Below are 141,460 nucleotides of genomic sequence, written 5' to 3'. Positions count from 1 at the left end.
AACGTTGAGAGCGGAAAGCCTCCAATCCGTTTCATTGTTTGATCCGGAGTCTCTGGGGGTTCAGTCAGACCGGAGAAAGAACCAGGCTCCTCTAAATACTCGTTAACGTTTATTTAAAGAGCACCGGGGCGCAGATTAGACGTGAAAACGGGTTTTATCGAGTTATATTGAGGCGAATCTGCGTGAAGAGGCGGATTAAAAGGCGCTAAGAGGAGGCCGGGGGGGGGCTGATGCCTCGCAGCAATTAGGAAGAAAAATTCGAAATGCATCAGCCATTTAGGCTCAACTGGCTCCATATGCACCTAAATGGCTGCCTGGCGCCTGACAGCACAAGCAACATTTCACTGTGAGGACTCGGTGTGATCCAGGCCGAGCGGCTGATTGTGTCCTGAGCGGCGGATTAACGGAGGAACATGTCAAGATGACGTTAGAGACCCAACCGGGGATCAATATTTAATGTGTGCTGCCTATTATTCTGCAGTATGCACGCGCTCATGTCGTGCCTGTTGGCCTGAGCTGGTGTCTGCTCTGCTGCTGCAAGATTTACATGAGTCACATGCAGATGCATGACTGCTGCCACTGCCTGACTGAGTGTGTAGTCCCTATTAGATGAAAATATGACATGTCAGATTATGTTAATGCCACACTCCTCCATTATTAAGATTACGCACACACACACACACACATCAATAGCAAAAGTTCCAGTTTGGATAAATCAGAGTTAGTTGATGGCACCAGTTTGCACACAGTTAGCAAAGTAAAACAGTGCCATTTGTTTGTGTTGACAGCAGGAAAGGCTGTTGTCATGTCTCCTCAGCATGTTTCTCACCTTGCAGCAGCTGTTTGTGTCTCCACCTGAGCATGTGGAGGTAAAGTATCTGCACAGCCCTTTTGGTTTGTGAGATAAAAAAAAAAAAAGTTGGCAGACCTTGATACACTCAGCCCTCCACTCTCACAGTGATAGTGGGTCTGTCTGTATGAATGAATGGTCCCTGCTGTTGAAGAGTGTGAATGAACTGTAGTATTCTCAATGATGGAGTCCTTCCTCTTCCTATTTCAGGCTCAGGGTCCCCCGGCAGCCCCGCTAGCATACAGATGAAGACTGCGTACTGTTAGGACAGAGTTTGACACTACCTGTGCAATTCTGTAGTGAAGTTTTTGATTTAAAATACAATACGTGTCATAAAGGTTTGACCATCATTTAGCCGGACCTTAGTGAAATAATGCAGCGACAAACACACCTGGTGCATACGTCTGTCAGTAAGGATCATTTCGGACATTTTTGTCACCTTTTTCAAATAATTTGTCCTCAGCAAACCACTGTTACCCAGTTTGGCAAACCTCAGCACATTTAATTATAGCCCGAGCAATTTGAGGCAATTACTGTTATTGATAAATGTGCTCATTAAATCAGCTGGGTTAAAATAAAATCACCATCAAGTATCTCATATCTTCTAGATTTTTTTTTTCCAATTAGGAATGTTTCGATGCGAGTCATTTCATTTTGAATATCCGCTGTCACAGAGACCCCGTTTAGCTTTTAACTTACAGCTGCACATAGCACCCTATAAGTACTTTAAAGTTATTTAAATCTATCCGATATTTGCAATATAATGTTTATAACTGACTCGGTCGTCATAAGGGTTCACACATGTTGCATTGGTTGTACCAGGAGGCTGAGTTCCATCAGGGATCAAACCGTTGCTTGGTGTCCTTTATTTATGTTATATCAGAGGATTGCGTGAAGTGGTTACAAAAAGAATCTATGACTCATCCTTCAGTTATGTGCGTTACTCATTTTGACCCAAATGCATCACTCTTAAAAAGGTTTCTTTCTTAACGTTATTTAAGATGTTTTCACTTTATGCACTCCTGAAAACATCAGGAGTTACATTTCAGGAGGTCTGCTTAAATCTACCCTTCACTATCGCTGCATCTTCTCTTTATTAGTTTGAGACTTTTTGTACGAGACCACTGTAGCCCTTTTCATCGTGCAATTCCGCAGCAGAGCTGTAATGAAGCTCCGCCATCTTCATGCTTAACTCTTTGATTCAGTGACGGCGTTATGTTGCTGTCCCAGTCTGTAACTTCTCAATGTGTGAAGGCGTTGCAGGCGTGTAGAGCAACAACTATACCACCAGCACTTTGACATCGCTTGATTTCACTCTGATGAAGGCGTGAATGTTTGTCTGCTCTCACCCATTAGAGTCAGATACCAAACTGAGGAACAGTACAATGTAATGCATCATGTACATCAGTTTAATTTTTGTATATTATCGGACCAGGACCTCAGAAATACGTATGGTTGATTGTGCCAAAATCTTTGCATCTTTGTGTTGTCCGAGCTACCAAAGATAAACATTTGGTCGATCAACTATTTCTTGGCATGAAAGTAGAGTGGTTGAAACGCTACGAGGGGGCTTTGAGGCCAGACTGTCAGAAAGGCTTTACTCTAAGCCCCATTTGTAAAATTCACGCCGTGGAGAGGACAAAGACGCTCCAGCTACGCAGACGCCTGAGACAGATCAATGAAGCGCTGGTTGGCTGCAGCATGGAGGAGGCTGTGACGGCAGACTGCGTCTTCCTGTGTGAAAGTATAGAAAAGTTTGTCGACATCTCAAGGTCAATTCGTGTTGTGCAACCAAAAAAAACGTGTGAAAGAAAACGACTAAGATGCTCAGAACGCAGAAGCAAAATGCTTCAGAGTGATCAGAAGAAAATCCAGTTCCATAGAACAAGGATTTCACCGTTTGCTTTTAGTGGATGAGTTTATTTTCTTAATGGCTGCAAAGGAAACTAAAGGGCCGAACAGACGTGCATGGAAATCAAATGAATGCTAAATAACATTTGTTTGTGATATAAATGATTTTTGGAGCTGTTTTTAATGAAGCCGGTGGTGTGTTCAGGTGTGTCTGGATCTTTTGATTCTGGCTCCTTCATGTTCAGTGTGTTACAGTTCGTGAATATTGGAAAGCAGAGTCTCGTATCAGCTCCTCATCACTTCTAAAATGTCGTAGCTTTGTTTAAAGCTGTGTAATACCTCTAAAGCTGTCTTCAGTAATCTATGGTGCAGCGAGGTTTCATTATTTTGTCCATCATTCATGCAGACACGGGGGTCCTTTCACTGAACACATTATTTCAGTCAGAGTTAAAGCGACCTGTGTGGAGGTCTAAACCTTACATAGACTCACCTGCACGTGCACACGAGTCACCCACTGATATTACTGCAGGTCTGCATGATGTAAGAATAGTCATTACATTGAGCAATATAACAATATGAAGTCATTTAAAAGAGTGCATATTAGCTATCTACATCTACCTCCTATTTGGACTGTTTTACACAACACCTGAGTTTGCAGTGTCCACTCTGAGTCCAAAATAAATCCACAAATCTGTTTTTTACCTTCAATTTGGCATTAATCTGAGGTTAACTGATAGCTAGCTTGAGCGTCACGTGAGCGCATCAAAGCAGTAGGAAGCATTGATCACTATTCCCACGCCTCCATCCGACAGGGTAGCATGATGAACACACGCTAGTTTGCATGAAATAATTGTTCCCATCGCGTCACATTCCGACTTTCTCAGCATGTTTATTGGGAATGCTAAAAATGAGATAAAGGTTATGAGAGTGTGTTAACCATCCCTGTGTTACTGTGTGCATATCATTTGTTCTCTCAGTGTCTGCAGGTGCAGCGTCGTCAAGTAAAAACCAAAACATGTCGATACCTGTTTTGATTTAGAGTTATAGAAGTCCTCTGCACCGTATGCAGTGTTTCCCCTACCATTATATTAGGTGGGCGGCCCGCCCCCCCGGAAGGTCAAGTATTTTTTTGAAGATTTATTTTTGGGCTTTTTGTGCCTTTTATTGCAGAGATAGGATAGTGGATAGAGTCGGAAATCAGCGAAAGAAGTCATTTAAGGATACCTTTCCGATAGAAAAGGACAGCTGTCATTAAAAGTAACACATGAACACCAAGATTCCTTCAAGTGTTTGTATCGCCATGTCGGCTTGTCCCCACCCCCTCAACGCTTTAAACCTAGGGGAAACACTGCTATGTTTGGTATTGTCTCAGTTTTTAATGCTAATAAATGGCAGACAAACTCCTGCACACGGTCTAAATTGTACAAACACGTTTGTGATGTTAAGTTTTATGTGCACAGTTTAGACGTCGATGTCTCTCAGTCGTTCAGCTTTTGGTTAAACGATGACTGAAGATCTGTAGTTCTTTTAAATCGTCTGTACTTTTTGATGACATCAATCCAGCAGTTTTCTCTGTAGGTCTCCTCAGGGTGTTGGTGTCCCCCAACTTTTCTTTGTCTACACTTTGCCTGCCACCCGATGTTGGGGAAAGCCTGTGATATGCAAAGACAAGTGTACATCAGAGCTGCACAATAAATCCCCCTTTTCATCTTCCTTTCTGTTTCGCAGGAAGTAAGAGAACGTGCACTCTTCCTGTATTCACAGACGTTAGCAAACACGTGGCCAATCAGATGGAGGCCCAGTTGATGTCAGTGGGGTCCTGACAGGGATGTTAGCTAGCATTAGCGATGTGGTTGATGAAGACGTTGTGTTGTACTAGAACAGAATTCTTGTTATTCAGACGGGTGACTTGTTGTCACAGACTCGGGTACAGAGTAAAACATGTTGAGCAGCAGGATGGTGTTCTACATCTCAGCTATTCCTCCTCTCATTCACTTACAGCAGCCTGAAATAGAGAAACCTCTGACTCTGACTGAATCTACAGTTCACTACAGATCCACCAATTCTGATAGATCTATGACAGACCTGTGACCAAAGCCCTCGGAGATGTGATACTGTTGTCACGACACCAGAAGTTCATGCCTTGATAAGATACGAGTACAAATCAAACAATAGCTATACCTGTTTTTATACCACGGCAACAAAAATAGAAGTCCTGTGCACCCAGTCTTTGCCCATTTCTTGTTTTTTAATCACCAACAATGGCAGACAAACTCCTGCATACAGTAAAAACAGCACACATACGTCAGCGACGTTTTGGTACCTCACCTTTTCCAACGTATTTTGTACCGTTTTAGCCCATGCTGTCTTTCTTTTGTTTGACTTTTGGTTAAAAATAGGACAAAAGATCTGCTTCAGTACCCTTTGATTCCCTCTGGTTTTAAAACTGGTTGTATCGAAGTATTGAAAGTTCTGACGATCTCCATATGTGACTTTTGTCGTTCATGTTTTTGGTGTTGCGTTGTGTAAGTCTTAAATTGCCTACACTCTAACTTTTCTCAGTGGATGTGAATGTTTGTGAGATTAAATCATTTCCTGTAGACCTGCGCCGCCTTTGGGTCTGATGAATCCGGCTGATGGCCCCCTAAAGAGGGTGATGGTGGTCCTCACCTTTGTGGCATGCTTTCAGCTTTACGTTATTGAAGACCCTGCTTCACCAGATCTTTTTACATGACGAGCTGTCCTGATCTGAATGCTCGCTCACTGAGGATGTCGTGGAAGCTCTAAACAAAAGATGTGTTTTTTTTTTTTTACACCATGTCTGAGGCTCTGTTGGTTCAGTATTTCTTTCACAGTCTTTTTTTCCCCTGCAGCCATTTTGACTTCTCACAGCGGGAGAGTCACAGGTGTTAGTAATAACATTAATGATGGCGTCACTCTGCTCTCTTTAGCTGCTCCATATGTTCTCCACTTAGATGCTGACTGTGGCGTTCTGTAGTTTAGTGCTGAGTTTTTATTTTACAGCTCGTAGCTTATTTTCACTTTTTTTTCCCCCCTGTAAAGTCTGGTGATGAATCCCTTGAGGTTCTAGTGACACAGTCCACACTATAAAAACATCCAGTTAATATGTTATAATAAACTATTGGTTGGTGAAGCTTCAAGTATTCAACATAAATCATGGCGTTTTGGATCAAAAGACCCTGCTGGTCTCACGTTGTGCATCGTCATGTTCATCCAGGTGGGTCAGTGTTTGGGTTCCACTGACCAACATCTCCAGCAGCAGGTCAAATCAGCTGACACCAATTAGGTTTAATTAGAGGGCGACTTAACGACAGAAGAAAATTAAAGTGTTTAAAGTGGCTGTCTGCAGCTGCTGTCTGCAGCGAGTACTACTGAAGAAACATACACACATTCATACGATGAGTTCTCACAGGGTCAAGATTCACACTCACCTGTCACCACATATGAGCAATAGATCATGTTGGACATAAAGAAAAACAGGTCGGCAACAAATACCTAATAAGTCTCACAGTTTCCTGTCAGCCAGTTGCCCCGTACCGTGCAGATGTACAATGTGTCCCCCCTCCCTAGTCCCCCAGCCGGCCTGCTCTCACATTACTCAAAGCCATACTGGACCCGAGCTTGGTTACCTCTTGTGTCGTCAGGTCGCGATATACCATCCGATTGGCTTTACATGCTTTCTTTTACAAGCATCGCGGCCTCTGACTTTTCTTTGTGGCCTATTTTGAGTCGCTTTGGTCAGATACGTCTTTTTCTAATACTCCTGGAATTTCTCGATTATGCAAGCACAGGTACGCAACGCTCCTGGATGAGCAACCAAGCCGTTGCCGAAGCCCCCCTCTTCCAACTGAGCCAGGGCCAAGAAAGTGCACTTTACTTGAGCATGGAAAAGAACAATCACACTAGTCAAAGAAACTGGACTTTGGGGGTCAAACGTGTGAGTGTGCCCTAAATGATGTGGTACAAGTGACCGCGTCTGCAGTTATATATATATATATATATATATATATATATAAAAAAGGGGCCGACGGGCATCTCCTGTGGCTAATACACTTACACTTACTACACTTAAATAAAGAGGAACTATCCCTTTAAGACTTCTGTGCAGCTCGACATACAGAATCTGGACTCAGAACCTTTGGTGAAACTTTAGGTAGGTCAATTATGCCGATCAGTTTGATGGTTAAGAATCAGGAATCCAAGTATTTTCATCACGTAGGTCACGAAGTATGCTCAGGTCAGAGGGCTACAACTGTTATTTCATTGTGTCTGTTATTTTATCAGCGTCGCTTTTGTTGTTATCAGATCTGACCGGAGCCGTATTGTAAGGCTTTGACCTTTCAGTTGACCTCTTGATCCTGACCAGAGTTTTAAAATGTATGTTCTTACGTTGTTATTTTTATATCCTCTTGATTCTCCTTTTAAATGATAAAAGTAATACAGTCACATTTTTTATGCTGTATCTGTTACAGAATCACTCACAATGCAAGTGCACACAGTGTACGTGTGTGTGTGTGCTACTTTAAAGCAGGTAGTGGGGGTGTAGTACAGTGAAAGAGGAGGTGGGTAACCAGCAGTATCTTTAGTCTCAGAGTGCAGAGTGTGATCCAGCAGTCAGAGGTAATGCAGCTGTGACTAATCCAGTGGGTGAATAAGCAGCAGCGTGCACATCGTTGCTGCATTGCTGCGCTGCATTTCACCAGGTGCTGCACAAGGTCACAGCAGTCAACCTGTGTGGATGCAAACGTCCTCCTGCTCACCGTGCAGCGAGGGGTGCAATCAGGGCCGGGACTCTTCTGCACAGATACTAAAGGAGCACGGATGAGCGGCTTGTGAAATATGTCAGTGCAGATTTAATCGATATTAGTAAACAGAGGTTGTTTTTACATGTGTTCTTTATTTATCAGAATGATGAAACAAGGAGCCGACTGTTTTTTACAGGAATATCTGAAAACACTCTCATGCCATTGTTGTTTTTCCCCCCACTTCATTCAGCCTTTATGTGAAGTTTACACACCTGCACCAGTACTTTATGGCCTCTTCAATATAGTTTCTAGATGTGTTAAGAACCACCGATGCTGATGGTAATGGGCAGGTGTCATCAGGAAAACGATATCCTACTTTGACAGAGAAAACGATTGTTCCTGCTCCTGAATTAATCACTTCTGCAGACTAATGAGTTCATTCATGCTGTCAAAAATTAATGAATTTATGCTCACAAATTAGTAAATGCTGCGTAATGCCATCGGGGGACTGAGGTCGGAGAGTGTGGCACGAAAGTGCTCGTCTTGCACAGCCACATTCCTCTGAACCAGGTGTGTTCTCTCCCTCATTTTTTACCTGAGCAGATCCATCAGGGGTAGAAACACTGAGTCCCTTCTCAGACGTCTTGAGATTCATAAACGACCACTTATTACGCTCCTTAAATCACACAGTATATAAATTATGACTGGAGGTGAAGCAGTAGTTTTTAACTATGATACACCCAGTGCTTGAGTTTAGCATTAAACCTATTAGCATCAGAAGAACCCTCTGTTAGATCTCAGATGAGGGTTCACAGCTGGAGCTCTCTGGAATAACTTTGGTCTGTTGAAAGAAGCAGCTAACATAATTTAAAAAAAAAAACATGCTTAAACAGGCAGAGGAGGATTTCGTCTTGTCCGAGTTCCCTGCTATAGCTCGAGCTGCCGCTCTTAAAGGCTACAAAGATAACTGAACGATCGGAGCCGGAGAATAAAGGCAGCCCATCTCTTCTAGGTGCATTCTGGGATTTTTAAATCATGTTTTGGAGTCTTAAGTGGTCTTTCTTTGAAAGGAATCAAAGATATGTTTTGAGCAATTTGAAAGCTTTTTGAGGGGGTGCCTGATAGCCCAGTGGTTAATGTCGCGCCCCATGTACAGAGGCTATAGTCCTCATCCTGGCGGTCGTGGGTTTGAGTCCGACCTGGACCCTTTGATGCATGTCATCCCCCACTCTCTCCTCCCAACATCTCCTCTCTCTCTTCAGCTGTCCTTTCTAATAAAGGCAAAGAAGTAGCTTTACATAAAAATAGTAAGCATGTTTAAAAATCCTGCAACTGCCCTTTAAATGCCTCTGCACTAATACTTTTATGTTGAACTAAACCTGCTCATGAATGGGTCAAAAGTAATTTTTTTTAAATCTACTTCAACAACAATACTCTGAAAAATTAGTGAATGTACGATTTCCTTTCTTTATTGTTTATTGATGTAAATGAGAGTAAATAAGTCGTCATCATGTTCCATCCATCGCTCCATTTTAATGTTCAGTTTCCAGTCACAGGTTTGCCGTGTTTCGGTGTAATGTACCTAAAAATAGCTTGTGCAACATTTCCTCCAGATGTAAACAAACACCAGCATCCATTGATGCATTGGCTCTGAAAATACCCAGAATGCAATGTGCAGATGTGAGGTTGCTTTGTGTGATTCAGAGGGATTATTGTAGCTAATATGCTGATTGAGCAGTGTGTGTGTGTGTTGTGTATTGATACTCCTCCTGGCTGCCACGTTCGGCCCCATTTTAAGATGTCTACCTCGTCGTGCCTCGCTCTGACTAAATGTCTCGTGTTCCCGCTGCTTTTTTTTTTCTTTCTTTCTTTCTTTTCCTCTCGTTTGGCTGCTGAAACAGCGTCTGCCCCACCCTGTGGTCTGAAGTTCTGCTCTCAGTCTTTTCTTGTCAAAGTGCCAGCTCTTAAAGGAAGAGATTTTCCTCTTTCTGCTCTGAAAACACCGGGCCTCCTCCTCCCCCTCCTCCTCCTCCTCCTCCTCCTCCTCCTCACCTCCCTGTCTCTCTCTCTCTCTCTCTCTGACTGTCTCACTGTTCGACGTCCTGACCGCTAACGGCTACACATTAAGAGATAATTCCATACCCTGAGGTTACAAACCGGCTCAGACTGGCTCAGTGAGTTTTCACTGTCCTCTGTTCCCTGGGTGAAAATAAATAAATTAAAAAAAACACAGAGAGAGAAAATTACGTCTTTGCCTTTTTTAAAGGAACACGAGGCTCATTTGCAGCAGGAGCCGCACAGCGAGGAGAAACACACACCTCTGTTGTCTGACAAAAAGGAACAATCTGTGATATTTCTCTGTAAACAGTTTCACCCGAAGGAACAAAGTCCATCATTTGTATTTTGATATGGTAGTGCTTCTGTAAATGGCCTTTTTTAAGAGAGAATACTCAACAGATGTCTTTCTCTAAAGACTCGTTTTGGTGTCTTTGAACCGTATTCTTAAAGGTTTTGGGGGTTAGATGACTTAAAGGTAAAGTGATGCTGTTGTTGGCCGTGTGGAGTGGAGTGAGCTTGTGCATTTGAATTGTTCCTTAGGTGCGTCACTTTCATTTTGTAGTCATTGCATAGAGAGTACGTCAGCTCAGGCTTCTTCTTATTTATTGTAGAATCCATAGTGCGCCACAAAGCTTGTCTTCAATGAAGACCGGGTGATCTGAATGTCTCACTGCAGTACAGCCGAGGAATGCAACAGTTCTCAATTTCAGATTGAACCGCTCGGTATGGCATTGCGCCGCTCTATACGTGCTTGGTTAATTGCAGTTTTTACGTTATGTGAACAAAGTATTTCTCACCGAATTGGCTCTTTTTGTGTGTGCCTGCAAGCCCATGCGCTGGGATGAAGAAGTGGTTGTTGACTCCCCCCACAAAAAAAAAAAAACCTTGTCGCCATCAGAAAAGAACAGAAAACCTGTGACTAAAAAAAACGAGGTATTGAACTGGATGACGGCAGTATGTTATTAAGTTGGACACGTCCAGTCTGATTCTGAGAGCTAATGTTAGCAGCACATCTGACCAGTAAGTTACTTCATCCCCTGGCCTGGTCACCTCTGTGGTGGTGGGGGTCTGGGTGCAGAGCTGTGATTGGTTTGATCACCCCCCAGGTGAAGAATAGTAACTTCCTTGTTAGATGTGTTGACTTTAGTTCTGTAATTAACACACATTAATCACACCTTGATTATTCTGTTTATATGAGGCTGCTATCACACTGACTCTAGTACCTAAGCCCGGTCCTGGTCCTGACCGACCCCCTTGCGGTAAAATACCAATAACAGATCTAACGCTCAGCTCGCTGTCACATGGACACAGACATGGAGACCTGTGAAGTCAGTGTTTACAGTTTACTGGACACTGATGTGCTTGAAACCAGAGAACAAAAGTGCAGAAAATAACCAGGATGGTGAAAAAAGAGATTTATGTTTGGTCGGGTGACACATGATCATATCCACAGCTCTCAAACACAATATTTAGACGTCTCTAAATTATTATTATTTTAATTAAAGGAAGAATTGTAATGATTCGTGCACCTGTGTGACTAAGGCCTCGTGAATATGGCGTTTGATTCTTCAGCCTGGGATCATGTAAATGTGATCTGAATGGTAATTAAAATAATGACAGGATTTCTGGTGGTTTGTGCCGTTTAGACTTGTATTAAACAAAGAAACGGAGCCACATATGATCAACAAAAAATCCAACCTGAGAATCCTTTGTCAGCACTTCTGCCGTCCTCTGTCTCCGTCACATGAAACTCGACTGAATGATGGTTCTGTAGAGACGGCCTGTTATAACGGAGAGCAGGGCCGTGACTCCAGCAGGATGAGTGAACAGAACAGTGTTCAGATAAGAGCAGTGTTCTTAGATGTGTTTTATTTGAGTCTCTAATGGACACTGAAGTGACACAATATACAACATACCTAATGTATGGAGGCAGTAGTGGATCAGCAATCCCCAGGATCTGTAAGGTGGAATACTTCCAGAGGTTTGAGGACTTCAGAAAAGGTAAAAAAAAAAAAAAGAGATGTAGATGTGAAACTGACATGAATGAACAAAAGTTGTACGCGTGTGTGTTTCTGTCGCAGGCGATAAACAGTGGGGTTGCCTTAAATCGAGACTCAGTTATCCGGATTATTTATGGAGGAAGAGGCTCCTTTTATTTTGTCTGACTGTAAATAGAAAACATGTCTGCCTCCGGAGAGCACATGAACAAAACAACAGCAGAGAGTTTCATGTCTGAACTTTGTAAAACTGACAGAGTCCCTGAGGCACTCCCTCCAAGAAGTCCTGACGTCACGATGGCAACTATCACAGCTAATTCTACTATTCTACTATTCTACTAATGCATAGTGTTGAATCACTGAAAATCAGCGAATGCCCTCGCTCTGACATGTACGTCAGCAGACTCACTTTCTTAGTGGTGGGGAAGATGAAGACGTGCTCACGTTTAGCGAAATATTCCCACTAGCACAAGTTTGTGCAAGTCTGTTTCCTGATGTTTAACACAGAGGGAGGGGGTCAACTGTATCCGTGCAGCACGAACAAAAATCATCACTTCACACTGACACACGTTTCTATCACTAAACACGACCAGGAGAATTGCTGGTTTGTGTGTATTTGTGTGTTTGTATTTGGGTGTGTGCGTACAGACTGAAATAGCATCATTTGTCACAGATATCTGTCAGTATGTTTTTGATGCAGAGAACAGTTCTGAGATAATTTCAAGAAATGTTTTGATTGCAGCTCCATACATAATGGTATGGCTCATGGTGTGTATGTGAAGGATACTGTTTGCACATTTGTTTTGCTTTTTTTAAATTTAATGAAAATTTTCAGCATGAACGTGTTATAACTTTATTTAATTTTAAAGTAATTGTTTAGTACGCAGCGCTTATCAAACAGGTTTGTCATTGTTCTGAACATTCATCACCGCTCTGTGCACTTCAAACCTCGTGCAAATGTTTTCTTATTCTTGAGCCTTTTTTGATTCGGCTGTTTGGAACAATCAAAGCTATTTTTGCAGATTAACTTGTTCCTGCAATGACACTGAAAGCATGAAGCCTCAAAACATTTCAAACTTTCACTGAAACTCGTTTAGAAAGCCGCTTCAAAATCTGACCTTGCAGACTGCAACAGTCACAAATGAAAAATTGGGGATGTCCTGACCCGGGGTCATTTTATATTCAGTAAGTACGAATACCCAAGGTAGTACAAAGTTAAAAAAAAAAAAAAAAGGAAATAGAATTGAGCAGCAAATTATCCAACATATCTTATTTCAGGCTGCTTTATTTGCAAAAGTGCCGAAACTGAGCTCAGCTGCCATCACCTCTTTGTACATGCATACTGATTCTGCGACGGCGTGATAGCGGTGTCCCAGTCTGTAAATTCACATCGAGTTTCAGCGTTGCAGAAGCACGGCACAGCGGGAGCTCCACATACACACACAGTCAGACCAACACACACACACACACACAGCGCTGTGCTCCCTCGCTGGCTCAGCTGTAACTCTGTAACACTTCTGTTACTACCTCTGAAGACAGTCCAGAGGGGGACCCCCCCCCCCCCGTAACGCTTCCTCCACATTCAGATTGAAGGCGAATCGTCACAGGGTCGTACGTATCACTGCAGTTGGAAAAGAGCTACTGTTTAGTTTGGATGGTAAGTATCCCCATTAGCTATTCTTCCTGGGGTCCACAACAACCTACACAGTGACTGTGTCATTACATCTAAAATCAACACAGTCTGCTCAGTTGGTAGAGTCGGTCGTCTCTCAGCTGGAAGGTCGAGGGTTCGATCCCCAGCTCTTGCAGCCACATGCCCAATGTGTCCTTGGGCAAGACACTTAACCTCAAGCTGCTCCCGCTGCTTCGCTGGCGCCGTATGAGTGTGTATGAAAGGGATTACTTCTGATTGTCACTTTACTCAGCAGCCTATAACATCAGTGTGTGAATGTGTAGGTGTGACCTGAGGTGTAAAAGAGCGAGAGAGTAGTCAGAAGACTAGAAAAGAGCTACACAAGCTCAAGTTCATTTATCATTTAACACAACACTAATAAACAGGACAACATTCAATATAGCATCTAACATCGTGGCACATAACATTACAACGATAACAAACATGACAACATGACGACACAGTAAGCTTCTAGCAGCGTGAATGATCAGATGAATTCAGAGCTGTGACATCGGTGTGTAACAGCCAGTGTTGGCTCGTTGTGTTGACCCACTGGTCGAGATAACTGGTATACACGAGTGGTCTTTGTGATGTCACATCTGCGATGGCCGTGTTGCTTTTATTGTCAGCGTGACGTCAAACAGAAAGTGATTCCCAATCAGAGCGTCTCACCTGGTTACTGAGCTTGACTTTTGTTGATGTGGACATTTGTCTGTGAAATGTTTGGTGCTTAAGCTTTAGGACGGGCCCATGACTTGTGATTAAATATGCTTTAAGGTTTTACCTTTGAAGATGTTTTTGTATGAAATATTTGAAATAAGCTCTGAGAGTTTAGAGTCTCGTCTTATTTCACAGACAGACACACCAAAATTAAGAAATCCGACCTCTCACTGGAAAGCCGTTTCATGCAGATGTTTGCTGTTTTGTGCTAACTGGAAGGTTCAAAGCGATGAATCAATAATCAGAGCAATCAGCAGATAACGTCCGTGTGTGATTGATTAACGGATTGATCATCGGAGCAGTGATCAGTATAGAAACACTCAGATGTGTTGGGATGAAGGTGTGTGTGTGTGTGTGTGTGTGTGTGTGTGTGTGTGTGTGTGTGTGTGTGTGTGTGTCGGTATGAGATGAATCCTCGTTTCTTTCTCTCACATCTTTAGCGATGCTCTTTGTCTCCTTGCTCACCCCTCCTCCTCTTCCTCCTCTTCCTCTTCCTCCCCCTCCTCCCCTTTGCCCCTTACATTGCCCCCCCCCCCTTCATCAGTACCCTCCACCCTAACACACACACACATGCCCCCTCCCCTCAGGCGACAGCAGAACAGGAATTGATTAGTGGCACGGCTTAAAAATAGACGACCGGTTGTCATAGCAACGCCCACAATGAGCTGTTGTCTAGTTTAATAAAGAGCGGCGTTGTGTCTGAGGTGGAAGGTGTGTGTGTGTGTGTGCAGTCAGCAGGTAAATCTGTGTGTGTGTGTGTGTGTGTGTGTGTGTGTGGGGGTGATCACACTGCGGTCCTGCTGGATGTGACTTCTGTACCGATCAATTGAACCAACAACAAAAACACCACCAGCATCCTTCGCTGCGCTCCCATTGGCTCGGAGGCTGCGTCCCGACACCATCAACTCCTGAGCCACTCCACGCAACCAATTACATCCCTGTTGCTATGGGCGCCGTCCTGATTGGCCTCATTAGTGTCAAAAACTGGCCATATGCAAATCCTGGTCATATTCCCAACAGCCCCATCATCAGCATCCTTTACAGCCAGGCAGCATGTGTGTGTGTTTGTGTACGTGCGCGTGTGTGTGTGTCTGTGTGTGTGTGTGTGTGTGTGTCAGCTGGACCAGCAGGCTGAGCCCCCGTTGGCTCAGGGAGGGGTTTGTTGTTCCCTGACAACTCTCCATCTCTGGCTCTGGCTGAAGGAGGCGGTAGTAGCTGCCTCTGGTTGTAGTTCCCTGCAAGACTGTTGGTATTAGGAGCCACACACGCACACGCACGCACGCACACACACGCACACAGACACACACAACTGTTGTGGACTGGACTTTTAACGTCACATAGGTACAGCTAAGGTTGCCAGAATCTGCTATTCCTCATTACTTTTTGATAACCAGTGTTTCAAAACAATACAAACTCCTTTATTTCAACGATAGGAAGAAATTGAATCAAAAAGTACCAAAGCTTTCAAAAACTTTGTTTCGGTATCGAAACATTGCCGATGTGTTTGTGTAAAATAGACAGTGTGTAGGGGTTTGCCTGCAATTTTGCGTCAGTTTTTACGAGTATCATATCAAAATCTGGTATTATAACTAACAACCCTCGGCGCAGCAGCATCGGGGAAACACTCATACAGGTGTAGTTCGTTCATATGATTAGCTGTCTGGTTATTTAGAGTGAATTATTTTCAATATTTGAACCAACCATATGTATCCCTGACGTCCCAGAGATCGTTTTAGGGGTTCATTGTGTTCTTTCTGTTGACGTCTGTCTTCATCCTTCTTCACCTGTTGTTTGTTAGAGCAGCCTTTCTGTCTGCTTCACCTTCTCACCTGGGCTGAAACTTTACCTGTATTCATCTGGTATGTTTACCTTAGGTGTTGTGAGGTTTAAGTCTTGAAGTAAAGTTAGTTTTTTTGTGGGAATCTTGTCCAAAAATGTCAAAGATTGGTCCTCTCCTCTCCTTGGTGACCCGTGTGCAGTAAAACATTCGTCCTGTTGTTCTGCCTCAAACTCTTCCGTTTATACATCGGTGCAGGTATAACATGTTTGAGAGATGTTGTAACCAGGGACAAGCCTTGTGAGTAATTCCCATATTCAAGTTCATTCAAGAGTACTTGGTCTACCTATGAAGAACCTTTAAAGGGGACATATTATGAAAAATCCACTTCTTCAGTGTTTTTGAACATATATTTGGGTAACCTGAGTGTCTACTGACCCACAAAATGTGAAATAAACCCATCCAGTTCTTTGTTTGTGGTCTGTATAAGTCTTACAACACAGAGGAAAATGCTCTGTTTCAAATGTGCTCTCCTTGTGATGTCACAGTGGGATTCTGGTCAAAAAAAATACCCTCCCCTCCCCTGGTATCGCCACCCATGGACTCCACCTCCAGCCTAGAAAAAAACTTTTGTGCAGGTCTGCCATTTTTATTCTCTCTAGTGAAGGAGTGATGTCTTGCTGGGAAAACTCAGGGGGGGCTCATTGCATTTAAAGAGACACACACACCAAAACGGAGCGTATAAATACCTGTTTTTATCAATTGAGTCCGGTGTCTTGTAAGAAAGTGATGTAACATCTCTGATTGTTATTCTCAGTGTCTGACAACATTACAGAACGGACCCCTCCAGAGATAAGACCTTTTTATTAGAGAGAAAGATGATTGTTTTTTTAACCAGAAACTGCTGTTACATCACTCTCCTCGAGCACACCAGACTCCATTAATAAAATCAGTCATTTTATTTTCAAAACAATGACGACTTTGTGTCTCTGTTTGTGATGTTTTGTGTGACTCAAATGTCGTCCCAGATCAGAACCAATCAATTCAGACTCCAAAACTTATACAACAACACAGACAGATGCACCAATAGAGGCAGCAGTAGAACAGCAACTCCCGGGTCCTGTGAGGTAGAATCACTACTTTAGTCAATTTAGTCTGGTGTCTTTAAAGAGAGTGATGTAACAGCTGTTTCTGGATTTAACAGAAATGTCTCTCTCTGTAGGGATCTGATCTGTAAGGTTGTCAGACACTTGGCATAACAATCTGAGCCTCAGTGACAAAACAACAACTTTTAGTGGAGCTTTCTTTGATTGTTCAAGGATGGCATTGCAGACATTACAGCCTGTTTCGCCGCTGCCTGATGGTTGGTAAAGCCCTAAACACGTCATAAAAGGGCTGCTGTTTAAAAATCCTGGACTATCCCTTTAAATGAGCTGCTGCTGTAAAACACAAAGTGGCTGTAAACTCCATGATGAATGTGTCTGATGCGCGCTGCAGTGCAGTCGGATGTACGTTCTCCGTGATGTGACTGAGTACAAGGCGTCCTACTGCTCACCCTGTATGACCCTCAACACATACACCCCCTCCCACCCATACACACACACACACACACACACACACGTACATACAGCCTACAGCTCAGCGCTGCCACAGTTAACATGACCTATATGCCAGCAGTGAGAGCCGCTCTCATGCTCCTCTATACGCTGCTGCTGGCTGTTAATGTGCACTGCAGGCGTCATGCATCTTAGGGGTCTTTCAGGGATCGTCCACGGCAGCCATTTTGTTCCCATCTCGCATGCAAACTTTAAATCTGCTCCTGTGTGTGTGTGTGTGTGTGTGTGTTGAGTGTGTGTGACTGAAGCAGTGAAACAGAACAAAGGTGCTCCTCATTATCTTTCTAAGAGAGTTCAGTCTCTTCAAACCTGGGATTGTCTGATAAGCGGTTATCTTCCGTTGCATATAGAATTGTAAATGCTATTTTTGACTGAACTTAAATGCCCAATGGGAACATGACTGGCTGGACTGCAGGAAAACTTCACTAAATAATGAAGGGTAGGAAGCTGCACCACTGCTCCTTTAAGTGTGGGGGCTTCACGATTGGCTGTTGGTTCTTTCAAGATAAATGTTATTTAGGTAGCATAACTCCAGATCCTGTTTCAGAAAGGCTAACATGTGTTTTCATTCCAAACATTTCCATCTATGCCAACCTCAGTCTGATAGTGTGCATACATGGTAAATGGACTTGAGCTTTTCTAGTCTTCTGACTACTTAAAGCGCTTTTACACCGCAGGTCACACCTACACATTCACACGCTGATGGTAGAGGCGGCTGTGTAAAGAGTCCATCAGAAGTAACATATGCAGCTGATAAAGCAACCTGCGGCTAAGTGTCTTGCCCAAGGACACATCGGGGCGACTGTGGCTCAGTTGGTAGAGTCATCGTATATCAACCGGAAGGTCAAGGGTTCGATGCCCAGCTACTGCAGTCCCTGGGCAAGACACCTAACCTCAAGTTGCTCCCGCTGCTTCGGCCTTGTGTGAATGTGTATGAATGGGATTAGTTACTTCTGATGGTCACTTCACAGAGCAGCCTCTACCATCAGTGTGTGAATGTGTAGGTGTGACCTGCGGTGTAAAAGTGCTTTGAGTAGTCAGAAGACCAGACAAGATTTATATAAGCTCAAGTGCATTTACCATTTTACCATCGGACATGTGGCTGCAGGAGCTGGGGATCGAACCTGCCGGTTGAGAGGTGACAGACTGTTTAAACAGGAACAACAGCAACCTGCTCCTGAAACAGTTTTTTACATTTCGTAAACGGGACCCAGTAAACCTCTCAGACGCTGTCTCCCCACTAGAAATATTTTTGAATTAATCTTTTGGGCCATTTTTACCTTTACTGGACAGGACAGCTGTAGAGAGACAGTGTTGGAGGAGCCTCTGTATGTGGAGCATGCAACACAACCAGCACTAGATAACTTCTAAAATCCCTCTGCCTGGGAAAGGTTGTCAAAGATTTCCCATACTTCAACACCCTCTGATAGAAAACCAGGTTTATACTGCTCACCTGAGCACACCTGCTGATACTCTGTTGCTGGTGCACTTCTCTGGAAAATAGACTGAAATGATTAGCCTACAGTAGTAATGACACAATACCAGGTGCATTACACCTTTCACTACAGGTATGACATCTCTGTCTGTCACATGTGTCACAGACTTCTGTCCAAAATGAAACTGAATTGTATATTGGAAGACATTCGATTGCAGCCAAAGGCAAACATATGCAAAGAGACTGAGCTGTGGGTCGTAGTCCTAACGGGAAGGAACTGAAGTCATTTTTTTATATTTTTTATGCGTCTACCAAATCACCTCACCCTGATGTCCAAAGTCAAACATCCCAACAGACAGTGATAGTGTTTCAAGGGGCTGTGCAGAATATTTATATAAATCTTTGTCGCTGTACACCGAGCGTGCAGTAACAGTAACAGTGACGAGCAGGCAGTATACATCACCAACTACTGTACGACTCTAAATGACCAAAGACCACAAAACAGACTGTAGAGGAAGCAGAGGGTCAAGTAAAGGCCGGCAGAGTTCAGCAGAGCAGCGCTGCTCCAGTTTGTCCACTGATGTCCACTTAACCACTTTTAAACCGGACTGTGGTCCAAATACATGACCTTAAAACCTCCTCTAGATACTGTCTGAAATACTCAAAATGTAAAATGATGAGGACGCTCAGTTTTTACTCTAGAATCTGATGAGGAATATAATGTGTGCGTATAACAAATCTTTGTGCAGGTTTTTAAAGACATGCCTTTAAATCTCACACTGGACATAATCACCACCGGGGCATCCTGGACATATGAGGCATGGGTTTCTCGTTTACATTAATTAGACTGTTTGAGGTCAGACGTTCGGTTTTATGTAAACGTTAGGATGTAAAGAATCGTCTAAAATGATCGACTTTGAGCTTTGGCCTGTGAGCCTCAGGGCGGGTTTTAAAACGAGATGTCTTTGTTTAATTACATTAATTAAGAAATATAAAAAGTGAAACTACAAGTGATGTGATTCTTAAGAAACGGTCTGTTCTTATCTCTTTATTACCGCTCTTTAAACATTCTCGTGTGCAGCGCCTCTTTAAATCCGGAGGAGCTTTTGTCTGTAAACATACATGATATTGATTTGGGTTCAGGGTCCTGCCAGTTTTTGTGCCACAGCCGCCATTTTGCACCCATCACCACCATTTTGACGGAGGGATTAATGCCACAGACGGAGGCGGGTTGTTGATTTGCAGCACAGGATCAGTAGTTGCACATTTTTTTTTTGTTGTCTTAGATGGGAAGTGAGGGCTGACACATCTGTCTGCTGCTCCTCAGCGATAAGCCCCACATCCACCGATGAATCAAACTGTTGAGAAATGAAACACACAACGCTCCCCTGCTTCCCCGCTCGTGTGTGTGTGTGTGTGTGTGTGTGTGTGTAAAAACTAAAGAAGGTGGAGGTGGTGGTGCAGAGACAGAAGGCGGACTGGGAGGAGTGGAGTTGCATCAGCCAAATGAATTGTCATGATGCAGATCATGCGTGAAATGAGCAGCAGATTCCTCAGTGCAGTTTGCAAATGGCCTTATTACCATTACACCCAGTGAGCTGACATCGAGCCTGCAAACAGTGTTAACCAGACCAGGACGGACCAGGATAGACCGGGACAGACTGGACCGGTACAGACCGGGAGAGACTTGATTAGACCCAGACCTAAATGTGGTTTCTTTTCAAAGGGACAACGAACGTTAATCGTCATCAAACAGTTGAAAATGCATCAGTGTTAGATTAACGGCTTAAATCAGGTGTTCCTTTTGCAAGATTTCATTCGACATCCTAGAATATCCTAGACCGGGACGGACCGGACCGGGACGGACTGGGACGGACCAGACCGGGTCGAGAGTAAAAAAAAAAAAAACATCCGCTGGTTTAATTCTGAGGAGGACATTTTAGCAGCAGCAATCTGATCGACAGCTCCGTGAATAAAGAACATGGTGTGTGTGTTTTTTGTGTGTATGTGTCTGCGGTTTTTATGTGTGTGTTTCAGTGTGTGTGTGTGTGTGTGTGTGTGTGTGTGTGTGTGTTGGGGGATGGGAGGAGGGAATTAAGAGTTGGCATTATGTCAGGAGAGAGCTGCCATCTCTGCCTCCTTCCTCGCCCTGCACACACACACACACACATACATTCTGCACACACACATTTTGCACAAACACACACATGCAGCCTACACACAAAGACTTGTGCGAGGATGGCGCAAGATGCAGAAAAAAAAAATCACTCCGCTCTGCGTGTATCTTGGCTGTGTCACTCCTTTATTACCCCCCGTACACACACACACACACACACAAAAACACGCACACATACCTACACACACGTACATGCACATACACACACACATGCCCACTCCTGATTGGCTGCTGTAATATGAACAAATGAAGCCCTCTCAGCTCGGGCTGCATTTAAGGGGGCCCCCTGAAAGTAAGCATGTGTTTATTTTTACAGTGAGCGAGGGGGAGGAAAAGAAAGACGGAGGGTTTTTGAGGAATTGGGGGAGGGTAGAGGGAGGGGGAGGAGGAGGTGGGAGGAGGAGGGAGGGGTTTTCTTTGTGGTACAGTACAGCTGGAGCAGGAGAGGGGGGAACAAAATCCTGCCTTCTGTTGGAATGCTGTACGTGGACGTCTGGGCACTGTCTAGTTGCTGGTTTGTTACGGAGAAGAGGGCGACTTGTCTGGTCAGACGGCGTGAGGAAGCCTTCATCCAGGTGTTTAATGGCGATGTCCACCTGTCCAAGTTTGTCCGGGTGTTGGGTGTCAGGGAAGAAGAATTGTACTTTTAGCTCCAGGTGGAGCGATGTTCTCCGTTTTGTTCTACCTCTCTCCCTCGCCATGTCTTTTTTCTTTTTCCTTTATTGCACTGCCCTGGCACAGTGCCCAAAGCTGGAGGGGTGGGGTGGGAGGGATTATGGAGGGGTGAGGAGGGGAGGGGAGGGGTGAGGAGGGGAGGGGTGGAGGGTTTGGTTGAGGAGAAAGAGAGGCAGAAAGAGAGTGTGTGGCGGCTTGTGTAGCAGCTGACTGAAACAGTCATTATATTATGTAAAGGCAGGCGGCGGCGGTGGCCGGGAGGAGGAGGAGGAGCGGGGAGGGAAAGGGTGTGGGGTGCCAGTTACTGACGCGCAGCACAGGTCCGGCCCTGATTGGCTCATCAGCGGCGTTCTCAGCGGTGCTCTCCGGCTCATTAAAGGTGGAGGCTCGGCCGAGAGGTTGCTCTTGTTTCTCCCTCAGCAAATGGAGGCGACGACTCGGCTCCGCAGCTGCGTCACAAATTAATTAGAGAAGAAGAAGAAGAAGTGTTGGGGAGGGCTGATCATTAAGGCTCCTCCCTGAAGATGAGAGCAGGATAACAGAGACGTTAGAGGAGGACAGAACGAGCAGATTAGAGCTCCATGATACAATAGATGAGGGGAGACGATAGGACGACACCAGCAGGAATAATTTGCTAATAGGAAGCTGATTAAGTGATAACAAGCCAATTAAATCTGTCTGAATTACAGTCAATGACACTGCGGAGCACATGACATTCATGTAAAATACAGCGCAGGCTCAGGTGATGTTAATGCAGCGATGCAGCGCTGCAAATGAGAGCATCCATTTGCATGTGAGTCTGGTCACACATGATGGAGCGTCTCTCTCAACGCCGAGGAAGAAAGGCCAGAATCAAAGAGTCAAACATGATCAATACACACACAGAACAGGATGTGTTAGAACTCGGTTAATACTTCAACCTTTACTTTATAGTGCAATGTATCCCTCAGATAACGCTGATCTCAAACAGTGTAGAAGACGCAAATGGAAGTCAGTAATATTTATTATTCTACAACAACAACAAAAAAAAACACCATAAAACATGCTTTAAAAAAAAACAATGCTAGGAGCAGTGGCAGAGCTGCAACAATTCTTCAATCGATTAATGGTCCACTGCTTTATTATCAAACCGACTCGTTAGGTTATCAAAGAAAACACGATCAATATTCTCCGTTTGCAGCTCGTTAAATGTGAGGAATGTTGTTTCTTTTTTTTCCTCTGAAAGTAGAGTGAATATTTTTGGGGTTGTTGACAGTGGAAGGAAACCAACTAACTCTTCCTTCAACAAACATGTCAACAATTTTCATTTTTGAAGAAAAACAAATCGATTCATCACCGGCTGAAGCACGAACACTTTGCAAACAAGGTCGTGTGTGTGAGTCAAAATATTGAACAATAGAGAAGCTCATTTCTGGTCGGGTCCTCAGTAAAATACCTGTTTGGTGTAACAAAGGCTCATTTTGAAATCTGCGAGATTTGTCTGTTTTCCTGATAGGGATGCACCGTAAACATGTTTATAGCCTGCATTTTGAGTTTACACCTGAAGAGAAGATCGATTCAGACGTAGGGATCAAAGATGAGTTCTTTTAAGATTCAGATTTTTACTTTTTAAAATTACAGCTACTTCTCTTTAGTTTAGACCAACAGGGTTCGAGAATAAAGTATTTAAAAGACAAAGACTGGGTGTCAGACGGGGAGACTTAGACTAGATTCACAGCCGGCACCCGTGGGTTTGACTTGGTTTATGTTATCTGCTTTGAATAAGGCTGTAACTTAAGCTTGATTAGCATCATGAGCTAGCAGGCAGCTTGGGAGGAATATGCTTCCTCTCTGCTTCTAAAAGTTCACAGGAGCTAATGGTTAATATGCTAACACAGTGTGCTAAGTGCAAGAGCGTGTCTAGTTATCACATCACATTCAGGTCAGTCTCAGTGACAGCAGCCCTCCATGTTTACTATCTGCTCAGTTTACTGCCGGCTGTTACGGAAACCAGGAGCAACTCAACTCCTGTACAACTGACTGTGCTGACTTTATTCTTCATTTTAAAAACTGGGCAGCTGTGAAATCCTTGAAGTGGTTTGATGTCGGGATCTTTGTAGACAGAAGTCGATGTTGGATGTTACTTTAGGGCTCCTCCATTTTCCTCATATAGTCACTTTTTCGGGGTTGATATGTCGGGGCCACATCCTGAAGCTGTTGTTGTTTCATGTGACTGTGATGTACTCGAGCTCTGACTCATGCAGAAACAATGTGCTGCGTGTGGTCACAAGTCTTTAAACAATGACCGACGATCCTAAACTGAAACACTTTTATTGCAGGGTTGTTCACAGCCTCCTGTTATTTGATCCAATCGTACAGAACGGTGTTGAGAAAACAGCAATGTAAGGTTAAACGTCGCAAACGCTGACTTCAGTTAAAGATGGACACTTGCATTGGTTTTGTCTTTTGTCGTCTGTGCAGGAGATATCTGCTGTATGAGGTGTTGTAATGAAGTCCCGCCCCTTCCTCTCACAAAAAAAAACAACACATTTAATCGATAAACTGTAAAAGACCCCTTTAGGTGAGTTCAGTCCACAGCAGAATAGATTCTTATGTTGGTTTGAAGCAGACTCTCACGGTTATGTAGAGTTCAATGACTTCTGTGTTAGCAGGGCAGGAGTCTCATTTGTCAACAAAGCTGTCAATCATGGTGTTTTGAGTAGGAATCCAGGGAGAGAGAGTGGGGAATGACATGCGGGAAAGGAGCTACAGGTCGGACTTGAAACTGGGCCGCCCGCTTGGAGGACTATAGCCTCCGTACGTGGGGTCCAACCTAACCGCTAGGCCATCTGCACCCCCTTGTACCCCTTTTTAACTCATCAAATAACTAATTATACCTGAACTTGTCCACAAAAAAAAGAACCCTTGGGCATAAATCAGCACAGTGAGAACTAACTGAGAGAAACCACGTTTGAGAAGAATTTCTTTGACATGTATTTTGGTTTTATAGTTTGACCCTTGTCCCATCTGTCAACATGGAGGAGGCAGAGCTTATGACCTATACTGCAGCCAGCCAGTAGGGGGAGCAGCTGTTGCTTTTAGAATCAAACAGTGAGGGGAAATTGAAGTATGCATCAATAATGTGCAACAAAACAGATACAGGGAGTATCCGCAGTGATGCATTTGGACGCAGCCCTGCAGGAAGTGTTTCTGCTCTGTCACGTCCTCGTCCAGCCTGCCCTCTGCTGCTGCGCCCTGATTGGTCCACTGCATGGTCACATGACTCAGCTAATGAGCTCATAAGACTGGGATGTTGTCGTCCGTACAAAAGTCTTCCTTACTGGTATGAATCACATGCCAACACACACACACACACACACACACACACACACTGCTGTTGTGTATTTGTCACGGTGAAGTACAGAACCAGGCTATTCTTAGTCTTCAACCCACTTCCATCTGAACGAGTTAACCATCGGCTGATCATTTATTTATCCCTAGTGCATGCTAACGTGTCACTGCACTGATCTCAGGTCAGTCAGGTCATTCGGGTTAACCATCGCCTCGTTTCACACTGCGGGTCGTCTTTTGTTGCGCGAGCACAGCAGCCAAACGATGGAGGTCCCTCCATCCAGCAGGACACTTTAAACAGATTACATTTTCAGTGAAGGATCAGTCTGAAGGATTTTAGTGACCCTCTGATAGTCCTGCATCACCGTAGTCAGGGCTGGACCAGGATGTTCAGAGTTTAGTCTTTGATTCAGGCTGATGCATCGACTCTGAGGGTGCCGGGGCGACTTCAAGAGTGTCGTTTGTCATCATCTTCATGTTCCTGCTTTTCACTTATCCAGTTGGATATTTCTCTTCTTGTGCATGAAAGTGAACAACACAGCTAACATGACATCAGAGTGCCCGGGGAAATGACTGATGGCAACAACAATAATAACAGAACAAAGAAAAAATACAAAATGACAAATGTTAAACAGGTGACCAAAAGGAAATACATAATGAATAGAGATAACTGTTTTGTTTTTTTTAAAGGCCCGACCCATTTGGGATGTTTGTGGCCGATACCAATATAAGGGAGTGAATTCAGACATCGATATATCGGCTGATGTCTTACTTAGATCTCTTTTTAATCTTTAGAGATGGATTTATATAGATATTGAAAGGGATTTCCCTCTGGGATTATTAAAGTATTTCTTGATTTATTTTTTTATTTATTGATTCTGATTTATTGCGCTGATCCCTCAAATGCAGTGTTTTCAAACACTCGTGAAAAAGATGTATAAATAAGACAACAAAAGCCTTTATTGGCCAGAATAACAACAGGACAGAGAAACACACATTTTTCTTAGATATGCTAATATCGGCCATCTGATTTATCTGTCGAGTTAAAAAAAAAAAAAAAATGTTCTTATAGGCGACATTATTGTTGTTTTTGTAACAGGGTTGTTTACCAGTATGCCAGTGATGTCTTTCAGGCCTCCATACTCTCTGGTTTCTACTGAAGTATGTTGCCTGCAGTCTTCACGTGTTAATGTGCATGAAAGATCAGAAACGTGCACCCCCGAATGTCTTCATTTGTCTTACCTAGACTAGAATACCTCCATCCGCCTGCATCCTCCTTCTCCTTCAGTCTTTCCTGATTGGCTGCTTGAGGCTGAGTCAGTGTGCCAGCCAATCAGACTGAACTCAAGAGGAGGTTATGTAGAATATGGCTGCAGACTCCAGGTGTGCTGGTATGTCATGATGACCAACGGTGCACAGAGAGTCTCCTCTGAAAGACTTTTTTATGTTATAGATAGACAGTAAGCAGCCATGAGGACCAGAGGCTCTCCCTGCTTTCTGATTAATGCTTCAACAAAATCTTCAGAAATTGTGATGAAGGAATCAATCTCCCTCACTCAGTGAAGGAATCTGTGACGTATCAAAAAAGGTTTTGGACGGCTTCAGCGGTTCTGACTCTAATCTGTTATTCAATTTTTTTGGTGTCATCACCATTTACATTCTCAATTTCCATGATTGATCTCTCCTGGAATACATTTATCGTGCTAAGAACTAAAGTCAAACCAGTGTTTCTGCATTGCAAAGAGAATTTGGCGAGTTCAGTGCTTTCCTGGAAGGATTTGTAACGAAAGCCAGAATTTCCTGACATTGTTTGAGTGACAATTATTTTAAAGCTGTCTGTTGTCTCTTCGTTCAGACAGAGCTGACTAAGTCTGAACTGAGTCTTTTAACAAACTGCTTCATGATGTCGTCGTTGTTATTGTTCACCTTTTGAGAGACAATGGGAAAAAAAGATCCAAGAAACAAGTTCAAACCCAGCAGGTGGTCAGTCCACTCGTCTGAAATGTCCCGATGTTAAAGTCACAGAAATGTCGTGACACAGCGTGCAGCTGATGTGACGTCACACGGGTGTGAGAGTCTCTCAGAAACTTCCTCTGGCTGCGTGAGCATCGGGGCTGACATGATACCAGAATTTTATACTTTAATATGATGGTAGTAAAAAATAATATGGTCTGGATGCCATGGCAACAAAAAATAGAAGTCCTAGCTAGACCCCCAATATAGTGCCATTTCTTGTTTTTAATTTCCAAAAAAACAAATATGTTGGACACGTTTCTGTTTGTATTTGTGATATTTCGACTTTGCTCTCTCTTTTTCACTCACGGCTGCTCTTGGTTAAAAACATGACTAAAGAAAGGTTTTGTTCTATTTGATACTACTGGTATCTGGTATCAAAACGTTTGTCAACCTTTACGTGTAAATGATATAAGTGCCTGTGAGATCCTGATGTTTAATGTCTCTTCTCCCCCTCTCGTCTCCTGCAGGATGGAGCGGATGTCTGAGGAGGCGCTGAGGCTCAACCTGCTGAAGCGAGGTCTGGAGTCGCCCAGCGAGAGAGAGGAGGCGCTCGCCAAACGCCTGAAGATGGAGGGCCACGAGGCCATGGAGCGCCTCAAGATGCTGGCCCTGCTCAAACGCAAAGACCTGGCCGACCTGGCGGCTCTGGACGTGGCGGGGCCCCTGGGGGACGGGAAGGGCCCCGGAGCCAGCTCCCTCCACCACCAGAGCCTCATGGGGGCCGCGTACGAGGAGAAGATGAATGGTAGTCTGAGGCTGGGGGGCCACGGCGGCCATGTTGGACCCAGTAAGAACGGGAAGGAGAACATGATGGACGAGCCGGTGGACATGAGCGCCGGGAGGAGATGGTGAGAATAAAATCCCCAGCAGTGGAGGGTTGGGCTGAACATTAAAAACACTGTTTACTCTGCTGCTCATTATGGTATACTATTGCACCTCAAATACAAAATGTACACTCCTCTTTTACAAAAGAAGAAGACGGGGTAAAATTATTTTGGGACCAGCGCACATCAGAGCTGCTGTCTGTAATTATATGGTTTGTAAAAAAACAAAAACAAAGTTCATTGTTTTGTTTGTCTCGTTTATTTTCTGTCACAGTGAAACAGACCACGACAGACGGACTCCGTCTCCAGACGTCATCATCCTGTCAGACAACGAGGCGTCCAGTCCCAGGACGACACCTCGACCCGAGGAGCGCCTCCACCAGGCCAACCTGGACATGTTCAAGGTACTAACACCTGACCTCCACCTGGAGAACATGTCAGAGAAACATCTGCCGCCTCTGCAGCCCTGGATGTAGAAATATCATGAGTGTATTACTTTGACGTTTCAGCTGCAGAGTGTGCACTAAACGGGTTTCCTTAGGAGGTTTATCTGTTGCAAACCTCGTGGAAATCTTCAACTATAGGAAGGAAATTAAAAAAGTAAATACAGAAGGATTTAGTGTCACTAGCAGGAGTAGAAGAGGAGAACAAAGGTCCTCAACGTTAACGGTTCTCCAGGACAGGAAGATTTTTACAGAGCAAGTAGAAAAAATTTACTTGACCGACTGCTCTGCACAGCATAATTTATAATAATGAGAAACAGGAAATGACCCAGTATTAGACATCCCTGGTATCCATTTTTGTTGTATTGGTTTTGATATTTTTTTTAGCTTTTTGTTAAAATCGTATCAAAGCTTAGAAATCTGTGATTGTCTCACTGAATCAGACGCAAGGACCTGTGAATCAGGGATGTGATTCTTTGTTTATCTGGAATTTCAGATTATCTGACCTGAGAAGTTTAATTATAAAGTCTTCATGAAAGTGTCTCTCACACATTGACCCGTACCTGGGCGGTCTAAGTATACTGCTTGCCATTTTTGCATTTTTCTAGATCTCCATCTAGATCGATAAACTAGAACAGGATCTGCACTCGCTCTCAACTGTTAGAGTTCAAGTTGCTCTGCAGGTGATCAGAGAGAGAGAGGGAGGGAGGTGCGATGTCCCGTCTCTCCTTAAATGCAGTGACTCTAAATATATACCGCCTGATGCCGTTATTTTGATCGTTCTGTGCAGCTGGTTGCTTTTCTGTCCAATCTTAGTCTCAAGTCTTTATAACAGTCCTCCACAGGAGACAGGAGAGGCTTCTAGCTGGGTTTAAGGTTAACTAAAGACAATAAATCACAGCAGATAGGTCACACAGCTTGGAGTTTGATGTGCTTCTATTCAGACTGTCATGGTACAGATGTTTGGAGTGGAGGAAAAAGGACTAAAGATTCATAAAACAGCAGTAAGGTTTCAGTGTGTGGCTTCTGTGCCAAGAAAGGTGAAAGGTCATTTCACCTGTTTTTACCACAAATGCTTCAAAGCATCGAACCTTAATCTCCTGCATCAAACATGAGAATATAAAGAAACCATGTATGAACACCTCAGTGCTAAATTAAAGGGCAATAACAACCTATTTTATAATATTTGGCAACCGTTCCTAGATTATCTTCCCACTGATCTGGTTGGCTTATTGCAGAAAGGGTGCCCACACTTTATCTTCAAAAATAAATCATAGTCATGTTTTTCCCTTTGACATGTAATTTAGGTAGATAAGATTGTATCTGATGTGATATATGTTATTACGACCCATGTATTTTTATTGTATTATTTTTATTTTTAAATATATATATTTTTATTCAGTAATTTGGCTACATCTGTGCTGTCTTGTTCTGTGTTTGTTATGTTAATAAAATGACTAAAATATATACATATATATATATATATATATATATATATATATAAAAAAAAGAAAAAGAAACCATGTATAACACCAACTCAGATGTCAAACCGCTGTTCTTGATACTTCTTCACGAGCCGTATTTAAAGGCCCTGACACACCAAGGAGATCGTCGGCCGTCGGTCCTAGTTGGACCGAAGGTGAGCGATTGTCGCCCTAGTTTTTGTGGTGTGTCTAGCTCCGTTGCTACCCGTCGGCCCCTGTTTGCCTTTATTCAACCAATTCGACATGTTGAATCAGCAGCGTCGGCGTCTTTGCAGTTGGTGAGAGGAATCTCTCTGATTGGCTGTTGGGAGGTTTCATTTCTCTCCAGCTCTCGACACAGGTTCAGGAAAGCCCCTTGAGCATGCCGCTGTAGTATCCATGCTTTCACCCATTAGTGCGGTTTCTCCTTATTTGTCTCCTCCGTCTCTTCTTTTCTTTTTCCACTAAAAGAGCAACGGCTGACAACACCAGCGCCATTTTCAACTTTTTATCAGACATTATTCTCCATTAGTAGACTACCTATAATACGAGTGGTGAGCGACAGCGGTGTGAAAATTGTCTTTTTGTATCAGAACAACCGACTACCTCCGCCTGCTGGCATGGAGATGTATTTCCAGAACGTACGTGGTGGTTGGCAGTCGGCTGTAGTCTTTGTGGTGTGTTCAAGTGCAACTTTTTGGGCAAGACAAAAGGCGACGTGAGGCGACGCCACAGGCGGCCTTCTACTAGTTTGCCAATAGTTCTTTGTCTGCTTGGAGAGTCAGGGCCTTAAGAGGCTGTTTAGATCAGAGGAGTGTGTTAAGTTCCCTGAAGTTCACTAACCGTTCTCTGTCTGTGTGTTTGTGTGTGTGTGTTCAGGGGAAGACAGGCGAGGAGCGGCAGCAGATGATCAAAGCTCTGAGGGAGGAGCTGCGTCTGGAGGAGGCTCGTCTGGTTCTCCTCAAGAAGCTGCGACAGAGTCAGATGCAGAAGGAGAACGTGGTGCAGAAGGTCAGTGATGATGATGATGATTATGATGATGCTAACCCCCGCTGCTAATGCTAATACCACAACACTGAAGACACTCTAAACTCTGCTGGAGAATCTGAAAAGCTTCTGGAGGCTGAAAGAGTTACAGGTCCTCAAAGGAGTCACTCCCCCTTTGATGTTTCCCATATTTTCTCATGTTAAGACTGTAAATCAAAGTTGATCTTTGGGGACTTGAGCCAACCCAGAGAGTCCATAACTTTATCATTTATCATAAATCATTTATTTATTTTTTTTATGAAGAGAAAATGAAGAGCTTTGAGTGATTTTTTTTGTGAAACTTAAAAACAAAAATCAGTTGCAAACCCCGACCTGCAGGTTAATTTGAGCCTCCATCGGGTGTCTGCTTTAAATCCACGATGTGAAACTATCAGAGGGGTGTGTTTGCTTATGTAAGACCCTTAATGCGTTTACTCGAGTACCGTCCTCAGGTACAGTATTGAAGTGTTTCAACGTTTTACCCGGCTTGAGCGTTTCTATTTTCTGCTGTTTTATACTTTAACTCTGCAGCGTTTCAGAGGGAAATGTTCTTCATCCTCCACTGCCCCTCTGTGACAGCTGCGGCTCCGTTCAGATCATTAATACTAAATTCAAACTAATACATTAATTAGCATCGAGTTAGAGAGATTAAGACGCCAAGCAGTAGAGCTGCAGCAGTTATTTCATTAACTATTACATTATTAGCAAACTGTTTGGATGAAAGATTTCAGTTACATTTTAACCAAAAAAATCAAAGTCTAAACTCTCCGATTGAAGCGCCTCTGACTGGAATATTTTCCGATTTCTTTCCTCTTAATTGACCGTAAATTAGGGCTGCTCCACTCAATTTTTCCCCCTACGTACTGAGACCAGGATTCTCTCACACGATTCTTATTTTCTTAACAAAAACATTTCCTGCACTCAAATAAAACCAAATGCTGTCAGGGCGCAGGTAGTGTAGTGGTTGGTGCGTGCGCCCCCCCATGTACAGAGGCTGTGGTCCACTAAGCGGCCCTGGTTCGAATCCGACCTGTGGCTCCTTTCCCGCATGTCATTTCCCCACTCTCTCTCTTTCAGAAGTAAGCTGGCCGCTTCTGCAGCAACCAGTCCCAATTCAACACTTACTCTGTACTGGGACTCGAACCAGAAACCCTCCGATCCCTAACCCAAGTCCCTACAGACCGAACTGCTACTGCTGCCCCATTCTCATAAAAATATGGCTTTATTCTCTCAATGTGGCGACTTTGATCTTGTAAAAATACAACTTGAATCTGGTCGTATTCCACTTTATTCTTGTAATAATAGATATTTATTTTCCCCTTTATTCCCAACATTTATTCTCTTAATATAACAACTAAATAATAATTATACTACCACTGATGTGGCCCCAGTCACCGTCGTGAAGTTACTTGTAGTATCAAAGTCATGTTTTCTCTGGTTAACTCTTTTTTTTAACGTCTCCTTCAGGTCCCGGTGGTCCAGAACGCGGCGTCCTCCGTGCAGCCCCCTCCCCTCCACAGCTCTGCTGGTCTGGGGAAGCTTCCTGTGAGGCCGGGCATGCACAACCCAGAGCCCCAGAACCTCCGCAACGCACAGGTCAGTGTGTGCTTTGATTTTGAAAACGGTACGTGTTATCCATAGTTAGGCGCGTAGCTGACAGGTGGGCACGATGTAACGGTTCATCAAGAGTCTTAAAACCAGCTTCAGCTCCAGCTCTCAGTCTGTCGTTGGGTTGACTGAAAGTTACGTCGCTCAGGCTTCTTCCATAATATTATAACCCGGTCTGTTACAAAGTTTAAGATTGTTTCTCACAAGATAATAGTAAGAAACTACGATGCTCTTAGAATAACATAGCAGGTGTGTTGGTTTGGTATAACTGTGAGTCGTCTCCTTGTGCGCCCTAAGAGGGAGATAAAGAGCGGCTAAACGTAGAAATCATCAGGCTGACACTGAGCTGAATCTTCAGTGTTTGAACACAGAGTGAACTCGAGTATCTCTACATCACATGAGTTTCATACTTCAGGTACATTATCAGTCCTTTTCTGCTCTCTGCTCGGGGTTCTTGCTGCTCTCTGAGGTGTTTGAGTTAGAAAGGACATGGGCAATCAACGAGGAAGAGGCTACCCCATTGCATTCTGGTAAATGTAGGAGCCACGGGAGGTAAAGCGTTTGGGAACACTTGTCAGAAGTTCTGCAGTTTGAAATACAGCTCATCCGATCCTGTTAGTGGATGATATTAGACTGAATCCTGAGAATGTCACATTTATTTAGGATGTAGTCACAACATCTAAACTCCTGCAGCACTCAGAGAGTCTGCAGGAGTTAACGTAGTTCAGTAAAAAGATTTGAACAGGTGGTAAAAATAACTGGATTATGAAGTTAAAGGCAGGGCTGGTCATTTCCTCCAGGTCCACTTTTTAAGATTCTGGTTGAAATTGTCTTTCGGTCCTGACAGAAATGAATAACTCATGTTCTCTGAAAAATGAACAAAGAAAACCCGTCATCTGTATCAGTTGTAAGCCTGTAACAACTTCCACCAATGTCTGCCACGAGGTACCAATCTGATGAACCATTCAGACGCCTCCCTGTCTCCCTGCTCGCTCTCTACCTCTTGCGTGCTCTATCCCACACTCAAAGCATGAGCTGAGGTCCGCTTCCGGAGCGACGGCGCTCGTGCATGTAAGTGAGGTCCGTGGCTTTAGAGGCAGCACAGAGGGGAGGGGGTGTAGACGGAGCACTGAGGGAATGCTACTTTCAAATACATTGCCAACCCTGCCTTAAATGTTGCTTAGTTAACGTCAACAAAATGTTTTGATTCGCTGTAACAAGACTAAAACACTGAAGCCAATTCTGCAAACTGTGCAGATTTCATCAGAGAACCGAGTTATTTTGTCGTTATGTCACTGTTTGGGTCAACAGTGCTCGGTTGTTGAGGCGTAACATTTTTTGCGGATGCACAGAAAAAGACGTTCGTACTGATTTTGATTAAATCCATTAACTTTGATTTGGGTCAGGTTTGTCTTGGTACACTTCCTACTTCTCTTTGCAAGTATGAACTTGCAATATTTCTGAAGAAACGATGACAAAGGTCTTAAAAAGTCAGACATTGGACGTGTTGGAACTTGCAGAAACGCTGCTGCAGGACGATTTCTTCTGGTTAATGAGCCTGCTGTGACTCCTCATTATCAAACTGTGATTTGAAATCACTGGAGGACTCCTTTAATGGGACCATCAGTCCTTCATCTTACCCGGTCTGTCTCTTGACTATTTGATTTGTATATGACCGAACACTGTCCTGGTCTTGGTCTTGACTTTGCTGGTTTTTACTACAACAGTCAAAAATCCATACAATAGACGGAAAACAGAGCTCAGAGGTGAACGTGATCAATCTGCAGCCTCCGGTCCTTAAACATCTCATCGGTCCAGCTTCAAAGATTGTTTTTTTTTTTACAGCTCAGTGTGAGTGTGTGAGATCGTGAAGACGTTTTTTAAAGATGTGTGATTGTGAGGCTGCCTCTTTGTTCCTGTGTGACGTAGCTCTGCTCCTCCATTACATGTTGAGCCGCTATTAAATATTCAGTGTGAGTGTGTGTGTGTGTGAGTGTGTGTGTGTGTGTGTGTGTGTGTGTGTGTGTGTGTGTGTGTGTGTGTAGCTTGTAGCTTGTAGCCTATGGATGGAGATGTTCTGCCTGGTTTGTTTTCAGTCTGCTCCCTGATCAGCTGCTGCCCCCTGCTGTCCACACGGGGAACATTAACAGTTAAATCAGTGTGAACACTGCTCACTCTGTTTGTGTACATTTTAAACATGGAAGCTGTGTGCAGCTCCAGCACGTCAACACAAAACGCCTCACCTGTTAGAACTTCTCTCTGATGGCTCAGGTACAGCTAACTCAAACAGATGCATGCTGGGTTTAGTCCTGCTCGAAAACAGACGTCGTGGAGCTTAAAAAAGAGGCAGGCTTCATGTTTAGTCGTTTTGTGTCATCGCCATGTTTGTTTCATCTCGTGATGATATTCACAATTCCCCGTGATGTAACACAGTGCTAATCAACGTCAACTCTTTTTAAATATTGAACAGAAGTTTGAACAGAAAATGTACTATTTAATGTTTTCTTTAAGGTTTATTTTGGGGCTTTTTATGCCTTTATTTCAGAGACAGGACAGCGGATAGAGTCAGAGCTCAGAGAGAGAGCCACAGGTCGGATTCAAACCCAAGCCGTCCGCTTAGAGGACAATAGCTTCTGTATATGGCCCGCACACACTAACCACGAGGCTACTGGCGCCCCAGAGATAGAGAGAGAGAATGTTCTTGACTAAACGATTATCTGAACTTACTGATATCTGTTTATAACGTAACGCCTGGACACAAGAGGAAACCTGAGCACAGAATGAGCGCCCCCATCAATCCTTTCGTCAATTCCAAGGACGAGCAGTCAAACCAAAAAGCGGTCCACTGTCTCTGACTTGTTTTTAACCAGCCATCGAGGAAGGAGAACAAAAATAACTTGTTTATATTCCCCAGAACGAATTTACGACAACAAAGTGAGAGAGAAAAAAGAGAACAGGATCAGAACACTCTGACTCAAGTGTGATTAAAAAAAAATCTAATACTGGTGTAAAAACAAACATTGCAGACATGTTGCCTGCTCTGACTCACTTTACTCTCTGATGGCACCACACAGTCGGTGTTTGTTGCACGATCATTTACCTGGAAGCATCATTTTCTGAGGCTTGTCGATTGATTCGCATACTTTCCGATGCTTCATGCTCTTTAGGAAGCCGACTCTGATTCTTGTGCAGAATATATTCATAGATGAATTTGCTTAAAAATAAACCAAAAGGATGAGTCACCTGTTGATGATGACGAGGATAAAGATGAAGCAAGGTTCATTAGAGGTGGGGGAAAAAAAATCGAGATTCATATCTTGTGAGATATGAGACCCCTGCTTAGTGCTAAAGCTAGCTCTTTAACTAACAAGAAGGCCAAATGGAGCAGCAAGGAATTCAGCCAGTCTCACAGATGACTGGAGTAGATCCTGAAGTATGGACTAATTCAAAAATAGACTTTGAAACATGAATCCAGAATCGTTTTGAATCGAAAATAGATTCTAAATCGAATCGTGACCCCAAGAATCAGAATGGAATGGAATTGTCAGACACCCAAAGATTCTTAGCCCCAATGTTCACGTTGCAGCAGCTTCTTCCTGTTGACCAGCTGCAGTGTGACAATAAAACGAGCAACTGAAGATCTGAGGATTTGAAGCTGAAGAAGCTTTTAAAAAGTTAAAGTAGTCCTTTTAATAGAGAAAAGGAGCATGGTAAGGATGTAACATGAGACACCAGCAGGCTCCTTTATTTGGAAACATGTGGACATAAAACTAAAGGAAACAACTCTGGGAAGTTTTCTCTTTAAACGATAAAAATGCCAAAAAGCTTCAAAAGACAGCGAGCAGGCTTCACTTGTTTTCTGTTGAATGATCATTGGAGCCTCGGCCGTGAAGCCGCTGCCCAGTTGCATGTTGGGAGATCTCTCCGCACGCCTGCTGGAAAACGCTTCAGTCGTGTGATAATCACTTGACTTCTTTGTAACGTGTTAATATCCCAGATTCAAAGTGTGCCTGAAGAACAAAAGAAAGAGGGCTGAGTTTCTGGGAGCGGAGCGCTGTGGGCTCACAGATGACTCATGTTTGTGTTGTTGATCTGCAGAAGTCCACTCATCGCTGAGGAATGCTGTTACCAAGCAGAGTCCCCCCCCCCCCCCCCCCCCCCACACACACACACACACACACACACACACACACGTTTACTGAACTTCATAGGGATCAGTTTGTTGAAATGAACCTTTATGCCTGTCGTGAACTTTCCCACTAAATTAAGAGTTATCGACTGTTTCTGATGTGACAGAAACTATAGAGTAAGCAGAGTGTAAGGGCGCGGTCACACTGGCCATCCGTACCGTGCCGTACTCAACGATTGCCCCCCCCCCCCCCCCCCCCGCTGCGCCATTCCCACGCTGGCCGGCAACGTTAAGGTGTTTATTCTCCAAAGTGTGTGGCGAGCCGTCTCCTCGTCAGTCCTCAAATCTGTTATCTCGTTAGCGTTGGCTGGATTCAGTTTTTGCCTTCTAAGGTTATAAATAAAAACCAGAAGTTCAGAACAGGTTGATCTCGTTTCTCTCAGACTTAAGTCACTTTAATAAAGTGTTGTTTTTTTTTTTCCTCCTCCCTGCAGGGTCACACAGTCATCAGGTCAGCAGCCAACGCCAACCTGCCGCCCATGCTGATGTCACAGCGAGTGATCGCCCCAAACCCCGCCCAGCTGCAGGGCCAGAGGATGTCCTCCAAACCCGGGATGTCCCGCTCCAGTATGGGCAACACCGTCAGCTACCAGCAGGTACAGATTCACACCTTCACTGAAGTCTGCTCTGCGATCAGTCGTTTTAATACTTTATTTTACACGTTTTGTTTAAAGCATTTAAAACGCCGCCTCTCTGACCCGTTGTGTGTGTGTGTGTGTGTGTGTGTGTCTCCGTGCAGGCCAGCCAGCAGGTGGCAGCCTCTCAGCGCTCAGGCTCCAGTGCCATGTACATGAACCTGGCCCACATGCAGGCAGCTGCAGCAGCAGGCGGGGTAGGCGGCGGACTGGGCGGAGCCTCAGCCGTCAGCCCGTCCAACATGTCGGGCTCTGCAAGTGGAGGCGTGAGCTCGATGGCCGACCAGGCGAGCAGCCAGGCAGCCGCCAAGCTGGCCCTGAGGAAGCAGCTGGAGAAGACCCTGCTGGAGATCCCTCCACCCAAACCCCCCGCCCCCCTACTCCACTTCCTGCCCTCCGCCGCCAACAGCGAGTTCATCTACATGGTGGGCCTGGAGGAGGTGGTGCAGAGCGTGCTCGACAGTCAGGGTGAGAACTTCAGAAGTTTGTACACCATTTTCAGAAACACTCAAACTGAAGGAAGTTAGACAGAAAAGTTCCCCGAGAACACGGATGAGAAACGACTTAAATCTCAATAATTATAAGAAAAACCTTTTTCTCTCCTGCAGGTAAACTCAGAGGGACGCTGGCCCGCATGGAGCCGTTCTTCTGCGCCCAATGCAGAACCGACTTCACGCCCCACTGGAAGCAGGAGAAGAGTGGGCGGATCCTCTGCGAGCAGTGCATGACGTCCAATCAGAAGAAGGCTCTGAAGGCGGAACACACCAACCGGCTGAAGAACGCCTTCGTCAAGGCTCTGCAGCAGGAGCAGGTCAGCGGCTCTGTCACATTCAGACGATCAGTGTTAAGGGGTTGTTACACGTTTACAGATCTGTGTTAACTGACATTTCTATGTCTGCGTGTAAACTTTCAGGAGATCGAGCAGAGGCTGCAGCAGCAGGCGGCCCTCTCCCCGAGCTCGGCCGCCACCGGCCCCAACGCCTCCAAGACTGACTCCATGATCCGACATCATGCCCTCCGCCAGGTACAGCCAACTCCAATGAGACACATAACAAACAGAGATATTCTGAGTATTCTCTGTAATTTTTTTTTACTTGAAATTCATCACCTGTGTCATTTGCTCAGTTTCTACCAGAAACGGTGCTACCGTTCCTTTTGTCTCGTCCCCAGGCCCCGCAGCCTCAGGCGTCCATGCAGCGAGGTCTGTCTAACTCTGCGCGGGGCGTCCTGTCTAACTTCGCCCAGGCCTCCCAGCTGTCGGTGGCCAGCAGCCTGATGGGGATGACCAGCGCCAAGCACTGCGGCAGCGGAGGAAGCGGCAGCAGCAACAGAATGCAGCACGACAGCCGCCGCCAGATCTACAACATCCCAGGTAACCAACAAACGGGATGTGAGTAACAGTGGTATTTACGTTCATCTTGAATACACACGTTTAAACGCAGTAAAGCTTTCTCTGATAACTTGCAGCCATTTACAAACCAGTATCAAGACCACCATCGTGGTTCAGAAACAGAAACTTTTACAGGAAGTAGATTAGGACTGACCTTCAGTGTTTCTGTTTCTCTCTCCCCTCAGGGTTAAATATCGCCTACCTGAACCCGGCGGCGGTCGGCGCCCATAAGGGCTCCAGCTTAGCGGACCGGCAGAGAGAGTACCTGTTGGACATGATCCCGCCACGATCCATATCGCAGTCCATCACCGGACAGAAATGAGCCCCGCCCACCTGCCCCTCCTGAAGCCCCACCCCCTGTTCTCTCCTCCTACCCCCAAACTGAAGCACTCCCAGATCAAACACCCCTCCCCACCCCCCCCATCGCATGCAGTGCCTGTCCGTGTGCCTACCTGAACCAACCCACGAGACCCACCGAGTCGGACAAAGACACTAAACTGTCAGTGCATCTCAAACGTTCTTATTCTAGTAAAAATCTTCTTCGTCAGCGTTGTTTAACGATTATAATTCCCATTATTATCGCTGTTGGTAGCACTATTATTATTATTATTATTATTATTATTCTACCTGAAAGTACCATTTCTGCTTCAGTTGTTTTTGAATTTTTCTTTTTTTTTTCTTTTTGTGTTTGGTCCTTTTTTTTTTTTTCTTTTTTTTCCTGCCGTCTCTTGGTGGAGCGACGAGGATCATCGTACAGCCTCTAGGCCTCGGTCACTTAGGATTTATTTCTCCTGATTATAAGGCTCACACGTGACTATTGCTAGTAACAGAAGATCAACAGGGTGCATTCTGGTTGCTATGCAACATAAAGTTTGAAGCTTTGTAAAAAGTGTTAGCTCGCTAACTTGAAGAGACAAAGTGGAAGATGTTGACGACAGAAACGGACCGGGTAGTTACGGCTCTGCTCGCTCTTGAAAAGAGGACGGAGAGTCTTTCACTTGTTTCATCTCGTGGTGGAAAGGGTCAAAAAGTTCACGATCCAGAGGAGACCCCGCCTACATCAGAGCGACCAACTAGAGAATGACTGACAGACGGTGCAGAAGAATCCTGTGTGATCATCCGGCATCATCTTCATCGGTTTCTTCATTTCAGCCTCTCTCCTGCTAGCAGCTGTTAGCGGGTGTTAGCGATGGATGTACGCGGGACAATCTTTGATAATCAGGACAGAAACGTCCCCGACTGTTCGCTCAGACTCCGGCTCAGGGGAGCCGACGGGCCGGAGGACGATCCAGTATTCACAGAGGAAGAAATGAGTGAATTCTCCCTCCATCTCATCTCACCTCCTTCCCCCTAACTCCCCCCTTCCTCCCTCCCTCCCTTTGGTTCTACAGTATGCACAGACTGAACCCTTTTGGCTCCTCTCGGCATCACACGTTCTTGAGAAAGTGGAAAGAACTTCAATCTGAAGGCGGAGACACATTTTGTGCGTCCGAACCACAGATTATGTACCTAAAAAACCTGGAGAATCCGGGTTTCCTTTTCTTGTTATATTTTAGATTGTTTTCTGATTGTCCCCCTCCTATTTCCTCCTCCCGACTTTCTTTCTTTTAATTTTCGGTTTGTTCATTTCTTTGTGTTTTTTTGCGGCGTCTCCAGATGAATTTGGGGGGGGGCGTACCTAAGAGGTATCAGCCCCCGGAGACGATAATAATCAACATAGCTAAAAACAGACACTATTGAAATATCTGTATGGATTATGTATAGGTACCTAGCTTCAGAGGGAAAAAAAGGATGTGGAGTATATCTTTTATGAGAGAGAGACACGGATCAATCATTGTGTGCACGCTCTGCACACGCGTCGCCTCACTCCAGAGGAGCACTTTGCATATTTCCAATTGGAAAACTTTTTTTTTTTTTTTTTTTTTTTAAGATCAAAAGAATGTTACAGTAGAGAGCGGTCTGGGTCTGAATGCTGGAGATGTCCTGAATGTTGTGGATGATGAAAGATGTCATTCTGATTTCCTCTGCCGGTGTTGGTCTCTGTTAACGTTGGACCTCAGTCTCAGTTTGGACTCATGTGGATCAAAGCTGCTGCTGGTCTGATCAGATGTTCAGTCAGTGTTCAATCCCTGAAAAATCAGTCGGTGTAAGACAAGTTCCTCCCCTTCTCAATGCAGGAGTCAGAGGTTTGAGGCCAAACAAATCCATCATGAGATCTGAGATTACTGAAATAGTGTTTCCACTGCAGGAGCTTTCTTTAGGGACTAGGAACCTTTAGAGGGATCACTGTCCAAATGTAGTGCCAGGGACATTTTTAAATTCTCGTAGGTTGGGTAAACACGGTATCATAGTACAAATGTGGTGGTGGAAAGTTATCACACACCTTAAGAGTTATGAATTCTGTGCTCACACCCAACGGTCCTATCATAACACATAACGATCCAATCGTGCTCACACCCAACGGTCCTATCATAACACATAACGATCCAATCGTGCTCACACCCAACGGTCTGATCGTGCTCACACTGTTAAATCAGGACGGAGCATTGACAAGTGTCAATAAGGTTTCCTTTGAGAACTCCCACAGACGGAAGCTGAAGTCAGAAACGAAGGAAGTTGAAGTTGCTCGTTTGTATCTCAAAGGAGAGCCATGTATACTTGGCATGCTTGCTGTTGCCACAGCTCGACAGACCCGGCTTCCTAATTTCTCGGCATGTCACCATGGCGCTTTCGTGGCGCTGTTTCGCCATTTTCAAGAGCAATCAGGAAAAAAAAAGAGCCCTGCAGTTGGGAATTCAGCTCTATGCTCTGCTCTCACTTTGCGAGCGTGTGCAGTTGTACGACCAAACTTTCTGACATGCCAGAAATGCTCTCTCCGGTGCTCTCTCCCACCTTTAAACGGCACTTGAAACAACATGTGATAGGGGCTGAAATTCATTCCCTGTGACTCTAAAATCACGTCATAAACGGCCTCATATAGTGCAGTGTAAGTCCGTCCTAAAAGTCCCTGCTCGGGGGGAAATACTTTAGCAGAGGGGCCTTAAACACTGAGCATTACTGATTAGTTAAAAATCACCAAACACAGTCTTTGAACACAGTGGAAACATGGAGAATGACAACCGTGAGAAAGCATTAGCCCGAAAGTGGGTTTTCTTTCTGTAATTCTAACAACAAAAAAGGCCTGACTGTGGTGAGACATTCAGGCAAAGGTTCATTTTTGACATGAGACCAACACTGTTGCGGAGCACTACAGGTCAGTGTTTGTTTGTTTTACCTTCATCCTCAGTCTCTGTTCAGGTTGCTGGTTACTTCTCGTTACAGTTCAGTCACTCGCACACTTTGAATCGTCTTTAAATTTGACCTGTTCTTCTGATCCCTGTTTAAAAACTCACAGACAGTGTTATAAAGCTGGACCCTCAAACTAAACGTGGGCAAAGTTTCAGATCATGAGGTAAACGTGTGTTGGAGTAATCCCAGGATGAGTCTGCAGAGGGCGCTAAACTGCTCGTTCTGCAAATCACACGATAGTTCCCCGATATGAAACCAAGAATTTCACCAGACGGCTTCAAGCGTCTACATAAGCCATTGAAACCTCTCACATAGACTCATTTAAATTATTTTCTGAAATTGAAACTAAGGCACTTCTTATGGACGACCGTTGATTAGCCGCTCAGCTAACGAGCTTAGCTAGTTAACAAAGCAGCACTTCTGTATTCACCGCACTTGTTTTCATTGCTCAGTGTTGGTTGTCATGGAGACCTTCTGTCTGCAGCTCTGAAACTCGATCCTGTTGTTTTTCCGAATCTGTGTGAGAGGCAAACATTAGTTCTTTGTTCGAAGCTGAGCTAATGCTAATGCTGTTAGCGTCTTAAAGCTAGACATGTTTTTGGACGAGGCTCCATTGGATAGAAGATGGATCTAAGTTCTCTGTCTGATCTATCTCCATGTTATCTCATTGATCCTGATCATGGACCGTGTATAAGAGGACAACATTGCTGACTCTTGTCGGAACTCAGCCTCGGGTTTGGCATTTTGTTTTTACTGAGCCAGAAGTGAACATCATCGAATGAGAGGCTGGAGCTGGTGAGATTTTCAGGGTGTCTTTTTGTTCAACTAAACGCTGAAGACTTTTCTTAAGACACCATGGTAACAACTTGTCGATCACAATAAGACCCGCCCTAAATCCTGCCCTACTTTCTGGTTTTTCAGACTATAATTTGGACCATAATTTACAAAAGATGAGCATCACGCTGTATCAAAGACGACTTGGAACTAAAGATTGAGAGCATAAACTTGTTGGAAAAATGTTTTCCTGAGGGGATAAATCACCTGAGAAGACGTAGAGCCACGTTCTCAGCGGAGTCGCCCCCTGCTGGACACACTAAAAACTACAGGTTCAGGGCACTTCTGCACGGCTCCACTTTAGAAATGTTCCCGTCTTATACGCGGCCTCTGGTCCTAAGTTTGTTTCATTCAGGAGTGTCTGATTCTGAAGTCCAAACTACAACCTGATGTCATTTCCTGTGCTCATCATGCTACACTCTGTGTGCACACGTGTTTGTGTCTGTCACATGAGCGCGTTCTGCTTCAACACAATCACTCTGCAGATAGAAACCCAGACCTGCCGTCACCGTCTTGAGAATGAACCGATAACTTGAAACTACCTAGGATGAAATCACAGATGGTAAAAACATTTTTCTAATCTTGTAAAAAAAATCCGTTTTCCCTCTTTTTGAAACGGTTTGAATCGGATGTATGAATATATTTTCATGTTTTTAACGTCTGGGCGAAACATTTTTCTGCCGGTCACGATTTGTTTTCAGCAGTTTTTCCTCATGCATCTTCGTTGCAGCCAAGCTGAAAGTGAAAATGAAGAACTCCTGTCTCTCTGATCCTTCGCAGATGCATCCACACACCTTCGTATTCGGACCGCAGAGTCTTCTCAAATTTTAAATTTTTTTTAGATTTCAAAAGTCATTCTTTTCTCCTCGATTGAGTTCTTGTTTTCTTTCTATCGCAGTTTAAAAAAAAAAATAAACAAATGTATTGATTATGAAATAAATGACACGATATTTGCTAGGTTTGAAGTAATAATGACTTATTGTACATAAGCATTTTTTTTCCTCCCTTGTACTGAAAAAAGAAATTAAATGGTTGTATATTGTGTAGAAAAGCAAACAAAAAGCCATGAATATTGTGAAGCTTGTCATTTCGTTTTGTGATCACTGTGTATTATTGTGTAACAAATGTGCAAAATGTTTGGGATTCTCTTTTTTTCTTTCTCTCTCTCTCTCTCTCTCTCTCTCCCTCCTCTGCTTCTCCAACGCTCCCTGGATTAGTCGCCTCGCTGCAGGACGAGTTTGAAAGTTTGCAGGAACGTTTTTCACTGATTCGGGGAAAGTGAGTCTGCAGCCTGTTAAACATCGGATCGTTTCCTTTGTTGTCTCTCTGATGCTTGACATCCGAGAGTCGTTTACTCAACTCGCTCTGGATTTAAGCACTTTGAATGTGGCGCTGTGAGGATCCGCTTTTACCCGTCTGATCCGGGTCAAATCCCGGCGATCTCTGTCCCCGCAGATTCAGCCAGTCGTTGAACTTTAAACATTTCAGACTTGTAAAGATCTTCCACCAGAGAGTTTTAAAACCAACATTTAAGAAGTCAATAGTAACAGATTATTAAATCCAAATGTTGGGAAGAGGATACGAGAGGATGTGAAAAATGTACTCGAGTTTAAGCTCTGAGTTTTTGATTGAAACTCACCGGCAGCGCTGCTCTGTTGCGACCCGGCTGCCTCGTGCTTTATGGCTGCAGCCCAAGACAAACCTCCCTCTTTGTAGGACAAAAAAGTTCATCTTGTTCTTCATCAGACTCAAACTTCAGACTATATCCCCAAAAGCAAATCTACAAATCCTGACGTCAAACTCAGAATCCCGACTTTGATTCTCAGGATTCAGACTTTTAACGTCTGGATGTTCGACATTGAACTCAGAAAGCGTCTTAAACATGTCACACGTTGCGTCGATCCTCCTCCATAAAAATGATTTGGATTGGCTACATGTTGAATTACATGAACAGTGTTGGTATCAGAGTTTTTGACGCTCTAAGCCCGGTATTCTGCGGGCAGCGCTCGAAGCCTGACGTGTCTGAGAAATGTCAAACGGGGTTCAATTGGAAGTCATTTAAAAGTTTTTGATGAGCCATAATTGAAGTGAAATCTTCAAATCACAAAAAGCTCTTTAACAGCTTCACTTTTGAATTGGTGTCTAAAGAGTTAAAAGTCTTCTGTTGAGGTGCAGCGGCCATGTTTGAACTCTCGCTCGGACGTAATGAACCGACTCTGAATCAGTGACGACTTCCTGCAGACGTCGCTCCTCTCTTTGGCTTTCTCTTCTATCAGTTGTCGCTCAAACAGGGACACAACAACATCGGTTTTTATAATCTGACCCGTAGAAGCGTTTCTTCTTCTTCTTTCTTTTTTTGCATAATGTAGACAAAAGTTAAACGACCTTCTGGGGAGGCAGAAACAGACAATTTGAATCGAATGCAGAAGAATTGAAGTCCATTTTGTTTTGCTGACATCAATCCTGACCTTTTGCACATACTTGATATTTAACGGTCTTCAAAAAAAAGTCAAAAGAAAATAATGCTGTTTGAATACTGCCAGTTGATTGACAATTATGCATTGATTGAAAAAATAAGCTAATTTTGGAGGAAATAACTTTGTAATATTTATCTCTTGCAAGCTATGTTTAATAAAGGTTGAAACAATTTGCTTCCACGTGTGAATTTATTCAACTCTGCATTCTCTGAGGAACTTTGTCGTATATCTATCAGAGACCAAGACAAACCCGAGACCAGAGTGCTCAGAGACCAAGACATACCCGAGACCAGAGTGCTCAGAGACCAAGACAAACCCGAGACCAGAGTGCTCATAGACCAAGACAAACCCGAGACCAGAGTGCTCAGAGATCCAGATATACCCAAGACCAGAGTACTCAGACCAAGACAAGACCGTGACATTTAGGGATCGAGACCAAGATCAAGGCAGGACGAGACCAAGACCAGACCAAGACATTTAGTGATCGAGACCGTGTCAAGACCAAGGCAGGGGGAGATAAATTAACCTACCTTGATCCGCCCAGTTGAGACTGAAGTAAAGACAGAGTAAATTGATTTCGATATCGAGACTAGACCGAGACCTTCAAAAAGTGGTCTCTAGACCTATTTTCAGTACTACATATTTAATTCCATGTGAACCCCTCGAGTGGCCATTCCAGAGTCTGGTTGGGCCCTCCCTCTCAAAGACGGTTAATTCCTCTTCATTGTTCTTTGTTGACTTTCATCGACAAACTTTTGGTTTTCACAGCAATAATGCTGCAACGCTCAGCAGGGCAACGAGAGTGAGTGTTGTCAGATGGGGCCCCCTTTGGGAGGTTTACTACTGTCGTTGAAAAATGTGCACATTTTGGATCACTGCTTTGGTTTGAACTTTGTGAACCCTCAGGGGCCCTGGTCTGGGGCCCCTTCCTTGCCTGTTGAAAAGAACCCCTCTGAACCCCTCAAGAGTTCACTTGTGATATTAAAAGAAAGGTTAAAAAGGGGAACTGTGACACTTGACCTTTGACCTTGACATTCACAAAGTCATATGTGTTCAGTAGAGAAATTCAAAACAAGATTTCAAAGCTGAGTTTTAACATTCAAACTTGGTGTCAAATTAAATAACACACCTTAGAATAGAATAGAAGTTTATTTTAAAGCACATTTCATTACAGTTCAGCTCAATGTGCTTTACATTGAAGAGGAACAGGAATACAAGAGACAAAATAGCTGTCTGAACAATCATGAATATGATACAAAAATCAGATTAGGGACAAAACAGTACAAAAACAAAACACTTACACATATACACAAAGAGTAATTATTTGTATGCTTGAGAGAGTAGATTTGAGTTTGGCTTTGAAAGTAGAGACAGTTGTGATGGACCTCAGGTCAGCAGGGAGTTCGTTCCAGAGAGAAGGACCACAGTAACTAAAGGCCCCCTCTCCGGACTTTGATTTGATTCTTGGAATGACTAACAGACCTTCCTCTGATGACCTGAGAGCCCTGGTAGGGTTGTAGTGTGTGAGCAGGTCAGAAATATACTTGGGTGCAGAACCATTGAGTCCTTTATGGACTAATAAGAGGATTTTGAAGGTGAATCTGTGTTGTAAGGGGAGCCAATGGAGTGTTTTTAGGACCGGGGTGATATGATCAAATTTTCTTGTGTGTGTCAGGACTCTGGCTGCTGAATTTGGTTAGAGTCGTCTGATAGATTGTTTGGGTAACCCGGCATACAGGGCATTACAGTAATCTAACCTGGTGGAGATGAATGCATGGACTAATTTTTCTGCGTCTGTTTGGGATATGAAGGATCAGAGTTTTGATATTTTCGTCAAATGGTAAAATGCTGTTCTTGTAATGTTGGAGATATGATTTTCAAAGCTAAGGTCGGGGTCTATTTTAATTCCAAGATTTCTGGCCTGCTCACTTTATTTAATGGAATTTGATGTGAGGTGTATATGGATGTGTTGTCTATAGGGCTCAGATCATCATATGAAAGTGAAATGTATACCTGTGTGTCATCAGCATATGAATAGTATGATAGGTTGTGTTTCTTCATGATTGAACTAAGTGGGAGCATGTATAGATTAAAAAGCAATGGCCCAAGGACTGATCCTTGTGGAACCCAAGCAAGGACCTTTCTTTCTTTAGATTTAAAATTTCCCAGAGAGATTTGAAATTTCCTGTCTTTTAAAAAGGATGCGAACCAGTCGAGAACAGGGTCTGATAGGCCAACTAAATAGTGAAGTCTTTGAATCAATGTGTCATGATCAACAGTATCAAATGCAGCAGAGAGATCAAGTAACACTAAATTTGTAGCTTTTTGACAGTCACTGTTTATCCTGATATCATTAACAATAAGGGCAGTTTCGGCGCAGTGATTTGTCCTAAAGCCAGATTGGTATGTATCGTATATGTTGTGAGTTGAAAGGTATTTGTCCAGTTGAATGTGAACAACTTTTTCCAGTGTTTTGCCAATGAAAGGAAGATTTGAGATTGGTCTGTAGTTATTGATTACTGATGAGTCTAGGTGTTTTTTCTTAAGCAGGGGTGTGATGACAGCTTTCTTAAGAGAAGAAGGGAAAATGCCGGTCTGTGAAGAGGTGTTTGCAATATTAACGATGTTTTCTATAAGACAATGAGAAACAATTTTAAAGAGTTTGGTGGGGATAGGATCTAAAGAACATGTGCTAGGTTTCAAGTGCTGAATTATTTCCTCCAGATTGGTTTAGGTAATCAGGGGAAATGTAGACATTGAGCTTTTGGCAGTAGGGTTGTACAAAGGTGGTGGAGGATCACATGAGTTTTTGAGGGAAATAAATATATCATGTCTAAGGTTGAACACTTTTTCTTGAAAGAAAACAGCAAATTCTTCACATTTGGCCTGAGAGAGGAGCTCAGAAGGGATCGATTTTGAAGGGTTAATGAATTTTTTCAACTGAGGAGAATAAATATGACGGATTATTTTGATTACTGTTAATCAAATGAGAGATGTAGGACTGTCTTGCAGATTTCATTTCTTTATTATAACAGTAGAGTGCATTTTTTATAGATCTCAAAGTCAGCTTGTAACTTGTTTTTTCTCCACTTTCGCTCGGCTCTCCGACAGATTCTCTTTGCCATCCTTTTTTTTCCACTTTTCCTACATGGTGCTTTTGGAGGTCCATGTATTTTGACAGTTTTTTCAGGGGCGATATTATTAATGATTTGAGACAACGTGTAGGAGAAATGATCCATCATGGCATCACATCTTCAGGGAGTGTGGTTTCTACACTGACCACCAGGTGGCAGCATTGTGCATGAATACATTTATTTCAGCATGTGTTTCAGCTCTTTGAGTAAGTGTAGGGAACATTAAACCAGCAGTGTAATTAGGATTCAATTAACTCGTGAAGATTTGCATCAGGGCAAAAAAAAAGTGCATTTACGTTTGACCAAGGAGAAGAGTTAAAGGCCCTCCATGACCTTACAGTGACCTCGTTGTGATGTCATCTCTTCATGTTGGGTAATCACAGGACCAAAGTTGAACCTGCTCATTCTCTTTGCATCAACCCATATTATCTATAACGTGTTCTCTACTTGTCAGATGCTGATGTTTTGAGTACAGAGTGAACATAAACACCGCCATGCTTTGTGTATATACACGCCCCTATATGGACGTGTAGGGTGAACGAGTGTGTGTTTCAGGGCTTTGACATAAGCAGATTTTAAGATGACAGGCGAGCGCATGATGCATTGTGATTTTATTTTGATCTTGTTGATTCATGTTGTCAGGGCTGTACTGTGGTGCAGTGGTTAGTGCTGTCAAAGAGAGGAGGTTTCTGGTTCGAATCCCCGTCTGACAGGAGCCTCTCTGTGTGGAGTTTGCATGTTCTCCCCATGCATGTGTGGGTTCTCTTCGGGTGCTTCGGCTTCCTCCCACAGTCCAAAGACATGCTCGTTAGGTTAATGTGTGAATGTGAGTGTGGATGGTTGTCTGTCTCTATATGTCACCCTTTGACTGGCGACCAGTCCAGGGTGTTCCCCTCCTCTTGCCCAATGGCAACTGGGATCGACTCCAGAACAGGAAAAAGCGGTAAAGACAATGGAATTTTGTTGTTGCTTTAAGTCTTAAAGAGAATGACACACAGAGGCAGCTGTCACCTACATCATTTTTTTTTATCTTCAAATATCTCACATATTATCATGTGATTCCTCGAACAATAAACTCATTATTTTAATGTTGTTGTTGCTGTTCAGTCTGATTGTTGGTTGTGTCCTTTGTTTGATGTGATCTTTGTTTTTTATGAGCTGCAGAACAGGAGCCTGGTATGAACCAGTTTGAACTGGGTCAGGTCTGTTTGAATGTTACTTTGAATCTGTTCCTGTATGATACAATGAAACAAAACAATTCATTGCAGACAGAAAATCTAAAATCTTGAGTAAAAAGGAGCTGAAAGGAGAAGAATCTGTCGGGGGTATTGGAAAACGATAGATTGGAAAGGGGGGAAAAACAATGTAACCGTATAGAGCCACAACAAGCTTCCTAAACTACATAATGCACCGAAAATGATGAACTACTGTCAAGTACAGAATCTAGAGTCTTTTCTAGGATGGATGGATGAAGTTCACAGCTTCTTTTTATCTTCACAGATCTGTTCACACTCGTCCTGCTCATGGAGATGTGGGTTAGAGTTTATCTGATAGTGACACATATCTGAGACAGTCAAACCACCCTCATCCTCGGGCAGTTTCACTGGTCCATCAAACCTGCAGAAAACAGCACTGAGGTCTAACTACTAGTCTCTGCACACAGTCACAGATTCAGAGGAATCAGCTGTCTGTAAAAACACTCAAAAGGTGTCAGATGCGTGCGTTCATATTTGCACAAAACGCCTCAAAAGACCTCAAATTTTCAGGTCGAGTTTCATGTGTGAACGCAGTTTTAATTTTTTCACCCTCTCCCTGACTTTACCGGGACTTTTTCCCACCAGCCTGCTAGTAAAATGTCTGCGTGCAGATGCGAGAATGGAGCAGGAAGTATTCAGGGAAATTCATGTGTGTATGTGTGAACGCAAACAGCCAGATTCTTTCACTCGAATTTCACCCAGAGTTTCTCCTTCCAGACCCCTGGTACTTTTTCTGCAGCAACTCCGGACATGCTGATGTGAGAGTTCACCTCGGGCCAATGGGATGGGGAGTGTTGTGACTGCTGCACGGTGCATAGAGCGTATGAACTCGATCGCTAATTAACCTGCTGCATTCTGTTTTCTGTTCTCCAGTATGTTGGTCTCCACTCTTTGTTGAAAGTGTGATTCTGTTGAACTACACATAGCATTGATATAAAGGCAAATATCCTCATTATTGCATCGTAGAGCAGACTCTGTTGCTCCTGTCTGACAGGGATAGTGAGGAACATGTGTGAACAGCCAGGTCCTCCTGAAATGATCTAGATATTTTCCGGAGTGTTTATGTGAAAACGGCTAATGACAAGTTTTTAAAGCGTCAAGTTAGTTTGAGCTGCATGCTCTAATTCTCACTGTTGAACTCTTTGTGAACATCCTGTCAGAGCTTAACACATCATTATATTTATCATTTAGAAAACCTGAATCAATTTCTCTGGCTGAAAATTGTCGAGTTCAGTTGGAGTACATTAGATGTGTTAGTTAGACGTGTAACTCACCTTGTTCGGAACTTTTTCGCAAATGTGAACACGACATGTGATTGGCATTTCCAACACTTCGTCACAACCCTCACTGATTCATCAGTTGAGCTTTATTCTGCTGAAACATTTCTTTGAGTTGGAGTTTTTGCGGGTTCAGTGTGGATTCATCCCGGGTAAAAAGCGTCAGTGTTTCTGTAAAGATGACTCCATGTCTAAGAGAAGTTGACACAACAGAGAAACTTGTTATTCTGCTTTTGCATCTTCTAAGAAAACCATCTCACCATGATAGCTGATCTGATTATGTGAGTGAAATCACTTTGGATAAATAATCATCTGAACACAGTGAGGTCAGTTAGCCTCTCTGTAGAGGGAGGGTTATGTGACCGCTGTGTCAATTCACTTCCTGTAACCAGGCCTCCGAAGAGGTCGGATTAAGAGAAAAAGAAAAAGTCTAAATTTCCAACTTGATTTGTGTCCTTTAATAACCCTGCATATTGAGAAATTAACTTTTCAAACTCTAGAAAGTGCAGCTGCTCAAAACAGTTTGGAATTTGAGTGACATTTCCAGGTATCCAGGTGTGTTAAACACTGTTGTGATTGCTCCATAATGCACGTCTTTCCTCCTGTTATGGCGTTCAATGTTCTCCTTCTGTGTTTTCAGTCAAACATGTTGATACAGTTTCTGCAGAAACATAAAGCTGCAGCTCCGTCTCTCTTTCTGCGTGCAGGACGAAAACAGATTACACAACACAAAGGTCGTCATGTGAGCAGCAAACAGGACGTCTCAGGTGTGTGTGACTGTGGTGCAAAGTGGGCGGGGCCTGCTCTCGGTGAAACACTGTTGAATGTGTTTACCTGCAGCAGTGACTCACAGCGGCCGGAAGACGTGCAAACCCTCAGAAATCAAAGAGTCTGACGCTGCAGATGACGTCAGCCTGCAGGTCACTCGTCTGTGCAAAAAAAAATCAGACTCAAACAGGAGATAAAATGTGTGTGTGTGTGTGTGTGTGTGTGTGTGTGTGTGTGTGTGTGTGTGTGTGTGCGTGTGTGTGTGTGGGTGTGTGTGTGTGCATGTGTGTGTTATATAACTGCGTGTGATATTCCAAGAACCACAACTTCCCTGAAACGACTTCTGCAGCCGGAGCAGCAGCTGTCACCGTTGACCTTGTTTGTGCAAACCACAGGAAGACAAAGTATTCACGAGATTTAATTACGTAAAAAAAATGAACAAATGTTATCTCAAGACACTCCACAAAAAAGAGCAGGGGAAAGATGTTACTCTTTGCTATGTTCAAGAGTCAACGTTAATCCATCATGAGCACTTACTTTTAGCAAAGTTACAGTGGAGAGGAAAAACTTCCTTTGAGAGGCAGGAAACCTCGAGCAGAACCAGACCCGAGATGAACAGCCGTCTGCTGAGTCTGTGTCGGGGGTTGGAAAGTGGAAGAGAGGGAGACAAGAGAGCAACAACAACAATGAAGAAGACAGATTAAAAGCTGTTGTGTCGGTAATGATGGTAAAAGTATGTGAAGCATTCACAGGAACAGCTAAGTATGATGCTAGACTCATTGGTCTTTTATCAACGTTAGTAACTGTACTGATGATGAAACAAGGAGGACTAGTCGTGTTAGTTGAAGAGGTTGAGGTTCTTTGCAGGAGAATACATCGGAAAGATGTAGAAAAGAAGAAGAAGAACATTCTCACTGATTATTTGGATGTCACATAAGCGTTTTTATCTCAGGGTCATTCCTTGTAAATTCACGTGCAAGGTGAAGCTACGAGCTAACTCAATTGTGCTAACATTAGCCTGATTACACAACAATGCAGGACACAGGCGGCTGCAGCTCAAGCCGAGGACAATTTCGTCTGATCCTTGTGCTAAACTTCTTCGTGTGAACGCGAGTGGAGGGGGGTTGGAGGTGTTTAGCTGGAGGAGAGAGGAGGCTTCAGTATGGAGGATTTTTAAATTAAAAAATGTTTAATTAAAGGCTTCAAAGTCACTCCAAGCTTAGGTCTGCAGCCGTGCAAGCAGACTGTAAGACTACTTTCAAGTAAAGCCTGCAGTTCAATCCTAGCATTAGCATGCTAACACATTGATGCCTCTTGCATTTTGAACTTTTACCGTGTTAGCTTTTTGGATGTACTTTTGTCCTTTGTCTTTTAACTGTCTTGTTCTGCCTTTCCAAAAAAACAATCGGCCTTCGTGGGTCAAATAAAGTTGAGTTGAGTTGAGCAGGGCAAACACTTTGCAAACACTGAAGACTTCAATAAGGAGAAGCGTACTCCAAATTCAGAAATGAAGCCGACACTAAGACATTTACTTGTTTTGGTTCTGCATGGTGTTTGCCGTTTACTTGATTGCAGCCGTGAGTTTTCCAGGAAGCCAACAATCTTATTTTGTACACAGTTAATATTCTTTCTGGAGTAGGTTTACAAGTTTATAGTCTTCTTCATCTTTGCTGTGCACAAGTTCAGTTCGGTGTTCCTGAGTGAACACAAAGATTACTCTGATTTCTGCAGCCTGGTTATGTTCCCAGAGTCCTGCATGACAATAAACCGGATTGTTACTGTAGACAAATAGCTGCTCTAACATCCATTATCTGCTAATGACTCTTATAAAAACAGTAATGAGTTGGTTTGAGGAAGGAGCAGGAGGTCATGGCTTCATGGTGAAACATGTTTTGCCGTTCGCTTTGCTGAAGGTGCGGCCAGACATTCCTCACTCCCCTGTGTGTCAGTCGTTCTCACAGGCCCTCACACACACACACACACACACACACACACGCACACACACACACACACACACACACACATATGCAACACAGACCTTATACTCCTGATTGAACTCATCCATGGTAGTCTCCGTCTCTGATATGTGTGTGTTTGTGCAGATTGACACATCTGTACTGCATGCTCTTTCTTGTGTTTCCTCTTATTTTTTTTATTTTTTTTATTTTAATTTTTTGGGGGGGGGGGAGTTTGGATGTGTGGGTGGAGAATGTGTGCGTTCAGGAGAGGCGTGGCCGGTTGTGCATGTGGCGTCTCTGAGCTGTTGATCGACGCTGTTGTTTCCCTGCCTGAGCATGCTCAGTGTGTCCTTCACAGCAGACACAGAGTCTTGATGTTTTTGATTCTTTGACAGAGAAACGGCCTGAGGCTACGGATAACAACGACACTGAGCTTTCTCGCTCCCACACCCAAACACACACGCCGTCACTCTTTCACTCTTACACGTTACGCGTTTAGGAGAAAAACAAATGTATTTTCACAAACAAGGAGCAACAAAAACATGTGTTTTAGATATTAAATGATAGATCATGAATGATATGACAGATGGATGTTTGTTCAGGGTTTGTTCGGTCGTAAACAGTTTACAAAGATAAGAAGCCATTTGAAATGATACAGCTCTAGTGCTTTATCTACAGGAAATATAAATCTTTAAGGAGAGGGTTAAGAGGATTATGATGGAAGAGGATGTTGTCAGTTAGGCTGATCAGACTGCAGGAAGACTCAGGATCGGGGTCTAGCTGATCACGGCCCAGACTTCCAAGAATTAGACAAACAAGATGAAGGGATAAGGAAGGGAGGGTGAATGGAAGGGAAGGGAGGGTGGGTTTAAGACCTGAGACAAACAGGGTGGAGTAGGATGGCTCGGTATAAGTAGGCTTGTCAGGTGACTGATGGTGTGGTTTAGGCGTTAAAGGTAATTGAATAACTGAAAAACTGAATCAACTACTAAGCATGCAGATTTTGCCTTGTTGTGAAATCCGTTTTGAAAGGACTTCATGAGGGAAATGTGTCAAGCTATCGCAGCCATTATCACATGATGTCAGGGTGCAATGTGTCAGACCTCTCATTCAACTGTTTTATGTGTTGCTTTCTTTCATCACGAGTCTACACAGACTGATGACAAACAAGACATGCGAGAGAATGCATGCAAAGATAAGGAGAACATTAGTGTCAGCTTTGGCAGCTCTTCAGATTTAGACGGAAATGTGTTATGGTTTTGACCCATTTTAGTCATTTTGACCTTTGATAGTTTTCGTCCATAGTTTAAGTTGACGGCAGCTCAAAACATTGGCTCGACCAAAACAAGGAAACGAGGTCAGACAGTGGAACTCAAATCAATCTGATCTCAGGTGGATTATTTTAGAAAAGTAGAGTTTAGCTCGAGCTGAACCATCCTGATGAAAGCCAGAGGTCCTCACACAGGAATGCTGCTCACACACACCTGATATATGACCCTACCTTACACTGTGTTTGATGATGGATGGTTTTTACTTGTGTTTGAGTTACAGGGAGCAGCCTGAAACACTCTGTACTGGGGACATTTACTCGTCATGAGCAAACAGAACTGCACTGGATGCTTGGCAGAGAGAGAAAAAAAGGGTCAGATGAGATGTTTTTGTTTTTGTTTTTCCGCAGGAGCTCCAAAAGTGAAAGGTATTTCAGTAAGAAAGCCCCTCCTGTCTGGAGCCAACTCAGCAGTCTGCATGCTCAGTGCATGAACGACGCCTTCAGCCAATTACAGAAAGTACAGCGGCAGCCTACAGCCAATCAGAGCGCTGCATTTTCTTTTTTTTCCAGCAGGAGAGTCATGAAGAGGAATTTGTTTTTCTGAACGGAGAGAAAAGAGAGAGACGCGGGGAAACCGGAAAAACCTCTGAGGGTGTTTACACGGAGAAACAGAACAGCGTGTTTCCCATGTCGGTGTTCTGAGAAATCATTTCATCATTCGTTTTTTTAATTCACACCTGTCACTCGCTCAGCGTCCTCTTGTTTGTTTGGACAGATAGATAAAGAACAGGTTTGAGACTTTTACTCCTGGTTCCCAAAGTTGGGGTTGGCACCCACTGTGGGGTCGCAAGACACTCACAGGGAGGTCACGAGATTCCTTCCAAAAATGACTTAAAATTGCATATTTTACAAAAAGTACAAAAAAGTACTTCAAGAGATTACTTATGTACAGTGATTAGGCTCTTGTGTTCTTTTGTGTTACCGGTGTTCGGAAAGGCCAATTAGAGCGCCCGGCTGTGCGCAGTGGTAAATGTTTTAAAGAGGACATATTCTCCCCCTTCTCCACCTTTTCAAACAGTCCCCCTGTGGTCTAAATGAAACATCTGTGCTGTGCTTTGGTCAAAATATAACATGAATCAAGCACCAGAGGAGGTTTGTGACCCTGTATAAACCAGCTCTCTCAGAATGCTCCGTTTTGGTGTGTGTGTCTCTTTAAATGCAATGAGCCCCCCCCCCCCCCCCCCCCCCTGAGTTTTCCCAGCAGACATCACTCCTTCACTAGCGAGAATAAAAATGGCGGACCTGCACAAAAGTTTTGTTCTAGGCTGGGGGTGGAGTCCATGGGTGGAGATATCAGGGGAGGGGAGGAGATTTTTTTTTTTTTACCAGAATCCCACTGTGACATCACAAGGAGAGCAAATTTGAAACAGAGCATTTTTCTCTGTGTTGTAAGACTTATGCAGACCACAAACAAAGAACTGGATGGGTTTATTTTACATTTTGTGGGTCAGTAGACACTCAGGTTACCCAAATATATGTTCAGAAACACTGTAACAGTGGATTTATCACAATATGTCCCCCCCTTATCAATTCGCTTACACAAAAAACCGCAGCACAAGTGACGCCATCTCAACAATAATGCATCTTGTCCTGAAGCACCTCGAAAGCCCTGCTGCATATGCCAGACTGCTTTTCATTGATTTTAGCTCAGCTTTTAACTCAATCCAGCCTTCTTCTTCTTCTTAAAAAACTAGTTGAGCTAGATGTGAACCCTTTTTTAATCAAGTGGTACTACTCCTTTCTTTCAAACAGGCCACAACAAGTGAGATTTAATTCTGTCTTCTCTGAAACAGCAGTAAGCAGCACGGGGGCCCCACAGGGGTGTGTCAGTTCACTCTTCTTGTTCACTCTGTATACTAATAACTGTGTTAGCACCCAGCCAAACAAATATGTCGTGAAATTCTCAGATGATACTGTCATCCTCAGTCTACTCTCAAATAATTCGAATTCTCAGATGATACTGTCATCCTCAGTCTACTCACAAATAATTCGAACCCAAGTAGCCACAGAGCTGCTGTGGACAGTTTTGTGGACTGGTGTGATGCTGATCAACTGCACATAAACACTCGTAAAACTGTTGAGATGTTGCTGGACCCCAGGTCAGTCGGAAACCGGAGCCCTGTGGCCATTCATGGTCACAGCATTGAACAAGTCACCTCATACAAATACCTGGGGTGCATATTGACAATGATTTTAGCTGGCACACACAGGTGGCAAGCGTGTGTGTGCCAAAATCCATCAGCGCCTCCATTTTCTCAGGAGACTAAGAGTGTTTGGTGTATGTTAAAAACATTATGTTCATCTTTTACAGAGCAACAATAGAGTCTATTTTACGGTATGGCATCACCAGCTGGTTTGGTGCTTTAACAGTAAAATCTAAAGCTCAGATCCTCAGCCTGGTTAAGACAGCAGGCAAGATCATGGGAATGTGTGCCCCTCTTACCCCCCAGGATCTTTTTGAGCAGGCTACCATCACACAGGCCAAGGGCATTTTATTGGACACGTCCCATGTATTGCACTCTGAATATGTTTTGTTGAACTCAGGGAGAAGGTTCAGGGTTCCTCTGTGCAAACACAACCGCTTCAAAAACTCATTAGTCCCTTTTTCAGTTAAGCTCATTAATGAGCAAAAAATAGAAGAGGAACGGAAAACCAGGAGGCCCCCAATGTACCGATAACTGTAGACATGTTGAAACTGTCTGGAGTGGCATGTGTACATGTGTACAGTGTGCATGCGTCTGTGACTGTAGGAGTGAGTGTGTGTGTACTGTAGCACGGAGAAGTTAAATGTTTTTTGTTTTTTTTTGTAACATTGTAATTACTGTTTTTATGTTGTCTTCGATGTATTGTCCATGCAGCGATTTCCCAGCATCCTAGACAAATTTCTCCCTAGGGAGACGAATAAAGAAACCTTGACCTTGACCTTAACCACCTCCATAGACATTGTGGGTCCCCAGTATTTAGGGTCTTAATCTGGGGCCGTTTGGTAACCCCTGCTGTATAGTGTCTGTAAAGCATTGAGATAAGTGTCTCTAAGCTGCATTCTTTCTAATGAGCAGGGTCTTTAGGAATAAGTCCTGTGGCCTAGTGGTTAGTGTGCGCGCCCCCTTGGAGGTTATAGTCCTCTAAGCAGGCGGCCCGGATTCAAATCCAACCTGTGGCTCCTTTCCCGCATGTCATTCCCCTCTCTCTCTCTCTCCCTGATATCCGACTCTATCCACTGTCCTATCTCTAAATAAAGACCAAACATGAATCTTAAAAAAAAAAAAGAAGAAGAAATCTGATTGTCTAGAAGTCTATGATTAAAAATGGTCCTACGTCTCAGTTGGGTTATTCCCTCAGTAAACGTTTTCCTCATGAGTTTATGATCTCAATCTCTGGATTCAAGTCAACGATTTCAGCTGGAAAACAAAAAAAGCTGAAACATTTTGTTGCATTTTCTGTGTTTGTTTACACAACAACGGCATTTTGGGTGGCTCAAAGTGCAAACTGTTTGAAAACCGATTCCAGAGAACAAAACGGCACTGTCTCCGTCATTGTGTAAACTGGAAATACACTTCTCTATTCAGATAACAGCTCTTCAAAGCACGTTTTTGTGTGTGTTAACGTCTGACTTCTGTGTTTTTGTGTGGTTAAAGTCCAGGACGATGTCTCTGTTGAACGTAGGAACACATAAAACAACAACCAGGCCAGTAATTAATTAAGAGTTGTAGATCACCAGCTCCTGTTCACAAAATGATTGTTGCTGTCAACGGAGTCTGGCGTCCCTGAAGAGAGTGATGTTACAGCTGCTCCTGGTTTTAAAAAAAAAATCCTCTTCCTCTTTGACAAAAATGTTCTCTTTCTTTCTGTAAGCAGCTGTCAGACACTTTGAACAGTCCGAGTCTGTCAGTGACTAAAACAACAACTTTTAGTTTTCATTATGGCACGCCGAAAACTCGTGTGTGTGTGCGTGCGTGTGTGTGCGTGTGTGTGTCTCGGCCCGTGCGTTATCTGTAGCATTCTTTGTGTCATGGTAAACCTCATGACTAGACCTGCAGAGTGAGCAGAGTGAGTTCTCTGTGGTGAATCACAGCCGTTCAGAGGGAACAAACAGAGGGCGGACGAGGAAACGGACGCCTGGAGGAGGAAACCAGCTCACAGCCTATTTGTGTGTGTGTGTGTGTGTGTGTGTGTGTGTGTGTGTGTGTGTGTGTGTGAGTGTGTGTGTGTTCACGCTGTTTTCGAGTGCTAACCCTCGTGAACAACTGCTGCTGGCCAAAGAGGAAGCGAGTGCTGCATGGCCTCAGCCAATCACAGGCTGCGTCTGAGGAAAGGACGAGGCATGTTGGAATAATGACATGATGTTAACGATGATGATCATAAATGATGACACATCAGAACGTGTTGTATCAGGTTTATTTTAAGAGCTCAATTATGATACTCAGAAGTCTTAAGTAACACAAGGCTGTGAGGTTTACTCGTTGTGTAACAACAACAGGGTGTGTACCTCCAACCACTGAAATGCACAGCATGCATTCACATGTGTCGATCTGAAGACGCATCAGTTTATTTATGGGTCAAGGCCCCATTGATGGTGACTCGTGGCAGCCCTGACCTAAATCCTTCCCTGGTTCACGGTCTCAGTTTTCACCAAGCAGCAACCTCGGGTGTGGAGAAATAAGGCGGCCGTTCCTTGAGTCTCAACTTGAGGCCAGCTCCGAACGACCCTGGAAAGTGTTCGTTTTGACAACAGAAACAAACACGTTCACAGCCTGGAAACCTGTGCCAAAGATTTTGGCAAATCAACTTGAGCTTTTTACAGCGCTTTACCCCGCAGGTCACACCTACACAGTCACACCCTGATGAGGTTGCTAAGTGACCATCAGAAGTAGCTAATCACATCCATACACATTCACACACCACAGACAAAGCAGAGGGAGCAACTTGGGGTTTAGTGTCTTACCCAAGGACACGTCGGACATGTGGCTGCAGGGAGCTGGCGACTGAACCCCCGACCTCTGGTTGAGAGACAACTGACTCTAGCGCTAAGCCACAGCCGCCCTATCTTTAAATGAAAAATCTAAATATCATGTTTTGATCTTATTTAGGCAATGCAGGTTTATGTATAAAGCACATCATAGCAACAAGGCAATTCAAAGTGCTTCACACAAGACATTCAAAGCACGATGACAAACATTAGTTAAAGTCTTTATTGACACACGCTGTACTTGAGTTATGCATAATTAGGGGCGTGGTCGATCAGACTGCAAGCCCCCTCAGCTCCATCTCTTTGCCTGTTGTTGGGTTTACCACATGTTTGATAGAGTCAGCATTTCCAATATGGCAACCGCCACAGATAAGCTTCCAGAACAGCCCTTTAGAAACCAATGGGTGACGCCGCTCAGGCTTTGTCCATGTTTTGATTTACAGTTTTTCACACATGCACTCCTGAAAAGTCCTCCTGAAATCGTCCAGGGTTAGAGCTTTCACAATATACATAAAACCGCTCGATTCGCCCCCTGCTGGACTGTACAGTTAATGCATGTTAATAACACTTCTGCATTGGCCGGAACTATTAACCCCAGCTAACAGCCAGCTTGCACAGCCTGCGCCATACCTGTCCGTACCTGCAGGGGGGGGCGACGGTCTGTATTCAGTATTCAGGGAAACACAACAGAAGATGCGTCGATATTCCGAGGCTTGTTTTGGAAACCGCCTACTTTACTGTACTAGTATACGTACTGAATTTGGTAAAAAAAAAAAAAAAAAAATGCAGTTTGTGTACAGATGCGAGATCAGCTGTGTGCCAGAAATACCCGGCTGTCGTACCGATTTGGGAAACATTTACAACATACATCAGACCAGCCTCACTTGTGTACTGTTGCCAGGTCAGAGATCAAAATGGACGAGAGCAACGTGCATCGAAACAGCGGAAATAATCACAATCAGACCAAACAACACAAAGTTACCACCGATTAAGATTTTTGATTCTCAAAGTCATGAAATCAGCTTAACCTGTCTGTATTACAAAATAACCACAGACTGACAGTCATACTACATACAGTATACTGTTGCGCATGGTATGCAGTACGTACCACGTTTGATAGTAGCTGTATGCAGCTGGTGGTTTCTAAAACAGCCCGACTGTTGTCATGTTTGTTTGCTTTCTGTGGACGTGTGCAAGGCTCTCTTGTTCTTAGAAGTATCTTGAGGTTGATTGTTAATCGATAATATTTAGCGGTTTCTTCCTGAGAAAGAAACATAACTGAATTCTTAAAAGCAGCCTCTGACGTCATTCTAAACAGTGAACACATTGTGCAGTTATGACATTTGTTTTGATGCACTGTTACGATAACGCTGCGTCGTGGATAATGGAAAACAAACACAGAGGAGGATCATGTTCTTTTCCATGTTGGTGTTTCTTAGAAAGTAGACTGACAGCAGAATTTTCCGGGTGGTCCAACACTCTCCGACTATTCCATTGGTTTACCTCCGACCTACTTACGGCTGCAGACGCTGGACATTTACATCTGAGGAGATACTTCTGCTCTACATGGACAATGAAACTCTACACTGCTGCTAAAAGTGTCGCACATTTGATTCCCCCTCCGACTCGGTGTTTGACAACAAGGACACAATCCCTCACAGGCCTCTCTTACAGCACCGTATTCGGTTACACAATACGGCCATGTGCTGCACTCTAGGTGATTTATGTTTGTTATACAACACTTTACAATATCTGCACATAAAAGAATTCAATGAGAAGAGAGGTCAGCAGGTCAGAGCAAAAGAAGGAAGGGAAAGATTTCAAAGTCCTGCACTCAAATGGTTTCAAAGTATCGCCTGAAGAAACCACAAAGAAAGTTGTCAGCACTCTCAAATTAAACATGTGATATTTTCCTTTCTTCAGCATTTTTTTTGACGTTTCTGGTTTTGACCACTTTCGGGTAACAAACAGTAATCTGTCGGTGATTCACAGCTGATAAAAAAAAAGTCCCGAACTACAGTTTTGCTGATTGAGCGAAACAGTGGTAAGAAAATACAAGCGATGCAAAATCAAAGTGAGGAGGACACGTACCGAGATCAGCAACACTCGGATATCCTATAATTTAAATACTATGTATAAAAAATGGCTTTTAATGTGTTAAACTCACCTGAATATTTATTAAATTACATCATTGTAATGTGAATACGAACAGAAGAGAGACGTATGAAGAAATCTGGGGCCAGTTGCACCAACTTAAGACTCCTAAAGTCTTTCACTTTGTGGCCCTGGAAGAATCTCAGTCTTTGCAAAGTCTTCTGTATGGAAGGCATAAGTCTTATAAGACCGGTCTTAAGAAAGGAGTCTCAGTCGGTTGTACCAACAGAACTTAAGCCTAGTCTTAACTACGCCCAGTCTGGGATAGCATTAATATATCTATCTCCTGGCAGTGTGTCGGTCTTTGTATCAAGGCCACATTTCTAAGGTCTTGTTATGTTGGTTATGAGGGAATTCTTGACCCAGGTTAATACAATGACAGCACAGAGCAGTAAGGTTTAAATGAAAGCTTTTCTAATTCTAAGCTAGCTAAAGTGATAGTGATATTAAATCAGCGTGAGTGACGTCGCCCATCTGTTCCTGCAGGGGGTTTTGGAGGCTCATCGATGACGGTCTCCATACCGGAAATGCTGTCTCAGTCTTACTTTCAGTCAACCTGACGACAGGCTGAGAGCTGGAGCTGAGGCGGGTTTTAAGCCTCTTGACAAACCGTTACACCGCGCCCACCTGTCAATCAGGTCAGCTACACTCCTTATTGTGAATAACTCTTACCCTTACTGCGGTACAACACTGCCTCTCTTCTCTGCTGTTTACATTACTTGCTGCTATTTATCATACCAAGTCACTTTAATCATCACTTGTCACTTCCCTGCACATTCTGTCTCAACTCCCTGCATAGTTAACTTCATCATTCATTTTGTATTTGTATATACCCCCTATTTTTATTAGTCTTATCTAATCTATTCTGTTTCATGTGTATTTTGTATTTTGACCTAACTTGTCTGTGCTGCTGCAACGCCTGAATTTCCCCTCTGGGGATCAATAAAGTACAATCCTATCCTTCATCAAATCAGAACAGATCAAAAAGTTCACACCCCGTACAGTGTGTGCCAATCGAGACATGAGCTAATCAGGCTGTAAACAAGTTAATTTCTGCTGTATAAAACAGGCTTTTTTTAGAATGGGTGTGTATATGACTTCCTATACTTTTACAGCCTGTCTCTAGTCGGGTTAGGGTTAGGTTGCAGGATTATGCACTTTTGCACTTTTGCATTGGCTTCATATTTCAACACTGGAGGTTGCCACTTAAATGGTTTAAAAATGTATAATCTTTGGGTGAAACCTAGCTGCAGAACATTTATAGTTTGCAAACAGTTTGTAAATTCATTTAATAATAATAATTTATTGATCCCGCAAGGGGAAATTTGTTTTTACACTCTGTCTAGTTAACATGCTACACAAACATAGGCTGAAATACACACACATGCACAAACAAGATCTTATGGACATGCACTAATGGAGAGGTCTCAGAGTGGGGGGGCTGCTCACAGTGGGTGCTCCTGAGCTGGTGGGGCGGGTTAGGTGCCTTGCTCAAGGGCACCTCGGCAGTGCTCAGGAAGTGGACTGGCTCTCCAGCTACCAGACCAATTTCTGGACTTGGTCCGTGCTGGGACTTGAACCGGTGACCCTCCGGTTCCCAACCCAAGTCCCTACAGACTGAGCTACTGCCGCCCACAGAGAGGAGGGTGCACCGTTCCCGGAGGTACTGCAATACTGGGTCGATGCGTGGCGTGGACGGAGCGAGCCCCTGTTCCATCTCCCAAGTCCAAAAATCAATTTAATATATGGTCCCCGGGTAGGGGACGTATCAGATATTAAACTGATAAGAACAGATACTACACTTGATCTTAGCCAAAAGGCCGAGAAGCGATTTGCAATGTGCTCAGCAGCCTCCATGACGTCTCTGAGAACGATAAATCCTGACAGAACTTTTCTTACGTCTGTAAAACAGACCTCCAGACCTCAGCGGTGCAGAGAGAGGAGCTGCAGCCCCTCACAGAGAGACTCTCCGATAAACAGTTTCCTTATCATTCTCTCTCAGCAGCTCACAGACGTCAGCGGCTCAGAGGACGGAAAACAGTCCTGCACAAAACTCTGACTGCACGCCCACAGCACCAACTCTGGGAAGGACTTACCAGCTCTACTCAGCAGTGTGCAGCATGTCTGCAAAGAGCCACGATGTGAGCAGGCCAACACTTAGGAAAAGACAAGTCCCTGTCCCCTGAATGAAGCAGAAACAGCCGCCATGTTTCTCTCTGAGGGCCTCCAAGCTCCACAGCCACAAACATGCCTCTGTAAGTTAAGATAATAATAAGTAACAAGTCATAAAGATCTTCCAGAGCAAAACAACTGTGCAACTGTTGGCTTGTTTCAATAAAGCGTCATGAAACACGGGTTATAAGTGTCTGTAAAATAAAAGAGAAATCTAAAATGGTTCTTTTGGTGAGTTACAATCAGACTCTGCTTTGGGCAGGGCATGTGCAAACATAAAAAGAATCAGACTGCCGTTTAACTTTGCTTTGCCATCCAACATTAAACATTAACTGAACATATAAAAGCTTAACTGAGGTAATAATGCGAAGGAGGTCAAAGGAAGGCGATACGTGATTTTAAGAGCTGATTATGTAACCTGTAGGTTCGAGTGTTTTTCCAGTATTTACAGTATTGGATATTTTCATGATTAAGACGTTTATCTGAAAAGTGGAGATAAAACTGGCTCACAGGATGTTTGTGTCCAAATCAAATAGTCCTCTGATGCTGAAAAAATAAATAATAAAAATAAATATTACATGATCCTGCAACCGACCGGCATCTGAGAGTGTATGTTGGCTGCGCACGGGATGCCCTGTTGGTCAAAATACTGTTCCTCTGATGCTCTTTGTGACATCACTGAAAGCAAACGGACACAGATGAAGATTTGCCTCCATTCGTTGTGTATCGCAACCGCCAGTTTGCTGCTCAAAGCACAGAAGGAACCCAAAGAGCTTTCAAACTTGCACAAAACTCCTGAAGTCTTGAGGTTGAGCTGCATGTGTGAATGCAAATAAGAGTTTCTCCTCCAGCCTCCTCGTATTTTTCTACATAAAGTCAGAGTGAGCTGATGTGAGAACGCAGTAGGATGCAATCAGGAGAATTCTTCTCGAGTGAGCAGGAGGGGGTGGTGACGTTTATTCCCTGCGATCAGTACACGACCATAGACTGTCTGCACGCCACCGGGTACGATCTCCGTGCACGTAATGAAACTTCTGCATCGTGTTTTCTGTTCTTCAGTACGTTCTTCTGCGCTCTTTTGTTCACACTCAGATTCTGTCTTACTCCACATGACTTGATATGATGATGATGATGATGATGATGATGATGTGATATGATATGATGTCCTACTGAGAATATCGACGGAAAAACCCATTCAGATTAGCTCAAAACAAAAAATCTGGGCTTTGTTCTTGGATCGTCGGGGGGGGGGGGGGGGATTGGGCCCAGAATCAGCCAATCGATTATCTTGCAGTGTGCACCCCGATTAAAACCAGATCTCGAAATGAAAGAGAAGACATGCTGGATATTTTGAACATTTTTTATTATAAAAAATAACCCATAGGGTTCCATACAAAAATACTCGTTTTAAGTATCAAGGATGCATTGCAAACATACTTTGTCACAAATCAGTATTCAACAGTGATTCTCTTTTTAGAGCCCTCAAAGAACAGAAGTTATGAAAACCACCACAGTGGAATGAAATGTTGTCTTGGACAACTGCAGAAACATGATTACACTCACACTAAGTGCGTCCCATCAGACCGGAGTGTAAGTGCGGAACGTTTATGGCACTAAGCTAAGCCAAGCCCTTATATGAAAAAAAAACTGTGAGGTTGAAAAGAAAACACACTCTCCAAAACACAAAAAAAATTCAAACGAAACTTAACAAACTCTTTAGGCAGTAGTAGAGCAAAATGCATCAACCAAAAAGTGCAAAAACATTCAGGAATAAACCACATAAACACTGGTACATAAGTGAAAAAAGACGCGGTGTGAGGTTTTCTCAGCATCCAAGGATGATTATTCTACATGCTCGATTAACATTCCTGACGGATTCTGAACAGCAACACGAGCCGATTTACAGAACGGATTGTTCTTCTGGTGAATCTTGGGCTTGACTGGAATGAAGAAGAGAAGACAAGCCCCAAAAAAGCACAAACCACAGCAGGCCGGGGCGACTCGTTGACTGCTTGGCCCCGATAAGAAAGTCTTAAAGTGTCTGTGAATGGACAGCGAGACCCCCACGAGCTGAGGGTCTCTGGGAGGGACAGCTTATTCAGAAATGCACAGGCTCTGAGACTCTGCCTTCAGGTCCAGGACCTGATGAGCATCGGGCGGAAGACAGGTGAAGGTGATGAAGTAACAGGAGAGCATCGTTTCTGTCCATCTCTTCAGATCTGTATTTTCACTCCTCCATCAAACACTTGAGAGTTTGGACCTTGTGCTCCTTTTTAAGTGCGTTAGACGATCGGTCCCTGAGAGCGGGACCAAAGTTAAAAAGTCCCTGCTGCACTTCAGCAGACCGGCAGCATGCGGGCATTTCCGTTAAACTCCTCCTCGGTCTGAAGAGAGAAGGAATACATTCATTAGTTTCTTGTTAACTCAAGAGGAGGCCTTATTATTTCTTTTGTGATTCATTTGGGTTAGACTCGTACCTCTGTATAAGCAGGAGGTGGGGGGAACGTGAAGGTGGGGACATTCATGAAGATGGGGCTGTCATCTCCGTCGACGTCGTCCAGCAGCGGCGTGAGCGGCTGGTCCAGGCAATAGTCCCGGGTGATGTCGCAGTAGCTGGGGGGTTCAGACGGCATCCTGAGGGACACCCAGCTCTGGGAGGAGTTGCTGACTGAACCCTCGTGGCTGCTTACGCTATTGCTGCGGCTGCCAAGACCGGCCGTCCCGATCACCAGGGGCAGCTCCAGAATCAGCTTCTCGCTGCCGGGGATGTGGATATAGATCTGGAAGAACAAATGAAACACTTACATTAGTTTCCATTCTTAAAAAGTTAGAAGAAAAAAAACATGCATACAATTAGTTTTGAGTGAATGCTCACCATGAGTGCGTACTCCACCCGGATGATGTTGCAGCTCAGCATGGATGGTTTGATCTTAGGTACCCTGATGGTCTTCCCCTGCCAGGCGTCACACATCCCGGAGATGATGTGGTTCCCGCGCACAGCGGAGAGCTTCTGACGGATCACCTTGGTGCGCCCATTGGCCTGGTACGTGTGCTTAGCGATGATGGCGGCTTTGGGCACCACGATACGGGAGCAGGTGTTCTCAAACTTTGCGTTGATGCAGATGTCCTCCCCCTCGCAGAAGCCGCGGCGGTCGATTTTGGCGTTGAGCGACACCTGGCCGTCAGGGATGAACATGCAGGTGACTTTCTTCTCCTTCATGCCGCCTGTGGGAGACTGAAGAAACACCACGGAGGTCAAACTCGAGCAACACTATCTCTCGCATTGTCACACAACAAGAAGCTCAGATTTCCAGATCAAGGTATCACCGTCTGTAGGGTGTCAGTGAACTCACCAGCAGATCAGGGGTGTTCACATCCAGAGGCTCCTCCACCTCAAAGGATTTCTTGCACTCAAGGGGGTGCTGTTGAGGCCTCTCCATCACGGCCTTCACATAATATTGGACGTAGCCAAACTTCCCCTTGTATGACGACACCAACTGCCTGTAAGAACATGTGAGGAGAAATAAGTCAAACCAAAAAGTACTCTAACAGGAAGGCTCATTCTTTAAAAAATGATGTCATCACACGTGGAGAAAGAAACACTGGCTTACCCTTGCTGGGGGAGCTCAAATCCAAAAGTGTACTCGTATTTGTTGCCGGGCCTCAAGATGACCGAACCATCAGAATCTTAGGGAAGGAAAATGAAATACAGTTTTATTACTCTACAACACCTTAATAACAACCCCTTCCTGTCCTTATGTGAAACTAAAACACTGACAGTCATCTCATTCATCATGGGAAACATCCTGTTTGGGAAACTCCCTGTAATCTACTGTAAGGAGGAGGGGATCAGGGGAGATCATTTTACAGGTTGCGTTCAATAGCAGCCAGGAGATAACTACATCGTTACTTATTTAGCAGTATTAATGATGTAAGAGAGGCAATAATAGACATGTTGCTACTTTCAAAATCGAATTAACTGTACATAACGGTCTTGATAAACAACAACAACAATAACATATAATGTGAGTCAACTCAGTTAACCTTACTTATTAAATAATAATACAATTCATTAGTATTCCCGCTTAGTCCCTGAACGCGATAAGTCATTAAGTATCGCGATGCTTCACTCTCTAATGCATTAAACAGACAGCCCTGTGATAGTGTGATGGATATCCTCACCTGTTGGCTGCTCGTCCAGTCGCAGCACCTCCTCATATCGGAGGTACTCGGCCTCCTGTCGGCACCGCTGCTTCCCTTTAGCGTACTCCACCTTGGCGCAGCCCAGACCCAGAACCTTTACAGCGGTTACCCGAGTCACCTCGTTCACCTCCACCACCACCCGACCGGACACCTTGTCCCCCCCGCAGTAAAAAGTCTTGCAGGGGTCGGAAAAGACAACCTGGAAGGTCTTCACTCTCTTTATCATCGCCACCATGATTGTTGATTTCGTAAATCCAACACAGGTAACAAAACACCTGATCGATTTGAAACGGCTGTGAAGCGACCGTTAAGTTTCGGAAGCACTCTCTCCTCTCTGCTGTAAACAAAGAGGACTCTGATGCCTTTTATATGACGAGCCATGAGCAGCCTGGCTGAACTGCGTGGCTCAGCGCGTGCACAGCGCTCCCATTGGTTGAAATGCTCTGTTTGTGTCGGCTCTAACCAATCAGAGCCCAGAAGCGACGCGTGGACACCGCGTGGCTGGGAGAATGTGGAGCATGTACAGCAGATGTGAGGGAGGAAGTCGAGAGGTGGATAGAGAGAGAAAAGTACATTTGTAGTAAACAGGCTGAAACCAGAGAGAGGATCGTCTGGATTCACATCACAGATCTGATGAGTCACATAGGTGTATCACGTTCGTTGGCACGCGGTGATTCCCAAAACCTACTTATAATAATTACTATCAAGTGGTTTGAACTGGAAATACATACATACAACAATATACAGAAAGTATAGCATGGATGTAGCCTGAAAATGTGGCTCAGTCAGAAAACAAACCCTGAAATCCAATGAGCACAACATAAACTATTTTAGACGTTAGTTGTCGTTATTGGATATATGACATAAGATACACGTCGTCTGAACGGTTGCATTGCAAACATTCCAGTTCATGGTCAACATGTTCGTTTGTAGGTCATTGGCTGACTTCAGATCATAATCTACGATTCTGCACGCTGGTTATTTTCTGCTCCAAGACGGTACGCATCTCAGTTTGAGACTCGGGAATGGGCATATAGTTTAATTCCTCATTTTACAGATTATTTCAGCTACTTATTTCGTATTGGTTTTAGTTAACCAACAACCACCTCGCTTTAACATCAACATTCCCCAACATGTTGTCTTAAAAAGATTGCGTGCAGTTGAATTGCATGAGTACAGTAGGCTACACACCCAGATTACAGTTTATTTATGGTAATCAAATGTCCTGTTTGTTTTTTTTTACAGTTTTAAACTCTGAGTCCTGAATCCCAATATATGTAGCCTATATGTCAAAATAACAAAATGACCTGGTTTTCACAATGCTACAATTCATTTAGCAGACGCTTAAGTCCAAAGCATCGTTCACCAGAGAGTAAGTACAACAACACAAGCAAGGATCCAGGGAGGAGGAAACAACGTCAGGAAGCGCAAACAAGTGACTGTAAGTAATTATATACAGTCTGATATGCACACAAACATAAACGTGGTGACAGGCAGTGCATAAAGGCAAAGCATGGTTTGTTGTTTTTAAGTAAAGTTATCATATCATCATCAACGACAACATCGAAAGCTGCTTTTGAGAGTCTAAATCGGCATCAAAACCATCCTAAATATCGCCATCATCATCATCATCATCATCAATATGATTGAGTTCATAGGTATTAACGAGAGAGCTGGGTCTTTAGCTTTTTTCTTAAAGGTGCAAAGGGACTCTGCAGATGGAACAGAGTTTGGTAGTTCATTCCACCAGCGGGGGGGGGGGGGGGGGGGGGGGGGGGCAGAGTCGTAAATGTATTTTATACTTGTTTTCAAGGCAGGGTTGGTAATTTCCTCCCCGATACACTTTTTAAGATTTTGGTTGAAATGGTCTTTAGGTCCTGACAGAAATGAATAACTCATGTTCTCTGAAAAAGGAACAAAGAGAATCCGTCTTCTGTATCAGTTGTAAGCCTGTAAAAACTTCGACCAGTGTCTGCCACGAGGTACCAATCTGATGAATCAATCACAACCTCCCTGTCTCCCTGCTCGCTCTCTGCCTCTTGCTTGCACTAGTCCACACTCATTTTTTACATGTATGTCAATGAATCAATGTGTCATTAGTCATCGCTGCTCCGTCTGGCAGAACCTGTCAGTATGCTAACGGTTAGATTTCACTTTTAAATGAAACAGTGTTTTAAGACCAGTCCTGGTGTTAAAAGGTGTGCTAAGGAGGTGTGCTAAGAGCTGGACTAGTTGTCCCGGTTACCGATGACAACACCTCTAGGCTACTCTTTTGGGTCTTAATTCGATGGTTTGTACATTAAAGTAAACATAGGTGTGTTTTATATGCAACAGTAAGCACTGCAGGGCTGTTATGGGATTTATAAAATGGAGAAACGTTTCTGAGAATTCATCCAACCCCTGTTGAGAGAATTCAGAGATTGCAGCACGCGTTCCTAAGCACAACAAACACATGCGGAACATTGTGAAGTTGTGTGTTTCGGAGGTTTCATCAGAAGAACTTCTGCAGTTTTTAAAGCGTGGCGCTGAGATAATGTTTCCACTTTCTCAACCAAACACACTTGTATCCCGTGCTTGTTGGTGCTTGGACCCGCAGCTGTTTTGGATGTGATTCCCGTATTATTCCCTCTGGTGAACTTTCACCCAGTTTATTTCTAAAGACGCCATTATATTATATCACCAGGATTTTCCATCATAAAAATAGATGAGCATCAGCGGATGAGACAAAGAGATATGCAAAACAACAAGAGAGACACACAGAGGCCACAGAGAGAGACAAAACAAGTACAAGGACAAACAACATGACATCACAGAGACAGAACTATTACTCAAAGGAAAAGGGTAAATGCAAAGAGAGGAAAATAAAGACAACAAAGTGACACAAAATGAATGTAAGTAGACAATAAGGACTTCAAGTGAAGGCATAGAGGAACACTCAAAATATCAAAGACACTAAATAAATTTAACAAACAGGAACAGAAACAGCAAGAGTCCAACTGCAAAAAGGAACAACACAGCAAAAATAAGAAGCCGCACACGGGGAACACAAAACTACAACCACATACAAAAAGACTTGAAACAAGTTCAAAGTGAAACAAAACAACTGTAAAGAGACATAAAGCTAGGGCTGGGAAACAAACACGCATTTCAGAACCATGTTACAGTAAAGTATTTATATATTTAACTCTAAGCAATGAGAGGGAAAGGCATACTTCACAGATAATGGAGCTTTGTTTTCTGTACTGTAACATGCTCTGACACGTGCATGTGCAAAGGGGGACTGCATGTTCAGACATAATCTGCAAATAAAAGGACAGAAAATAAACACTCCAAACATTTGTTTTTAATATCACAGACTGGGGTGAAGAAAAAGTGTTACAGCGTTCTGGTTTGCCGTCCAATCAGAAGAGACCCTCTGTTTTCAGACATCACCATTAAAGGACAAAATGTAACCTGAGCGGGGGCAGGTTGCTCTGTTGTGTAAACATATACTGACCCCTGGCGGAGGTAATATGCCACTACAGGTGTAAACTTTTACCTCCATACAGTCCGGGGACAATTTGGAGCAGATTAAATGAATGAATTGTACCTTCAGATGACATTTAATGTTCAAAAAAGTTAACTTATTCAAAAACTTGATCTCTCTCAAAGTCTATCACAGCCACATACGTGCAGTAAAAATCTAACAATAATTTGATTTGCTCTAATCAAAATCAGAAGCATTTTTTTTTTTTCATTGCAAAGTACAATAATTGATAAAACAGTTAGCAAAGGACTAAAGCAAAGATAGTAAGAAGCTATAAAAAACAGCAGAGCCCCTGCTGACAGGAGACTCAAACAGACGATGAAACTATAAAACGCAATTTAAAAATTACTAGAATAAAAAAAGCTATCAAAATGTACAAAAGTTGCAACGGAGGAGCTGTGCAGGTATGTGCATAATTTACAGTGCAGATAACTGCGAGTACAGTTTTCCAGAGCAGAGTTCAGTGTAATCAAATAAAATATTAAGTCCAGTGTTTTAATGTGATGCAGAAATGTTTTGATAGAAGCCTTCACATTACTGATGTTCTCTGACTGTGGGGCTGAGAGAGAGTCTGTGTTATGTTGGGGGGCAGGGGGGGGCATCATTAATGAGGCTGTGTTATCCTGTACAAACAAACTTTAAATACTAATGTCGGTATGTTTAAATGTTCCAATTCTGAATCAAGTCAAGGTTACCTGCAGTACAAGAGCACCCAGTTGAAAGGGTAATGGTACCTGTTATTTGACAGAGGACGAGGTGTCCCACTGCAGTGGCTGGAAATCAATCTGTGCAGCCAAAGGTTTTAAGAGTACTGGCAGCAAGTTCATAAATATCATCCCCATAGAGCTGCTACAATAACTTCCCCAGTAAATAAAAGGTGAATGGACTTGAGCTTCCTTCAGGTCTTCTAGTCTTCTCAAAGAATGTTTACACCACATTTCATACACTGATGAGGCTGCGGGATCAAACCACTGACCTTCAGGTTGGAAGACGACAGACTACCAAATGAGCCACAGCCACCCACAGGGAAGATTTATTTCTAAAAAGTAATCCCAGTTTAAGACTTCTATTGCTGCTCTGAGCCACTTGTGCTGAGATTGAGATGTTAATAAGCAATTTTAGAAATGTTCAAAGTAATGAAAATTCTTGGTCTGCTAGTTGATTAATGGTTACAGAAGAAACATTTTACCAATGTGGAAGAATTTAACACCAAACAGAACAAAAATGCATCTTTCAAAGTGTTTTATTTAAATTCAAACAATCAGGTGTTTTCTAAATCTGAGCACAGATTATTCATGAATCCAAAATCAGTGATTGCAGATTGAAGTGCTGGTGTTCATGCTCTCAGCTGGTGTCTGATGGTTCTGCATCAATCTGCTCCGTCTGAAAACAAAAACAAGGAAAAGGTTCAGCCTTCTATACTAAAACTCAACAATACGTTCCAAGGATTATGAAAAACAGATTCTGTAAAAATACAACATCAAACAATCAGAACTTGTTCCCAGCAGGTCTCCTACAGCACGGAGCTGCAGAAGCCGGCTGGGATGGGGTTTAATTTCTGGTCAATTCCACAGCAAGTCAGGAAGTGTGAGTCCTGAAAGCCTTGGTATATGACCAACAAGTGAATGTAGGAAAACAGACGTTTACTTACCGGCTGCAGAGAGCGACGTCACGCTCCAGGGCGGTTTCAGCTTTCTGAAACAAAATCACAATACATTAATCAAGCTTCTGTTACGATTCATGCTGTTGATCATATGGATCTTTCACTTCACAAAATCAGGTCACATCTTGTTCTGCAGTAATATCCCAGCATGCTCATGGAGGTGAACACGTGGGTAAAGCGAGACTACAGGTTTACTCTGCGAGGCATTTCCAACGACACGACCCTACAGGTAAAGGTCAGTCGGGATAGACCTCACACTCACCGAGAACAGGAGACGTCTATAAACTCACCTTCAGTGTTGCTGAACGCCATCAGATGCAGAGACGGGATGTTTCCACTTCAGCAGAAATCTGAAGGAATAAGAATCCGGTTAGAAGCGTTCGGAAACATTTAACCATCAAAGGGCGAACAATGTGTAAAAATGGCTACATGACAAAACATGACAGCCGTCCTGGAGTTTACAAAAATGTTATAGCTGCAAGAAACTGGCCTCCTATCCTTAACCCTAGAGTACATAGGTCTCCATGCACACAGTGACCAAACTAAACAAAAAAAAAAAAAAATATATATATATATATATATAGGGTGCAGGTTGATGGACCTGACTCAACATTTCCATAACAGCACAGCCTTAATAGCTCGGACAATGTAAAGAGTGTGATTTTGATCACCACACAGTGAAACAGCGAGCAGTGCAGATGTCTTTTATCTAGATTTCATTCTTTTGTAGCTCAGCAACGACTGGCGATTCAAATTTAGTGTTTATGAGCCGCAATTACAAAACTGAAAGCCCTAATGGCTCAAATGAAATGTATCATGCTGCCACCTAGTGGTTAATGTAGGAACCACACACCCTGATGATGCATTTACATCTTGATTCTGACAAGATTTGTTTAGAAGTCATGAGTTCAGCTCTACTGTTGTGTTTTCCTAGCATCTGAGATATTAACATTGAAGAGTAGACCATGAGGGAGTGTCTCAACAAAAATACCAGGACTCCGAACACGTTCAGCTCAGAGACCAACGATGCCAGGTGTTGAGTTTGTCTCGCACTGGTTTATGAACAAACCAGCTGATGAAACAGCTGGCTGCAGATACCACACAGTGCTCACATCACAGCCATCACTAGACTAACTCACCCGTCTGCAAGTCAGTCCGTCGTCAGCCATCCATCCATCACGCCATCATGGAGACCTACAGACAAAAAGAGGACTTCATCACACACTGCCCGCTCAGAGTCAGTCCCTGTCACCTCAAATGTTCTGCAGTAATATCCCAGCATGCTCATGGAGGTGAACACGTGGGTAAAGCGAGACCACAGGTTTACTCTGCGAGGCATTTCCAACGACACGGCCCTACAGGTAAAGGTCAGTCGGGATAGACCTCACACTCACCGAGAACAGGAGACGTCTATAAACTCACCTTAAGTGTTGCTGAACGCCATCAGATCCAGAGACGACTCATGAAGCCTGCAACGAGGAGATCAATCACTGCAGCTAACACCTGGAGAAATGAAACAGCACGATGTCAGGCACATTTTTCCTGATAGAGATGTATATAAAGATAGGACCAGGATGTGGAGCCCAGCTGGATCTTTCTGTTATTAACTGTTTTTTTTAGGATACCAAAACAAGCCTCATCATAACATTTGGTTATCTTATGTAGGAGTGAGTGTCTCAACAAAAATACCAGGACTCCGAACACGATCAGCTCAGAGACCAACGATGCCAGACGTTGAGTTTGTCTCGCACTGGCTTTTGAACAAACCAGCTGACGACACAGCTGGCTGCAGATACCACACAGTGCTGACTTTAAAAAATAAAATAAAATAAAAAGTCAATCACAGGAAACACAAACATCCACACTCACATCGTGTAGTTGCTTCAGTTCTGCAGGTCAGGACGGAGAAAACCTGCAGGAGGAAGAAGCAGGGCGAAGGTGAGGCTGTATTTCTATATATCGAGATCTAAGTTTATCATGTGTGCAGGAGGATGGTTCAGAGAGGCATCTATCAATCACACATCAGAGCAGTTGAACATAAAGCCAATCATCATAACGACAAATTAACACAAGACTTAATATGTCATAAAACTCACCGAGCTGGTCTGAGGTCTGCGCCGTCACCTGAAACACAGACAGAACATTTAAAGACTCCATTTGTAAATAAAATAATTAACGTACATTAAGTATAAGCTGTAAGTCCTCATAAGTAACACTGCTGCAGAGTGCACAGCAGTGGGTTGCAAGAGAATGAATCACTCTGTGCACTGTATGAGACCTGTGCTCCACCAGACAGGAGCAGAGATCATACTGTGCACACACAAAGATATCACATTAATGACCATGTGGCCTGTAAGACATATTCACCTCATGTCCCACAGGGGCAGCAGAATCTGAAGGGTGACTTCTCCCCATCTCGTTGCAAGTCCTGCGGAGAGAGGTTGGTTTTTATATGTCAAAGTTTCAAGAGCTTCTCCATAATCAAGGATAGACTTTGCCACTTCAGAAATAAATTTGAATAAATTTGTCAGTCTGCAGGTATTACTATGCACCTAAAACAATCGAACTGTTTAAACTGAGCAACTAAACTATTAACAAACAAGATGCAGCAAATTTAGGACTTCAAGATGTGAAACAAGAGTTTCAGGGTCTTTGATGCTACAGAGTTAATGTTTCAGGCCTCATTGTCACCGTTCTGCAACCAGCAGTGCAGAGGTGAAAGCAAAACCTGACGTAGTTATATAGCCACAGCTGTTCTGGGATCAGCCCACTGAACAGGTCAAACCCACAGAAGAGGCTGCACTGTGGCGCAAACAATTATGAAGCCTGGAACTGCAGAGACCTTGCAGACGCTTCCTCTGAAACATCATTTGTAAACTACAATTGAAAGGGAAGCTTACGACTTGTGTTTCCTTCTTTAAAATAAAGTACAAAGATGTCTCAAGTGGACACTTGTGGAACTGCAGCTTGTTGCAACTACTGCATTGGCTTCGCAAGAAATTGTTTAGTAAATTTTCTTAAACAGGACCTCTTTTTGTGCCATATTTAATGTACATGCTATCATCTGAACCTTGAATACACTCGTCATTGAGTTAACATGATGGCAAGCGGAATAATAAATGTTTTATACATATTTTTTTAATGGTACATGAACATTTAAATATACAGTAATCACATTTTCATTTTAATCAGATCCTAACATTTTGAATATGCACCAGTTTCTTTTTTTCTGTGTAAGACGTCAGTGCCTTTTTTATTGTTTACGCATTCTTGATAATTCAAAAACAGGTGTTATGTCGAAGTTCGCTTCCCTTCTGACATGCGCGCTCTCCGTTCATAGCAGCGCTAAAGCTAACTCTTGGGCTAAGGGAGGGACACTTTTCTAAACGTTACAAGGCTCGATCGCTACTACTACAACCTGAATAACGTGTATTTGCGTTATTTTAAATACAAATGTTGGATATCATTCAGTCATTCACTCAAGACTTCGTAAATTTTGCGAACACTTTTGGCCTTATTAGCACCAAGGTAGCTACCAGCTAAGTTAGCATGCTCCAACGTGGTGTCCAGAAAGTGAGGACGTGGTGTTTAATGTAAAATACTAAATCACATCCTGTTCTTTACTGCGTGTTTCGTGTCTTTTTATGATCCGGCTAGCTCTGTTCAAAGTCACGAACAAGTAAATTGTTCATATTTACCCATTTTGTGTGTCCTCTTCTCACGATCCACCAGAAATAAGAGAGCTTCTATTCCGCCGCTGAAGTATTTATAGGAAGCTTTACGTCAGTTGAGAGCGGTTTACGTCAGAAAGTGCTGCGTTCAGGGAAGTCGGATACCATAGATTTAGTAAGTTTAGAGCTGAATGCCAATTTATGTATTTTAAATATTCGGATAAACTGAATCTATGGAGTTAGCTGGTGCGTTTTTGTTCGTTTCAATAAAGCATAGCACTAAATAATATAATATTTATATATTTATAATTCAACATTCTGAGACATGAAATTAGTTAATCATTCTTGTAAATATATCATATGCAATTTCTATTATAAATATTTATTTTGCATTAACTATCAACAATTCATTTCATTTTATTAGATAATAAGATAATATTATAAGATGATACTTTATTTTACCAAAAGGAAACATTTTCATGGACTCTGTCTTGCAGTTACAAGACAATTAAAAATACATAGAGATCATATAAACTTGTAACAATTCCAAATAAACATATAAAACACCTCCCTGCAACTGTGACAGATTGACATATTGAAATGTTGTCAATATATTATTGCTTAACAATCAATAGGACATTGTTCAATCTTCAAAAAGGCAACTAATTTACAAATTGCAAGGTTCACACGCATCCTGGAAAACAGTTTAGCAATTTTCCAGTCATGGACGACACATGGAAAATGAGAGAAGAAACAAAATGTTCTGGAAAATCGTAAATTAAACTTTCTCCTCATTTCATATGTTGTTTATTTGTCATTTATCCATCTGGAATATGTACAAAATATGAACCAGATTTACCCTATGATCAGGTTAGGGATGATTAATTTCATTTAAACTATCATGAAACTTTTATTTTACCACATCAATTGAATTATTTTTGACCTGCTGTTACTGGCTTAACTACTGAATCACACAGTTAGGTCACATATTATATAAAATACACTCAACTTTGATTTTGTAACTCTGATGTGTCCCTAGTCCGTCTACAAACCACCCAATGATGAGAAAAGTCCATCCTCTCTGTCTTTTTCCTGCTCCACTTTTCAGAAAATGTGTGCTCAAACAGGCCGTTTGGAGATTTTCCCTTCATGACATTACAAAGGGCAGTAACCCCTCCCCCAGGTGGGTGACACTCCCACAGCTAGGTGTTTGTTCTGCCCTCTGAGTCTGCCTTCTCACCGTAAACAATAGGGCATGGAGCGAGAAAGCACCGAGACACCCAAGCCCTTCCAGGGAGGGGGCGTGGTCAGACACAACTCATTTACATTTAAAGGTACAGACACAGAAACAGCCTGTTCTGAGCAGGGCTGAAATAGAGGGGTTTAGAGGCATGATCAACTACAGGATCAGAGTGGATTTAGAACAAGAAACTTAACACATGTTTTGAGGATCTGTGAGACTTATTTGAACTGGTTGAAAAGGAGGAGAATATGACATTTAAACTAGATCTAAACTTGGATAAATATGGTCTGATTAAGCCACACATGATGTTAAAACTGCATTTTGGCACATTATGTAACCTTTAAACATTCACCCCATTAGATGAGGCATGAACATTTCAAATACAGGCAACCAACACAGTTTTGGGAAATCGTCGTTTCCATTTTAATTAAAACCTATTTCACTGGCTTCAGGTAATTTTATACAAATGCTCTCAGGTACAAGATAAGAATCGCAGACCTCCACAGCAGAGAGCCGACAGCTTTCAGATACAGAGACCGGGAAAAACTGAGCACTACATCTTTTAAAATACAAAACAGACAAATGGATTCTTGGCTTTATAACTCTTTTCTTACATTCTTTTTTTAACACGAATCTAGAAAAGGTCGCAAATGTTTGAGATAGAACCAACAAACGCTAAGATCTATCTAAAACAAAAGTTATAAAATAAAGGAGTTTTCAACTTCAGTGGACACAACATTTCCCGGGTCTTTTTTTTTTAAAAAGCCGGTACACATTTCCATTTTACAGATAATGTATAAAAAAACAGAACAAAAATATGGTTCTAGAGACAGAAGGTAAATTAATAATTAAAAGGTCCTTTCGCAAAGATTTAAAAGGTTTCTCAGGAGCAGGTCGATGCAGGACCGAGTCGTGGTCGAAGCACATTCAAGTGAAACCTCGACCCCCTACTCGATTTTCATCTCTGCCGTCTAACTTATGAACACAATCACGTCTCAGAACATTTCTGGTGTAATTCACACTTCATTTTGTGCGTTCGAGTTCAGTTGTGCAGTTCAGCAGAGACTCTCTTCGTGTGCATCAGAGTCACTCCATGCTGTCGGGGTCCGCCTGGGCCATGTAGGCATCCAGCTCTGCGTCCAGGTGACCTTTGGTCTTCGACATGTAGGCGTCCAGCTGGTTATCCAGTTGTTCGCGAGTCACAGAAGGACGGCCAATTCCCCGGCCCCTCCCACGCCCTCGACCACCCCGACCAGCGAAACCACCACGTCCACGCAGACCACCACGACCTGATTACGAAAGTACACATTTATGAGTCCATTTTGTTTACTTAATATGATAATTTATTAACTATAAAAATATGAGAAATTAAACTTTGCCGCTCCCTCACCTCTTGCAACTCCCCCACGTGCTGCTCCTCTGATCAGAGCGCCTCCTCTGCCAGGGGGTCCTCCACGGTGGCGTCCTCCTCTACGCATCGCCAGGCGACCAGCAGAGCCGCGCCCTCTCATCGGACCACCTGTGGTCATCCTCTTCCCTGTGAAACACAAAATCAAATCATCATTTAGAACACACAGTTAAAGGGAAAGAAAATCTACAGCCTCGAGAATCAGACCCTCAGACACCCACCTCTCAGAGACAGCGCTCCCCTCATCGCTCCTCCTCTGGCTCGTCCTCGGAGGCCTCCCCTAGTCATCCCTCTCATGCCTCCTCTTCCTCCTACAGGTCCTCCTCTCATCAGCGCACCGACTGGCCGGCCCAGCCTCGCCTGGATGTTGCTCTTCCCCAACCGTTGCTTCAAGCTCTGACAAGTTTTTAATGGCAAGCAAAATTAAATCAGGCATACAAGCACAAGCTTAAATGTTGGTCTTTGCAAGTTGTAGAATAGAGTCTGGTCTAGAGATGCGCTTATTGTTAAGTGTCCTGACATATCATTTGTTATGAATTGGTGCTATACAAATAAAGATTAACTAACCTCACATCCACTACAAATTAAGAATGTTATGCTTCTATATGCTTAGACCTTGAGGTTCCATCTCTCTCTCTCCGTGCATTCACATCATATTCCTCTAGATCGATGCCGCTTGTTTCATTACAGTCTGTCATCTCTAAGTTTTGTAGCTTGTGACTGAGCAAACCAGGAGAGAGCGTAGTGTTTATGGCTTTGAATTTTCAATAGACTCCTAAAAATAGTCTACAATCAGTTTTATCAAATTTAAAATCTAAATTGGGAATTAGTGTGAAAATATCTGAGATTTTATCTTTCGGTCAAATCCCAACCCTACCCTCTCAACACAACGTCTATATGATTGGAGGTTGGGTTATATCTGGTAAAAACAGAAGTCCACAACACTCAGCCTGCTGACCTCTGACCTCACCTGCTTGTGATTCAGAGCAGCCTGCACTGACGGCCGGTTCTCCATCTGCTGGGCCAGTCGGCGGTTACGGGCACTGGCCAGGTGCTGCTGCTGCATGGTGGCTCGAATGCTTACCGCAGCAGGCTGCTTGTTCTTCAGCATGTTAGTGAAGCTTTAGAGGTGGAAGGGAGAGAGAGAGGGGGGGGAGATGAGAGAGGGGGAGAAGGGACATACAGAGGAGGAGGAGGAAGCAGGTTCCACATCAAGTCATTTCTCACATTATGGATGCGGCCACACAGACTGTGATGGCTCTTGTCATTTCAGACTTATGTTCCATTTGTTGGCACTCACTTTCTCTCTCAATCATATCACAGTTGGTTTATATTTGAATTAAGCATGTTTAATTTCAAACAAGCACAAGAAGAAACTTGAATAGAGAAAAGAGTGCAGAGACAGAGAAGAGAGTGCCAGAAGAGGAGCACAGTTTGCCACTTACAGGCCTCCAGCTGCTCTGCTGGGTGTCGTCGCGCTGCAGCAGCAGAGGCCCTGGACGTGAGGAGTGCTTGGCCACTCAGCCTCTTACAGCATGGACCGTGACGCTGTGGTTTAACCACTGAGTAAGGGGAGATGAGGGGGGTAGGGGGAGAGCTTTGTCACGTCCAAGCTAGGACTGAGCACCTTTAAGCATAGAGAGAGAGCGAGAGAGACAGGTGAGGGAGAAAAGGGAGCATGTGCTTAATTTCCGCTGGGTTGAGAGAGAAAAGTAAAGAGGCAGGAAGGTGCCCCATCTCCCTGGTTTAGCTCAAGCCTTCCTCTCCCCTGTAAAGGCTAATACTTGGCTGTGTTAACAGGGAGTAGGTGCCAGGGCTTTAGTAGGACAGTGGTCCGGCCTAGCATAGGCTTACCAAGTATGACCACTACCCTTTCCCCTTGTTTACATGTGTGCACTGCTCATGCAAGACATCTGGCCCAGGAAAGCCTCCTCTGCCCCGTATTAAAACCATATATAACCCCACACACGTGGACGGGACAGACGTAGTTGAGTAAGCAGCGCACACACTGAGTATAGCATCCATGTCGGGTCCGGTCCCCAACAGAAGCCTTCCGTAGGGAGCACTAGAACCTTCACAAGCCAAGGCTGGCCCTTTCATCATCTGGTGTCTAACTGCTGACAGGGTGCGTGGCGCCTCACCGCTCGTTCAGGGACACCTTGGTGGTGCTTTTCAGGACCACTTTTTGGGAGGAAGGTGCACTCATTTTGACAGGCTTCGTTTGCAGGCTCCTGGAAAGAGACGGGACAGGAAATAAAAGATTTAGAACAAGGTTAGCAAAATAAGACTCGATAACAAGCAGCATATGAGTGGCCGTGAAACATATTTTTTTAAACTTAATTTGTACACACTACTGCAAAACAAATTGGGTGTCATAGCCTTGGAGGCAGGAGGAAAACGATATATACACAATGTGTTTATCGGATGTTTAATGCTCATTACAAATATTGTTCTCGTGTCCGTCCTGTGTCTGGCTGTGATCCTGGTTTTTGGACAACCTACAAGCTGTAAATCTTTGCACATCTTTTTTTTTTTTAAGTCTCCGGGTTGGTTTCAGATTCAGCCATAAGAGGAATTCTTAATGACATTAATGCAGAGTGCTTCCAAATAAAACTTGTGAAGATGTCTATATCGGCTGTAAACAAAGCCATGTGCACACACAAGGCAGCGTTTGCAAAGCATTGATCCATGTGAGGGAAACACACTATTATTTTAGTAATGCTTTATATAACTACCTTTATTATTATCATCCCTTTCATTATTTATCTACTTGTTTAAATTTCTCTTACTATTACGTGTTTTTTTCAAAACATTTTTAGTATTTGCAAGGTATTTTGGGGCTCCTGCATGCAGCAAAGGGCCGAGGTTGGACTCGAACCCATAGTCGCTGCAGGGGACGTGCGCGTGCGACATAACCAGCAGGCTATCCAACACTGCAGATGACTTTTAGTCGCTTACACAACCTTACTATTTGGTCATCTTGGTTCTTGTGTTTGCCTGGTTAACATGATGGTTGGGTTTAAAATGTTTGTTGGTTACTTTGTTGTTCATGTTCCCTTTGCTTTGTCTTTGTAATGTTCCTGCTGTATGTCAAAGCATAATAAAAGTTAATATTGTTCAACATTTTGAAATTTTGGGATGGTCACAAACTATATTGTTAAACAAGCTGTAAAGAAAACTCAGCTAAAGTATGCTTTGGTGTCTTGTTAGACAATCAACTTAAATTCGTGAACAGACATTCCCTCAACACTTTAAATCAATAGAGACAAGTTTACATACCAAACTCATTCACTACAAAGCATCTAGTATCGACCATAAGGTAAAAACATCACAGGATGACGTCAGAGGTGGCAGCTGTCTGATCATACATCATTAGTGCCACTTAAAGCGTTTGTCTCCTCCGCCTTTAATGAAGTACTTTAATATATTGAAAACGACTCAATAAAAAGGGGGAATAGGTCAGGAATCATTTGAAACCCTCGCAAACATGCTTGCCATATTTATTTACTGATAAAAATAGTAGGAAAAATAAATAGTTCTGGTGTAAACCGGCCCAGTTTGACCGACAAAAACTATTTAGCTTAGCTAGGTAGTCTATCACCTTTTGTCGATCAAGGGACGGAGTTACAAAGTCTAAATTGAACAAGTTTAATAAATAACCTTAAATATAACAGCATTTTGTTTGTATTTATTCATTTTATTACTTACAGTGAATGTTGCGTCGGTGGAGAAAAGCCTTGCAGCTAGTCAAGATTAGCCTCGAGAGCTAGCTCGTCTTAGCACGGTGCGGCCCGTATCTTCTTATGTTTGTATAAAACGGATATTTTGAAGCTAATTTTCCAACAGAGCGCAGTTGGAAAAAAAATAAAAAATAAAATGTCTAGTTAACTTCTGGCTTTATCAGAAGAAAACAGCAGAGACAGGGGTGTCGTCTCTCCTAAAATGGTGCTGCTAGCTGCTGAAGCGGACGGAGAAAATGGAGACGTTCTAATGACGCTTTACGTCACCGCGATGACGTCACTTCCGGTTGCGGCTGTGTTTATGGTTTTTCGGTTAAAATGGCTTCAGCTGCTTTGGTGGAGACTTCTGCAGGTAAAGATGTTATCGCCGAGGGGCTGCTCGACCTCCTGAAACCAGCAATCCAGCAGCTTGACTTGCATGTACACTCAGTGAGGTAAGTGTCTATTTTTTTTTATTATTAATGATTATTCGTGACTGACATCCGAGCAGGCGAGCTACTTCAGCTAACTGCCTGATTGTCCCGTGACTCCATCACGGGTGTCATGAGTTCTTCATTGTTCCCCTTTGTGTTTAATCATTTACATTTAATATAAGTTGTCATCACCTGCTGGATGTAATTTATTTATCTGCTTTGATCAGAAATTCGACCTCTGTCACTTTGTCTCTTCTCTCTGCATGGACGTTTTAAAATACACTGTAGGCCTGTTTCTACACACATTTCATGCAAGAGGCAAATTAATTCATAAAAAGAACATATTATTGACTGCTGGCAGCCACACTGTAGGCCTACTAAGTGCTTGAACATGCACACACAAAGTGCAGAACAATAAAAATGACAACTTTATACCAACAACCTGTTTGGAAATATTTAGTCTCCAGTGTTTCCCACACAAACACGATACCTGGGCCCAAGTACATTTCCGACCTATTCTCATTTAATTTTTCATTTATTCATAAAATTGCTGCGTTTTAAAAATGTTAATGTAGAGCTGCTTGCTGCAGATTGTGTGCTGAACTCCAATAAATAACAGAATATCTGTTAATGAGAATATCTGAATATCTGTTCATGTAGGCCTACATGAACAGATATTGAACTGTTATTTATTTATTCTGTTAATGTAGGCATAAATTGAGCAGATTAAAGTTGTTTGTTGCAAAAACTAGATTAATTTAGAGGGGAAAACACATTTGATATAAATACAACCCAATAGATACAAGCTAGATAAAAGTACGACAAAAAAAATAAATTGTTGTTTTATGCTGAACGGGTTTGTTTTTTATATTGTTGAGATTTCTTTGCGTACCACCACAGGGAGCCCACGTACCATAGTTTGAGAACCACTGCCTTATTGCATTTCCACAGGCAACCATTCCCTTACTTGGTACAAGTGATGTAAGCAGGACGCTGATAGCCGCATCAGCTAAGTAATAGTGTGACATTATAGAAGGCACCCATCAGGGTTGGATTGGTAACATAAGGGTAGCAACAAAGTAGGAAGTCCAGATAATTTTTTTTTGGTACCATTCCCAACTTTTAGCTGGGAAAACGCCAACTGAATGTGTACCATACTGAACTGAACTGAACCGGACCACTTGGTGGAAACGGAGCTTTAAAGATGCTACAATTCTGATGGATAATGTGATTATTTTCTTCTTTACAGAGAAAGCCAGGTGGAATTAAGAGAACATATAGACAATCTTGCAACAGGTAAAATGACTTGGCTTGTCTATCTTGCATTTAATTTTCTTTACAAATACATGTATGAAGGTGATGAAATAACTCTTGCTAATCACTGTGTGTCTTGTGTTGTTCATTCTCTGCAGAGTTGTGCAGGATAAATGAGCATCAGAAGGTGGCGTTAGACCTGGACCCCTATGTGAAGAAGCTGCTGAATGCCAGACGGAGAGTCGTGTTGGTAAACAATATTCTGCAGAATGCACAGGTCAGTGACGAGACCAGGGCTTCTAAAGCTGCTGCTTTAATCAATATTTTTAATAACAACAACTGGAGGTCTCCACCAACACTGCAGCTACCCTCAACTGTGAGAGCTTTTTTTTGGAACGGGCTGTTTTCATAGCCGGAAAACTCTGATGTCATTATGTTGGAGCGGCAAGCAGCTTTTCTTTTTTTTTTTCAGAGAAAATGTTGTGATCCCCTGTTTTCCCTTTCTGCTTTCAGTAGGAGACAAACAGTGAGAGATGAGCTGGGGAGCATATTTTAACAATTAGATGTAGACCAAGAACAGGCAATAAAGAGAGTAGATTAAAGAACTCAAAATCATCAGCTGGACACTGTTCTGCTGCCATCTAGTGGCTCAAACAGGTAGTTACGCTGCTCTATGCGAGAACCAAAAGGCACTGTCAAATGTTTGTACCAGTGGTGTTGCAGCATTGCAGAAGCAAGAGACGCGCCTGTAAACAAACAGTGCGAGCTTCCCATGCACCCTTTCAGAACACAGACGCTGTTACTCCACTGCCAACTCTCTGCAGAACAACTTCACCTCATCATTCCTCCTCCGTTTTGTTTATTCACAGAAGGCAAATGCTGAGATGTAATTTAAAAAAGGAGAAACTGTGTTTAAGTGGCAGGTGTTGAAGAACTGAGTGCGATATGAAAAATGACCTCATGATCATGGATGCACCACTGCTAACTTTTACTGCTGTTGTATCTGTAGCCCCTCTTAAAGTGCGCGGTTCTGAATTCACTTTGCCTTATGGGGTTGCGAAAGCTCGGGAGGCATGGTGTGTGAACACACAGCGGGAGCTTGACGTGCAAACAGACACAGCTCTAATGTTACACATCGCCGCCCCCCCATTATGCCTCTTTTATTACCTCCCATGACGGATCAGGGGTTTAACAACCAGTCTCCATCCATGCGATACATATTGCACATTACAGGGGCTTAAGTATCCCGCCTTCAGCTCGGAATCTGTAAGTGCCAGGTGTTCACTGTTTTACTGCTCCAACTATAACGTTACCACAGACACAAATGTTTAAGGATTAGTACTTCTATAACCTAAAGCCAAAAGCCACACCTCATCACTATACTGCTTGGACTGTTAGTGTTATCGCTACAATAACCTGCTCGTCAAGTTGAACATAATCTAAATATTGTGTCTCCAGGAACGTCTAAGGCGACTCAACCACAATGTGGCAAAGGAGACGGCACGCAGGAAGACCATGCTGGAGGCGTCAGGAGTGTTCACCTCCCGCTCTCCCAGTAAACCCTGATCCTCCTCTTCTTCCTCCTCCTCCTCCTCCTCCTCCTCCTCCCGATCCACGCAGCAGATTCTGTGAACTGTCCTGACCAGCACGCAATCATCAATACAGGAAACTGAAACACGAGGAGGAGGAGGAGTCTTCCTCTGACATTTAGTTAGCTGTCTGTCTGATGACATCCTGCACTGCTTTGTCAAAATAAAAATCCAGGCTGTCAGCTGCTTAGCACCATGCTGCTGTACTTAGTTTAATGTCTAATCGTCTGGAATAATTTGACATGGGACATTTATTGTATGTATTTATTAGAACAATTCAAATACACGGCTTCCAGGGAAAAGATCAATAATTCTAACCATGCGCAAAATGTGAATAACATCCCTCAGTTTGCAGGATCGATGGCAACACTCAGCATGAGTAATCACATCGAGCAGAATAATTGATCCTTGTTCCTCGCCTCTAATCGGTCCTTTTCTTTTTGAAATGCTCGTTTACAAATGTGATCTTGATATTTCTTTATGAGGTGAACGTTAAAGAGGCCGTTTCCCTCCGTCACTGAGCATCGGCTTCGAGATAAACACAAACCTGCAGAGTTTTCTAAGCTGCTTTACCGTCTTTCACTTTCCAAGACAACAACAGCAAACACAGCATCATTAGCACACTGAAAGGAAAATGAAGATTGACAAACATCAATGAGAGCACTGGGAGGTGATGGTTTAATTTACCATGGTTAACATACTCTTTGGGGTTTGCTGCACTTGTACTGATGTTGGTGTTTTGTTTCCACTGTTCTTCACATTTCTATAATGGCTGAACCAACTAAAAGATGTTTTTGTGTAAATGAGATTCAAACCTTTAACACCAATGTCATCGCTGGATGCAGCATTGATAATTCATTTAGTTCCACCAGTGATTCACATAAAGGCTGTCAAATAAAATGTTGTTCTTTTCAATGTAAAAGGATACTCTCTCCATTATTGTAATGATTGAAAGTATCCAAAAATATCCAGACTTTATAAAAACCTTCGGATCTTCTGTCCTATTTTTAGCCAAAAGCTGCAGGGAGCAAAACATGCTGCCAATGACACTGCACACTCTTTAATTAAGGCCATTAAAAACAAGAATAGACATCTAGTGCGCAGGGCTTCCATAGTTATTTTGCTGTGGTATCACAACAGGTTTTATTGTGACTGTAAAAATATCTACATTCTAAATTCTGGTATGCAAGACTCACATTTTTTTTTAAATCCAGTCTGAGAACATAGACCGGAGAGATTATGTCTTCTGCACTTGTGACAGTGGTTTCGGGTTGTTTTTTTTGTATGATATCCATTGCTTGTGATAAAAGTTTGAAAATTAAATGTTAACTTCAGGTGTTGTGTGTCCTGTGCAATAATTTTCATCTTAAGTCTTTTATTAGTCGCCATGCTGAAAAAAAAGACAAAACCTGTAGCCTAACGGTAAAGCTGAGGCATAACTCGTGCATTTCCGAATTGATCTGGAAATGTACGTTTATTTGGGGTCTTATTGAAGAAAAAAATGAGTTCTCTCATTTTTTTAAAAAAGTTGCGAGGGATACATTCTCTGCAAAGTTTTGTCATTTTTGGAAATGAGCTGTATGGCATGTTTGCTGTTCACAGAAGAATGTTCAGAACCCTTGCTCATATGAGCTCCAAAACCACTTCTCCCTCCTGCAGTAAAAAGTAAACCCGTAGACTGATATACTCTGACCACTGTCCTGCATGAAAACACCAAAAACAACAACTAGAGACATGATGCACAGGGTTTTTCACACTCTTTAAGTGATAGTAAAAACAACATGACTTATTGCATTCAGTTAAATACAAAGGCGTAATGCTCTGAAAGTTTTAGAAACAATTTTGCAAAAGCATCAAGTATACAAAATTAAAATTGGATTACATGTTTGGCTAATCTTTTAAACTCTTAATTTAAAGAAATATTTCACATGTGGCCCTGTAATCAAATTGTCTTCCACAGAAAGGGGCGAAAACAAAATCATGAATAGCTGTCCTCAGAGGACCACAGGCATATATTTTATTATAATCTTGTGTCAGTCCCCATATTACCACCCTGCATGATTTAATTAACAAAGGAACAGTTTCAGGTATTTTCAGATGCTTTTAAATAAATGTGAAGTTTCTTTTGTAAATTTGATTGTCATCACACTTAGGCTAGTTTTGATTACAAGATCTAAAATGTGTTTTTTTTCTACTTTTACAATTAAAATAATTTAATGTTAACTCGTTTAATTCACTATAAAGAGGATTTACAACTAAGAAAGGTTCGAGAGAAAGAAACACGGAGTTAGACATGTTACAAGAGTCGAGTGTTGCTCAAATAACAGTTGCAGTTCGTGTGTGTTGGAGAGAGAGAGAGAGAGGGGGGGGCGCTAATCTCAGCGGCGCCACCTTAAAAAAACAGTCTCGCGGACCTGTCAATCAAGACGAACCAGACAGACCCTGGCTAGCGGCCCTGCTGTGAGAACCGCCCTCTGATTGGCCGAGAGCGGTAGACACTGTGAGACCCCGCCTCTCATTGGCTGCAGCCTGGCGAGACACCGACGCGCACGACGTCTCCCCCTCTATTGTTATTGTGGCGTGCGCGAGAAACGAACGGACAGGATGCACGAGGAGACAGTGAGGCTGATAAAACGTTAAAAAAAAAAAAAAAAAAAAAAAAAAAAAACAACACAGAGAAAACATCAAGCTACGTGAACGTCAGCTTGCTGCATCGGAGACATTCACAGCTAACGTTAGCATCCGCGGTGAATTCAGGTCTTGATAAAAAAAAACGTAAAAACGAGCTCCTCTTTGAGCACACAACGTTACGGATCTGTCTGCAACACTTCAGACGATCTTTCAGCGCAAGTTCCCCCTCTCCTCTCCGGCTGATGTGTAAGTACGAACTGTTTATCTCTTCCAGCTCTACAGGCAGACTAAATAACGAGAAAAACACGAGGAAACACACACATAAAACACTCTGCTGTATTCTGGATTCACCCCCAGAATCCACCCTGTATCTGTTTTAACACCCCCTTTTAGCTTCCTACTTCATTAGACGTGCAACACTTGAAGTAGTCTTATACATTTTCGTTTAAAAAAATTGATGTTGTATTTTATGAGGTGGTCCTTGAACACGTTGAGACAGCAGACTCGGTGACGCATGTTAACCCATACGTGATGTCAGTGGAGTGAATGTATGGGTTGTTTAAGGTAACAGTAGCATTCAGCTCTCATTTTATACCTGAAAAATCACTCTGACTGAAGTTTAAATTGTCACTAAGTGCTGCCCGGAGGGTGTGTATTATGTGGTTGTAGACATTAGGGCCTGAAGGTATGATAAGGATAATGATGATGAACAGTATGTTTATGCAGGGACATATGAAGGTGGGGTGTGTGTGTGTGGTTTTGATTGGATGTATGCAGCAACAGTTACCTGTGACTGTCAGATTAAAGATTATTATTGTCATTATAAGATTGTACAACGAAATTAGAAAGTGCATAAACACAGATGCGTCCAGCTACAAAAAAAATACAACAACTTGCTCTCAATATAATGTGTATTGCACAGTAAGAAAAGTAACTTGCCACAAGTAAAAAAAAAAACGTATATATTTCTATATTGCACATGCAGAAAACTATATATTGCACAGGTAGAGAAGGTGCAGGACAGGTAGGAAATATTTATTGTACATATTGCACATTAGGAAGGAATGTGTTGCACGATTGATTTTGGTTTTGCACAAGAAGAAGTAAAGGAGGAATAGAAGAGGAGGGATGATGCACTTGTGTGTGTGTGTGTGTGCGTGTGTGTGTGTGTGTGATGGAGTTGGGGGAGGTGGGGTCAGTCCATGTTGGAGTGCAGTACATAATGTATTAGTTATTGTACTTTAAGAAATAATAACATTGCTACAGGAAATTTGCCGTGTGCTTTAACATAGCAAAAAAAATATCTCACTGTGCGATATTTGTGGTTAAAAAGTTAGTTTTTAAAAATATTCATTAGAGATGCACCGATTGGGAAAATCCGGGCTGATGCCGATACCGATGTTGGAAATAATAATCTAGCCGATTCCCATACCGACGTTTGTTTCAGGACTTCTTTTTGTGTAGGACTCCCACAATGCCGACATTTTCTCTCATGTTCGAACATGAAAACAAGTCAGAGTTTATCCAACAGGTGACTTCATCGACCCAATAAAAACCTCTTCTCTGAATCTGTACTTATGTGTGCTAGATGCCATCATTAAATTGATTTGGCACAACTAATAAACATCGGCTACTGAAAACATTAAGCATAATGTTCAAATGTGTAGTTTTACAGATGCGTTTATGTAAAAAGTACTCTGCAAATACACCTAAGTACATGTATTTCTAGTTTTTTCAGGATGCACCGGTCAAACATCAGTATCGGCCGTTATGTTAAATGTGACTTTGTGACCCTCCACAAGCGTCGGTGGTCGGCCAAACATCCAACCAGTCTTTTAATAAACGCCGGCTACGTTTTTCCAAAGTTGATTCAGATAAAAGAAAGCTTGACCACCAAGTGGTTACCCGCTTTCCCCCGTTCTTTTGAGAAGCACTTGCCCCCGCTAAAGTCATCACAATCATCAGAGAGATGTCGGCCCGTCTGTCTCAACCCGCCCCCCCCAATGAAGTTGTTAGTGTGATTAAACAGCCCTGTAAGTTCCCTTGCATTTTCATATCCATGCAGAATCCTCAAAGAATAAATATATTGGTTAATAACGTCGTGATTTAAGCCACTCTGAAAGTGATGCCTGAATTGTCCACCCTCTTAAACTGGTTCTCGATTTGTTTCATTAATCTGACATCGATCAGGCTCGAAAGTCAAACGACAAATCGGAGCTTTCTGTGTTTGTGTGTGTTTTGTTTTAAAATGAAACCTCCAAACAGACGGTTTATTAAAGGTGTTAAAATCAGCTCCACCTGTAGAAACGACTGATGGTGAGTTTTCCATCCCTGCGGCCTCCGTGACTCTGACGGGTTTGATGTCTTTCTCCTCTTTTTCTAGAGTGTCTTATTTTCTGATTTTGATCTATCGTCGTTCCTGGTGTGTGGAGAGTCTTTCGTGCATGTATCGTGTTTTGGACTTTTCTTAGAAGACAGTGAAGGTGCCCCGATGAATCTGCAAAGATCGCCACAATGGCCGTTGCTGCGGTGCTGCTTTTCCTATTGACTGAGCAAAGTAAAGCCCCCTAACCCAGCATTAGCATGAAGCGTTTGTGCGCTGAGAAGAAAACGCTGCATGTCTGTCCTGTCTCGACGACGACAGTCTGTTGACAACGACCGCTCTATGACCGACACCGCTCCTGTTGCTTTTCTGCTGCAAACGCTCTCTCCCCATTGAAAACAATTGAAAAAAGACGCTGGTGGACACGGGGCCTAAAGCGGTTTAAATACACACACTCCTGAAGATTTCTAGAAGACTTCAGACAGCCCGCCCCCCCGCCTCTCAGTCAGGACACAAACCATGATGTAAACAAACACACCAAGATGGCAGAGGAGACGCAGAGTCTGACACTTTAATGACAGTATTTTTGCCTTTGTGACAAAGTTATGCGTAGTTGGAGGTTTTCACAGTTCAAACCACAGAGCGGAGGAGAACATGCCGGTGAGCAGAAAACAAAATGAAGCGGTTTCACGACCTGCATTGCGCGCTGGTCGTTCATTCACACATCGGCTCAGCCCCGACATCATGCTGTCATTTTTTTTAAAAAAGGGGGGGCTAGCAGAAAAAAGTTCCTGGTAAAGTTGAGGTGAAAAATTCAGCTCACGCCGAAGATTTTGGAAAACTTTTAGGATCTTTGTGCACGTGTGAAAAGGACTTTAGTGTGACCCAGGGAGCCACAGAGGCTACAGTTACCGAAAAATATTTAGAAATGATGCTTAATTTTTAAGACGCCTGTAAGTCAGAGAAATCTATAACGACATGAACCGTTACTCAGCACATGCACCGCCACTTTAGATGTTTAACGTAGAAAATCACCAAGTCAGCTGCTTTGATTTGACTTAATTACGAGATGTCAAGTTTGTCCTCACCTCCCGTAATGTCTTAACATTTGTTGGATTTGCCCAATATGTTGGTATCCACTAATCCCCGGTCTCCCCGCTCTTACAGGGACGGATTCAGAGCTGGGCCATCATGATGCCGGTGAACTTTCTGGTCACTCATTGGCTGACCAACTTAACACCAGGTAATACACACAAAGCAAACATATTAAATGAGAGAAATACAGAGTGTGTTTACTCCTCTTTATGTGACTGTAGCTGTTTTCACATATGCACTCCGGATAATATCTAGATATTTACAGGAGGACTGCTCCGGAGATTCTCCCGACCTAGCCGTTCACATTTGCTCCTCACAGCGGGGGGACTATCCCTGTCCGGGGGGGGGGGGGGGCTATTGGCTCGAGTTGAAATCTCCAGAGTATATGCTGCCGCTTTCAGACATCAGCTCACTCGGACTTTCTGCGGAAAAAATACTCGAGGTCTGGCAGGAGAAACTCCGGGTAAAGACAGAGCGAAAAATGCGGGTGTTTGCGTTCACACAAACCCTCCGGGTAGACAAATCTCCGGAGTTTTTCAGGAGATTTCTGTATGTGTGAAAGGGGTTTATGATTCTCAGAGGAACTAGAACAACTTCGACCAATCAGTAAGATGTGTAGAGAGTGAAATGATAAAGTGATCTTACTATATGATCAGACATTAAGCAATAAGTAAGGTCTTTTACCTGCTTTTTGTAAAGTGTCTCGAGATAACACTTGTTATGAGTTGATGCTATACAAATAAAAATTGATTGATTGAATTGATTGATTAAGGAAACATGCTATGTTGAAGCTTCTCTGACAACAATGCAGCAGCCAATATGTCCTCCTTCTAACTTTAGATTCTGCTCCTGAATGCTCTGGATTTGTTTGGACCAGAGAAGGTAGGCGGTTTTAAAGCGACCCCCACACGGCCGTTTTGGACGCCCCTCGTTTTGCCAGATATGAGAGCAGTTATCAGGTCAACAGGTGTTGCAGCGATGGAAGCGGGCAAGAGAAGTGGTTCAGATAGAAGTGATTGTACCCGACCTAAAAAGCCTCTGCATGTTTCTAATAAGCTCCACGAGCAGAAACGAGCTCAAACTAGGATCAATATTGGAGATGCTTTTTGAAAAATGGAGAGAGGTTAGAACTTACATGCTTTCATTTCCAATCTGGCAAGCATGAAATCAAACTGCACTCTGGATTTGAATTGTGTCTCGAGTGAGATGATCTAACATCTGATTGGCTGGTCTGGTTTCTGGATAAGATGAGCCATGAGGCTGCTGTCCAGTTTAAACAGCCGTCTGGTTATTTTGCTGCAGCACAGATGAAATACCCTGTAAGATGTATAATGTCATTTATAGATCTATTATATTATATTGTCCATGATAAGCCCGTTTAACATCCAGTTCACTGAACAAAGGCAGAATCTCAAGGTTGGTCTGTTGTTTGAATCTCGCTGTGCTGCTTTGTTGTCTTATAAAAACTGGCGTCCTTGTTGAAAGGTCAGCGTGGCAGGAACCTCCACATGGAATAAATCAGAGTTATTCTTGGCTGCATTTTTAAAGGCTTTATGACATGTTCTTCAATGCAGATATGATGCATTGTCCTAAACACACAGGTGATGTTGATCCTACAGCTCTTAAGGTGTAGTTTGTGTGTTATTTGTGAGAGTGTTTCTCTCTCTCCTCGGGGCTTTGATGCTAACAGAAAATGATGATGTCTGCTCGATTTATTTAAGACACACAGTCTGTAACTCTTAGTTTTGAGAGGAGGAGCAAACATTGTGCAAATATAATTGACAAGAGAAGAGGTTTGGACAATAATCAAACTAAACCTGCATCACATGTTTGTTTGTTTTTCCTGTGATGTTCCAGCGTTCTGCAGCAGCTTTATTCTGTGGAATCTTTTCTGATGGAAATGTTTGCAGCATTTTGAGAGAGACGTTTCGAGCCACTCTAGCCCCTCTGCTCTTGTCATCCATCGTACTTCGATTTCTCAGATCCTAATAATATTTTGAATAGCCAACAGGGTTTGAGGGCGCCGGTAGCCTTGTGGTTAATGCGTGCACCACATGCATGGAAGTTGTAGTCCTCCAAGCCAGCAGCCCGTGTTCTAATCTTTTCCTGCATGTCATTACCCTCTCTCTCTCTCTCTCTCTCTCGCCCTGATTTCTGACTCTATCCACTGTACATTCCTAAAAAAAAAAGCACAAAAATAAACCTTAAAACAAAGGAAATATCTGTCACCCCCAATTCCCACACACTCCATGCACGCTGCGGTCCGTCAGCGCCAGGCACCATGCCGCCGTTCGCTGCCACTCTAGTCACTGATTGTGTTTCAACAGCAAACGCTGCGCCCCGTATCAGCAGCGCCACTACGCTCTGCTCTGCTCCGTTTCAAATACGCTGCGGGTCTATTTTCGATGGACTACGCTGCAGGCACGCGTCGAGCTGGACAGAATATGACAACTCGGACAGGAAGTCAGACAAGGAAATGCACAGAGCGTCAGGTAAATCTCAAAATAAACTCACGATCCTATTTTTCATCACTTTATCAACATTACGTCTAAACCGGCACCGAATGACCAACAAATCATCCTCAGAAAGACAGAGCAACATGTTGTGGTTCTCCTGTGAAGTGTGTACAGCTGCTCATGATTGCGCTCACGTTCCAGAAAGTAGGGCAGGGCGCGCTGTCTGTAGGGGCCAAACCGTGGCACTGACAGAACGTGGCGAGCATGGACTATGTCCCTGTCAGGTATTTATTAGTTTACATGTGTTTCCTAACGGTCCTCTCTCTGGTGTCTGCAGCATCATGTCGGTGAATCCTCCCAGCAGTAACGACGCCTGCCTCAGCATCGTCCACAGCCTCATGTGTCACCGGCAGGGCGGGGAGAACGAGGGCTTCGCCAAGCGGGCGATCGAGAGCCTGGTGAAGAAGCTGAAGGAGAAAAAGGACGAGCTGGACTCGCTCATCACCGCCATCACCACCAACGGCGTCCACCCGAGCAAGTGTGTGACGATTCAGAGGACGCTGGACGGACGCCTGCAGGTCATTTTCCCTCCATCAGTCAACAAATAGAAGTCTTCTAAGTCTACTTTATCCTTCAGCTTTAAGATGAAAACAGTTTTTTCAGATTTGACTTAAACAAGGAGCACAACAGTAAAACATGATGACAACATCTGGGCTTCACATCCTGAGCCTGACGTCACGGCAACATGGCCGCCGAGGCACGGGGGTACGGCTTTACAGAACTAGCCCGTTATCTCGTATTGGTAATGTTTGAAATGACTACTCAGGCTAACAGCCTGTCCTAACAGCACGCGACGCGACGCAAGCCTCAGCGACAAAATCAGCCTGATTATATTGTTTCCAATTGGAGTGTCCTAACTGCCCGTGAGTGATGCAGTGCGACACAGAATCCAACAAAGCGCTCTGTGGATGGATAGTATAGCAGCAACTTTAGTTACTAGAACATCAAATCGACTGAAGAGACAGCAGCACCGTTTTTACCCCGACGCCCCGTTTCTATCTCCCTCTCTGTCGCTTGCATAGAGAGACGAGGAATGAGGAAGGAGGGGGCTCTACACTCGCTTTTCTCACTCAGTGCAGCTTGTCCACTTGTTGTACAAAGCGGAGATAACGATGCATTAATAATATCAACATCCATGACTGAAATGACCTTTGACTTGTGTCAACAACACCGGAGAAAACCTTTTTTTCTGCTCACCGTGAGCTGGTTGTTGACGATCCTGTGAGTGTTGTGCTGCTCCTCAATACAAAGCACCACACCTCAGTTTGTCCACCTTCAACACAAAAGCACTAGATGTTAGGGGTGGGAATCACCAGAGTCCCCACAATACCATATTATCGACACGATACGATTCTATTGCAACAATTTTGCAAAATGCTGAGATTTGCAAAACAATATATTGCGATTTCACTTTTTGAACTGCATATTATGTCCACTACACTAAACTAAATCAAGAACCGTTTTGTCAAATAAGAAAACATCCTCAGTCTGTTCATCTCACCTCTTCACATCTTTTTATTTGTATTTCAGTCTAATTGAACTTGAACATGAATTTTTAACAATACACCTTGTTCAAAATGAATCGTGCAACCCCTTCAGCAGTTAAAAATGTAAAAAGGCATATCTTAAATATCATATTAAAAATATCGATACTTGGCTGCCATGAGACAAGATAATATCGCCACACAAAATATCTTGATACTATACCGTATTGATTTTTTTACCCCACCTCTACTAGATGTCATAATGTTTGCGAGGGGGAAACTGAAAGACAAAGAGAGAGCGAGCGGGTCGCAGAGTGAACATCCCTGCAGATATTCTTCAGATTGAGATGTAACGTTAGGCTGCATCGTTATCGTGTCATCGTTGTCTCATGTTTAGCAGCTTGACGGGATGCAGAAATTCATCTAACCCAAGAAAACGAAAATCCGTTGAGATACATTGATGCACAGATTCAGTGCAAATATAACTGTATGACTTTTGAACGTGTTAATTAAAAAGTATATTTTGTAATGAAAAATATGTCTCATAGAAGCTCTTGTTATCGGGAGCTGTCAGTTTAAATTTTTTGTGCTGTAGGACGACTTGTTCTGATGTTGTTCTCTCTCCCCTCAGGTGGCGGGCAGGAAAGGCTTCCCTCACGTGATTTACGCACGTCTGTGGCGGTGGCCCGACCTCCACAAAAATGAACTCAAGCACGTGAAGTTCTGCCAGTACGCCTTCGACCTGAAGTACGACAACGTGTGTGTGAACCCCTACCACTATGAGAGGGTGGTGTCACCAGGCATCGGTACGTCCCGATCATCCCGATCACTGTCGTTACCGACGCTTCATTCGCTGAGCGACTTTTCATTTTGTGCTCTTTGTGTCTCCTCTGACAGTCGGTCTCAGCCTTCAGAACACAGGTGAGTTCTCCTCTTCAGCAGCGCTCCATCGTTTAAAGGATAAGGTACCACTGCATGCCCTGGTTCCTGTAGTCGCTGTCAAGAAAGCTGCACAAGTCAAATACCGCTATAAACAATAAGATACAGAACTCTTAGAGTGAGCTGAGTGTGTGAACGTAACTCCTCCTCCTCCTTCAGCAGCTCCAGTTGGGCTCATCAAAGAGGAGTACATCCATGACTGTATACAGATGGACCTCCCGCCCGGCATGCCTCTGTCAGAGCACCAAGCCGCCATGAAGTTGCCCCCCCAAGACCACTACGGCCAGCCCCTGCCCCCGCCACAGCTGCCCTCTGAGCCCCACGGACCCCCGCCCATCAGCAGATACACCAACCTGCCTGTCTCACCCAAAGGTCAGTGCTGCGATATCTTTGAATTTTACTTAAAGGTCCCATATTTTGCCTTTTCTGGTTTTATATGCTCTTTAGTGTGTTTTCCAAGTGTCCTGTGCATGTTTAGGCACATCTGTGTGCAAAAATTCAAAGTCCGCGGAAACGCGGCTTCTCCTACGTCCTCCTGTTAGCTGTAGCATTAGCCGCATGTAACGCTCGGTTCTAGCCCCCCTCGATAAAAATTTGTCAGACGTCATTGTCAGTGTGAGATCACTGATCTAAGTCCATTGGCTCGTTGCGGCAAGCCCAGCAGCTCATGTTGAAATTTTGAGACGCGTGCTGAGCAACTGACCAATAACGACAGAGCGGATCGGCAGACCAATCAGAGCAGACTTGGCCCACGTGGGGTCTAACAGTGTGGGCTCAACAGAGCGTAGCAGACGGACTCAGAGTGTAGAGGGAGCAAGGAGGAGCAGTACATGAAAACAGACACTTTTTTCTAACTTTAGCTATTGTGAACGTACAAAAGTAGGTACATAGATTAAATATACGAACCCCAAAAAGGGCATAATATGGGCTCAGGTCAGGAAGTTCAAGCCTAAACTGATGTGCCCCTGTGACCCCCCCACTCCCCCCCCACCCCACCCCTTCCCTCGGTGTCAGGCTCTGGACCCATGATGCCTCTCCAGGGGGGTCACAGTGATGGCCGCCTCCAAACTGCGTCTCCACAGGCTCAAGTCATGACCCCGACACCTCGATCTCCGACCCCGACCCAGGCATCCCCTCACCAGCAGGCTGCACAGCAACAGTCGCAGCCCCCCCACCAACAACAACCCCCCCACCCTCCTCCTCACCCCCACGGGCAGAACGGGTACAGCAGCAATAAGCACTCTCAGAGCCAGGCGGCCTTCCACAGTGAGTCCATGCAGACACTGAGTGATTATACACACATTGTCATTTATTATATAGAATATAACTGAATCCTCTGTTTCTCCAGCAGTGTGGACAGGCAGCAGCACAGCCTCCTACACTCCCATAGGACCCCAGCAGAACGGACGAGCTCACCAACAGCCCCCCCTCCATCACCAAAACCACCACTGTAAGAAATATTTGTTGCAGTCCTGTGGTTGGAATGAAATCATTCAGATGAATTTACAACGTCAGAGTGTCAACATGATCAAATTAGAAGAGCGTCATCGAGGGAAACCCAAAAAAAACCACAAACTCTCTCCTGAACTCATTTTAAAATAATCCCCTCACACTTCCTCTTTCAGGGTCTCAGCATCACAGCTCCACCTCCTTCCCTCCTTCTGTGTCCAATCATCCAGGTAACACGCGACTACACTGTCACACCTGATCTTACCTGAACTCTGCATGTCCAGACAGTTCACTGTTTGGACTCACTTGTACCCTGATGAAAGGATAAGTGCTCAGTGAAGACACCCCTATATCCTACTGATAAGTTACAATACCTACCCGAAGGCCATTAGTTGCCACCGCAACCAAAACAGCGTTGACTATATGCCTTAAATCGACCAGTTGCTCACCATTGCTGTAAGAATTTCGAGTTTATGACTCATGTGCATCTAGGAATGGATTTAAATTTGGGGTTTTTTTTTGTGTCATTTGAGTGAAATCTAACCTGGATTTTCAGAGAGGGATTGTACATTCATATTGATCCTGCAACGGTGTAACATCAGTGTCCCAGTCTGTGACTACACATTGCATTACGGCGTTGAAAAAAGCCTGCCTTGTAGAGAAACAACTGGAGCTCCACACACACACACACACACACACACACACACACACACACACACACACACACACAGCGCTGCTCTGCTGATCCCGTCTCACCTCTGTAAAGACTGTGTTACTACTGACACAGAACCTGTAAACAAGCTTTGCTCTGCAGTAAATCTGAGTTTTTATTTCGCCGTCAGCCGCTCACACAGTTTGCGGCGTCTCCTCTGCAGGTCCAGAGTTCTGGTGCTCCATCTCGTACTTCGAGATGGACGTTCAGGTTGGCGAGATGTTTAAGGTTCCCTCCAGCTGTCCCGTGGTGACTGTGGACGGGTACGTCGACCCGTCAGGAGGCGACCGCTTCTGCCTCGGCCAGCTGAGCAACGTCCACCGCACTGACGCCAGCGAGAGAGCCAGGTGTGTGAGGAAAAGACCCCTCCCAACAACTCATTCATTTATTCATTCACACAGCTGACGTGCGCTCTTGTTTTTGGTGGTTTTGAGGAACTGGAAATCTGTTCCTGATGCGTCTTCTCTTGTGTTACAGGTTGCACATCGGTAAAGGCGTGCAGCTGGAGTGTCGCGGTGAGGGCGACGTGTGGATGCGCTGTATGAGCGACCACGCCGTGTTTGTTCAGAGTTACTACCTCGACAGGGAGGCGGGCCGAGCGCCAGGTGACGCTGTTCACAAGATCTACCCCGGCGCATACATCAAGGTCTGAATCCAGATCCTAAATCACTGACGATCTGTTTGTATTCTCTGTAACCGCTGTGTTTTATGTGAGGACACCGTCCAAACCTAACAAGTCACACTGAATGAGTGATGCTCAGCTGCACAGAGGTAGCCCTCAATGTGACCCTTCTGTCCAGCTGTTAGCATGCAGCTGTTTAATAAAGCGATTGCTGTGTGTGTGTGTGTCTGTCAGGTGTTCGACCTGCGACAGTGTCACAGACAGATGCAGCAGCAGGCGGCGACCGCTCAGGCCGCAGCAGCTGCTCAGGCGGCCGCTGTAGCAGGAAACATCCCCGGTCCAGGCAGCGTCGGAGGCATCGCTCCTGCAGTCAGTAAGTGCCTTTCACATTTTGTTCCATGTCAAACATTAGAACATGTACAGGTGAATACAGAGTGTAATGTTCCCTGTGCATGACTCCGACTGTTGTCAGACACACACTGACAAGCGGGGTTGCAGCCCCTAAAGGAATCTTTTTCATTTGTCTGCAGTCTCATTTTGTAAAATAAATCGTGAGGGGATCGTATCGTGAGTTGAGTGAATCGTTACATCCTTACTGCTGATGGGTTGTGTTATGGCACAACGGCGCGTTTCATTCTGTCGCTTTAGTTTTCCATTTGGTTTACAACCAAAACCGACAGAGGGTTGTGAACTTTACTACTTGCACTACAGACAAAAAATCAGAACACTTCCAATCTCCAAATCTAGTTTTACTAGTAATGCAAGAACCCGTAAAAATAGATTAGCCACGCCCTAAATCCTCCCCTGATGTATCGACTAGTTGACTCTAAATTGGACCATAATTTAGAAATTGAGCATCATGCTGTATTGTAGAAGACTTGAAAGTAGAGATTAATATTGTACACTCTTAAGGAAAATATAAATCCTACTATCTTTCTGGCTCTCTCGTGTTCCCTCAGGTCTGTCTGCAGCAGCGGGGATCGGCGTGGACGACCTGCGGCGGCTCTGCATCCTGCGGCTCAGCTTTGTGAAGGGCTGGGGGCCTGACTACCCCCGGCAGAGCATCAAACACACCCCCTGCTGGGTGGAGGTCCACCTGCACCGCGCTCTGCAGCTTCTGGATGAGGTGCTGCACACGATGCCTTTAGCCGACCCGGGGCCTGCTAATTGAGGACCAAGATCACGTTCAGATCCCCCGATCTGGATCCTCTGAATGTGCACACAGACACACATTTTAGCTTCAGGCCAAATAGAATGAAAAGAAAAAAAAAAAGAAAAATCAATCAAAAACACACCGAGATCCTGCTCGTAACAATCAATGCACACACATGCACACACACACACTGTAACCAAAACGTCTGCAGACGCGCAGACATAAGAGTGCTGATGTCTTTGGGATATTTTCTTTCGCTTTACAATCCAAACTCAAACAGAAGGGAGTCACGTCCCTGAAGGTTAAACTTTGGAGTTTGAGTTCTGACCAATCGAAAGACGTTTGTATGCACTGTAGAAATCCAGGGATGTGTTTCAGAAATCCAGTTCCTCTGTATGCAATCTGGATTTAAACTCTAATCGCTCTGCACATTCACTCATGAAAAACACACACACATGTAAAAAAAAAAAAAAAAAAAGAAATCATGCACGATTAAAACACTCCAGACAGATAACTGCTTACCTCTGAATCATGCTGTCAGTAACTCTCCTTATCAGCAGCAGAACTGATGTAGAAGTTTGGATTATTATGGATACCAGTGTAACGTCATCTCTGTGCTCGTACTGTGCTCTTCACTGTTATTGCTCTAACTGTTAGCTTCGATAGCTGGTTAGCCCTCCTATTACGCTTAGCTCAAGCGTTATTATTTTTGTACCAAAAAGACCAAAAAGCCAAACAAAAAACAAACATTTAGCTTTAAAGTGGTGTTGTTGTTCTCTGTGATGAAGCAGTGCTACCCTGTGTGTAACCAAACGGTTGGTGTGAATCACCAAAACCAGAATACCTCATAACTACAGTGCAAAGTCACAGTTCAGTTTTTACCGCCTGAAAGCGCACACATACGTCATCACTGACAGGTCGATGTGTGAGGATCTGAACATGAACGCCCTCTGATAGCATCCTGACTCCAACACTTCATTATGTTCAGCTTCTTATTAGTTTGGCACCCTGATATCATGTGAACAAGATGCCCAATTATCACATTTTTAAACCTGATTCTTTTATTTAAGATGTAAATTACAAAAAGGTACAAACCTTTTTTGAATGTCTGCTGTAGTTTTTTCTTCAGCCTGCAGAAGTGAATCGGGCTGTAGCCGCTGCAACATAATCCTGAAGGATCAAAGTGCGTCCTGTAAAAGTTCTTGTTTGTGTCCCTGACGGACTCAGATTGTTATTCTCAGTATCTGACAACAGTACAGAAAAGAGACTGACCTTTTTGGTTACGAGGGAGAGGATTTTTTAAAACCAGACCCAGCTGATATGTCATGCCGGGCTCCATTGACAAAAACAATAATTCTACCTTTCAGACTATGTTCTCTCCGGGTACTCTGGCTTCCTCCCACAGTCCAAAGACATGCTCGTTAGGTTAACTGAAGACTCTAACTTGCCCGTAGGTGTGAATGTGAGTGTGTCTGGTTGTCTGGCTTTTGCTGCATTCATGTGCTCCTCTGATGGTCCAAGTTTCCGAGTTGGGAAGTCGTTCTTCTCAGAATCAGAATCAGGGTTTATTGTCAAGTTCATTTACACATACAAGGAATTTGACTTGGTGTATTGGTGCTAAACAATTAACAAGGAAATAAAGCAGAACTAGCAACAACTTAAATAATACAGTATAAGAAGCTATTATTTCTGACTTCAGTTTGCTCATGTGACTTCAGTTCGGCAAAGTCGGAATGTTGTAAGCAACAAAAAGCGTTGATGCTATGAAGAAGACAAAAATATCTTAACGTTAACAAAACACAAGTTGCCCCTCCAGGTGTATGGAAGCGATTAGTGATCTTAGCAGCTCTGGTTATAAAGCTGCTGCGTCATGCTCGCTGAAAGTTCAGTGTGCGCTGAAAAAAACACTCCGATCGCCACCTGTATCACAGTGTGAACTAAAGTCTGCCCTAGTGTTAAAGATTCACCCCGCCACCCGTCGTACTGCGCGTTCTGCCCGCTCGCCTCATAGACTGTAAACATGACGTTCACCTGCCTGAGAGCTGGAGTCTGACGTCACTTTCCTGCGCCGTCCACTTTGCCATTTCGTTTTCGAGTTGGTTTGAATTATTATCACTTTTTAGCACGGCAAGTTCGAAAACGAAAAGCCAAAGACCTTTTCGTTTTCATTTGAATGATGTCATACAATATGCATACATAGAGAGTAAAAGTATAATGCAAACTGGATGACTGAATATTAATTTTAAATATAGGTCAAATAATGCACCTATATTCTGAAAATTAAAACGTGTTTCTGTTAATGCATTTTCATTTTAAAATTAGCTTTTTCATTTGAATTATGATACAGATTTAGCGGGGCATTTTTTGAAAATGATAAAGCAAATGTCATTTTCTTCCTCATTTTAATTTAGTCAAAGAATGTGCATTTTTGAAGTTGAAAACTAAAATTCAGATTAGATAAATTAATCATCATTTTATTTTTGAGTCAAATAATACACCCATATTCTGAAAATTAAAAAGCATTTCTGTTAATGCATTTGAATTTTCAAATTAGCTTTATCATTTGAATTCTGATCACTAATCGCTTCCATACAGGTGATGACGATTCTGACATCAAGTTGGCAAGTCAGGCACTTATTTTTTTCGAGTTTCTGATTTGTTGCTCCGACTTGAGCAGGCGTTCGTGTGCATTTTACAACTCAGAAACTCTTTTTTTTCGATGTGTCCGACACCACATGAATGCACCATATACGGTATGTCAGTCCTGTGATTGACAGGCCATCAGTCCAGGGTGTAACCCCGCCTCCCGCCCAATTACAGCTGGGGTCAGCTCAAGCCCCCCCGTGACCCTGAATGGGAAAAGCGGTATAGATAATGGACGGATGGATGGAATATGGGAGTTGCTTTTCTACCACTAAAACGGATTTACTATTTTATTGTCACATTACAGCAGTGAACAATCGAGGCAGCGGGAGACGAGTAACTCCTGTGTTCTGTGAGGTGAAGTTACTGTTTTTAATCAATGGAGTCCGCTGTCTTTGAAACGTGATGGATCAACTGTTTGTGGTTTTCTTCCTCGTTAACAAAAAGGTTGTTCTCTGCTGTCAGACTCTAAACATCTAAAGATGAAGATAAATCAAAGAATTAATTAATGTGGAAATACAAAGAAAATATTCTCTGACTAAAAGCGAAGCAAACAGACCTGTGCTCCACTGGGAGTATTTCATGTAAATCAACATCCAGCCGAGGGTCAAAGGTCAAACTGGTGTCTGTGTTTGGAGTCGGGATGTTACGGTGCGGCTCTGTCAGTCCACACGCGGCTCAGCTGCTTTTTACAAAGATCATTCACGTATGCATTTTAGTGATATTTGTGCCTTTTGTTGTCAACAGTAGATGCACCAACACTGGATCGTGCGACAGACGGACACGCTTTGTGTTTGTTCACCTGAAGATTCATGTCGTGATTGTCGATGGTTTTCTGTGTTCCCCTCAGGTATCCGTGCAGCTCATTGAAGATGATCACAGTCGTGGTTTAGAGACATAGAGAATTATTAACAAACACTCACTATACCTGAGTCGAATTATTTATTGCCTTAGTCTTTGTGAGTGTAAAATATGAACGAGTACGCTTGGCACTATTTTAATCTACGCATGGACGACACTAATAGATGTCATATTTATCTGTTTGCTCGGCCCGCAATCAGGGAGGTCGTCATTCCAATCACAAGCATCACCTTCATCATCATCACCATCTGACCCCTCCACAGTCACTAACACCTCCTCCATGACGGCTCCTGTTTGCTGCCGCTGTCTGTTCGTGCTTCACTTCAAATATAAAAACACAAAACAATCGACCGTCTAAAGAACGAGTCCATTTCAGTTTTATTTTCAGCTCCAACGCCTGATCAGAAATGTAATTTAAAGAAGTTTGAACTATGGTAGTCACAACACCAGAACATCAAACGTACATGTATGAAGGATCGATACCTGATTCGTCACCGCGGCAACGAACAGAGAGGTTCCTACGGTGCGTTCCATTTACCTCGAACCTCGGATCTCGGCGCGACGTCACACCCGAGTTAACGGCGTTCCAGTCGGAAAAGCAACATGGACGCCTCCAGGAGAAGCTTTGTTTTGTTAGCTAATACCTGACGACTGAAGTTGTTTTCGAATTTGCAAGTCGGACTTCAGGGTGGCGTTCCCGACGACGTATCAGACCGGCAACTCGGAATTTCCGACTTCCAAGATTAAATGGAACGCACCACTAGGCAGACAATGTGCAGTCTAAGTACATAAATAAATCAAAACGTTTACGGCCACGCTACCCTAAACACGCCCGATCTCGGGAGCTGAGCCGGGTCGGGCCTGGTTAGTACTTGAAAGGGAGAGCGGCTGGGAACCAGGTGCTGTAAGCTTTGGGACTCTGGTAGCATAGTGGTTAGTGTGTGCGCCCCCATGTACAGACAAAGGCTACAGACCTTCAAGCAGGTGGGCGGCCTGGGTTCAAATCCGACCTGAGGCTACATCCCCGCATGTCAATCCCTCTCTCTCTGATATCTGACTCTGTCTCTAAATGAAAGGTATAAAAAGCCCCCAAATAAACCTTTAAAAATAAATATACAAAATAAACACAAAACCGTGAAACGAGTTCAAATGTTAATATTTAATTGATAATTATATTCACAAGTGTCTTAGCAGTCCTGTGACTCCAGAGGTTAATCTTTGACAGTTCTTCATAACTGTCCACGTTTGTTTCCTAATAATCAGAGTTTATTTGGTACTAATTCAAAGGGAAAGTCTTTATTTAAACTCAGAGTCACATTCATTATTTTTGGACTGTTAGAGAATCGTTCGTCCATGTTGGACCGTCTCGTTGTCACAGTTTGAGCCGAACTCGAATAACAGCAAAAAAAAAAAAAAAAGAGAATTAATGATATTAATTCAAAGTGTGTTAACAGATTTATTTTTGTTGCTCGCTGTTTGACCGACATGACGTCGTCCTTCTTGAAGTTATTAAGAAGCTGCAGACTCGTTTAATACAGAACCCTCATTTTTTTAAATCAGACCCCCGCTTTAATTCTACGAGATCACAGTGTTTGATGAAGCTGCTGATTCTTTAAAGGAAGAATGTGTGACAGCAGAAATCAAGTCTATCCTGTGTAAATATCTGAGTCATGACTGTCTACAATGAGGGAGAAGCTCGAGTCCCGCTGGCTGTGTTGTTGTCAGAGCCGTGTTTACATGGACGGGACGGCCGGCTCCTCCCCTTGTGTATAAAAGCTGTTTTAGTCAACGACTAGAGAGAAGAAGAAGAAGAACATACTCACTGATTATTTGGATGTTAGTAAGAGTTTTTAGATCACCGTCATTCTGTATCAGTTTACATGTAATGTGAAGCTACGAGCTAACTAAAGAGCGCTAACATTAGCATGCTAACACAACAACGCAGGACACAGGTGAATGAAGCTCGAAATGAGGATAATTTAGTCCACCGCTTGCGTTAAACTCCTTCATGTGAACGTGAGTGGAGGGGGGGGTTGGAGGTGTGTCTCTGGAGGAGAGCGGAGGCTTCAGTATGGAGGAGGCGTCGGCTAACAGCAGTTTGTTTTGGTTTCATGCTGGGTGCTCAAGGGCGCCATCTACTGGATCAAAAAGTCGCACATTCTTCCTTTAAAAGAATATATAGATATACATATATTCTTTTGGCCCAGCTTTGCTCAGAGGTTTGCTTCCACACATTTACGGTTTATTAACTCGACTGGTTGTCCCGTCTGTGCTTTTGAGAGTGAGAATAAAGTAGTCTATGTATCACTATGAGAACACTTTGTAATAAACACACTACAAAAAGATGGAAATACTTCGACTGATCACTGAAACCTGCTGGCGTTGGATAAATGCACACGGACAAACGGGTCTGCATCGAGTGACGGAGCTGCTGCTGCTTCATGACGTGCGTCAGGTCTACACACGGTCCAAACGAAGAACAATGTGTGTTCTGTAAATATTAAAGACACTTGATAATACGTGAAGGAGGTCGTCCACACTCAGTGGTTCCCATGAATTAAGTGATGACATAAAAATGCTCCAAAAGAAGTCTGACGGAGCAGTTAGAACTCGGGCGTTACGGCTTTTATCTGAAAAATCCCCTAAAATGACGGGAAAAAATAGCTAAAATGAATCCTCTTTTTTTTAAATCAACAGAGCTTACATACGTCCAGACATTTTATTTGACTCCAACTTCCCATTATAATGAAATTCTGGTTGTTTCCTCGAGATCTGCACATCATTAAAATCTAATTTTTGTCGTTATCGTATTTATCTTTAATGAGACGAATACGTTGAGAGAAAAAAAAACACATTTTACTCGTAATCAGCGGGGACGACTGAATAAAATAAAATGTATGGATGCATGGCTCTTAAAATGTCCTACTTAATTCGATTATGTTCTGTATGTACCTAAAACTCTGAACTAAATGTGCAGATTTGAGGGCCTTTATTTAGCCCCGCCATTGTGGTTATCGTTGTTCCATCCTTGGTAACAATGAATGCACTCTCACAATAACGTTTACTGGGAGTTCATTCAGTCATGTTCGATGTATTCTAATAAATACAGAGAACGAATCTGAGGTAGAGGCACAACTTTGAGTAAAACAAAAAGTTTGGATCGAACGTCTAAATTATTCCCAGAGCAGAATAAAGCAGAATCATATCATCACATATTAAAAAAAAAAAAAAACAATAATTGTCTGTTTTCAATGTTCATTCTGTTCACTTTCACAGAGAAGATCACAAACACGATCATTTCATTCATAAAAACCTTCGAAAAGCTTTTCCTGCCGCATCAGCTATACTGGAAACAAGTACTAAAGACTTTAATTTGCTACGTTAGAATATTGTTCTTTTTATTTTGTAGTTATTTTTTTGTAAAGATGTGCTGCCTCTTGTAATGCTGACTGTAAAATAATAAAAAAAAAGAAATAAACCAATAACACTCATATTTATACCAACTGTTCGTGTAGTTTTGCTTTGACAAGTTAGATGACATCTTGTGCACACAACATAATTAGATACATAACTGTATTTGTGGATATTTCATGTTATACTTTTGCACTTGTGTGTGTAAGCATTGTATAATACACAATAATTATTCTGATTACAAGATTATTATTTTCTGTGCATATGATATTAACTTGTGCACACAACATAAATATACATATATTTTCTTTTTCCTTTTCTGGACTTCAGGGGCTCCGTATATTTCAGAGATTTTGCTTGTTTCCTTTATTTTGCGTAAGCTCCAGTCCAGTAGGTTGCGCCAATATGTTTTAAAAACTTTAGAATTGCATTTCCATAAAAAGAGACGGTTGTTACCTGTGGTTTATTGTATTATCCCCCCTTTTGTTAATTACATAGTGTGATTTTTGTTTTGTACTAATACACACAACGCACCAGTTGGTGGTAGACAGTATTTTGGCAAAGGCGGAATCTTTGCCAAATATGAAGCAGAAGAAGGAGAACAATGTCGCTAAAAGGGCTATCGGGTTTTCTTTTAGTACCTCAGACAAACTAAGTTGATTATGAAGATATAATCTATCTAGTTTTTTGTATTTGTTTGTATAGAAAAGTAGAAAATATTAGATATTCGTCTGGACACTCCATACCAGTAGGTGGCGGAAATGCACAAATTCGTTGTTTGCCAACCGCCAATAAACCTCGAAGACGAAGAAGAAGAAAAAGCACGAAGAAGAGTGGTGCATGTGAGGACAGCGACGTTGTAAACAGATTTCTAATCTCTCTTTAGTCATTAAAACTCCTCAAACTGCTGGTTTGTAAATCACTGGATATCACCGTCACCATAGTAACACGGAGCTACCTGCTAACTGAAACTACAGGCCGAGAAGAAGAAGAAGAAGAAGAAGAAGAAGAAGAAGAAGTCAGTATGGACTCCTGGGTTCGCTTCAACTCCCAAAGTCAAGCCAAGGAGCGAGTTATCAGGTAATATTTACACCTTTATGAACAATTAAATGTTTAATCCAACAGCTGCAGTGTGAATGTTAACGTTAATCACTGCTATCCTGACAGAAGAAGTTTATAACTTTCCTCTCTGTTTGTTATGTTTGTTGTTACCTGACAGGTAAACTGAAAACGGTGTTGGTAGTGTTTTTCTTTTTTTTTTAATGAAAAGATAATCCCAATAAATAATTACAGCACACTAAAAAAAGGTTTAAATTAATTTGGTTTCTTATATTTTTAATAAATAATCTGATTGTCATCTTTTATTTACCTGCTTTTTCTTTTTGTGTTTTCCGTTTGTTTGGATGTTGTGGACTTACTCTCTGTTGTGTCTGACTGTCGATGCTTAACATTTTATATTCCCGAGTTCCTGCAAGCGTTTCCAATAAATACAACATCAGATTATTTATCCTCTGCTGCAAGCTGTGTGCTGAATTTGCTGAAATGTTTGATTTTTTAACTTTATATTCCTGTTTCCTTGAGCTGCTGTAATGCAAAACATTTCCCCCACGGGGGATCAATAAAGTTTATCTTTATCTTTAATTACATCAGTTGAAATAAGATATTGCTTTTGGTATCTCTTTAGGAGTTAATTGTAATATTGTAAGCCCGTAGCTGACAGATCCAGAGATGTGGATGGATCTGCAATAAGATGATATGTTAAACCCTGATTTGTTTTGTTGTTTCACATTATGTCTCCTCTGTTTGGTCAGTCTTCTGATGGTGTGTGCTGTGCTCTCACAGGGCCGCTCAGTATGCGTGCACTCTGCTGGGATACACTCTGCAGAAAGGAGGCGCGGCGGCTGAACTTCATAAAACCATCGGTCAGCTGGAGGCACACATGAGCCTGACCAGGAAGTGTGAGTGGCGTTTGAGATCCAAGTTTAACGTCAGAGCTGCAGGCTTGTTGTTACTGATGACGTGTGTGTGTGTGTGTGTTTGTGTCCCGCAGTGCTGCGTCTGGGAAACTCGGTGGAGGCTCTGGAGTCCGCCAAGAGGGCGATCCACCTGTCCGACAGCGTGCTGAGACTCTGCCTCACCATCAGCCACCTGAACAGAGCCATGTACTTCGCCTGTGATAACGTCCTGTGGGCGGGGAAGACGGGAATCATCTCCAAACTGGACATGAAGAAGTGGAGTGAGAGATCCTTCAGGTGAGGATTCTTTTTCACTGCAAATAACCAGTTACCTTAAAAAGTTCTGAAAATATAATCCTTTACAAAGTTAAAACCTGGGCTCTATTTTAATTTAAGATTCAAAATTGCCAACAGGTACAGAACGTTTATGAATCGCTTCAGGTTCCTTCAGCAGATCGTAGAAGTTGCATATTTATCCTTGATGGTTCAAAGTGTGTCCATTTAAAAAAACGATTCTAGTTATCTGAAAAGTCTTTACTAAAAGTGTTTATACTTCGCTTCTCTTGTCTGATCTGTGCAGGTATTACCTCTTCGCTCTGATCCTGAACCTGACTCGTGATCTGTACGAGCTCCGCCTCCTCATCGATTGTGAGGCGCGTCACAGAGCATCCAAACACCCTCCCTCTCCTCACCCTGGCTCCGCCGACCAGTTGTCCTCTCCGTCCTCCTCACCTGTCGCCCTCAACGCTCCGCCGGTCATGTTGGCGGGGCTCCGCAGACAGCTCCGCCTGCTGGCGACGGTGCTGTACAGCAACCCGCCGCTGTCGCTGGACCTCCTGAAGAACAGCTGCGACATCTTTATCCCTCTGGACCGGCTCGGGATATACAGCACAGGATCCGGGTTTGTGGGGCTCTGCGGACTCACCTCCTCAATCCTCAGCATCCTCACCCTCATCCACCCCTGGCTCAAACTGAAACCGTGAACACAGACGCACACGGGAGGAGGAGGGCGGCTGTGATCAGAGTCTTACACTGAACAAGAACAGCAGCTTCTGATGTACTCTGATCATATTTTGAAAAGCTGCAGGACTTTAAAGCCCCTGAAACAGCGGTAAGCTGTCATCCTGCATCTCTCAGTCCTGCAGTAAAATCTCTTAACTGAACTTCACAGGAAGAAAAGGAAAGTCAGTCCTCTTTGTGAGCTACAGATCACAAAGAGGACTGACTGACTGATTAACTGAGTGTGTGCTAAAACTTCATAGGACACCTTAAGTCGACACTGAGTTTCCTGCAGCTACCTTTACTCACTCAGTGTCCCCGCACACATCAAACTGCTAAATATGTTTTTTTGTTTGTCTTAGAAATCAAATGACAACCATATAAATCAGCATAAGAACCTTTTAGCTGCCCTTAGACTAAATGAAAGTTCAGCTTTGCACCACTTGGGATCTAACATTACATCAACATTACTTGTCTGTGGTGCACTTTCTGCCACTTCCTGGCTAATGCTAATATTAGCTTGTGAGTGGTTGAATGCAGACAGCAGCATGAAGGGTTGTCTGATATGTTTTCCCTTACATAATGGCTGAATGTCCCTCCATAAATTCACTGTGCGTTATGAACAACCGAACAGCTGTGAAATGTTAACTATTTGTCAGATGCTCAACATTAACACGACTTAAACTGGAATACAGATGTGCAACATTTTGCTGCAGGAACGGCAGAGAGGAATGGACGTTATGTGAATGTGGTTAATGGTCAGATCTGTTTCCATACTGAGGGGAGCAAAGGCGCTTGGTTTTAATTTCTGTGAGCCAATGATGTAAAACAGTGACAGAAAGGAATGTATTCCAATAAAGAGGCTGTCCTGCAAAACGGCACATAAAGAATCAGCCTGCTCACATAAAAAAACGAGAAGAAACCTTCAGCACAGGCTTTTACTTACACGGTCCTGAATCCCTCCTTCACACATGCGGGAAGCTTGCCCTGCTGACATGATGTCAAACAGGACAAGATGGTGGATTAAGCAAGAGTCTGACGGTACGATGACAGTTCATGTTTATGTGTAATTCGATGTATTCAGAGTACAGACAGACAGACTGAGCTGAAAACATCATGAAGCATCTTCGTCACGATCACAGAGATTGAAACAGTCACAGCATATAAACATCATTATTTGAGTTTATACATCAGCTCACCTGGAGTTCATGTGTTTTACTAAAGCGCTTGCATGAGAAAGTCCGCTGTGTAAACTTCAGCGTTCACTCTGTGATGCCGCTCACTTCGGGAACTTTCAAGAGTTTTGTGTACGTCCGAAAAGATGATCCAAAATGTCATTTTTTTTCTTCGATTATTGTCAACTGTATTTTAAAAACCATACATGTGAAATAGGAGGAAACTTGCCCTCATACAACAGTCTCATGAGAAATGACTGGATATTAACCACATTAATTATGTTTCTATGTAATTAAGATTTTCATATTACATCGTCCACACTGACAGACCACTGATACACTTTTGATTTTGAAGCCCTGACGTTTGTCACAAAGTTAGTCCTTATTTTCCTTCTCTGATTTGGGTTTAATCTTTTTGATTTTCTAGCCTCTACGTTACTGAATTGTCCAGAACGCCTCAAAGACAAACTCATTAAGCTTGTTAAGAACTGCTCCTCCGCACCGACTTTAAAAGGCTGTCAACGTCTCGACTTCTGTAGCTTAACTACGAAATGTCTTTAAATATTAGAGCAGAAATAATTCATGATCAGAGGAAACATTTGATGAGCTGCAGTCTGAAATATCACTGTATGTATGTGTTACTGTTTTAACCAGACTTATGAGTTATTAAATAAAAACTTTTAACACGCTCCAGACCATTCCTGTCTCAAACTGTTTAAAATATGAACCTGTAAAATGAGATTCTGTGTGTGGATGTTCTGACACAAATAACGAAGACAGGTTAACTTAAAAAAAATGTTTTAATGAGGATGTCCCTGTTACAAAGAAGAAGTAAAAACAAAACATTAAAAACTGACAAGAAATAATGAGGCCGGTGGTCTCTGTGTTTCTGCTGCTGGTTCAGACAGCACGGCCCGGCTCCTTAAATAACCTCCAAACAGTCTCTGTGGAAAAACAGCAGAACGGGGGGACTTCTCAATAACTAAACGTTTGAGTCAGAATCTGCAGGGTGAGCTGTTTGGATTAAAGATGGAAGTGATGATGTGTGATATTTGTGGTGATGGGTGTGTGCGGCCGCTCTGACCTGAGCTCGTCTCCCGTCACTCCTGGGTCTCCATGCTCTCGTCCTCTCCGTCTCCGCCCTCCTCCAGCGCCTCGTCCTCCTCCTCCTTCCTCTCTGGAGGTTTCTCGTACGCTTTTTCTGACGGAGTCACGATCACGCCGTCCCATTTGGACATCTCTGTCGCCAGGTCTGCAACAACAAACGCACAACGGTTATAACAATGATTCACTGTAGAGTTCAAACACGAGGAGACTTGCGGCTACAAATGACTTCAAAACTTTTGGTTGTACATCTTGCATGGAGTGTGTAGCACACGGATGTGGAATGGTGAGCCAAGTCGCTACGCCCCTGATCCGCCATTGGACATAGAAACCGGAGGCATAATGGGGGGGAAGACTGCGCCGATGTGTAACATGGAAGCCAGCGAGGCAGAAATGTGTGTGTGTGCTTGTCTGAGTGTGTGTGTGTGTGCCTGAAGACCCCGCTGTGTGCTCACACTCCGCTGCTCATTCTTCCAGAACACTGTAATGCAACGTGGATTCACAAACGGGGACACCAATGTGACGCCGTTTTAGATTTTATGACCTCAGAGTTTTGTTACAGCGCTGTTGCTGAACCGCAATCTGTAAAGGGCTTTTGTCATTTTTCTTTGTGCATGTCTTGAAAAGTCTAAAATGATGAAGTCTTGCGTGCTGGTTGGCCTTGTGGTTAGATCATGCGTGGTGTGACCAGAGGCTACAGTCCTCAAAGCAAACGGTCTGGGTTTGAATCTGACCCGTGGCTCCCTTACAGCATGTCTCTCCCAGCTGTACGACTCTGTACACACACCGTCCTCTCCTCCAATAAAAAGCCCCAAAATAAATCAAATTAAAATGCGTAACATGTCTCCCTCCCTGTAAAAGTAAACCCATTCACAATCATTAAAGAGTTCAATTCTTACAGCTGGCGTCTCCCTCCAGGCCGAGGATCTTCCTGTAACCTCCATGAGAGAGGACCCTGACCAGAGTCTGAGCCGTGAAGCACACCATGTCCTGCACACACACCAACAGAAACATATAAAGTGTTAACACACGTTCAACATCATGAAACATTAGGAGGAGATTTCATGAATCAAGCAGCCGCTGCGTCCCTGGGGGTCCTGGAGTAAAAGGGGGGGCAGGATCAGGCCTACCTGTTGCTCCAGAGTCATGACCGTGTGCACTCTGAAGTTCCCGCTCTCACAGGGGTCGGTGATTCCAACAGAGCCGGGGAGGAAGAGACCCGCCGCCAACATCTGCAGGCAGCGTCTGTACGCCACGTTCAGGGACAGAGGCTGCCGAGATGGGTTGTTCATCACCGCAAAGTGACCCTGAACACATCAGACAGACAAAACCATTAAAGTCTGTGATGAACACACGGTCACAGGTCTTGAGAGCGGAGCTGCGGCCTCGTGTGTCTCACCAGCAGGTCCAGGATCCAGGGGGTGAGGGGTTCAAACCCGGGGAAACGCAGCCTCAGGTCCTTCAGCAGGCGGATCAGCACTTTGACCCTGAACATGATCGACACAATCAGGTGAGTTTATTATAACGATTGACATTCTGTATGAATGAACAGCAGCTCAGAGAGTCTTACGTTGACTGAGAGGCGTTCTCCTCAAACCAGCGGGCGTGACGGATGGCAGCGAGGGCGCTCTGCAGAACTTTGATGTCCACTGAAGAAACGACAAAACACAAATGAATCATCTCAGTCTGCATCAGACCTCGAGGACTGGAATCTTTTGTTCACACAAAGTTTACTTGTCAAAGAAATGGTTGGTTTCAGTCAGGAGAAATCAAGTCTATCCTGTAAATGTGTCTCTGAGTCATGACTGTCTACAATGAGTGAGAAGCTCGAGTCCCGCTGGCTGTGTTGTTGTCAGAGCTGTGTTTACATGGACAGGACGGCCGATGTGGCTGTTTACCTTTCTGATACTATATTCTTCGTGTGTGTGTGTTGTAGATGAAGAGTGATGTGTGTGCGCACTCACAGTGCAGCTCGGGATCCAGCTTGCGCAGGTTTGGGGGGACGGTGGTGATGAGGATCTTGACTGTAGCGTCAGCTGAACTGATCTCAAAGCCCGTCTCATTGGTCAGCATGGACAGAACTGACCACAGCAACATGCAAACACACACAACCAGATACACACCACATTAGAAAACGTCACATTACACATGGATCATCTCCCGCTGTGACGTGCATGGGGGCGAGACAGTGACACGGGGAGATTCGACTCCCTGACTGAGTTACCTTCAGTAGGATCCTGTGTGCGAAGAGTGTCCACCACTTTGTTTCCCAGAGCAGCTACGGCCTCCACTGAGAAAGACAAAAAACATCGTCATGTCATTAAACATGACACATTCAGATTTCATAACATTTTCATAACTCTGATTAAATTCTGCATCAATTACAATGACTTGGTTTTTGCAAACATCATCAACTGGAGTGTTTAAAGGAACAATATGTAACTCTGACCCCCTAGTGTTTAAAATGGGTACTGCAGTCCAAATTCTAAACATTACAGAGAGCTGTCTCCCCCCCCGCCCCCCTCCTCTCTAGAGTCGATGCTCTCTCAGGTCACCATGTGGTGGACACTGAAGCTTCAGTGTTTATCCAGCTCTGCATCGGTCTGTAAACCTTTCTGCGTTCTAACCTCTCTCCATTTTTCAAAAGCATCTCCAATATTGATCCTAGTTTGAGCACGTTTCTGCTCGTGGAGCTTATTAGAAACATGCAGAGGCTTTTTAGGTCGGGTACAATCACTTCTATCTGAACCACTTCTCTTGCCCGCTTCCATCGCTGCAACACCTGTTGACCTGATAACTGCTCTCATATCTGGCAAACCAAGGGGCGTCCAAAACGGCCGTGTGGGGGGGGCCTTAAAACCGCCTACCTTCTCTGGTCCAAACAAATCCAGAGCATTCAGGACCAGAATCTAAAGTTAGAAGGAGGACATACTGGCTGCTGCATTGTTGTCAGAGAAGCCAGCACTTCAACAGAGCATGTTTCTTTAATGTCTGATCATATAGTAAGCTCACTTGTTCTCTACAGGGTGCTTGATTGACTCAAACACTCGCTTTCTTTTAGCTTTGTGTTTAAGTTGGTCATGACTGCCATGAAAACTCTGAAAAAAAACTACAGAATAAGAGTCTGATAGAATACTGGTTTTGAAATATGAAAGTTGAATTAATTCCAAGTGTAAGTAAGAGTTGGGAACAGACAGTTTAAATGAGGCGACGTGTCACTCACGCGTCGGGAGGATCTTCAGGATCACGACCAGGTCGGCGACGTTGTGTCCCGTTGTCATGGTGCCCTTCTTGTAGGAGCCCACCTGACGCACCTCTTCTATTTGCTGTGAAGAGACAAAAAGTTTGAATATTATTAACTTGCTGATATTATTCACACAGCAGGATTGATTTCTATTGAATGAAAAATAACATACAGCAGAGCAGATATTTAGTCTGACCTCTAAAACCTGACCCCGATGATGATCTGAGAAACTGTTACACTCAGTACAGTTATTTAAATGTATCTATTCTTTATTTAATCACAGACATTCAGGGTGTGCAGAGAGAAGAACTCACCACTTCAAAGTTTCCAGGAGCGACAATCAGGTTGTCGATGACGTTGTTGATCTTTGTGACCAGAGACAAGATGGACGACTAAGAGCAGGAAACAAACAAACAAACAAACAAACAAATGGGGATCCTGTCAGTGAGCAGAGACGTGAACATCGAGACTGAATGTTGACCGTTCATTGTGCGTCGTCAGGACTGACCTGCTCGGCCGGCGTGGGGCTCAGGTCCTGGTTTCTCTTCAGCAGACACTCGCTGAACGCCGACTCATCGGGTGCTGGCTTCACTCTGGGGAACGCCATCTCACACTGCGATAAACGACAGTCTGATTTAGACCCGGTTCACTCATGAAGAGGACTAATGTGGTAGGGGGGGTTAGGGGAAGATCTTCTCCTCAACATGGATCCCACTACTCTACACAGCTTAACACAGCTGGTATATAAGAGGCAGTCTGCAGTCCAACCAGATCACTCTTCTAAAGCAGCAACAGGCGAGACTTAATGACAACATGAAGGAAGTGTCTGAATGTTGTTATTTTTTTACTCACCACATAAAAGTCGAACGGGATGTGAGGAACAAATGGACGATACCTGAAGAGGAATTAAAAAAAAAAAAAAAAAAAGAGACATCATTTATTGGGAATGAAAAGATGTGCATCCATTTTTCATTTTCACTAAAAACTAAAACAACACATATGTCACGTTACAGTACACGAGGGGAATCTCTGCTCCACAGAATTTGTTAGCTCTCGGCCCACAACTTAAAACCAGGTTCACCTCTTCCAGGAGTCCAGTTAGAGGTGACCTTGGTTTCTACGATTTCCACATATTGGTGTAAAGCTTGATGTATCTGACACTATGTCAAAGTGTGCTTTTGGGGTTCCTGATAAATGTGTTGTGGCTATGTGTTAGTTTAGTGGTTTCCAACAATTGACGATATCGATACATATCGTCATTCAGCTCGGGTCCTTAACCCCAGCCAAATTATCTCTCAGTCCTAACTTCTTCTTTTAAATTTAAAGAGTCAAACATCTTAACTGAAAACTAATCTGGACGTCGTCTTGCACTAGAATCAGGTGGGATGTATAAACCAATCAATAATTATTTGTATACCGGGGAAACTGGCACCTTGAGCCTCCCTCCCTCTCCCTCCCCTCTCTCCCTCTCCTGGGGATCCAGATTTCTGCCTTTCTTACCACTGTAACTTTTGCTGCTTTGATAAAGTGCTCGTGATGGACAGGCCGGGTCTTTGTAACATAACAATGAGTAAGGTCTTTTACCTGCTTTTTGTAAAGTGTCTCGAGATAACACTTGTTATGAGTTGATGCTATACAAATAAAAATTGATTGATTGAACAAATATTATTTCAAGAAAGGTAAACAAAAGAGCAGGTAAAACACCTCACTCTCTGTTCTATTATCTACAAAGACCCAACATGTTTTATGTTGATGAGTAAACAGTGAATATGTGTGTGTCTGAACTCACCCCTGCACCAGTCCTCCTCTGGACCCGAAGCGGCCTCCTCGGCCCCTGCCCCGGTCCCCTCTGCACACAGAAACACAGAAACATGTCAGATCACACATATCTGACTTTGTTAGGAAGAAGTGAAGTGAATATCAATGTCAACAAGCTCAGCTCAGATTCATTCATTCATTCATTTCTAAAGCTTAATGTTAAATACTGATACCTGATATAACACATTATTGAAATACTTTTCATTTAAAACATCCTCGGCATGAGACAGGACACATTTAATTCACAATAAATTAATTTAATAAATAATAAATCCGTCACCCCATCCCCCTAACAAAGCTCAGCGTTAGCTTCATGCTAACATCACTCGGGCTACATTATAAACACAGGATCAAACATCGACAGTCAACACGTAGACTGAATAAAATGACACGTCGTGATGTAATTCGAACATGTGTGATTGTAAAATTACCTCATTGCGTACGACGTTTTGATAAATTAAAGTGAAAACCAGAGAGAAGTGTTAACCGTCCACAGGCTCCCTCTGCGTATGCTATGACTTCCGGTTTGTTCTTCTTCGTTGGTGCGTGGAGCAGCTTGATGTCGCGTTACTGCCACCCTATGGAGAAAAGTGGCTCCTACAGTGTTTTCTTTTTCATTTCCTTCTTCTTCTTCTTCTTCTTCTTCTTCTTCTTCTTCTTCTTCTTCTTCTTCTTCTTCTTCTTCTTTGGATTTTATTGGCAGCTGGCATCCAAAAAGTTGCATTACTGCCCTCTGCTGGATTTAATTATTACTCACATTCCTAAATCCTCAATAAACCTGTTCTCAAGAGATATTTAAACAAGCATCTTCAGCCTCTCTCTATGGAAGCCCATTTCCGCCAGTAAAAAAAATAAAAATGAAAATAATAAAGTCTCATAATTTCAACTTTTTATCTCATTATTTTGACTTATCTCATTATTATGACTTTATATCTCATAATTTTGAGGTTTTATCTCATTATTATGACGTTTTATCTCATTATTATGACTTTTTATCTCATTATTTTGACGTTTTATCTCATTATTATGACGTTTTATCTCATTATTATGACTTTATATCTCATTATTATGACTTTTTATCTCATTATTATGACGTTTTATCTCATTATTATGACTTTTTATCTCATTATTTTGACGTTTTATCTCATTATTATGACGTTTTATCTCATTATTATGACTTTATATCTCATTATTATGACTTTTTATCTCATTATTATGACGTTTTATCTCATTATTATGACTTTTTATCTCATTATTTTGACGTTTTATCTCATAATTTTGACTTTTTATCTCATTATTATGACTTTATTATTTTCATTTTAATTATTTTAACTGGCGGAAATGGGCTTCCATATCTCCCTCTCTCCCCACACTCCAAAATACTTTTGAAATCTCTTCTTACGAGTCCCTCTCTCTCCATTTCTGACATCATGTTATGTCTATGTGCTTCATACTTTCTACATTTAATAACTACATGTTCATTCTGCTAGATTGCACATCTCACAAAGACCGGATGAATGTTTTCCAATGATATGTAGAGTGCTATTTAAATTACTGTGACCAATTCTTAACCTGGTCATTACGACCTCCTCTCTTCTGTTGCTCCGTCTGTATTTTACTTTATCTATTTCCCTCTGAATTGAATATAAATGTCTTCCCTTTGTCTGATTTTTTTTTTCATTTCCTTACGTGGGGTCTGCCCTTTACAGTGAAAGTTGTTGAAAATAGAAACGTAGAACTTGTCCTTAAGGGTTTGATATTCACAAATACAGATATTTATACTTAGTTTGAACCCCTGGTGGAATGGGTTAAAATATGGTTGTCAGCATCAACTAGTTAATCGCGAATGATTTTATTCTCAAACCCTCACTAACAATTATTCCGAGAGTACAATTAATACGAATAGATGACAAAAAAACAACGAAGTAGATAAATTACAAGACCAGAAAAATGTCCATCCGAGCAGGTAACTACAGTGAGAAACATTTACACTCCTTTGATTTGTAATCATGCTTTTGAAATGACCCATTAATGTGTTTTGTAATGTGTTCCAGGTGTGTGCAGCACAAAAGGTAAACGACTCCTGAATCTGGTAGATGATTTAAAATAAAGTAAATGTGACCTCAGTATCCAGCAGGTGGCGACAAAGAGCCACGTCTGTTTTCTCCAAGCTCTATTTGTAATTCAAAGATGTGAATGTTAAAATGAGCAGCTAAAATGTTTGAAACCATCAACAGCAAGCCAGCGATAAGGAGACTGAGGGCGTGTTTTAGGGATTATTTGATTTTATTATGAATTTTTGAGGGTGTATTAACTGATTTACACATGGTGGCTATAAATAATCTTATTCCTGGGTGATGTCACGCCCCTAATTATGAAACGATGAATCACTCTTAGGCTTGATAAAACAAAAACACACAAGTTATTCAAAAGATAAAGCCAATAAAGAAATGAGCTATTGATACCCAAACATCTTTTTTGTACCAGGCTGTAAACATGTCTGTTTTAAAGTTGTACATTTTAATCAAGGGGGTGTTGAAAATGAAAACATGTTTGCTTCAGCATCTTTTTCCCTTCTCACCACTGCACTATTGTCTCATGCAGGCGTCTACATATTCCCTTTTTGTTCGATATTTTATTGTTTGATAATTCATGTTACACTTTGTTCACAGTCAATTTAAGTCAAATTCCTTGTGTGAGCACATGGCCGATAAAGCTGTCAGTGATGTGAGAACTCAGCAGGAAATATTCAGGGAAATTGACCCCAAGCAACCGGGAGTGGATGAGGTTTATATCCTGTCACTGGTGCACGACAATAGACTGAAAGCAGGTGATCAGTGCGATCTCCACACATGTAATGAAACAGTTTGGTAAATGGACTTGAGCTTGTATATTTCTTTTCTAGTCTTCTGACTACTCAAAGTGCTTTCACACCGCATGTCACACCTACACATTCACACACTGATGGTAGAGGCTGCTGAGTAAAGTGTTCATCAGAAGCAACTAATCCCATTCATACACATTCATACCCTGCCAGCAAAGCAGCAGGAGCAACTTGGGGGTTAAGTGTCTTCCCTATAAGGACACATCGCGACATGTGGCTGCAGGAGCTGGGGATCATGCTGCGTTCCACTTGATCTCAGTATCATTCAATTTAAAAGAATGTATAAAGAAAAGGTTCTGGGAAATGATGAATGTATTGAGTTAATCTAACTGATTGTATTTGATTGTTTCTATATTGTTGATCTATTTTTTGTTTTGTGAAAGAAAGAGAAAACAACAGGTTAGCCATCTTATTCTGTTAAACAGTGTCTTGTGTTATTAGGAAAAGGGGGGGGGGGGGCAGGTATTATAAGTTTTCTTCTTCCTGCTCCTGTTTGCTCATGAACAGTGTTTCAGCGTTATGAGAAAATATTTTTTGTTGTGTATTGTGGTGTTGAAACCAAACACTGAATTGAGCAAATAAATCAAATATGAAATGAAAATGAAATGAAAATCTCGGAAGTCGGAAATTCCCAGTTGCCGGTTTGATACGTCAGTAGCCCGAGTTCAAATCCAATATGGCTGCTACGTGCATCGACAGGGATGTTTAAGCGGTAACTGTTGAGTTGATTAGCAGCTTAGTCGTCTTTTTTTGTCCCCAAGTGGACACTATAGGAACTGCGGGTATGAAAAAGAAAAGTGGATTGGATGAGGTTTATTTCTTGGTCAGGTCCCAAGACTGCTTCTAAGAAGTGGACAGAGACACTAAGGCGATTCAGCAGTTTGACCCCCTGGCCCGTATCCGGATGAAAGTTTGGATATGCGTCACTACGTATCAATCCAAACGGAAAAGTAAGCTATCTTAATATCTTTAAGACGTGAAACTGATTGTGATCATAAACTCATCAGGAAAATGTTCACTTAGGGAAAGAATCACATGAGAAGTAGGATCATTTTATCATAGACTCTACACGGTCAGACGGAGTCGCCCCCTAGAGGACATTGGAAAGAATGCAGTTAAGACACTTTTGAAACCATGATGCTGGGTAATTCACTGAAGGGTTGCAGCCGTCCCCTGCCTCCCCCTACTTTTATATAAAAAAACAAGCTGAACAGTGGGAGGGGGGGGGGGGGAGTTGACCGTGTTGCTCTGTGTGAAGAGGCCGCTGACACACTCCGGAGCGCAGCGGCGAGGCTGGACTCTCCTCTGCTGCGCATGAGAAGAGAGGAGGTTTCTATCGGAGACGGAGCGGAGGAGCTGCAGAGCTCTGCGTGGTACCAGCAGAGGTTTCAATCAGCAATGGATTGTGATGGAGACTCTTCATCTCGAATGATCGGGAGCTTCTGCGTCCTCAAACTATGAACAAGTAGCAACAGGAGGCGAGACAAATCCCGGCAAGTTTCCAGAAGTGATCAGCTGCTGGATTTACTGAGAGATCAAAAACCTGGAGGATTCTCTCTCTCTCTGTCTGGATCTTAGTCTTTCTCCTTTAGTCAAGGTCCCCCCCTCTCTCTCTCTCTCTCCCTTCTGCTCCTGGCCCGGGTCTCTCTCTCTCTCTCTCTCTCTCTCCCTCTCTCTGGTCCGGGTCAGCTCTGCAGCTGGATGAGCTGAATAAACGCGTTATTCCGGTACCCGGTGCTGGTTCTGTGTTGTCTCGGCGCACCGTGAGCTGCTGCTGTGTTGCCGTATAGAGGAATGCAGCAGCTCGGTCGGTCAGACTCGGTCCTGTCTGTCTGGAGCCTCCACACAGCAGACACTGCTCTAGGGGAGATAGTCCGGCACGGCTCGGCACGGCTTTCCATCTCTAAGGTAAACCGCTTTATTCCTGTTGTTGATTGCAGTATTCTTTAATAACCTTTAATTAAGACGCTTTTAGAGCTTTTTTTTTTTTTTTTCTTTATTGAAAATGATCTCGACTTACTGTGTTGCATTTTTCATCACAGAGAATCAGATTAATTGTTGATCTGTTTTATCTCTGCCCCCCTCAGCGGGCGGTCAGGTAATCATAACAGTCTGTGAACATCATGAAGCACAACTTGTGGCTTCCCGGCGGTGAACTGGCTGCAGCCCAGCAGAAGGGCATGATGATGATGATGATGATGATGTTGATGAAGGGGCTCTAACACACTCACTGTATATATGCGTCCTGTTTCATGCAGGATAACGCAGTTAAAACTCGATCAAAGAAGTGATTCCTCTGTGTGGTTAACTGAGTCCTGCAGCTGTGAGGAGGCTCTCGGCTCCTGCAGCAGGAGGTGAAGTTGTGTTTTCAGAGCCGGTGGTGGATGCAGTCTGCTGTGAATCAGCTTCTCTCCACTGAACATGCTTGTGTTGCTGCAGTCATAACCCAAAGGGAAACGAGCAGAACACTGACACACTGCTGTGTGAATAATGCAGCGTCTCTGCACAACTGTAACTGAGGATGTGTGAGTAAGACGGACTGCAGGTATGAGACTTCACATAAAACAAGAAAACACATTTAGATATCTGAGCTGCGTATAAATAATAAAGAGTCAAACATTTACGATGCTGTTCAAATCTACAGTTGGTTGGAGGTATTTTCTTTTGTTAGCAGATGAATAATTCAGTCTGTAAAATGTCTGAATGTGAGATTGTGAATCATGAGCTCTCACAGATCAAGGTGACATCTTCACCTTGGATCTTTTTCATCATTTAAAAACCCAAAGACGTTCGACTGGCCATCATAAAGACACGGAACTCCTACAAATCATCGTTTTTAAATCCAAATTGTGATTCATTGAAGTTGTTTGTTATCACCAAAGTGTTTCAGACATGATGAAGAATTTAAAAGCTCAAACTGACTTGAATTAAATCAAACACGACTCTTGCTTTTAATAAGAACTGGATGTAACCACCATGACGTCACCGATTGGTTTGTGGACTCCGGTTTGGAAGCCTTGGGTTTTTTGTGTTTCGGTCGTCTCCACGGAGATCAGAAGATACCAGGCTCTGACGTGAGGACTGACAGGTGGTAGTGATTTGTCAACCGCTCCCTGACTTGATGAGCAGATGGAGTTTGCCACGTTGTCACGGAGACGGCTGTGTTATGATTTGGTCCTGAGACGGGGTTAAATCCCCGTTAAAAGCTAGGAGGTTTGACCTTTAGTCGGGGTCATTTTGTAAAGCGTACATAACTTGGGGGGGGGGGGTTCTCCGGGACTTTCAGGGGCCCTGACATTTCTTTGTTTCATCCTGACTGTATTTGTGTTTAATGGATACGGGCTGATAAGATGAAGGCTAGTTTATAAGTTCTTGGACGTTTCATGCTTGTTGAGTAATCTTACTTGGTGAAAACCTCCAACTTGGACTTTGCAGGTGTCTGACTGATGTATTATAATAATAATAAAAAGAAACAGAATCAGGTTTAATGCTGCACACAGGGTGAATTCTGGGTGATTGGGACATACGGTTGAATAGTTATTTTATGCCAAATAAAGGTTTATGTAGTTTAGTCCGTTGTTATGATACGAGAAGACCATTTTCACACCGCTGTCGCTCACCACTCGTAGCATTAGCCTACTAATGGAGAATAACGTCTGATAAAAAGTTGAAAATGGCGCTGGTGTTGTCAGTCGTTGGTCTTTAAGTGGAAAAAGAAAAGAAGAGGCAGAGGAGACAAATAAGGAGAAACCGCACTAATGGGTGAAAGCATGGAGACTACAGCGGCATGCTCAAGGGGCTTTCCTGAACCTGTGAGAGCTGGAGAGAAATGAAACCTCCCAACAGCCAATCAGAGAGATTCCTCTCACAACCTCTGACGCCGATTCAACATGTGGAACAGGCCATAAAAAAGGCAGACGGGTATCGACGGCGCCCGACACAACGCAAAAACTAGGGCAACGATCGCTTTTCGATGGTCCAACTAGGACCAGCGGCCGACAATCTCCTTGGTGTGTCAGGGCCTTTAAGGTCATAAAATGGTCATAGCTGGGGCGTAGATGGCCTAGCGGTTAGGTCATACCACATGTATCGAGGAATGGGCCTCCAAGCGGGGGGGGGTCCTGGGCTCAAATCCGACCTGCAGTTCCTTTCCAGCGTGTCGTTCCCCTCTCTCTCTATCTTCTCTATCCACTTTTCCTCTCTGAAATAAAGACCTGAAACAACCTCAACCCCCCCCTAAACCCCTTCTAAATTGCTCAAACCCCTGATGTACCTACATAATCAAACGTACGGTACAGCTTGCTCTCAGTGCTGGAGTGCAAACTTGATTTTCAAAGTAGATTTCCCAACACTGGAATCTCTGCAGGGGAGATGTGTGCGAGCACAGAGGACGATGTTAAGTGGAAGAAGTGTATTTATTTATTTATATAGCGTTTATTTGTGTAGGGACAAGTATGTAGCATGCAAACCGATACCACACGCTGCAGCGGTTACAGCAATGCCAGCTCCAGATGGCATTGCTGTAACACATGAGAAGTATCTACAAACACACAAAGAAGAGGAGAAACCTGATCATGAGAAGATTAAACTATTAGAACAAAAGAGTAAGACACTTTGATGCTAACAAGGCGTTCTTTCTAAGCGTTATACTTTTTCAGAAATGCTTAATAAATAAATCTCTTGGGTCGGTTCGGATGGAGGTGGGTTTTTTTTCTTTCTGTCTCCTGTGAGTAAAAGTTTGAGAACATTTTATTTAATCCAAAGAGCCGATGCTGTAGCTAAGGCGTCTTTGATTCTGAACGTGAACATAAACATTTATATAAGGTGGAGGGAGGAATGACTTCTCAGAGAGTGTCAGACGATAAGTGGAGTGAAATCACTTAACGGACCGAGCGGCTCTCAGTCATTACAGTCAAGAGTGTTTGAAGCACTTTTTCCATCTCTGCTTTGTTTATGAGTGTGTGAGAGCTCCGGGAGAACGGCACATGTGTGAGTGTTTCACTACTTTTTGTTTTGTACCTCGTTGGATTTACAAGCTCCACGCAGACACGGAGGTTTGGAACAGATTCAGGGGTGATTAACGGTGAAAAAGGAGTCCGCGTGGTAAACAAGCGCCGACTAATGGGGGGACCAGAGTGAGTTAAAACAGGGATAAATACGTCTGGATTCCAGGCGTCCATGTGTGAAGTGTTACTCTGTCACGGTGACAGATAGGATGCATTTCAGGAGGAAACTATTTGGTTGTACGAACAGCAAACTCAGATTGTTACAGAGACTCTGAAGCTGAAGTGAAAATGCCAACACATCTAGTCTTGTAATGTAGCTTTAACTTGTGGTGCTTTCACACCTGCACAAATCTCCTGAAATATCTGCTGAAAGTTTCTGGGTGAGCTGCATGTGTGAACACTTAAAGCCATATTTTTCACCCAGACTTTCCGCATGAAGTTGGGATGGGCTGATGTGTGAAAGTTTACAGCGAGCGAGTGGGCGAGAGTAATGACGTTTATATCCTGCGACTAGTGAGCGGACTTAAGGTGCTTTAACGTCTTTTCCGCTCACCAGTTTGTCCTCTTCCACTCTTTTTTTCGATACTGTGAATACATTAAAGGGATGCTTCACCCATTTGCATTTAGCTTTGTATCTACTGAACTCTACCCCCCGAACTCCGCCCCCCCGCTGACCCCCCTTCCCCTGCACATCACCTCACACCCATCATCCCCCCACCACTCCTCCTGGTCATACACACACATCTCTCATCCACCTGTATTATTGTATTATAGTATGTTCATATCACCACAATAAGTTATCGACCTGTAAAATATGTCCATATTCTGTATATTATCTGTAAACTAGTATAACATGCTCACTGCACCTTAACCTGTATATTATAATCTGAAGAATATACTTATATTTATAGCATTTATTTATATTTATAGCATCCCATTAATCCATCCATATATACCCAAAAATTCACTTTTCTTAATCTACATCTGTAAATTTTGTAATTACTTGTACATAGCACAGATTCTTGCACTTCTGGTGAGATGCCAAACCTCATTTCGTTACTCTATACTTGTATATGTGTAATGACAATAAAGTTGAATCTCATCTCATCTCATCATTAGAAACCTGGTAGTATTTTTGAACGGTCGTGCATCCCGCCCTCATTTTCCCCTGAGATGGGAAATCTTTGTATTTCTGAGTCTGAAAAGGAGCTTCCCGATGATGCAAAAATCGTAATTTTGCGTCATCGGTTAGCGGGGTGAAACTGCGACGCTAGTTCCTCATATCTTCGACCACTGAAGCTACAGACCAATCACAGATCAGTGGGTGGGAACTCACTCCCAGAATCGAAACTTAACGTCCGCCATATTGCTTGGAAGCTATGCTAACAGGCTCTATGGAGAAAGCTGATAATGGCGAAAAAATATAAATATAGCGGCGAGACGACTGCTGCCGACAGGCCGGTCTTGTGTCTTGGCCGCCAAATTCAACATGCAGAAAAAATTAAGTTGTATGCAGGCTGTCTCAGGTAACACTTATATATCGGCATATCGGCTGGAGCAATGCGTAACAGCACAGGCTGTGGACGTTAACCTGCAAGGAGGGCTGAAGACTTGCCGTGTTAGCTCTGCGATAAGCCACACTCAAACTAATTTGATTGGTTGCCCACAGACAACTGGGACAACTTCACACTATGGGGGACAATTTCAGGAGTGCATGTGTGAAAACAGCTGTTGATATTCTGTTTTCTCTGCCCTACAGTCCTCTGACCGGCTGAAACCAGGAGATCTGGACTGACCGCTGCCATGAAGACCCAGAAGGCCGAAGGTGTCACAGCTTCACCGTCCTGCAAACGGAAGCGTCGCTTCACCTTACGGGGCAGGAAGAAGAAGGCGCGGGGGGTCCGTGGAAAGCTCCGTATGCGCTCGATGCCTGGAGCCTTCCTGGTGCTGGGGATCATTGTGGTGGTGGTGGGGACGGCTCTGGCTGTGGCGGGATACTGGCCCTACCGTGTGTTGAGGTCATCCCTCCTGGGGTCCGGTATCTCTGAATCGCAGACTTCTGGCTTGACTATGGGAGCGAAAGGCCTCATCTCCACGCCAAGCCTCATCCACAGCGAGAGGATGAAGCTGCTGGGCCCGGTCATCATGGGCGTGGGGCTCTTCATCCTCATATGTGCCAACACGGTCCTGTACGAGAACCGGGACAGAGAGACCCAGATGCTGTTGGCTCAGATGCGGAGTGTGATCTGCTCGGTGTCGGCGGCGGTGCCCTCGGCTGACCTGACAGATATCGCTGCGGCTAACTCGATGGCCAAACACTACCAGTGGGTGAGCAGTTTACCCGCAGCCCACCTCAACATCCTGTGTCTGCAGCAGATGACCACCTCCGAGCCCCTGCTGCAGACCAGAACCCACATGGACCAAGAGGACGGCGTGGAGGGCGTCTACCAGCAGGCTGTCCTCCACCACCAGGAGTCCTCCACCACGCCCTCCCTCCACTCCTCCCACTCTGACTCCTGTAATTCCAGTCAGACTGACTTTAACACACAGGGTGGAGCTGGGCAGGAGGACAGCAACAGCTTCCACGCGCAGCCCCCCACCTACGTCAAACTCAACAACTGCCTCCTGTCGGCCAGCTCCATGTCCACTCTGGGGGTGGAGGAGGTGGAGGTCCCAGCTGCCCACCCGAGGCGCTGTCACAGTATGAGCTACAGGACTAAACCTTACTTCCTCCAGACGAGAGTGCGTCAAACAGAAGGACGGCAAACACCGCAGCGGGAGGAGGAGGAGGAGGAGGAGGGTGGAGTCACGAGGAGAGAGGCGGGGTCACAGGTTTGCGTGAACATCCCCCCGCAGGTCGTGGAAGCCACAGAGGAGCATACGCACAGCAGCTGGCCTCGGTTAGACCTGGGCAGCGGGAGGCGGTACCTGAAGCTGGAGAACAAAGAGGACTCGGTGGACAAACTGCTGGACCAGTTGGAGCACCAGTGCTCCCAGTGGGATAAGAGTTTTGGATCAGGGCCTTTCCAATGATGAGGCGACTTAAGGATACAAACACGAGGAGGATTTTAAGACATTTTATCCTGGATTCTAAGATTTAACCACAGACAGAGACGGACACAGGTCCCGGATCATTCGTACTTTTTCTCACAAAGATCTTCCAAAACGTTCTGAACCTTGAGTGGAGCATTTATACCTGGGTGTTCCGGCGCTCTCTTTGCTGGATTTGGTAAAAGTTTTATATAATGAAGGAGAGTAGATATATGCAGACCCTACACTGTCACGGATCAGTCCAGTGTGGTCGCAGCAATGCGGTAAATCAACGAGTGTGTGGATGCAAAAATGGGTTTGTAGTTTGCCAGGACATGGCGTGAACGGCACCATGATGGAGGAGGAATCGAGGTGTGCAGGAGGACGGGGGATAGTTTTCACTGTGCAATCTTTTCTGAACCAAACTACCTGGAGGCCCGAGAGGTGCTGACAGCTCCAAACGAAATGCAACTAGTATATAAAAAATGGGTCTTACTCCTCAGCCGAGGTCCCGTACTCCAAATGCAATGCATGGCAGTGATGTACAGTGTGTTACATCTTAATACATATGCAGAGTAATGTCAGTGTTGGTTTTATGTGTACAAGAATTGATGATAAGGAGCATTCTGGTTACTTACAGCCGAGGTCTTATTTTCCAGGTTTGGCCGTTATTTCTGCAGCGCTGAATCATGATCACCTGTTCTGAGATCTGGGAACACAACGACACTTCAACTGTTTCTGGATTTTATTGATGGAAAGTTTGGGGGGATAATTAGGCTTACTCTCTTACTGTGATCCTCCACACGACATACGTTATCCTGTACTGCAGACGCTGTATGTTTATTCATTAAGAATACTTCTTCACTCACATCTGAGTGTTTATCTATTCCAGTTTATTTCTCTTCAGAGTCCAAAACAAAAAAAACACGTGAATAATAAATGAATAAAACATTAGCTTGCTGGTAGCTGTGTAAGAATGCAGAAATGGGAATCAAATATTGTTTTTAGCCAGAGCTGAACAGTAAGCACAAAATGGCAGAGACTCAAATGCCATGTTAAGGGGCTGCGTTCTTTGGAGTTTGCATTAGAAGGCTGATTACGTAACAGCGGCGAGGCCAAGGCTGTCCTGTTTCAAAGGCTCCTTCAAATGTTGCTGACAAACGGTCCCAACATATCCCAAGATTTATTGTGCACCATTTCTTTTGTAAACCTTCATATATCATCAAAGAGTGGCTTTACATTTATGAATGGCATGAAGAATGCAATTATAGACTAAAGCGTCGACCTAGCGTTTTTTTTTTTCTTCTGACTTTTTTCAATTGTTTTCAATGAGTAGAGATCGTCTGCAGCAGCAGTCAGCCGGAGTCAGCTCCTGCAGCTACATGTATGATGTGTCCTTGGGCACTTAACCCCAAGTTGCTCCCGCTGCTTCGCCATTGGCGTATAAGTGTGTATGAATGGGATCAGTTAATACTCACAGCAGCCTCTGCCATCAGGGTGTGAATGTGTAGGTGTGACCAGCGTCGTAAAAGCGCTTTTAGTAGTCAGACGACTAGAAGGAATAACACAAGCTCATTTACCATATCAACTCCACTGAATCACTACAAATACTAAATGTTAGAAAAACAGAAGATACCTTGAAACGTCAAATTATCTCTAAAATGATGTTAGCTTGTTCCGGTGCAGCTGTTCAGGATGCAAGGCGACAGGGCTGGTGATGCAAAAAGGATCCTCTGTAGACCGGACCGTCTCATTACAGTTTGGCCAGAGCAGTCTACATGGACTATGGGGGGGGGGGGTGGGTGGTCCTTGGATGGATGCTCCCCCTGACAGCAATATTCCACCTCCCTCACCAGCTGGCTCACGTTAAAGAGATGATGCACGAGCCTAGCTCCTGGATCAGGTCTGAGTCAGTGACAGCAGCTAAGTTTCTCAGTAGTTCAAGTTTTTCTTTTTGAGCTTTAAAAATAAATCTTCCCTGATTTATCCTTTTTTTACCATCCCTCCCTCTAGGGTTAGGTTTAAAGCGTGAAAGGTGCCTGCAGTCATTGCAGCTTTCAGCTTCTGGTCTCCAGCTCCTCATGTGTTGCAGAGAGACAACAGAGAAAACATGAGGTCAGAAGAAACGTTTCACTGTGTTTTGGTTGACTGGATATTCAGACGTGCATACACCAGCAAGAGAACACGGCTGACACAAAGCAGCAGAGCGCAGCAGAGGCGGCAGTGCATCCTGGGACATGTAGCAAGTGCTTGCATGGCTCCATGATCCAGATGAATTTTTTTTTTTACGTATAGTTGTACTGCAAAAGGAAACATACATTTGAAGCTTTGACATATCGTAAAAAATGTGCATGTTAGTCCATGCTTCCATATTTGGTCTAATGGAAGTAGTGTCAAGCCTATAAGCATGATTTGTGCTCTCTGTTGAAGTTATAATTGCTGCCCAGTACTTTCCTTCCCTCCACTTCCTTCTGCTCCTCCGGGGCCGATTCATAGCGACAGCATGCTAAGCAGGTTAGCCGGTTAGGCTTCTCCCAAGGAACCTTTTCCATTTCCTCCTGGGGGATCCTGAGGTGTTCCCAGGTCAGGTGTTATGAGCCCTTTTCAGATAACCGTTTCAAGGGGCGATATTTCGTCCCTGTAACGTTCTGCTGTCAATCTTAATTTCTTAGTGGTGTAATGGGGGGAGGACAAAGTCATCCTCCCCTCCATTTAGTCTTCGGAGGTAGTACAGGGGTGAGATGAGATCAGTGGAGCCAGCGGGGCGGCACAACGCTGTGTGTGTCTGACTGTGTGTGTGTGTGTATTCTTATCATTATCTAGGTGTGTTAGTTTGATGACGAGAAATTCGACTAAGTATGATTTCAGTCAGACTAACGTGTTTACATGTATTTTAAAAGTCTCAGTTTCAGTCGGACAAACACAATACTTCAGCTTTTGCCAACATCATGTAAACGTGCTGACTGTGAAGGAGTAGCGGCTCTAGTCTGACCTCCCTCAGGACGTCTGAGCTCCTCACCCAATCTCTAATGGTGCTTTCACAAACACAAAGAAAATCAGTCCATCAATCATTATTTGTATAGCGCCGATTGTGTTATCTCAAGACGCTTTACAAAAAGAGCATATTGGATAAGATGCAGGAAGGATTTCTTCTTTGTATTCCTCCTCTGTTGTTACTGTTGCCACCGAGCTGGAGGTCGGAGCGGGCGGTCGAAATCAAGAGATCTTCCTGCAGTTTTTGGGATAAGATGCATGTGTGAACGCAAACAGCCACATTTTGAAGTCTGACTTTTCTTGGAATTATTCCTGCCAACCCCACTACCCTGGGAGGGGGTGATAACGATAATATCCTGTAACCGGCGCATGACCATATGCACGTATTGAAACTGCTTCATTAGTTTTCTTTTCACCAGTTTGTTCTTCTCCGCTCTTTTGTCGATGCAGTGATGATGTTGAACTACATGTGACACTGATATACTTTGATTTAAAGGCAAAAACTGGCGTTATAGCGTCAGACTCATGTTGCATGGTTAAGCGACTGAGACTGTTCCCGTCGATAGGGAAAGTCTCCCGCTGCAAGGTGCATGTGTGAACAATATAAAAATCAAGCTACTCAGGAGGATTTCAGGGGCAGCCTTGTCTGAAAATTTTCATGAAATGTTCAGGAAGGCATACAGCATGTGAGAAAACAGATTTAGTCCTATAGCCCGGCCAAACAGTGAAGGAAACTCCTTTTGTCCATTTGTATTCACAGTCTCATTTCATCAGTTACTCCATACTTGAACAATAAGCAAATATTCCAGCGTGTGCATGTGCTGACTCATGCCGAGTCTTCAGGTAAAGAGTTACTAATTTGACTTTCTTTTAATGACGTGTCGTGTTCCCAGGTCTCAGCTATAAACTCGGTGATTCCAGTTTAATTGGAATCCAAAGAATGAAGGCCAAACCTGTGAAAATAAAAAACCGGAGACTCTCTGTTTGTTTTTCCTCCTTGCTCGCTGTGAAAGCAGGACGCCTCCTGTTGATCGTCTCCTCTCAGATTGCTCTCAGTATTTATGAGGAGGGTCTCTCCGCCCCCGCCCCCGCACACACACACACACACACACACACACACACACCTCTCTGCGATCAAACAGATTGTGCAGATTCAGTGAGCTGATCAGTGCTTCTGCATGGGTAAGAATCTGAATCAGCCCCCTCCCTCTGCAGAGGCGACCCCCCCCCCCCCCTGTGTGAAACTACAGTCCTACTCTGGTTTTCTCCGTCTGTGCTGTCTGTTCTGTGTGACACTGTGTGTTTAAATGTATACCAAGCAATAGAGAGGTCTGACAGGACAATCATGGCTGTGCAGACCAACAAATGAAACAACATTTCAAAGCCTGTGTTGCAAATATAAGGCAAGAAAAGCAGCTCCTCGCATGTTGTCTCATTATTCCAGCTGTCAGGTTTAATGGCACAGTTTTATATTTATGTATGCGGCAAAAAGGGTTAATGGCTCCTGGTTGTATAAGTTTGCAGCATATAATCATGTGTGCACGCCTGCTGCTGACGAGCCCATCCCTCACACCTACAGAGGCTTCACATTTCATCCGTATTTCTCAGGCTGAATCGTCCATCTGGGATCTGGATTTTACACTTTATCACATGATGAATGATGGGATTCCTTCCTCTCCTGCTCCTCAGTTTGAAATGTAGAAGTGGTCCCGAGTGAGGATCAGGCCTAGGAGTGGCAGGGGGGAATTCCCCGGCTGCGATTATGCGGAGCAGAGCCTCCTGCACGCTCCACATTTTCCCTCCTTATTAGATTTTATGGTTTCTTCTGGGCAGGTATGCAGCCCCTCGTCATCTCTTTCTCATTTAATTGGCCGTTTACAGGACGGCTTCTGGGTTTCTAACAGCTCATAAAGGGGGCAGGCCGGACCTCTGGCCTCTGCTGCAGAAACACAGGTTGGAAGAAGATTGCACGGCTGCAGGAGGGCAGGAAGGTGCAGAGCTGAAGAATGGTGGGGGTCATTCTGCAGCATCTGTGCCTTGTTTTGTTGCTTTCATCAAATCAGAGCAAACCAAGGAAAGAGGTGTTCCAGTAATGAACGGCTTTATTGATTCAAGACGCAGCCAGGATCATTTCAACTGGCGTGTAATAGTTGCTGTCCATTAGCTAATATGCCTGATGCATTAGAGTCTGGCATGAGAGGAACATCTGCAGAACGAGCTAAGAGGCGGGTAATTAGTTCAATTTATTTTCACCTGTTTTATCGGGCATTATAATCAATTTCAACACATTAAAACAATCATATTGGATATCTTGTCTCAACTCGTGTGGTTCAAAATGATGATAACTTTACACTGCTGACATATTTCTGAAGCATCGAGGGTGTTTAACAGTCAGGGCAGGACCGACCATCTGGCAGACCGGACGCTCTCCTGCTGGGTCGACGCTCCTTTTGTCAAAACAACTCAGTCTATATATGAAGCACTTTTCAAGACAACAGAGGGAAAAATAGACAGAAGAGAAAACCAGAGATTAACGTTAGAAGAGGTCAAAGTCGTGACACAGACAGCATGGCTTAAAAAAATACAAAAATCAAATCTTCATGCACACGATTAACAGTTTAAGATGAAGAGACGACTTCAAGATATCACTAAGGGGGAAAATCTACTTTGAAGGCGCAGCTGCCTGATCATTTTTGTTTTCCACTGAGTGAGTAGGATGGAGAGAAGTGATTGGTCTCCAGATCTCTGACGGTTGCGGGACGGTATACAGGGTATGCATTGACGTCACTTTCCCACCGGGACACGCCCCCTCTGTTGGGCTGAGTGGCAGAGCAGTCTGAAACATGGCGGCTTTCAGGAGGAGAGATGAGGTAAATATCTTAAATTAAGGATGTTTGGATTCAACAGAGATCCCTCAAATTGACCAAAGACAGAGCGCTCTGTGGACATCGATGTGTGGACGACATTCCCAACAGCCCGGGAAGTAGAGAAAGTAAAGCAAAGAGCCTGCAGGAAATGATCATGTTGTTTTGTAAACTAATATATTGGCTGTTTGATAATCTGTTGTTGCCTCTCGATTATTTATAATCTGACAACAACACATAGTACGACTCTTCAATTTACCAAAGGTACACATGATTCAGCAGCACAGACAGGATCTGCTTTTACGTCTGATGCTTAAAGGAAGAGTGTGCGATTTTTTTGATCCAGTAGATGTCGCCCTTGAGCTCCAGCATGAAACCAAAACAAACTGCTGTTTGGCCACGCCTCCTCCATACTGAAGCCTCCGCTCTCCTCCAGAGACACACCTCCAACCCCCCTCCACTCGTGTTCACACCAAGGAGTTATGATTTAGAACGCACCATGATTAAGCACCATTAAGCACAAGCGGCGGACAAAATTGTTCTTGGCTCGAGACGATTGCCCGTGTCCTGCATTGTTGTGTTAGCATGCTAATGTTAGCGCTCTTTAGTTAGCTCGTAGCTTCACATTGCATGTAAATGAACACAGAATGAGCGTGATCCAAAAACTCTTACTAACATCCAAATAATCAGTGAGTATGTTCTTCTTCTTCTCTCTAGTTCTTGACTAAAACAGCTTTTATACACAAGGGGAGGAGCCGGCCGTCCCGTCCATGTAAACACGGCTCTGACAACAACACAGCCAGCGGGACTCGAGCTTCTCTCTCATTGTAGACAGTCATGACTCAGAGACATTTACACAGGAGATACTCGACTTCTGATATATTTATGTGTAACGTCGCACATTCTTCCCTAAATTTAAGACAAAATGCAAAAACAGAAATCTTACTTTTACTGACCAAACAAAGTTCTTCAAAATCCAACAAAAAATGAATGAGGAGAAAACCAGGAAACACTACAGACACACAGAGATCTTAAGAATGTAACAGTCACAACAGGAAATAGAGAAACATGAGGATTCTGAGGCCTCTCAGTAGCTATGTGCTTTCTGTCACTCATTGGATGTAAACGCAGTGACTTCTGTGACGTCACGTTTACATTATTTCCACTCTGTTGCAGAGGAGATCTGGGCTCTCTTCTTGGTACTACTTAGGACTCTCACTGCTGTGTTTTAAATCAGCTGCAGGCGAGACAGGGCCGGCTGAGTGATTCCTTCACAAAGACGACTGCAGCAGTCGAGGCGAAAAGAAATCAGAGTGTGAACGACGACGTCTCCGTGCAGTGAAACCAGCCGGGCTGCAATCCTAAAGGAAAGAGAGCACACACGATCAGAAATATAATATTGATCTCTCTGACTCATGGGAAGAGAACCATTAAAGCTGAATATGTGAAGTCCTGTTTAAGTCAATACTACGGTGGCCCTGAAGGTCAACTGCTGAAACATTTCAATAAACACAAAAAATTTGAAACAAAATGAACAATTTTTTTTGCATCTCTCTGTCATTAAATATTTTTTTCTTTATTGACATATTTATGAATGTGTTGACGAATATTTGGGGGATTTGTGAAATGTTTTTGCAGTTGACCTTTAAGGCCACCGTACATGACAGAGTTGTCCGCCTGCAGCTCATTCATACTGCAGCTTATCAATGTCGGCGTCTATGATAAAGAACAACTTTAAAGATATTATGACTTTGCTTGGAACCTTTTTGCGCAGACACACACGACTTAATCTGAGTGCTTTCTGTGTGATGTAACGACCTGATTCCAGTTTGGTACATTTACACATTCAGTGATTGTTTTCAACTTAAAGAGGACATATTATCCCCCTTTTCTACCTTTTCAAACAGTCCCCTGTGGTCTAAATTAAACATCTGTGCTGTGCTTTGGTCAAAATCTAACATGAATCAAGCACCAGAGGAGGTTTGTGACCCTGTATAAACCAGCTCTCTCAGAACGCTCCGTTTTGGTGTGTGTGTCTCTTTAAATGCAATGAGCCCCCCCCTGAGTTTTCCCTGTAGACATCACTCCTTCGCTAGCGAGAATAAAAATTGCAGACCTGTGAAAAAGTTTTGTTCTAGTCTGGGGGTGGAGTCCATGGGTGGAGATACCAGGGGAGGGGAGGGGATTTTTTTTTTAACCAGAATCCCACTGTGACATCACAAGGAGAGCAATTTTTTCTCTGTGTTGTAAGACTTATGCAGACTACAAACAAAGGACTGGATGGGTTTATTTCACAAAAAAAGTGAAGTAGAAGGAAAAGGGGCGCAGGTAGCATAGTGGTTGGTGAGCGTGCCCCATGTGCGGAGACTAAAGTCCAGCAGGCAGGCGGCCCTGGGTTTGAGCCCCACCTGAGGCTCTTTTCCCGAATGTCGTTCCCCACTCCCTCTGTTCCTGGTTTCCCACTCTGTCCACTGTCCTATCTCTACAGTAAAGGCATAAAAAGCCCACAAATAAAATCGTGGTGTTTTAACCTTTTCTTCACAAACATCTCCCAAGATTCATTGAGTGCCATTGAAAATAAATTGTAGATCTTTAGGCACATTTATAATCAAAGTCTGACATCACAATAACAGATAAAAGCACACGACTAAAGACCCTGAATGAGTTAATAAAAGAAACTTAACACAAGAAAATGGAGGCAAAAAGTCAAATCCATGAGAAATAGTTAAAACCAGTTCTGGGCTGAACTTTTCTGTATATCTGAAAATAAAATATTAAACTGTGAGTGGTTCCTAATACGTCGACCCACTCCTGATTAGTCCATCAAGACAAATACATGACAAGACAAAATTAGTTTCTTCTTTTTAACCCGACAGCTCATCCACTTTTTCTTGACAGGAGGACAGGCCTTATTATCGAGCACCGCCAGGGCTACAAGTGCATTTATAGATTTCAGTGTTTAGATGACAGATCCCCGTCATCATGTCTTAATGAGTAACGATTTCACTTGAGGCTGGACGCAAGCGCAACACACAAACACACAAATACACAAACACATGGGCAGGTTTAAAGGGTGATTATTGTCCAATGAGAAGAAGCGTGGCAGATAGGAAGGAGAGGTTGTGGCAGGCAGGCGGGCAAAAACACTACAGGGCATCAAGGAGACAAGTGTTAAACAATATGGAAAAACTCTTCAAGAAACTAGTGAACAAACATCTTAATCCAAAAAAAGGCTCACTCTATAGAGACCACTGTCTGTGAGCAGGCGATCGAGTGGATGAAAGCTCAGGGGTTTTTGAACACTGCAGGGTTGATTGTAGAATTGGAAACAGGTGAGCAGCGAGGAGGTGGAGGTGGAGGTGGAGGTGGAGAGGCTTGACCAGGTAATGAGGAGGCAGGACTGGAGACTGATGAGCCACACAGACAAGCACACAGAAACAGGGAGGAACTGAGGGGAAATCTCCGGTCTTGAAAAATGAAGCCAATGAGGAAGTACAAAATCCTGCAGTTCATCGAGTGTCCACTAGAGGCTGGCTGCAGGAACAAGGGAAGTCACATACACACCACAGGCAGAAAAGTCGTTTTTACAGCATAAATAAACATGTTTACAGCCTGGTACAAAAAAAACCAAATAGGTCTGATTAGTTATTGTCATCACTGGAACACACTGTACGGGGGGGATTTTTTAAAACGGCTCCGTTTTGATTTTATGAATCATCAAGACGCTTAAAACCCGCCTCAGCTCCAGCTCTCAGCCTGTCGTTAGGTTGACTGAAAGTTTGGCTGAGACAGGATTTCCAGCATGGCGGCTGCTGCAGATGAGCCTCCAGAGCCCCCTGCAGGAACAGATGGCTGACGTCACTCAGGCTTAATATTTACAGTCTATGGGACTAACAGACAGACACAAGGGGGGGCGGGGAAACACAAGAAAACACAGGGGTTGCGTCCAAGGCCGTAACATAATAGCCGTTTTGTAAGTTCTTCCAGACTTCAGTTTGATGAATGTAAAATATTTAGCTCAATTATTGTCATTTGAAGCCGAAAATAAAGCCTGAATTTTAGTTATTGGTCATGTGTTTGTATTTTACCTGTAGATATTACTAATAAGTAAAAATGTAGGCAATAAAACCATAATTTTTTGGATATCTCATTATAATTCATAATTTTTCCTTTTTCAGGACAGCTGTTTAAGATAGTTTGACGTCCAAATCACTAAGTCGGTATCTCCAGCGCCGTTTTCCAGTGAGGTGTAATTAGGATTTGAAAAATGGCACTACATGAAGGATAAACCTTTTGATATTTTCTGCTGTTATAATCTGATGAGCGCTGACTGCAGCACTACATGAACGTTTCGGGGGAATATAAAAGGTAACTGGTCCTGACTGATTGCTGCAGAGGCTCGTCTGTCAGCGCGTCTTCACTGCTCCGCTTCATTCATAATGTGAGCTTCAAGGAGCATTAAGTTCATCCCTGTAGTGACAAAGGATGAGATGTCACCCAACTGAGCGATGCAATTAATGTATGAGAGGCAATAAGAGGAGGATAAATGTAGCTTTGAGCTGGAGTGATAGTTGTGACTGCGCTCTCTCTCCCTCTGGCTCAGAGACAGATTAGTGACAGCTCCTTAATTTGTGACAGGAGATAACATTGTCCATCACGCTGACAGGCGTGACCACTGAAAGTTATCACTCAGCTGTTATAAATGAAATATTGATATCTATCAGGTTGTTAAAAGTGCTGTTTCAATTAAATAAACATCAGAAAACCTCCACAAATCTTTCCGTTGTTATCAAATATGAACATCCGTACGAGCCTTAAACCTGCATTCTTTCTGATGTCCAGCAGGGGGCCGCTCCACAGACTGCAAAAAGAAGTCATAGGGCCTTATTCACAAAAGGATTGCGTAGCTTTTGAGTTTAAAAGACATCATCTAATTCACAAAAAATGCACATGCATGGTTACTTGCACTTCTTACTGAGCTGCAGAGCAAACAGCGTCTCTGTGCGCGGTGAATATTTTAGCGAACCATGAGGACCCGTGTCCACAGAGAGAACTTTTTGCGCCTGCATTTTTATTTTTTACAGTCTATGCTCCCCTCCGCTTCAGAGCGCTTCTCACCAGCGCTCGTTGTTGCTGCTAGGTTAAGAAAGTTGACTTCTGCTTCCCTCGGATGTCTGCTAGGTGTGTTTTAGATCAGTGGGCTAAATATGTGCCCCTTCTGGATTTTGATTTGTTGTGAGAGAGAAGTGACATTGACGATTGTGGCACTGTTCTAAAAGTTCAACTGAGAGCGCTGTGAGAGAGCGAAAAAACGACGAGGGCATTTAGTGCTCAGGATGGCGATGGCTAAAGATGCTGAACTACTTGGTTTAACAGGCGCTGCCAGTGAAAAAACGCTGGTTTCTCTTCAAATTCAGACACAAAACAAGAGCAAACTGCACAAAGCAGGAAAATGTTATGAGCGTGTTTGCGTATGAATATCATTAACGCCGCATGCTTTGTTATTTACACCAGATCAGATAACGGCGGTAAATGATGCACAATTTCTGGAGCTATTAGTGGCAGCACTTCCTGAGTAACTTGAAGGGTCACTATTTACAGACTACCACTAGCGTCTGGCTGAGATTATTTCTCATCACACTCCTGTTGGAAATTTACAAGAAAAAAAAAGGAACAATGGAGCTGAAACAGGAGCAGGTTTTAT

At 43.4% G+C, this 141,460-nt stretch overlaps 8 protein-coding genes, 2 long non-coding RNA genes and 6 other non-coding genes across 22 annotated transcripts in view; 6 read left to right on the top strand and 10 right to left on the bottom strand.

Annotated features, from left to right (window-relative positions):
- gatad2b (GATA zinc finger domain containing 2B) overlaps positions 1-45,287 on the top strand; it is a 45,933-nt gene extending 646 nt beyond the window's left edge. The window contains exons 2-11 of one of the 4 annotated variants that reach the window (XM_061060398.1): positions 27,407-27,787; positions 28,038-28,167; positions 30,549-30,680; positions 32,163-32,291; positions 36,927-37,088; positions 37,232-37,595; positions 37,736-37,938; positions 38,041-38,151; positions 38,253-38,499; positions 38,703-45,287. In XM_061060398.1, coding sequence (XP_060916381.1) covers positions 27,408-27,787; positions 28,038-28,167; positions 30,549-30,680; positions 32,163-32,291; positions 36,927-37,088; positions 37,232-37,595; positions 37,736-37,938; positions 38,041-38,151; positions 38,253-38,499; positions 38,703-38,839 — 1,995 coding nt within the window. In that variant the 5' untranslated portion in view covers position 27,407 and the 3' untranslated portion in view covers positions 38,840-45,287. Of the gene's footprint in view, positions 1-27,406; positions 27,788-28,037; positions 28,168-30,548; positions 30,681-32,162; positions 32,292-36,926; positions 37,089-37,231; positions 37,596-37,735; positions 37,939-38,040; positions 38,152-38,252; positions 38,518-38,702 lie in introns of all 4 variants that reach the window. The other 3 variants (XM_061060397.1, XM_061060400.1, XM_061060399.1) reach the window with 3 other exon arrangements.
- Positions 45,288-63,603: 18,316 nt separating this feature from the next.
- Positions 63,604-63,794, bottom strand: LOC132991736 (U2 spliceosomal RNA). Its single transcript, XR_009676249.1, has one exon. It is a non-coding gene; the product is annotated as a U2 spliceosomal RNA (small nuclear RNA).
- A 1,686-nt stretch (positions 63,795-65,480) lies between these two features.
- txnipa (thioredoxin interacting protein a) lies at positions 65,481-68,637 on the bottom strand. Its single transcript, XM_061059201.1, has 6 exons — positions 68,317-68,637; positions 67,746-67,821; positions 67,488-67,635; positions 67,010-67,369; positions 66,612-66,914; positions 65,481-66,518 (listed from the first exon to the last, which is right to left on the bottom strand). The coding sequence occupies exons 1-6, from the start codon at positions 68,570-68,572 to the stop codon at positions 66,471-66,473; spliced, it is 1,191 nt and encodes a 396-aa protein (XP_060915184.1). The 5' UTR covers positions 68,573-68,637; the 3' UTR covers positions 65,481-66,470.
- Positions 68,638-73,091: 4,454 nt separating this feature from the next.
- On the bottom strand, positions 73,092-77,318 carry LOC132991265 (uncharacterized). Of its 2 annotated transcripts, XR_009676162.1 has the most exons (8): positions 77,225-77,318; positions 75,894-75,954; positions 75,623-75,650; positions 75,396-75,438; positions 74,949-75,029; positions 74,666-74,720; positions 73,817-73,876; positions 73,092-73,558 (listed from the first exon to the last, which is right to left on the bottom strand). It is a non-coding gene; the product is annotated as an uncharacterized LOC132991265 (long non-coding RNA). The 2 variants fall into 2 exon arrangements; XR_009676163.1 differs by lacking the exons at positions 73,817-73,876; positions 74,666-74,720.
- On the bottom strand, positions 73,650-73,783 carry LOC132991737 (small nucleolar RNA SNORA18). Its single transcript, XR_009676250.1, has one exon. It is a non-coding gene; the product is annotated as a small nucleolar RNA SNORA18 (small nucleolar RNA).
- Positions 74,498-74,635, bottom strand: LOC132991726 (small nucleolar RNA SNORA8). The gene has a single exon (XR_009676239.1). It is a non-coding gene; the product is annotated as a small nucleolar RNA SNORA8 (small nucleolar RNA).
- On the bottom strand, positions 74,782-74,915 carry LOC132991735 (small nucleolar RNA SNORA18). The gene has a single exon (XR_009676248.1). It is a non-coding gene; the product is annotated as a small nucleolar RNA SNORA18 (small nucleolar RNA).
- Positions 75,196-75,333, bottom strand: LOC132991727 (small nucleolar RNA SNORA8). Its single transcript, XR_009676240.1, has one exon. It is a non-coding gene; the product is annotated as a small nucleolar RNA SNORA8 (small nucleolar RNA).
- On the bottom strand, positions 75,517-75,587 carry LOC132991722 (small nucleolar RNA Z40). The gene has a single exon (XR_009676235.1). It is a non-coding gene; the product is annotated as a small nucleolar RNA Z40 (small nucleolar RNA).
- Positions 77,319-78,836: 1,518 nt separating the features above from the next.
- Positions 78,837-83,769, bottom strand: chtopa (chromatin target of PRMT1a). Its single transcript, XM_061060405.1, has 6 exons — positions 83,557-83,769; positions 81,990-82,079; positions 80,819-80,969; positions 80,070-80,244; positions 79,831-79,977; positions 78,837-79,729 (listed from the first exon to the last, which is right to left on the bottom strand). Exons 2-6 carry the CDS (start codon positions 82,052-82,054, stop codon positions 79,527-79,529), a joined length of 741 nt encoding a protein of 246 aa, XP_060916388.1. The 5' UTR covers positions 82,055-82,079; positions 83,557-83,769; the 3' UTR covers positions 78,837-79,526.
- Positions 83,770-83,862: 93 nt separating this feature from the next.
- Positions 83,863-88,178, top strand: snapin (SNAP associated protein). Its single transcript, XM_061060407.1, has 4 exons — positions 83,863-84,022; positions 85,251-85,297; positions 85,414-85,532; positions 86,714-88,178. The coding sequence occupies exons 1-4, from the start codon at positions 83,907-83,909 to the stop codon at positions 86,819-86,821; spliced, it is 390 nt and encodes a 129-aa protein (XP_060916390.1). The 5' UTR covers positions 83,863-83,906; the 3' UTR covers positions 86,822-88,178.
- Positions 88,179-89,348: 1,170 nt separating this feature from the next.
- On the top strand, positions 89,349-108,769 carry smad10a (SMAD family member 10a). Of its 3 annotated transcripts, none has more exons than XM_061060438.1 (13): positions 89,349-89,721; positions 92,966-93,041; positions 95,687-95,927; positions 97,525-97,699; positions 97,791-97,814; positions 97,995-98,204; positions 98,847-99,098; positions 99,181-99,282; positions 99,458-99,511; positions 100,157-100,340; positions 100,471-100,639; positions 100,850-100,988; positions 101,575-108,769. In XM_061060438.1, the coding sequence occupies exons 1-13, from the start codon at positions 89,718-89,720 to the stop codon at positions 101,784-101,786; spliced, it is 1,842 nt and encodes a 613-aa protein (XP_060916421.1). In that variant the 5' UTR covers positions 89,349-89,717; the 3' UTR covers positions 101,787-108,769. The 3 variants fall into 3 exon arrangements, with proteins under 3 accessions (XP_060916421.1, XP_060916422.1, XP_060916420.1); XM_061060439.1 differs by having other exon boundaries at positions 97,992-98,204; positions 99,184-99,282; XM_061060437.1 differs by having other exon boundaries at positions 89,350-89,721; positions 97,992-98,204.
- A 329-nt stretch (positions 108,770-109,098) lies between these two features.
- Positions 109,099-113,500, top strand: pex11b (peroxisomal biogenesis factor 11 beta). The gene is made up of 4 exons (XM_061060442.1): positions 109,099-109,763; positions 110,526-110,641; positions 110,734-110,935; positions 111,219-113,500. The coding sequence occupies exons 1-4, from the start codon at positions 109,708-109,710 to the stop codon at positions 111,619-111,621; spliced, it is 777 nt and encodes a 258-aa protein (XP_060916425.1). The 5' UTR covers positions 109,099-109,707; the 3' UTR covers positions 111,622-113,500.
- Positions 113,501-113,599: 99 nt separating this feature from the next.
- Positions 113,600-119,576, bottom strand: ilf2 (interleukin enhancer binding factor 2). Its single transcript, XM_061060441.1, has 14 exons — positions 119,410-119,576; positions 118,950-119,009; positions 118,013-118,055; positions 117,669-117,773; positions 117,475-117,552; positions 117,140-117,242; positions 116,141-116,206; positions 115,881-115,997; positions 115,487-115,565; positions 115,316-115,403; positions 115,047-115,223; positions 114,816-114,906; positions 113,897-114,064; positions 113,600-113,756 (listed from the first exon to the last, which is right to left on the bottom strand). The coding sequence occupies exons 1-13, from the start codon at positions 119,412-119,414 to the stop codon at positions 113,913-113,915; spliced, it is 1,164 nt and encodes a 387-aa protein (XP_060916424.1). The 5' UTR covers positions 119,415-119,576; the 3' UTR covers positions 113,600-113,756; positions 113,897-113,912.
- Positions 119,577-123,184: 3,608 nt separating this feature from the next.
- Positions 123,185-130,946, top strand: tmem200b (transmembrane protein 200B). The gene is made up of 2 exons (XM_061060119.1): positions 123,185-123,770; positions 128,628-130,946. The coding sequence occupies exon 2, from the start codon at positions 128,672-128,674 to the stop codon at positions 129,899-129,901; it is 1,230 nt and encodes a 409-aa protein (XP_060916102.1). The 5' UTR covers positions 123,185-123,770; positions 128,628-128,671; the 3' UTR covers positions 129,902-130,946.
- Positions 130,947-132,022: 1,076 nt separating this feature from the next.
- On the top strand, positions 132,023-134,307 carry LOC132991597 (uncharacterized). The gene is made up of 2 exons (XR_009676208.1): positions 132,023-132,701; positions 132,743-134,307. It is a non-coding gene; the product is annotated as an uncharacterized LOC132991597 (long non-coding RNA).
- The last annotated feature ends 7,153 nt before the right edge of the window (positions 134,308-141,460 follow it).

This window comes from Labrus mixtus, chromosome 16 (genome assembly GCF_963584025.1).
Source record: "Labrus mixtus chromosome 16, fLabMix1.1, whole genome shotgun sequence".
NCBI lineage: Eukaryota > Metazoa > Chordata > Actinopteri > Labriformes > Labridae > Labrus > Labrus mixtus.
This window is presented reverse-complemented; position numbering and strand designations above follow the sequence as displayed.

Bases quoted from the DNA above. Each gene is read 5' to 3' on its own strand.
- txnipa (XM_061059201.1), bottom strand. From the start codon at position 68,572: ATGGTGGCGATGATAAAGAGAGTGAAGACCTTCCAGGTTGTCTTTTCC. The intron at 67,822-68,316 runs GTGAGGATATCC...TCCTTCCCTAAG, and splicing joins ACTGGACGAGCAGCCAACAG to ATTCTGATGGTTCGGTCATC. The intron at 66,519-66,611 runs GTACGAGTCTAA...TTCTCTCTTCAG, and splicing joins CACCTCCTGCTTATACAGAG to ACCGAGGAGGAGTTTAACGG.
- chtopa (XM_061060405.1), bottom strand. From the start codon at position 82,054: ATGAGTGCACCTTCCTCCCAAAAAGTGGTCCTGAAAAGCACCACCAAG. The intron at 80,970-81,989 runs GTGAGGCGCCAC...CCACCTCTAAAG, and splicing joins AAGGTGTCCCTGAACGAGCG to CTTCACTAACATGCTGAAGA. The intron at 79,978-80,069 runs GTGGGTGTCTGA...TGTGTTTCACAG, and splicing joins GGGAGCGCTGTCTCTGAGAG to GGAAGAGGATGACCACAGGT.
- snapin (XM_061060407.1), top strand. From the start codon at position 83,907: ATGGCTTCAGCTGCTTTGGTGGAGACTTCTGCAGGTAAAGATGTTATC. The intron at 84,023-85,250 runs GTAAGTGTCTAT...TCTTCTTTACAG, and splicing joins TTGCATGTACACTCAGTGAG to AGAAAGCCAGGTGGAATTAA. The intron at 85,298-85,413 runs GTAAAATGACTT...CATTCTCTGCAG, and splicing joins TATAGACAATCTTGCAACAG to AGTTGTGCAGGATAAATGAG.
- smad10a (XM_061060437.1), top strand. The intron at 97,815-97,991 runs GTGAGTTCTCCT...CTCCTCCTTCAG, and splicing joins TCTCAGCCTTCAGAACACAG to CAGCTCCAGTTGGGCTCATC. The intron at 99,283-99,457 runs GTAAGAAATATT...TTCCTCTTTCAG, and splicing joins CCATCACCAAAACCACCACT to GGTCTCAGCATCACAGCTCC.
- pex11b (XM_061060442.1), top strand. From the start codon at position 109,708: ATGGACTCCTGGGTTCGCTTCAACTCCCAAAGTCAAGCCAAGGAGCGA. The intron at 110,642-110,733 runs GTGAGTGGCGTT...TGTGTCCCGCAG, and splicing joins CATGAGCCTGACCAGGAAGT to TGCTGCGTCTGGGAAACTCG. The intron at 110,936-111,218 runs GTGAGGATTCTT...TGATCTGTGCAG, and splicing joins TGGAGTGAGAGATCCTTCAG to GTATTACCTCTTCGCTCTGA.
- ilf2 (XM_061060441.1), bottom strand. The intron at 117,553-117,668 runs GTCAGTCCTGAC...TCCTGCTCTTAG, and splicing joins GCCCCACGCCGGCCGAGCAG to TCGTCCATCTTGTCTCTGGT. The intron at 116,207-117,139 runs GTGAGTGACACG...TGTCTTTCTCAG, and splicing joins CCTGAAGATCCTCCCGACGC to TGGAGGCCGTAGCTGCTCTG.
- tmem200b (XM_061060119.1), top strand. From the start codon at position 128,672: ATGAAGACCCAGAAGGCCGAAGGTGTCACAGCTTCACCGTCCTGCAAA.